General features: G+C 36.3%; 6 protein-coding genes, 4 long non-coding RNA genes and 2 pseudogenes across 19 annotated transcripts in view; 9 read left to right on the top strand and 3 right to left on the bottom strand.

Moving 5' to 3' along the window:
• The window catches only part of LOC109111234 (histone-lysine N-methyltransferase EHMT2-like), a 19,439-nt gene extending 16,918 nt beyond the window's left edge, over positions 1-2,521 (bottom strand). Inside the window, exons 1-5 of the mRNA XM_042745059.1 lie at positions 2,384-2,521; positions 2,236-2,311; positions 2,048-2,133; positions 706-876; positions 568-618 (exon numbers count right to left, since the gene is read on the bottom strand). Coding sequence (XP_042600993.1) covers positions 568-618; positions 706-876; positions 2,048-2,133; positions 2,236-2,311; positions 2,384-2,407 — 408 coding nt within the window. The 5' untranslated portion in view covers positions 2,408-2,521. The remainder of the gene's footprint in view (positions 1-567; positions 619-705; positions 877-2,047; positions 2,134-2,235; positions 2,312-2,383) is intronic.
• A 2,789-nt stretch (positions 2,522-5,310) lies between these two features.
• LOC122140850 lies at positions 5,311-7,463 on the top strand (annotated as a pseudogene).
• Positions 7,464-24,752: 17,289 nt separating this feature from the next.
• LOC109111235 (oxysterol-binding protein-related protein 10-like) lies at positions 24,753-50,175 on the top strand. The gene is made up of 14 exons (XM_042745997.1): positions 24,753-25,167; positions 32,623-32,798; positions 34,957-35,036; positions 36,247-36,333; positions 36,412-36,416; positions 39,013-39,196; positions 41,998-42,193; positions 45,948-46,078; positions 46,675-46,818; positions 46,896-47,367; positions 48,338-48,524; positions 48,608-48,790; positions 49,401-49,554; positions 49,778-50,175. Exons 1-14 carry the CDS (start codon positions 25,013-25,015, stop codon positions 49,841-49,843), a joined length of 2,220 nt encoding a protein of 739 aa, XP_042601931.1. The 5' UTR covers positions 24,753-25,012; the 3' UTR covers positions 49,844-50,175.
• A 6,893-nt stretch (positions 50,176-57,068) lies between these two features.
• On the bottom strand, positions 57,069-57,882 carry LOC109111236 (annotated as a pseudogene).
• A 903-nt stretch (positions 57,883-58,785) lies between these two features.
• Positions 58,786-59,712, bottom strand: LOC122140738. Its single transcript, XR_006157316.1, has 3 exons — positions 59,600-59,712; positions 59,242-59,345; positions 58,786-59,091 (listed from the first exon to the last, which is right to left on the bottom strand). It is a non-coding gene; the product is annotated as an uncharacterized LOC122140738 (long non-coding RNA).
• Positions 59,713-61,255: 1,543 nt separating this feature from the next.
• On the top strand, positions 61,256-71,028 carry LOC109111237 (succinate dehydrogenase [ubiquinone] flavoprotein subunit, mitochondrial). The gene is made up of 15 exons (XM_042745077.1): positions 61,256-61,386; positions 62,331-62,414; positions 62,568-62,729; positions 64,647-64,790; positions 64,928-65,092; positions 65,220-65,368; positions 66,232-66,356; positions 66,523-66,691; positions 66,858-67,053; positions 68,075-68,246; positions 68,441-68,559; positions 68,750-68,861; positions 69,422-69,552; positions 70,268-70,381; positions 70,554-71,028. Exons 1-15 carry the CDS (start codon positions 61,327-61,329, stop codon positions 70,638-70,640), a joined length of 1,989 nt encoding a protein of 662 aa, XP_042601011.1. The 5' UTR covers positions 61,256-61,326; the 3' UTR covers positions 70,641-71,028.
• A 1,902-nt stretch (positions 71,029-72,930) lies between these two features.
• LOC109111036 (retinoic acid receptor RXR-beta-A-like) lies at positions 72,931-88,968 on the top strand. Of its 7 annotated transcripts, XM_042745676.1 has the most exons (14): positions 72,931-73,086; positions 73,662-73,798; positions 74,176-74,405; positions 76,135-76,161; positions 76,604-76,757; positions 77,295-77,474; positions 78,413-78,436; positions 81,204-81,364; positions 82,600-82,729; positions 82,900-83,032; positions 86,170-86,211; positions 86,615-86,706; positions 87,443-87,548; positions 87,690-88,968. In XM_042745676.1, the coding sequence occupies exons 2-14, from the start codon at positions 73,783-73,785 to the stop codon at positions 87,835-87,837; spliced, it is 1,443 nt and encodes a 480-aa protein (XP_042601610.1). In that variant the 5' UTR covers positions 72,931-73,086; positions 73,662-73,782; the 3' UTR covers positions 87,838-88,968. The 7 variants fall into 7 exon arrangements, with proteins under 7 accessions (XP_042601610.1, XP_042601612.1, XP_042601611.1 ...); XM_042745678.1 differs by lacking the exon at positions 76,135-76,161; XM_042745677.1 differs by lacking the exon at positions 78,413-78,436.
• A 17,583-nt stretch (positions 88,969-106,551) lies between these two features.
• On the top strand, positions 106,552-126,013 carry LOC109066917 (collagen alpha-1(V) chain-like). 4 transcript variants are annotated; one of them, XM_042745413.1, is made up of 12 exons: positions 106,553-107,048; positions 107,145-107,258; positions 113,510-113,671; positions 114,147-114,357; positions 114,627-114,789; positions 115,966-116,088; positions 120,141-120,896; positions 122,170-122,298; positions 123,740-123,961; positions 125,334-125,387; positions 125,551-125,592; positions 125,849-126,013. In XM_042745413.1, the coding sequence occupies exons 2-12, from the start codon at positions 107,177-107,179 to the stop codon at positions 125,996-125,998; spliced, it is 2,094 nt and encodes a 697-aa protein (XP_042601347.1). In that variant the 5' UTR covers positions 106,553-107,048; positions 107,145-107,176; the 3' UTR covers positions 125,999-126,013. The 4 variants fall into 4 exon arrangements, with proteins under 4 accessions (XP_042601349.1, XP_042601347.1, XP_042601348.1 ...); XM_042745412.1 differs by having other exon boundaries at positions 106,556-107,258; XM_042745414.1 differs by lacking the exon at positions 122,170-122,298 and having other exon boundaries at positions 106,555-107,258.
• A 594-nt stretch (positions 126,014-126,607) lies between these two features.
• LOC122140849 (collagen alpha-2(XI) chain-like) lies at positions 126,608-128,932 on the top strand. Its single transcript, XM_042745996.1, has 10 exons — positions 126,608-126,611; positions 126,982-127,055; positions 127,258-127,344; positions 127,443-127,499; positions 127,604-127,657; positions 127,829-127,882; positions 128,079-128,132; positions 128,308-128,361; positions 128,537-128,590; positions 128,765-128,932. Exons 1-10 carry the CDS (start codon positions 126,608-126,610, stop codon positions 128,891-128,893), a joined length of 621 nt encoding a protein of 206 aa, XP_042601930.1. The 3' UTR covers positions 128,894-128,932.
• A 24-nt stretch (positions 128,933-128,956) lies between these two features.
• On the top strand, positions 128,957-129,616 carry LOC122140704. Its single transcript, XR_006157292.1, has 4 exons — positions 128,957-129,011; positions 129,187-129,231; positions 129,443-129,496; positions 129,584-129,616. It is a non-coding gene; the product is annotated as an uncharacterized LOC122140704 (long non-coding RNA).
• On the top strand, positions 129,612-130,087 carry LOC122140705. The gene is made up of 3 exons (XR_006157293.1): positions 129,612-129,629; positions 129,828-129,881; positions 130,066-130,087. It is a non-coding gene; the product is annotated as an uncharacterized LOC122140705 (long non-coding RNA).
• A 9,042-nt stretch (positions 130,088-139,129) lies between these two features.
• Positions 139,130-139,629, top strand: LOC122134239. Its single transcript, XR_006157210.1, has 3 exons — positions 139,130-139,184; positions 139,404-139,439; positions 139,600-139,629. It is a non-coding gene; the product is annotated as an uncharacterized LOC122134239 (long non-coding RNA).
• The last annotated feature ends 4,550 nt before the right edge of the window (positions 139,630-144,179 follow it).

Below are 144,179 nucleotides of genomic sequence, written 5' to 3'. Positions count from 1 at the left end.
TATTGCATTAATTTTAAAGACATTTTCGTATTTTATATATATCTTTAACATATTTTATATATATCTTTATATATAACATATCTTGATTTTTTTCAGGCCTGGAAGTCACATTTTATATCAATATTCCTGATCTCCAGGTTTCCATAATCATGTCAGCCATCCAGATTTTTAACAGTGTTATTTTATTATTACTAACATACTTTTATGGTTTCTTTTAATATTTTGAACTAGATTGCATTTTTATATTTTGTTTCCATTTTAATATTAAAGTTTTAGCAATCTTCTAGTGCATTTTTGTAATTTTTATTACCTTTTTTATTACCCTGAATTGATTTTTTTTTTTAAACATCAATATAGTTTCAGCTTCTGTTAATTTAGTTTCAGTTATTTTAGAAACAAAATAAATGTTCCCTTAGCAACTAACTAAAAGAAAAAGTTTTATGGTTTTAGTTAATGATAATTTTAACCTTAATTTCAAGATATTGGCATCAAACAATGAAAAACACTTCCAAAAATCCTGAAACTGTATGAAAATAAGGTGCACTTCCATTGGTCAGAATCACTCACATGATCAGACAGATGCTCCGCCTCCAGCGTCTCTACCATCCCATCATCTGACTGCAAAACAAATGCACAAGACTCTCAGATCCGCAGCAGCCGTTAGACTCATTTTCAGTGGGTTTCAGGTCTGTGTGGACTGTTCACCTTGCTGTCAGAGTAAATCAGATCGTCTCCAGAGTAACTGTTGTAGAGCAGGTGGAAATCTTCCTCATCTGCCTCCTCATCCAGATCCTCCAGCCAACCACTGTGATGCTCTTTAGTCGCCGTGGCAACCGGCTCCACCTTCCCCGCCGCTGGAGACACGTTAAGTGCAGGCTGGGAAAAACACACACAGAAATATTTACATACGATAATATTACAGTAGTGGGATCAAAGCCTTCGCTGTTTACTAAAAACACACAGTTCTGCCTCTAAAATCTTAATGAATGAACTACAGATGAAAAAAAAAATCACCAATACAAACACATGACCACATCCTCAGTCATAAACAGGCTAGTTAGAGAAATACATTACTACATAAAGCAGACTATTATTGTTATTATTACAATTATGATTATTATTAATGAATAAGAATATAATTATTAAGCTGAATTGATTAACAAAAACATTTATGGAACACTGGCTCTACAACATTTACTCTGGAGACAATCTGATTTACTCCGCAGCAATAATAATAATACATTTTAATAATACTTAATAATACAGTATGTTATGTTGGTCTCTGAATTTGTTTTTTGCATTTAATTTGTTTTTTGTAAATATTGTAATAGTCTGTTTGCATAATAAAAAAAAAAAATAATAATAATAATACATTTATTTATTTATTGTTTTATATATACATTTATTTATTCATTCGATAATAAAAGACACCAATAACATTAATTTAAAAATTATTATTATTTATTTATCAAATATTGGAACTTTTAATTATATTGCTATGATAAACGATACCAGTACCAATAATTAAAAATAACAACAGCAAAAACAGTAAAAACAACAACAACTATAAAAATAATTAATAAGAATTTATACATTCATGCTAAAAAACACCAATAACAAAACAAAAAAATGGTGATGATGGTCACTATTATCAATATCATTATTAATTTATTTGTTTATTGAACATTCATACTTTTAATCATATTACTATTGCAAAAGATACCAATAACAATAAAATTCATATTAATAATAAATAATAATTATTATTCATTTGTTTATTTTTTCAACATTGGCATTTTTATAATATTGCTATGATAAATGATACCGATAACACGAACATTGATTTTTATTAAAAACTAACCAAAATTAAAAGTAATTATGCATCGGTATCGGCAATCGGCCAAAATGAGTTGAAAATTATCGGCATATCGGATATCGGCAAAAATCCAATATCATGCATCCTTAATTATTGTTGTTATTTATTTATTGAACACTGGTATCTTTTATCATCACCAGCATTTTATAAAATGCGTGCTATTCATCTCACCTCTGTCTGTGGCCGTGGGACTTTCTCTGGAGTTCCTTCAGGACTGGCTGCGGCATCAGAGTCCAAATCTACTTTACGCTTCTTCACTACTGCATACAGAGAAACACACATAACGGCTACAAACCTGCTACTGATGACAGAGGTACACACAACACGAACATGCAAGATTAATGACAATTAACACACACCTGCGTCAGAGTCTGTTTTCTCGTTGTTGACGGTTTTCTCAGGTGTAGCTGCTGCGATCGTCTCAACAGACTTCATCTGATCAGAAACACAGGACAATTACCATTTATTCAGTCGAGTCGAGTGTTTTTCATCACAAATGAAAGAACCCTGTGGGAACGGCGGTCTGTTCATGGTCTTGCGTGCACGGTGGACTTTAGCAGGAGGACCGGCTGAAGACTGAGCTGAGGAGGATGAGGATGAGGAGAGTGATGAGGATGAGGAGGAGGACGGAGTCGTCTTACTGCTCGGACCGGCAGACGCATTTTTAGCTCTGCCGGACGCTGATGACGGCGACGAGAGGGACGAGGTGGAGGGAGAGCCGCTTTTACCAGCACTGCCTGTTAGGAGACACACAACACAGAATTTAATAAAATCTAATTATTATAACTTTTTTATTATCACCGAGATCTTATTTTTTTCTTGTTTTGCAGTGTTTCAACTATGCAACTGAATCATAGCCTTCTGAAGTTTAATAATTACATTACGCCAAACGTAAGACCTCATAAAATGATATTTAAATCTCCATCATATCATTTATGATATATAGGACTTCTTATAAATCTTGAATATGATAAAACAGAATTTCTTTAGGGACCGTTGAGACTTTTTTACATTTTGCACACATCTATTTTAGCCACGAATGCAAGTGAAACATTTGCACTGTCGAGTTTTGGACACCAAACACATCAGCACCTGTACAAACGCACCTGTGCTTGACTCACCTAGGAATGATTTAGTGGATGTGGTGGGACGTCCCGTCACGTCTTCCATCTGTTTTCCCTTTACAGGCGCAATCAGCTCCACTAACAAAACAAACCCAAAACAATTAGACAAAACTAATACAAATGAATAGAGAAAACACGTCTACAGAAATGTAGCCCAATGTTACAAAACTGTTAAAAACTTTAATCGTTTCAAAACGTGATATTTTTTTGTAACTTATTCATAATATGAATGCGTTAAGCCTAATATCATGTTTTTATTTGCAATGAACTGAATCCTAATTAGGTCAAAAATTTCACATGCACAATATATTTTTTTAAATCACCAGTAAACAAACACCATACTGCATTTATTTGTTTAAGAAACTGCTGACAATATAAAGACATTTTGGCCTATATTTAAAATTATTTTCCTTTAAAAAACAAAAAAACAAATGATTCAATCTTGAATTTCATATGCTGAAATCAGGCATAAAAATAAGATAATGTGCAAAAAAATACAACAGAAAATCAGGCTGACACCAATAATGTCATACAATCTGTTATTGATAAGAACATCAATATAATAATTTCCAGTTTCATACATCTGTGCAATTTTTAAAGGGCACTTAAAATAGAGTGAATTAACATTGTTCAAGTTAAATAAGGAGACAAAACATTTTAATGCACTGCAGAATAAATCCAAATGTATCTAAGAAATAGGTCATAATAAGCTGATACGGAAAACAACTGTCCAATACTAACATTCACTGTGCATCTCTACTAATGAAACACTAATATAAAAAGTGTGTCTCTCTCACCTTCCCTGTTTGGATTGAGGAGAGCTCCCATCTGATGGGGTCTGGATCAATATAATAAAACATATATACAGTTAAATCCAGAAACAATGACAAACATGCATTTAAATCTGATGTTTTTAACACAGAACAAACAGCTAAACTCAGCTGAACACATATTTATAAGCACCACATTCTCCAGCAAACAACGTAAAATGCATTTATTAGTTCAAACATCTGCTGACCAGATGAGCGCAGCTGTGTGTTTTAATCGCTCTGATGTCACAAAACCTGCACGTTACTCTGATGAACTACAGCGCTGCATGCTGCAACAAAACAGCAAAGCGTGAAAAACGAACGCATCATTTCTATCCTCTATCGGGAATACACATTCATAACACAACCTCGAAGGCGCAGATGCACTGTAATTACGGCAAGTACGTGTAATGTGTGTTTTATTGCGTGTTTTGTTTTCTCACCTCGAGTGCGCGCTCAGATGCCGACATGATGCCGGATGCGCCCGAGGGAAACCGCAGCGCGCGCGCAACCCGTCACAGCACCATACTGCTAAGATGAAAAAGTCCCTACGACTCCTTCACATTCTTACAACTTTTTCAAAATTTATATTTTTGTTTTTAAATTTATAAGACGTGACATATTATTTCCCTGAAAGCATAAAAATAACACAAACCTGTTAGTCACAGAAGGTTTTCCTAATTTTATTGAACTATTAAAACGTTTATTCGATAAAATTATTGTATTCGTCTGACAGACCTTATTAAAGACAACAAACGCTCTCCGATCTTTGGGTTTAATATTCCCTTTTGTGAACTACTCTTTATTTTGTATATAATATATATATATATATATATATATATATATATATATTATATATATATATATATATATATATATATAATTTTTTTTTACAATTTTAGTTAAAGTTTTAGTAATTTTTTTTTTTTATTTTGTCTATATAGTTTCTATTATTATTATTTATTCTTTCAGATTAATCATTTTAGTACATTAACTTAAACCAAATGAAATCGAGAAATATTACCTTGGCAAACAGCTGAAATAAAATAAGTTTAAGGGTTTATTTATGCTTGTTTATTAAATGTGTGGGTTTTTAATATTCTCAGTTTCGTGAACTGTAATAACCCCTGCTTCTTATGCTCTTAATCTATTTTAAATTCTGACAGTGCACCTCGCTTCAAACGTCTGACAACAATCACTGACTGAAATATTGTAAATATAAGCTGATTGCAGATTCATTCCTAGAACTGTCACAGTAAGCAAGGCCTGCGACACCCCGACCATGAGTTTGATTCTCTGGAATGCATGAACTGATAAGTGTACTGTATACCTTGAAGCAGCGTAAGCTTTAAGGGAGAAGAGGGATACTAAAATAACACTGCTGTAAGTCCGTTGAGTAAAGCGTCTGCTAAGTGCATGAACGGGCTGATGTGGACCTGCATGTCATCTTCACGTTGGGGTGTCTGTCTGTAGGAGGGTGGGGGGTTTTCCGGTGGGAAGGATGAAAAGTTCCCCAGCTAGCCGCATCGGGACATCGGGTCAGGCAGGATATTGGGGGCCGGAGCACTGCGGCCGCCACCTCCCCGGACATACTCTGCCAACGACATGTGGTTTTCCGGGACGCTGCGGCATCGGCGGCGGATCACGTGGCTGCTGGTCTTCTACGCTGAGTTTGTGGTCGTCTTCGTAATGCTGCTGCCAGTGAAGAATGTGCGTACAGCCTAATTACGGCGCCTTGTTTAACGGACTGGCTTTCTCGCCTGGCCTCACACTTCAAAGCCATGTGCACCGACCCCGGGGAGACAACACAACACATCACTAGTTTGTTAGATTCATCACTAAACCCCCAGATGTCAAAACATTCCAAAAAAAGTAATTTTTCAGTGTCAAACGTTTGGTGTCAAACTACCAGTGACTGACTGATAGACACTCTGAACACCAAACTGATTTCTTTAATGCTTAATGTCTACAACACATCTGGAGCTGGTGTTCCTGGCTCCTGCTTTCTCCTCGAGGGCGGTTTTAAAGGAAGCGCCACTAAAGTTCTATCGAGGAGTCTGCAGCTCAGAGCCTGGACGGGTGGTGTATAAATGTCCCCGATGCTGCAGCATCAAACCGGATAGAGCTCATCACTGCGGAGTAAACACACACACACAGCGCTCGAGGAACCCGAGACATCACTGTGTGTTCAGTTCTGAGGAGCAGGTCTCATTGTAAGTGTGTTTTCTCTGTGTGAGGTGTGTGTAAAGCTGTGTATCAGGAAGATGGACCATCATTGTCCCTGGGTCAAGCAACTGTGTGGGAGAGAGCAACCAAAAATACTTTGTGCTTTTCACTGTGAGTATCATCCGGATACTTTTTTTATTAATAATTTGAAAAAGATTTTATTTTTATATTTTTGTTTTTCATTTTTAGTATTAGTATATGTAATGTAAAAATGTCAAATTATAATTTAATGTTTTAAAATGTAATATTTTACTTAATATTTTAATATTTAATAATTTTTTTGTTTTGTGTTACGACATTTTTAATGTCTATATAGTTTTTATTCCTTTTTTATTTCAATTTTAGTTTTTAGATATTTTGGTACAGAAGTTGCTATGGAAACTAGCTGGTTTTAATATGTAATATTTTAATTAATATTTTAATATTTATATAATAATTTTATTTTGTGTTTGACATTTTTTTCTTTATTTTTAATGTCTATATAGTTTTATTTCAATTTTATTATTAGATATTTTTAATACAAAGTTGCCATGGAAACTAGCTGGTTTTTTTAGGGTTAAGGTTTTTAAATTTATTTCAGTTAAATATTTATTTATTTCAAGTTACATTGTAAGTAAAATACAAAATGCAAGTTTTTTTATGGTTTTGGTTTTAGGTAATTATAATAAGTCTGATCTGTATATAAACACACACTGATGAGTTCAAGAGCCAACCATGATTTCCACTTTATTTTGTTAGTTATTAACTTCAAAACTGTTAAAGACTTAAAAAATGAAATACAATGATTTATTTCAAAGTATATAATTTTATTTCATAATTATACATGTCATATGTTATATGACAAACTTTAAATTGAAATTATAAATGGTGCCTTGGCAACTAACTAAAATAGGTTAAAGCAGTAAAATTAATAACTGGAAATAAGTAAAAAGCTTAAACTGAGATAAAAAATAAAACACAGTTACTGTAAATAATAATAGTAATAAACATGACAAAAAAGAACAAAAATTTCTAAAACTATAAAATATTGAAATAAAAATATTATTATAAAAAAATTAGTATATAAATAAAGAGTTTCTTGTGTTTTTACAGATGTACATTGCTTTGATTTCTCTTCATGCTCTCATCTATGGTAAGCTTATCAATTTTATCTTCTGTTTGGAAGAAGACTGGGGAAGTAAGTGCTTGTTTCTGTTTCATTGACTGGGTTTTATTTACCTCAGTTTGCTGCTAAATGATTGGCTGCTTGTATTGTAACTGAGCGTTCTGATTGGTTTCCTCTCACTCAGAGTGCAGTTCCTTCTCTCCTCCGACGACCGTAATCCTCCTCATCCTCCTGAGATTTGAGCCTTCTCTTACTCATCTCTCACTGCTGTGATGTTAGGGCCTTAGATTCACTCCATCTGTAAATATAGAGACTGTAAGTGAGCATCAGCTGATGTCACTTCCTACACACACACACACAATCCATTTCTCCATGCCAGATGTTTTAGTTGTAAATTTGGACGTTCTATTAATTCTATACTTGAAACTAAGTGTTTTAGTTGTAAATTTGGACGTTCTATTAATTCTATACTTGAAACTAAGCTTATTATATTTAAAATATGAAAAATACAATCTAGAATTAGCCGAACATAATGTGAGGCTTCATAATAGATTTTCAGTGATACAAAAATAACGCTAAGCCCCTAATGCATGTAAAATTTGTGAAAATTAAGCAGTTATTTTGTATCATTGATTATTATTGTTTTCTTTATTAATATTTTGGAATTAGTTATATTTTTCCGCTTTCATTTTTTAATTTGAAAATTTTAGTAATTTTGTCATGCTTTCATTATTTATTATACCTTTTTTAATTCCTATTTAGTTTAATTTTGATATGTGTATATATATATATATATAATTTTAGTTGAAGCTATTTTATGTGCGTGCGCCAAGTTAAAACTAAATAAAAATGAGAAATGTTTCTTGGCAAATAACTAAAATAAGCTTACTTTTTTTTTTAAAGGATTTATTTCACGAGTTGTTCTTTCAGGAGGATTAACATATAAATTACCTGTTTAGGTGACCAAACATTATCTTTGAAAGAAATTCGGGCTTGCTTGTTACATCGGTCCACATTTTCAGGAAGTCCAAATTTATCGTGTGTGGCGAGTCTTCTTACATTCCTTGGAACAACGGAAAAAAAAAAACATTTAGATGGATTCAATCAAAATGCACGAATGCAGAAATCATCAGCCACACTATCGTGTCTTTTCTCTGAGGACAGTGATTCTCTCTGTTCACAGGATCGAGCAGCTGAAGGAAAGAAGAGAAACGATGGGCCAAAAGGTCCAAGTGGACATGAACAGAAAAAAAAAAAAAAAAAGGGTGGTGTTCGTTTGTAGGGCGCACCGTTCTCTGTGGCCTGGCGAGTCCGGTTGCCCAGCCGGATAAGGGAAGGCCCAATCACTCTACAGTATGTGGGTTCTGAGCCAGTCTTACACAAACATCTCTCTTTACTTTTAAATCCGTCGCTCTGAAAGAACTCACCGCACGAACTCTAGTGAGCCTCTTTCCGCTCATCGAGACACTGACATCCTCGGCGAGGGACCCTGACGTCCAGATCTCTGTTAGAATCAACTCCCGCCACTGTGAACACGGAGTATTCAATGATGTTTGTGGATGAACTGGATCTAGATTCTAGAGGCCTTGAGCATGACCTTACTAACCATCACCAGCCGTGGCAAATAACTGAGTGTTTTTTTCTAGATTGCAGATGCCTTTACCATTCGCTGGTTAATTGGGAAATGCTTGTCTTTTGTTCTTTCTCATCTCTGCTCGAGCCTTAGCCAGAAATGCTGCTGTAGTGTGAGGAATATCTTTCTTTGCCAAATTCTTATTCCATTATGAAGCATAATCAATTTTTTTTTTCTTTCTGGATCAAAAACAAATTCTATCAATTGCATAAAACTAGAGGGTGAATATCATGAAAACGTTCTGGGCCATATTTCATACCAACATCATTTTCTATGTTTTTTGCCATTGTGCACATTATTTTCTGCATGGACAATTAAATGCACTATCTTTCTATCAAATGTTACATTATTGTAATTGTATATGCATTATATGTTAACTGAATTTTCATTTGACTGAATTACAACACAAACACACACACACTTGCATTACAATAATCATATATTTTTATTATTGTCTTGAAAAAAAAGTTAAATACTGGGTAGTTTGTCTTTCACTAAAATAACTTTCTTTTTTGTATTTTCCATTTGTTTTTAATTCTTATTCTCATTATGAAAGTTTTACTTAATACATAGATAGCAAACATTATAATAATATATTATATATATATATATATATATGCATTATATATATAATATTGAGCACTCATTAAAATAATAGATTTTCAATAATGTTTTGAAAATAATATATGTGCATTTGCATGTAATCTTTATGAAACTTTTTTTCGGTTGATTTTGGGATGAAATATGGTGTTTAGACATGTTTTATGACATTAATTTCTGAAACGCACGTAGATCATAAGGCCTGGAAAATACGTTTATGACTGTCATACAAATGTGCCAATACTTTCAGCCGTTCTGGGGCAGTTTTCACACTGTCTCTCGGAAGTGGTGCTCAGGATTCAGTAACAGTGTCATGCCAGTTTTGAGCACGGAGCTCGGTCTTCCTGAAACCAGATCGGCTGCTGTCTTCGCCCCCCCAGGATACCTCAGGTTACACATGATGCTGTGCTAATCCTGCTCCATCTTCTAAATCCAGCTCAGACCATTCAGATGTCTCTCGGAAGCTTTCAAAACTGGGGAGACTGACAGCTGGCTTTCTCATTCAGCCACAGTGATTCATGTGGTTTGCTGCTTATGAAGGAAAGGTTTGTTGGTTGTATTTCAAGGCATTGAAGTGTTGAAGGCTCTGCTTTGTGGATCAGTATTCCCGTCGGGCGCTCATAATCACTGCTGTTCGCCGGCCTAATGTAAAGGACCTCCGTTTCTTTTCCATTTTCTTGCAAATTCTTTCATTTTCAATTTCTGTCTTTTTAATCTATGCTTAGTTGTGCAGCATTTAAAATCTCAAAACTTAATGCAGTTTTGGGGTTTTCGGGTTGCTTTCACTTGAAAAGCGATTCAATAAAATTCTTTTGTTGTTTTTCAAGTGGGTGTTTTCTCCGCTTTGTTGTCTTCTTTGTGGTTATGAAGAAAATCTACTATGGAAAGCTTTTCTTTCGCCAGGGGGGAAAAAATAAAAAAATAAAACTACAGAGGCAATTTCAATTTTATCACAATTCAGTTTTTTTTCTTGCATTTCTGAGGAAATGTCAGAATTCCAAGATGCAAAAAGAATTGTGAGATATAAAGTTGCAACTTCAATATAAACTCAGAATGCTGAGGAAAATAGAATTTTGAGGTGTAAACTCAAACTTTGAGGAGATTTAAAAAAAAAATATATATATATATATTTTTTTTTTTTTTTTTTAAGGTGAAAAACAGGCTTCCACAGTCCAAATATTCAAATATCTAAAAAGAGTATATACCAGTTCGAGTATAATCTAATATCATTTCAACAGTTTTTCTGTGCCGGTTCATGCTGATTTGTCTTCAATTATTGATAACAGTGAAAGAATCACACAAAACACTTCATAGCAGTTTAATGAATCACTCGTGTAGTATCATTTCATTTAGAAGAGTTTACAGAGCTCTAGTTTGTCCAGTAAATAATAAAACTATTTACACATTTATAAATGTGGCCTGTGATTTACAGTGACAGCTACATAAACATGCCATACTCCAATTAACATGAATGAGACAGATATTATAACACGATGGGTGTTGAGTTACTTTCATTTATCCCTTCACTTACTTTCTTTAGGAGTAACAGATCATAACAATTTGAAATCAAAGTCAAAGATTTACAAACAGGCCCCCAATGCACTTTATTTTCTCATTTGGTCCCTAATACTGCAGAATATAATGCCAAATATGAATATTTTAGTTCTAGTAGTAGTTTAGACCATTTTTTTTTCTGACTATTCCTTTAATCATAATGACACAAAAGGAATGCCCACATACAAGCCAAAAAATTCATATTTTAATCTTAACGCTACATTCTATAGTTACTATGGTAACAGCTGTAAATTTAGTGTCATTGTTCAGATGTACTTAAAGTTACTGTAAATCTTTTAACAGTTACCTGAATGTTTATCGCTCCTAATTACATCAAAATGAAACATTATTTGCGAATAATGGGCTCGTGACGAGGACGGATGATGTCAACATTAAACACAGATGACGTCACATTGTCAGGGACTTCAGAACATCACATTATGTTGGAATGCATTCAGTCACATGTTTATTTTAGTAATATTACCATATTTAGTCTGCTCATGAGTCTCGGGTTAATGGAGACTCTAACACAGAGAACTAGAATAATTCACAGGAAGCTCGGCAAGCCCTTGACCCGTCCTTTAGCCCCCTCCAGTAATGGACCTGCTAAATCTGCTTTCAGAGTCCTGGAAGCTCCAGATAAATTAAAGCAGGTAGTTTAACAGGGGTTTGGTAAAGAGCTACCAATGGTCCAGAAAGTCACCATTGAATCAAAGCTGCTGTTGCATACATGCTACTGATCTTATAGTACAGATTTTTTACAGACAAGCTAAATGATCTTTCTTCACCTAGGAAAAGCATCAGATTAGACGAGTTAAATAGCGAGTATGACCTGTTGCGTTTCCAGCATTGCATCATCCTGTAAGTTTCGGTGTCTGCAGAAGGGGCTGAAGAACAGGTTCTGGTTTGCGTTCATTCGTACAGCTTGGCTAGGAAGTGTCTTTTTGGGAGACTATCATCATCCCCCCCCCCCCCCCCCTCTCCTGCCCCACCCCTCCCCCCCCCCTCCCTCTCTTCTCTCTCTTTCTCCCCCCTCTTTTGGATGCTTGCATGCATAAGTCATGTTGCGTCTTCATATTTGGATCGCAAAATTTTAGTTCCCTCTCTTTCATCTTCCTCCCTCCCTAAAGAATGTAGAACAAGTAAAGAAAAAGACCGAAGACAAAACAATTGCCAACATTTGGAGATCTTTGGTTTGGTGCCAACATTTGGATGAGGTGGTGTTATATTGCCGTCTCCTGCCACCGCGCGAGTGCTCACAGTGCTGGAGGGTGATGATGATGATGATGATGATGCATGAAAAAAAAAAATGCATCATGCAGGGGAACCACAGCTTTACCCTCTGGGAGGACTGAAGGAAGTGATGTCATTGAGGGAAATAATAGCCAGACTGAAGGATAAGAAAGCTGTGATCAGATATGTGGGTCAGAGAGTGGAAAACTACTTATTTTTTATTAGAATAAAACGTATTTATTGATTTAAGTATTTGTTTGTTTGTTGCTTTATGTATTTGTTATTGATTTATTGGTTTTGTTTATTTACTCATGTTTAGTTTAATTTGAAGTACCAAAATAACAAAAAAATAAATAAATTAACTCAAACTTATCAATACAAATTAATAAACAATACACATATTTAAAAAAAAATAAATAAATAAATAAATAAACTTTTTCTAAAATGGAATCAGAATATATTTTAATAAAATCTAATTTAAAATATTAACAAAAATTACAATGAGTATGAAATTAAGGTAAAATAACTGCTGTTCAAATCAATTGGCAATTTTTAACTTTTGGAGCAAAAAGAAAAAAATTGGAAAAAAACAAAAAATATTTTACTATATAAATCTCATTGAAAACCTTTCAGGAACCAGCGTCCAGATCATATTTTAAAAAAAAAAAAAAAAAAATTATATTTTGCGTTATTCGACTCAAAGTGAAAATGCTTCCATTAGCACATCATTGATGTTACTTTTTCCTGCATAATTTAAATTTTTTTAAATCTATTCCTTTTTTAATTGTCCTAAAACAATCTTCATCCTCTTTATTAAAAAACATTTTTAGTACTGATTTTGATGTGAAATATGACCCAGGCGTGTTCTGAGATTCACCCATACATTAACTAATGATGTGGAATTAATACACCAGTTGATTTTAATATTTTTTATGGATCTTTAACATTTGCTATTTTAATAATAAATAATAACAAACCTAAATTCTTTTTTTATATGGCTAAATCAATCTTTGGCATGATGGTAGATTCACATTTGCGAGAACATTTCCGTCTCTCCATTTTCACGGTTGACCTCAAATATTTTGAGAACCCACTTGTCGCGATTGAAGCAAACAAAAGTAAAAATCTTGAGTAAGACTGTAGGAGAATTTGTGTGTCTTAGAAAGTTGGACCCACATATAGTCTGTGTAATCCAGGTGATATTAGTGTTTTCTGATATGTTTGTAAAACACACTGAACTCATCTAATAATGCAGCAGTGTGGCTGCCCATGCCGCGATGTAATGCGGCGTCATTCTCTCTTGCTTCGTCGTTAATGATTGGGTGAGGTTGGGGCGGCGTGTTGATGAAGCACCAGCGGGCCGGAGAGAGTGAGAGGAGAATGCCCACCACCACAGAGCCGCGTGTGTCTCCCGAATATTAGCTGCCCCAGAAATGCCTGTTCGGCAAAGATCAAAAAAAAACCAACAGATCATCACATCATCCTGACCATAAGACACCTACATACACTGTAACAAAGCAGAAGAGACCTCTATCAGATTTAAATAAGAATACACAAATTAATATCGCTGCTGGGCAGATTATTTTCCTATGCTGTCATGAACTATTTATTCTTAAATGAATCTAAAAAGTAAAATATGATAAGATTACTCAAATTAATATTTCATGTCAATTTATTTATTTATTTTACATAACCACCGCGCTTACCAGACTGACATTTTCCACCTCTAGGCATACAATGCAATGATGATCTTTAATGAAGTGATCAAAAAAAAGTAATGAATCATTTTAATAATACATATATTTTTTTTTAATATATTAATACATAAAATATATTTATTTTGTGTGTGTGTGTGCGCTTTTTATCTATAACAAAGAGATTTTTTCCAGTTTCCAGATTTACTATGATGAACTATTTTATTAACATAATAAATTTTTTTTTATAACAGGTTTCTATAAAGCTTAATTCAAATAGCTTAGAAAGTTTTATTATTTTACATTTTCATTGTTTTTTTTCTGAGTGCATTTTTTTTATTTTAATATAGTGATTAAAAAACCACTTCCTAATTTTTCCGTTGTAGCAAAATACTAGCGAAAGATTTTTAAATAATACTTATAAAATAATTAATCAGCTAGAAATCACATTTTTCCTGACTTATTTTTTTATCTATAATAAAGTGATTTTTTTAAGTGTTCACGATTACTCGCTAATTTTTTTTAGATTTATGAATAATTAAGATAATATATTTTAAAAATCAGTTTTAAAAATTCAACACCTAGAAATTGCTTTATTATTTGAAGTTTATTTTAATTACATGCATAAATACATAACCACATCTTATTGTCCAGTTGTTCAAGTTTACTAAGGATTTTTTTAATACTGATTTGATACCTATATTTAAAAAATAATTACTAAAAATAATAATACGCACCTAAAAAATGCTTATTATTGTAGATTTGTAGATGCACACACACAAAAAAAAAAAAATTTAGTTAATCAAGTTTAAAAAAAAAAAAAATCACAAAATAAAATCCAAAACGACTTGAAATTATTAATGTTTCTTTCTGATGCATTGTTTCTGACCTAAGCATAACCAGAGTATTTTATTGGAATACTTCATGACGTTCTGTCAGAACCCCCTGTGATGTGCACACGCCCCACTCATCAGTCAGCATACAGCGAAGTACTCACAGAGGAGATGAAGTTGGGAGGCCGAGTGGTGGTCACAGTGCGTGCGGGGGGTGGAGGAGCACGAGCTGCGGAGAAATTTGGCCAGGAACGTCCAACACACAGCGTTAAAGCGTGAACAGCAGACCGCCACACAGCAGTCGGGAGGAGAGGATGTGCAACTAGCACACAAAAAGTGGGGCCATATTACAATTGCACTTAGCCTTCCAGTTTAAAAAAAAAGTGGGCCAATTGACAATCCACTTAGCATCCCAGTTTAAAAAAAAGTACCCTGACATAATCTGTACTTAACGGCTCTAGTTTGCACGCACTCATTTGTGTACTTAATATTACTAAAAAATGATTCTTCAGGTCTGCTTAAGATAAACATAAGATCATCTAAGTGCACTCAACTGTGCTTTTTTGGGGCCACCATGAATATGACACTAAAATGTGAATCTAAACCTACTATCTCTGTATGTTAAAAAATGTATTTAATCACCCTTGTAGTACACTTGAGTGTACTCGTGTATGAAAAGATTTGTACTACAAGTGGTAACGAAAATACATATATTTAAATACAGAGGACAGTTATGTTAAATGCTGATTTTAGTTACTATTCATGGTGTCCCAAAATAGCACAGTACTTAACCAGTACTAAATAATAATTTTAGTAGCCTATTTAAAGTCACACAAAATTAGTGCCGCATAAAATAGAGCCACTTTAAATACATTATGGAAGTGTGCTTTTTAAACCTGGGATTCTACTTGCATATATTAACATGTATGTCATAAACTATGACAATTCCATGGTGTTCATATCAACTGAATACTAGTGCGTCAAAAGAAAAAACTCACTGTCACGTCGCCGCGCGCTGCTGAAGGTCATAGTGTCTGTCAAGTAACCAGAATCATCCTCATCCTCATCCTCATCCCAGAAAGAAAAAAGCTTAAATTGCGAGAGCTGTTTTGAACCCGTGATGTGACAGTGGATCGACGCACCCAGTCGCACGCACTCTTCGTGTCGTTGTGCTGCAGTGAAATCTCCTATGCTCGCCCCCACAGTCCGCAAGGCGCCGGTTCCACCACACGCCATTAAGGTAGTCGGTGCCGAGGGGACAGTTTCGCGGAGGAGGGACGCGGACCGCGCCGAGAAAAAACCCGCCAGCAGCCGCGCATGGGTAAAGGACCCCGGGGAGCAGGACGATCAGAGGACGAACTCCAGACAGACACATCACATCTTACAGGCACCGCGCGCGAAAAAACCACTCCAGCAGCATAAATCCTACGCGTGCTGCGAGGATAGCGCGCGGGAAGGTGCATTCTGGGAAAATGTAGTACATGCTGAATTTAAAATTTAAACGGCAATTGTGTAGTGAAATAAAGGACATGCTGTCGGTTAATTGGTCGCAGTGATTGTGCCACACGTTATCAAAATTTACTGTCCAAAAAATACAGGACTTACCCAGTCCCTACCCCTAAACTTAAACTTACCCATACTTTATTCTTTAATCAGAAGGAAATGATAGTGGATTACCACGGGTTGTTAGACGCAACCTAATACTGATTGTAAGCCTTAAAAAACTGACATTTCACTGAAAAGTTATCCCTCAATTAGATGGTTAATTGTAATGGATGTTCCAGGAGCAGCAAGGATGTTCATCAGGAAACATGCTTGTACTTGGTCAGATTCATTCATAAAAAAAACTTTTGAGAACCTATTTTTGTTACATGGAAGCCTAAGTGCTTTAAGAGGAAGATGCAAAAACACTAGTCTTTGGTTGTTTATTCCTCTCAACGTGTCAGTGTTTGTATGATCGACACCAACCCTCAGGCAGGATCTCAAAGGCATTGAGGATACAAAACTGCAAAGGGATTTTGATATATTCCGAGAATCTTTATGTGTTGATTATAACTTCAGCATCCGTTGGCTGATTTTATTTCAGACCGTCACCAGTTTTGTTTGTGGAAAGATGCCGGTCAAATTAGATGTGACTATAATGAATGTGAAACTTCATTCAGAAATGTGTCCAAAACAAGGACGCATGGTGAGAGATTTTTGATTATTAAATACTGTTGTCCTGGCAATGCTTCAAATTTGAAAATTCTTCTTACTCCTCCAATTGCTGTTGTCATACGATTTACACCAAACTTGTCTACATGATGCCCAAAACACGGAGGAGCCTAAATGTGAATGGTTTCTGGATATCTCAAACAGTGTTGCCATCGTGATTTATTAAATTAATGGCAAAAAAAAAAAGTAGCAGGAGTTGCCTTATATAGGCCAATCTTTAAAGTGCATTGTTAAAACTCCTCAAAGCTTTTACATAAGAAAGAGCAAGTCATCTGAAGAAACATGCATAGTTTAATAAATTTCTGAGGCTCTGGGGGGCCTAACAGAAAATCTAAAACCATCAGACATTTCACCTGACAGAGATGAAGGTGGAAATACTACGGTTGTCCACTAGATGGGAGTCATAGGATAAGGAAATATTTTAAACCTTAATACTTTTTCTGTCTGGTTCTATCAATTTGAATAACAAAAATACATAGAATCAATTGATAAGTACTTACTGTCAATACAGTTTTAGATAAATATTTTATAAAAATGCTTAGGATCCATTAAAATTGTTTAAAACTCTAGTGTATATATAAATATATATTTGCATTAATATATCAAATAATAGTATATATATAAATATATATATATATATATATATTATATATATATATATATATATATAGTTCTTTGTTATGTTAACATGACACTCATCATCACAAAACTTTGTGGAAAAGAAAAAATACATATAAGAAATTATGTTTTATGGTGCCAAAAATGTTGATCGTGGATGAAAAATCAGCTGATGAAAACTGTGGCACAGCACTTTTATTAAAGGCAATATAAACAATTTTTTTTGATTAGATCACAGTTTTAAATGTAACATTTATCGAAATACATGGTTGAGGACTTAATGAAATTGAACAATATAAAAATGTAATTAATTTTATTCAGTACAAGGCTTTTTTAAAAGTGGACAGTAAAGAGATTTGTAACAGAAGGTTTCTTTAATCAAATAAAAATGCTGTTCTTTTGAACTTCTATTTTATCAAAGAATCTTAAAAAAATCTAATTGTATATCATGAGAGACTTCTTTCAAAAAAAACCTAAACATACATGCATTTCCTGCCATTTCATAATTAGATAAACTGATCAATGAGTTCAAGGATGTTCCAGTGAAATTCTGGGAAGTATTCTTTTAACTGTGGAAATAGAGAATTATGCTAATTAGATGATTCTCCATTCTCAGATAGATACAGGAATCATGAGGGACCTTATCAGACACATCAAAGAGAGAGATGCTCTCGAATGACTCATCATTCCCATTAAAGAAGCTCATCCAAGGTGACATTTGACAGAACATATGTGTCCATCCAAGAACTGTGACTTTAATCAGCGACGGATGGTGACTTGATGGAGAGCAGATTCTGATCTAAATCCGGCCCATTACAGACATGGCAGTGGGCTGTTCTTATTCTTACTTTAAATTAGTTTATCACAGATATTATTATACTTTTTTAATGTTCTTATTTTATATTTTTACATTTTAATTTAGGATTGGTAAGTAAATTTTGATGTGTTTTTGTCATTTTATAATAAAAAGGTCTATAAAGCTTTTATTCATTTTTAAATTGTTTTGATTTTGATTAAATCTAAATGTTGCTTTGGCAACCCTCTGGTATTTTGGGAGGAAGTATTGGTAATGTTATATAGCTGTGAGGCCAGTAGAGGACACTAGATTCACTGTTCACTGTTTGTGAGCCTCAAATCACGTGTCTTGTGGAAATATTGCTGTTCTTTTGTGTCAGTCGATAAGGTTTCTCAGTCTTTTCTCTTTTCTGCCATTAGGAAGTGCAAAGCTTATACTTCCTCTTTTCCCTGTTCTTCATCTTCCCCTGCCATGCCATGTTTAACTACCAGATAGAAGTTCTGTAATCTGATCATTCTCAGTTCAAGAAACAACATCTCAAAAATAAAAAGAACAAGTCGTGAGATTGGAAAAGTTTGCAAGACAGTTCTCTCCAAAACTCCTTTAGTATTTTAGTAAATTCTCAGAGATGAAGCAAGCTGGAAGATCCAGGCTGGTTGAGGTCACCAGCTGCATGTTTTCATCTTCAGCAAAGTCTGAAGTTTCTCTGAAACAGAGTCCATGCAGATCCCTCCAGAGATCACTCGAACTTTTAGACTGTCTCATTAGCACGATAACACTCTGAACAATGAACAGCATGAGAGAACAGAGCGAACGCCTGAGGGGCTGAAAATCCACCAGCTCGTGTTTCTGTGGAAGGTCCTCCCATGAACAACAGACAGAAGCAATTAACGGCCGTCACAGGTCACTGTCTCTGCTGAACGCAAGGATAATTGGCCTCTTATTTGCAAGATTTTCCTTCCTGAAAGTGTGAAGAACACAAGGAGTTAATTAGCAGAGATAATGCCAGACGGGGAGATAGATAGATAGATAGATAGATAGATAGATAGATAGATAGATAGATAGATAGATAGATAGATAGATAGATAGATAGATAGTTTTCTGGAGTGTAGCAGGCTTCAGTTGAGGCTCTACTGTCACGTTTCTCTGTTCAGAAGCTCTTAGAGATCCAGTGCTGGACGGGGAGTCTAATTTGACGGGACCTTCTCAGCTGGAACGAGCATGCTGAGGCCAAATATAGCCTACATCACAGGAGCGTGCTGCTTCAGACGACGACAGAGCAAGCGAATGACAGCACGCATCAGCAGACGCATGCCAAAACATCAGCACACACAATCACATGAGCTCATTGTGTCTCTGCGGTGGATCATTCAGAAGCCTCTTAATATCTTCTGAAAGCAGAATCTGATCTGATGTGCATTTCTTCTATTTTTATGTATTAATCAGATGCATTAAATAAGAGATCATGAGAACTTGCGTTAGTGTCCAGATCCCTGCCTTTAGTGCATTTGGATAAATTAAACATACTGCAAATGTTAATTATAAAAACTAACAAAATGTTATACTCTTGTGATAAAGTATAAAAATGCTTGTTATTTCTGTTCCTTATAACATAACATGAGAACAAAGTAGTTTTAGTTTCCCTGGATACCATGAGCCAAATGTTTGCAGGAGAATACAGGAGATCAATAGGACTGTGTGATTGTGGGCAGATGTTTGTGATCTAATTGTGTGTGTTCAGATATTAGCATGTGATGACCAGCAAAACAGCAAGAAATGGGAAAGATTTCCTGATGTCCAGTTCCTGAGCTCATCATCATCATCATCATCAGAATGAGAGCTTTGGTCCCAATATGAATGTGCTGGAAAACAGAACAGACAATAAACAGAGAGAGAGACACTGGTAATGTCTGTAAATCAAACACTGAACACAGAAATGATTGAAGGTTTTTTTGTTTTAAGTTTTCCCCACTGCACTGGCACTCAGTTACACAACACAGGCTTTACATTCACCACTCACATTAACACATTTGCATCAACATCTGCTGCAGCTGTGCAGTAAATCACAGCTCATGTTCTCCAGGACTCAGTGATGCAGGATGAGACTCTTATGCACAGATTAGCTAAAACTGAAGTGGGAAATTGTAGGAACGAACTTCTTTGGCGAAGGGCTGCTCTATTTAGGGAAAACGTAGAATTGCAATTCTTCTGCTGAAAATGGTGAAATATTGCAAATTGAAAAAAAAAATAAACAGTATATCAATATAGCAAAAAAAATAATAATACCAGTAATAATAATAATTATTAAAAATGCTGTATATTTTACTGTAAACTTAGAACATTTAGGAAAAATATAATAATAGTATATAAAAAAATTTTATGCTAAATGCAACTATTAAAATTCAACAAATGTCCATTCAAACTGATATTTTGGAACACATTTGTTTGGTGCATGTTGCATTTTCAAATGCATGTTGAATATAGATTGATAAAGGCTGTAATTTATTTAAATTAATACATACTCTGCATGATTCAGAGTGAAGTGCGGCTGCTACGGTATGTCGTAGGAAGGCAGATGAAGATGGAAGGGGCAGTTCCAACTCTCTTAATTTAATAATAAACACAGGCAGAATGGCAAAGGAACACACAACTTAAAATAATGTAGAACAGACCAATGCTAAGGGAGAACTGAGGGTTTAAGTAGGGGAACAAACAAAGGAACAGATGAGTTAATGAATCATACACAGGTGAACAGAATTACAATCAGGAAATAAGGAAAGGCTGGTATAGAGCAGGAACAGGGCAGAGACGAGGGAGGCCTCCAGGGCGGGTCAGGGAGCCAAGGAGGCGCCGGCAGTTCAGGGAGCCATGGAGGAGCTGGCCATTCATGTCCTGGTTTCCTGACTCAGCCACTATGGCCACAGGCATATGCCACCCCCCCACCCCAAAAAAAATACTGGGGGAAATTAGGGGCCTACAGGCCAGGATTGGTTCTGGAGTGAGCTCTGGAAGAGAGGACACAGGAGGGTGCTCTGAAGGAGCGGGCACTGAAGGGGCGGGACGGGACCAGTGGAGGCGAAGGAGATGAAGGAGGGCTGGACAGGACCAGCAGAGGTGAAGGAGATGAAGGAGGGTTGGACAGGACCAGCTGAGAAGAAGGAGGGCTGGACAGGACCAGTGGAGGCGAAGGAGATGAAGGAGGGCTGGACAGGACCAGCAGAGGTGAAGGAGATGAAGGAGGGTTGGACAGGACCAGCTGAGAAGAAGGGGGTCTGGGGAGGGGCTGTGTAGGGGGAGAGATGGCTGGATATGGGGAGTGGGGGGGCGGTTTCAAGGGAGGGCTGGGCAGGACCAGCGGAGGCGAAGGAGACGAAGGAGGGCTGGACAGGACCAGTGGAGACGAGGGAGGGCTGGACAGTACCAGCGGAGGCGAAGGAGAAGTAGGCCTGGACAGGACCAGCGGAGGTGAAGGAGGGCTGGACAGGACCAGCGGAGGTGAAGGAGACGAAGGAGGGTTGGACAGGACCAGCGGAGACAAGGGAGGGCTGGACAGTACCAGCGGAGGCGAAGGAGAAGTAAGGCTGGACAGGACCAGCGGAGGCGAAGGAGATGAAGGAGGGCTGGACAGGACCAGTGGAGACGAGGGAGGGCTGGACAGGACCAGCGGAGACAAGGGAGGGCTGGACAGTACCAGCGGAGGCGAAGGAGAAGTAGGGCTGGACAGGACCAGCGGAGGCGAAGGAGGGGTGGACAGGACCAGCGGAGGCGAAGGAGGCTTTTGGGTGTTCTGTGGGGGGCTTTTTAGGGGAGGGGTCTGTGGGGGAGGAGATGTGTATATCTGGGGGGTCTGGAGAGAGATAGCTTGGGGGTGGTAGACGAAGGAGGGCTGGACAGGACCAGCGGAGACAAGGGAGGGCTGGACAGTACCAGCGGAGGCGAAGGAGGGCTGGACAGGACCAGCGGAGGCGAAGGAGACGAAGGAGGGCTGGACAGGACCAGCGGAGACAAGGGAGGGCTGGACAGTACCAGCGGAGGCGAAGGAGGGCTGGACAGGACCAGCGGAGACAAGGGAGGGCTGGACAGTACCAGCGGAGGCGAAGGAGGGCTGGACAGGACCAGCGGAGGCAAAGGAGATGAAGGAGGGCTGGACAGGACCAGCGGAGACAAGGGAGACGAAAGAGGGCTGGACAGTACCAGCGGAGGCGAAGGAGACGAAGGAGGGCTGGACAGGACCAGCGGAGGCGAAGGAGGGCTGGACAGGACCAGCGGAGGCAAAGGAGACGAAGGAGGGCTGGACAGTACCAGCGGAGGCGAAGGAGACGAAGGAGGGCTGGACAGGACCAGCAGAGGTGAAGGAGACGAAGCAGGGCTGGACGGGACCAGTAGAGGTGACGAAAACACTGGGCTTAAGTAACAGGGAGTAAAGATAATTAATCAAACACAGGAGGAACCAAATGAACATAATGAACTATAATGAGGACAGGAACAGGAAAATAACGAAATAAGGGCATGGAGGGAGATACTGGGTCAAGGAAGGCACATGGGGAGCAAAACACAACACAGGCTTGACATATGTAGCCATACTTCGGTATGATTTGCATTAATGTAGTTGACCTGAACTTGACTTCAGTCAAAATCGCTGCTCTCTCTGCTCATATTGATCTGCAGTGTGTTTGCTGTGTCGTGCTGGCAGAAGGAAATCTATCTCTGGCCTCTTGTAGTGAAACCTGATGCGGAGGCTTAGGTAAATATGCAGCACAGATCCATCAGTAGCTCCATTTCTCAGCACGACTCAGATTGATTTAGTGACTCTTAAGATGCTTCAGCAATGGACGTGTTTTTTTATCGTACTAATGGATGGAGTGAAAGAGCGAGAGGAGGAAGTGCTGTTTATTTCAGATTTTAAACTGTTTCTCTCTGCAGGTCACTGTCAGGTGAAGAGTTTACTAAGTGAACAGGCCTTGAGCAAACAAACAGCTTTAAAGCATTACATGTTCAATTAGCCGCAAGCAAGTGCTGCAGTTTCCATGTACGAGTTCAGAATAAAATATACACATTATTCATTATGCAGTATGTACTGTAAGCGCAAGATGTAGAAAAATTTATTGGGAGCAGATTTCGAGAAATTTAGCATTACATCAATTGCTCATCAATGGATCCACTTCAGTGAATGGGTGCTGTCAGACTGAGAGTCCAAACAGCTGATCACATCACAATAATCCAGAATGTTATCTGGTCTTTCAGAATGTCCAGAGAACATTCAAAAGTAGCATGCCCATGTTTGCTAAATGATACAATTATTATTTTTTTCATTCACATAACCACGAAAAACCTGGATGTTTTTAAATAATGATCTATTGTTAATGAAAAATTGTGAATTTATAATCTATAAATAATGAAATCTGAAATGTTTTTATAACATATTGAGAACAAAAAGTTCTAGAACGTTTTTTGGGAGATTCCTTGGGTTGAAAAAAACAAACATATTTAGTCCCAAAAATAGATTGTTCTGATGAGTCGTGGACAGTAGAGAAAAATCATAAATGTTAAGTAGGGCTGCACAATTATTTTTATATAAATATACAGCATGCAGTTGCATCAAACAATGGTATAAACATCATTCAATGTAAATTTTGATAATCGTAATTAATAATCGCAGTTACAGTTTCAAGGGATTAATCAACAATTGTTTATTTGTCATAATCGTGCAGCCCTAGTTAAATGCAACTAATAAAATTAAACAAAATGTAAAATTATGCATACATTATATAAATGTAAACTTAAAGGGAGGCCAGAAAACTTCCTATATGTTTTGTTGTTGACATTAAAGGCAGTGCGTCCAATTACTTTAGACAACATTCATCTAAACAAGGCATAAATGGACAGTTTACGTGACATAAAAGTACACACGGTGAAATAAAATTAGACCCAGAATCTATTAAATAAATACAAGTTCACTGGAAACAAAGAAGTTGCTGTAAATAATATAGTCGGCCAAGAGCATGAATCCTTTTTTTAAACTCTATAAATCACCTTAGCCAATGTTTATCCATTTAGAAAATTGAATTTTATTATGCCATTCATGGCAAAATTAAATACATGGCAATGTCTGGCGGTATAAGGACATTCTGTTTCAGAAACAGTTTCCCTGGCCGACACTTCAAGTCCAATGTAAAATCTGAGTAACAGAACCAGCTGAGAACCAATGATATAAAGATCCTTCATTAAATTACTGTACTTTATGGAAAATAAAAGGGTTCTGCTGTTAATACAGACACAATAACCCAAATGTAGAGATGATCAGCGCTATCTTCACTAGTAGAATATTATTGTCCAAGCAGGTGATGCAGCACGACACACACACACACACACACACACACACACACACAGATAGAGAGAGAGAGAGAGAGAGAGAGAGAGAGAGAGAGAGAGGGAGAGAGAGAGAGAGGTTTAAGATTCAATGAAAAGGCTACGCGTCACGCACGCGTCGCGCACACGGCAGAGTTCGGATGCGTTTGTAATATCCGGGTTGGAAGGAGGGAGTGTCTCAGATTCCTAACAGAAACACGCTGGAAAGAGCAGCGAGAGAGACGCGCTCCGCGGGAATATGGCATCGGTCAGAGGGAAGAGGAAGCGCAGCGCGGTGGAAACGGGTTCCAGCTCTCCGGTCATGATTTAGATCGGGATCCGGACCGCGATGGAAAAGCCGCTGTGTTCGTCGCAGCCCACGGCCTCGCTCGGGTTCGGCGCGTCCTCGGTGGGGAACATCGCGCCGCTGCAGCGCGGACGCACGCGCAGGATAGAGGGAGTGCTGAGCAAATACACCAACCTCATCCAGGGCTGGCAGAACAGGTAACACAACCGAACCGAACCGAACCGAACACGACTAAGAGCGTGATGAAGTTTACATTGACCGAGCTCAACTCGTGGACGCAGTCTCTCATGTCTCATTACCACAAGATGTTAACTGCATTTTAGACCTAAATATGATTTATTTAGTTTTTTTTTTTTGTCATTACCCTTTTTAGTTAAATTTAGGTTAGTTATTCAGTTATTTGATATTTCATTAGTTCATTAGATACTCGTGCTACATAATAACACTGTTACAGATACTGTACTACCTGTACATATGTGACCGATAACCATAAAACGACCACTTTGTCCAATGTGTCATAAGGGTCAAATTTGTTTTAAATTGAGATTTATACATCATCTGAAAGCTAAATAAATAAGCTTTCCATTGAATGTATGGTTTGTTAGGATAGGACAATATTTAGCAGAGATACAATTATTTGAAAATCTGGAATCTCAGGGTGCAAAAAAAGAATTTTTATTATTATTATTATTTTTTTTTTTTTTTTATTTTATAGTATTTAAATTTTTCCAAGTGAACTTCTTAGCAATGCATATACAGTATATCATCAAAAATACATGGAAAAATCAATATTGTGAAATATTATTATGATGTAAAATAACGTTTATCTATTTTAATATACATTAAAATCTAATTTATTCCTATGACGTGCAGCTGAATTTTCAGCATCATCACTTTAGTCTTTAGTGTCACATGATCCTTCAGAAATCATTCTAATATGCTGATTTATTATTATCAGTGCTGGAAAGATTTCTATTTTAAATAAATGCTCTTCTTTTTAACTTTTTATTCATCAAAGAATCCTGGAAAACAAAGGTTCCAAAAAACATATTTCTCAGCATAACTGTGGTCCAACATTGATAATTCTAATAATAAATCAGCATTTTAGAATGATTTCTGAAAGTTAATGTAACACTTTATACTGGAGTAATGGCTGATGAAAATTTACCTTTGCATCACAGAAATAAATGATATTTTAAAGGGATATTAAAATAAAAAAAAAAACATTATTTTATATTGCAATAACATTTTGCAAAATTACTATTTTTTCTTGTATTTTCTATCAAATAAACCATAAAAGCATAAGAAGTCCTTTAAAATACATTACAAGTCTTACTGATACCAAACTTTTGACCGGTAGTGTGTGTGTGTGTGTGTGTATTCACACTAGGTTATTTCAGATGTCTTGTGTCAAATGTCCAAAGTTTTTAGTTAAAATGAGGCCATAAAAACTAATAGTTAGAATTAGCTCGGAAAAAAAAAACAGTTTGGAAGATGTTTAGATTAATTATAGTCAGAAATAAAATAAGTTATGCATGTATTCACACACACACACACACACACACACACACACACACACACACACACACACACACACACACACACACATCTATAAATCTGGCTTTTGATCTCACATATTTTGTAGTTATGGTTCTCATATCTGCTGTGTATTCTGGCATAATGTGACTCAATTTCCTAATGTCCTTCATTACCAAAGTGTTGCATCATAACAAAACTTCCTTATAGTCCCCCAGATTTATGCCACATGTTAGCTTTTGTGTTTTTAGAGTTAAAGAGAAGCATTCAAATGTGTTTTTGTATTTGCTGAGTTAAAGCTGAAGTCATGCTGATATGTTAGTCATTGATCAAACACTTGAGGTTGGTTCAGGCTTGTTGCTCGTTTCACAGGAGATTCTGAGATGAACTGATATTCAGGAATAATTACACAAGAGATCAGGAACCAGTTTAATGAATAAATACACACACATTATCTAGATGAGAATCTGGTCTTTGTACTTTAAACACAGTCCGTCTGTAAGTAGTAAAACAGTGCAGGCGGAAATAAGTTTCTTCACACACAAGGTCTATTTCAGGCTGCGCTTCATGAAGAAGATTGTGCAAATGTGTTTGTTTTAGGACGTTCTGACCTGTGTGTGTCTGTGCGCTGAACACATTGGACGAACTTTGATATTCAGATCAGACTCTCTGCTGATGGTGACGTGAGTTTACATCGACTCAGTAGAGTCCATCTGTTATGGGACTGTGAGATTATGAGCTGCGATAATAATGATCATAAAAACCTAGAGGAAAATCATATTGTTACTCTTTTAAATATCAGGATCTCAATTATGAAAAATGTAAACATCATATTTAGGGCCCCATAAAATCCATTTTATTTTCTTCCCAAATTCCATGTTTTCCATTTAATTTTTTCTGGTTTCTCTCTTAATAGTTTAATAATATATATATATATAAAAAATAACATATATTATATATACTAATATATATATATTAAAATGTGATGAAATTAGAATACAGTGATTTAATTTACAATAAAACATTGAATTTTATCTTTTTACAAATAAAGTGTGGCACAACAGAACTTTACTGTATAAATTACAACTTGGATATATCTGGATTATTATATCCCTATATAAATCTTAATTAACAATTATAAAATAATTAACAATAGTAATACAATTCTTCATAAGGATTGTTATTTGGTAGCACTTTATTTTACAGTCCTGTTAGTTTATGTGGACAGCCATTGTAATATAGACACACAGAACAAGCGGATTACATATCTACTGTAAATAGCAGTCAGTTTGCAGTTTAATAGTGTCGCGATTTGAATTTGATGTATACTATTGGCCTTCCTTTTGATTTATTATGCCAAAAGATTTGATTCAGTGACATTCTGCTCTTCATTTAACCTCCTGCTGTCTAAGAGAACTAATTGAGATATTAAAGAGATCTCATTTGTGAGTTTTTCTGTCCTGTATTCGGAGTTATTCAAACCTTGGCTCTGGCTCATGGCCCAGGAGGAGATGAGAACATATGTGGTGACAATGTAATGCTTCACACACACACACACACACACACTCAGCGCTCGTTTCTCTGTGTTCAGCAGGGCTGTCAGTCTCTGCGCTGGTGGACGTGACTCAAGCAGCTTTTCTTGTTGTTGTCAGGAGAGTGAAACAAGTAAATACAGTATGAATATATCAGACGTGTGTTATTCATCCAATGTGTTTTTCTGTTCTTGATCTCAGTGGTTGTTTATAACATTTAATTCGGTTATATTTCAGATCTTAAATACCCTCTCTAGAGTTATTTAAACACCTCTTACAGGCAACATTATTTTAGGATCATTGAAAAAAAAATATATTTCATTTTTTTTTTTTTTTGTTTTTATTTTTATACTTCCCATTTTTAGTTAAAATGTTGTTGCTTTTTTGTCATTTTTAGTACTTTTTAAAAACATATCTATATACTGCTTTTTTAGAACATCAAGTTAAATCATCATCATTAAAATTTCAAATTAAAATTTAAACGTTGGAAACTAGCTGGAATAATAATTAAAAACTTTTAGTTAATGTTAATTTAATTCAAAATAATGATTTTTTTATGTTAACTATAATTACCCTGAAATTTCACCCTAGTATGTATGTATGTATGTATATATATATATATATATATTATATATATATATATATATATATATATATATATATATATATATATATATATATATATATATATATAATTTATAAAATAAAGAGAAAAGCTATTTGTTTAGGACTGTTAAGATGCATTGTGGCATTATTTATTACTTTATTTTATTTCTATAATATTATAATATAATATTCAGTTCTATTAAATAGATTAAATAGATAGATAGATAGATAGATAGATAGATAGATAGATAGAGTTCAATAACCATATTTAAACTATGTACTGTACATGTGTTATGCACCACAACAGCTATTACTATTATAAATATTTATACAAATATTGAAGTAGTTTATTACTTTTGCATCACAGTAATGATAATTTGGCATTTATATGTGCTTAACTGTCTTGGAAATAATGTGACAATAAAAATCACAATGGTCCTAAAAACATGCTATCTTTCTCTCTTTCAGTTGTTGAAATATGACCTGTACATGTTCTAGAGGCGTTTTCAAGGCTGCTTTTGTTGGTTTGCTGAGATGCAAACATATAATTCTTTGGCAATGAACTAGAGTTGATTAATCGAAAGAACAGACAAATTACTGATGAGAGAAATCACTAAAACATCAAAAATATAACACCTTAATCTTTATAAATATAACTTTATAAATATAACGCCATACACTTTTCCAGCTCACACACTTACAAAATGCATTTCTGTTGGAAATTAGAATAAATATTTAATTTGAGGTAAATGAAAATGAGGCTGTAGAAGCTGTACTTTTCTTTTCTTCGGTGTTAGTCATGCAGTCAACATTCATTTCATTTTGCAGCAGGACTACAGTATACAGTATTTTTTTTTCTTTTGTAACTCTTTCACCAGGTTTAATAGGTGGACTTGAAAAACCAGGCTGAAGAATAGAAATGTAACTCTACTCTGGGATTATGAACTTTCTCAGATTACTAGGACACATGTTTGTGTGACTGAATTTTTCTCTACAGACACAGATCTCACTGAACAGATGCTTGAAGCATGGAAAATGTGACTATATAAATATAAAGTTAAAGGGCCAGAGAAAAGCAGAAACTGAAGTGCACCTGGGGTTTTATCTCTGTGTTATTGGAGCTGATTGAGGAATGGTGAAACTCACAGGTGTATCTGTGCCGTGGGCGACAAATCTTGACGTGTTTGTGTCACAACGCTTTCTTTTGCAGGGCTGACTCACTTCACTGTGTGTGTTTCCTGCAGAACTCAAAACAACAGAAGGTTTTTTTTTTTTTTTTAACATTCTATTTTTAAATTGAAACAGTTGAAATATCACATCTCACAACAAAGCTCTTTAGTGAGAGTGTCTCTTTAACTGATAAACATTCAGTAGATGAGTCAGTAAATGTTAATCCAGTTACTGCTCTGATGCGTTCCACAATTTCATTAGACTGATTTAAACACATAAATCATTAGTTTGTGAATCTTTCTGTAACAAGATTCATTTGTTTGTTAATTGCACTGATTTGCACGCACATAACACAAATTTGTGTTCTCATTGCTTTTTTAATACACCAGCAGTAAATAATGTGGCTAGAAACATTGTAGGTTTTCACAGCAAAACTTACAAACTATTCAAATGTTTATGGCAAAATGTAACTTTTTGTTGTTATTATTATTATTTGGAAAGAAATTAATATTCTTATTCAGCAAGAATGCATTAAATTGATTAAAAGTGACATTTGTAATGGTATAAATAAATGCTGTTCTTTTTAACTTTTTATATATTGAAGAATCCTGAACAAATGTATCACTGTTTCCACAAAAATATGAAGCAGCAGTTTTCAACATTGATAATAATCAGAAATGTTTCTTGAGCAGTAAATCAGTATATTAGAATGATTTCTGAAGATCATGTGACACTGAAGACTCGAGTAATGATGCTGAAAATCCGCCTTTGATCACAGCAATAAATTACATTTTACAATATATAGGCACAAATAACAGCTATTTCACAATATTAGTTATTTTATAATGAAAATGTTCACAATTCACCTCAAAATCAAAATAAAGAAATTATAATTCACATGAAGGAAAGCATATTTTATAGGATCATTAAGATGCATTATAGCATTATTGGACTTATCTTACTGTTTTAAATGTATTTTGATTAAATAAATAAAGCTGGTGAGCAAACAAAACTATTTAAAAAACAAAACAATACAAAATCCTACCAGTAGCTTTAATAAATCTTTCACCTTTTAGACTAATTTGGTTAATATTTGTCAAGATGAGTGTCTCTTCATCCTCTCTTTCCTGTATTTGACAGTCTGGTGTGATGGTCAAGGACGCCTGCCAACACGTGGCCTAGAACGTACTGCTGCTTTCCTGCTCATAATGATACATTTCGATGGAGATGAAGGTTATGCAAAAATGACACAGACCTGTGATGTCATACAGGAAGTCAGTGACAGAGTCAGATCAAAGCGTTTTTAACAGAGAGGCTGGCTTTATTTCTGGTTTATTCTGTATATCTATAGATAGATAGATAGATAGATAGATAGAACAGATGGTAACCAGTTTAATTCGTAAACTTGGTTTGTAGTGTAGTACTGGACTTGAAAGCATCTCTCTTGAAGAACAATATCTATAAAAGTGAATGATTTACAGATATGAAGTGTGAGTGTCTGTGTAACTAGGCCACACATCTAAATACACTCAGTGCTCATATGATGAATGAAGCAGGTTTTTACTGTGTTTGTTTGCTTCAGTGATGGTAAATGCACCTCCTCCTGTATTTCAGGATCAGAGCTGCTGTTTTATGTCTTTGTGAACCTGATTACATGGTCTTGAAAGGGTCTGATTTGGGGTCAGAGCACATTTTGAAATGTTTGGTGCCTGAAGGCTGGAGTCTATGAGATAAAGAGCAGCATCGGGGATAGAAAGCTCAGAGAGAATGGACTCAAATGTTCACTCTAATTCCATCATCTATATTATGAAGGGTAACTTTTCCTACTATACTGCTGCATGATCAAATGTAATTTATACTTCAAAAACTAAAAGGTGCCACGTGGACCAGAACAGCACTTCTTGAAGTGTTTTCTCCACTCATTTTCTCAATAAAGAATACTTAACCAGGAACCAAACCAAACAATCAATCACATTACAAACATTAACTGGAGGGAAAAACAATTATAAAGCATTTCAAATGACACAACTGAATCAATGTAACAACTGACATTTTGAGTTTTAAGTATAAAAAAAAAAAAAAATTGTTGCACTTTTTCAAATAAATATATTTTAATATGGAATAATGGAAATCACTAAAAAATCATATCTGCTTACTTGTGTGCCAAAATAAGAAAATGTGGCATGATTTTAATTAAACAGGCTTTCAAATCATCAAAAAATGCTGTACATTTCTAAGCAAGATAAACAGCAAATGCATGTTCAGTATATGATGCACTGCAATGCAGGTTTTTGAGCTGTGATTATTTTGCATGTTACTTAGTGCAGTTTGTTTTATTTCCAAAGCTTTATTGATTGTTTTAAAGCAGTCAGTTCTCCAGATGAGGATGAGCGGATGCTGCTTTAGCACTGGCCTACTGTAGACAGCGAGCAGCACACTAGGGTTTGGCCAGTACACTAGAAACACATTCATAATGCATGTGGAAGAATGAGCCTGTCACTAAGATCCATGTGTTTCACTTTTACTAAACATGTCAAAACAAATGTCAAACAGTGAAGTGTGTTGCTGGTCAATGCTGCTGTTGCTGTGATCAGACAGACAGTCATCGATCCACTTCAGAGAGAAACACACAGACACGGACACAACAACATCCTCACTCACACACGCATGCTTGCGTTCTGTTTTATATATGATGTTTGACACATGGTGCAGTGCAATGCAACACACCGAGTCCTTCTCTCTTCACTCAAGTGCTGATGCATGACTGTGTGAATGTATGGTGATGGATGTTAATCTGTGTGTGTGCAGGTATTTCGTGTTGGACCCTGATGTGGGTCAGCTGCAGTATTTCGTGAGTGAGCAGGGGCGGAGTCAGAAGCCCCGCGGATCCCTGCCTCTGATTGGTGCTTCTGTGACGGCGAGCGATGAGGTGCCTCACATGTTCATCGTCAGCTCGGCCAATGGGGAGCTCTTCAAACTCAGAGGTATTTTACACTCGCGCTCGTGACTCTCAGGTCAGTGCGTTCGGGCAACGATGAGCTAAAGGTTACTCATTTCACGCAGCAGTATTGGGCTGTTACCACGGCAACCAGCGGCCTCTCTTTACAAGATTCATGTTTCATGCAGGAGTTTGTGCATTTATTCAGTATTTTTCTCTCTGTAGTGCTGGAGGCTTTTGTATTGAGAGTCTCGCTGGCATCCAGTCTGTTTCTCAGCCTGTCCTGGCATATGGAGAAAAACTGTGAACTAAACAGATGATTCACTTCCATTTGGATGTCAGTTCTATATACTACCAGTCAAAAGTTAGAATTTTTTTTTCCAAGAATTCATCAAGCATGCATTAAATTGATAAAAAATTGACAGTGAAGACATTTATAATGTTACAAAAGATTTCTATTTCAAATAAATGCTGTTCTTTTGAACTTTCGATTCATCAAAGAATCCAAATTTATTGTGTTTTAGTGAATTTCTATTAGGTGGTGCAACTGTTTTCAGCATTGATAATATTGAGAAATGTTTCTTGAGCAGCAAATCAGCATATTAGAAAAAATTATTAAGGGTCATGTGACACTGAAGACTGCAGTAATGATGCTGAAAATTCAGCTGCACATCAGGAATAAATTACATAAATTTCCAATGTTCTGTCGGTGTCATCAGGTTTATTGTTTAGAATGACTCTGTGTGTATTAGCATCTCTGTTAATTGCAGTCAGTTCATCTCCTGCTCGTTACAGAAGCATCTTCATCACCTAATTAAAGTGGAAGCTTGTTTGAATTGCTAATGCCGAGTGGATCGGAGTGAAGCTCATCCGTGATGAAGCATTCTTGACAGCATTAAATGAGCATTAAATGGATTCTGATGAAGGTTGTAGTGCTGCATGTTCTGATGAGAGACAGCATCTATTTCTATGAGCAACAATAACTGAGAAACATCTGTGGAAGAACATCTGCCACGTTGACTCTCAGAGGATCTGCTCGCTGCTGCCATCTCAAGGGGTTCTGGGTATTTACTGTGAGGTTTAGTAGCTGGATTCTACTTGTTGGTCCAAGGTGCTTCTCAGCTGTGAGGATTTTGCTAAGCTATGAAACTAAGGGGTCTTGATGATTAAAAAATCAGGTCATGTCATCTTAAATTCAGCATGAAACCAAAGCTTGCCAGCTTAAAAAATATTTATTTATTCATTTATTATAGTCAACATTTTTATTTTAGATTTATTAATTTAGTATCATTTTATTCATTTATTATTAGTTTTTTACATATTTATTTTTTATTTAATTTTGATGCATTTTATATGCATTTATTTATTACATATTAATATCAGGTATTTATTACATAATTAATGTATTTATTTTTACTCATTTATTTTTGGCACCTGTAACAAAATCAGGTGTTGCAAGCTAACCTATAAAAAATGACATTAAAAATAAACATACAAAACTGTACAGTATGGATAAGAAACATTAAGCATCTGATAAATCATTTTGATTTTGATTTTTACTCTTGTGTGTGAAATACTTCCATTTAATGTGACTAGATTAGCACACCACATTATGAAATATAATCATTTTAAAATGGCAAAGATGCAGTGTGTGTGTGTGTGTGTGTGTGTGTGTTATGTTGTGTTGTGTTAATGTTTGGGCGGCTGCTGTTCTGTTTCTCATTAATGGTCTGTTTCTGGTTTATTCAGCCTCTAATGCTGATGCTCTGCTGAAGCTGATGATTTCAGCTCAAGTGCTTCACTGGCGCTTGTTTTTGTCTCTAGGAATAGTGTGACTTCCTGTTGAATGTGGAAGCGATGCGGTGTTCAGGGTCACTCGTCTGACTCTCGGCAGTCATTGTGAAAGATCAGTGTGTTATTTTAGTATCAGTGAGATACTATAATACTGTAGCTTTTATTTAGAGTTTGAATTAGTATTACTTTTATATTTACATTTTAGTTACTTCTTAGTTAGTTCTCTACTTAGTAACAGTTTTGGTGTTTTACTTAAGTCCCAATCTAACACGATATAATAGAAATGCATCTTTTAAGCAGTTTCCATGGTGACTATAATGCATTTATACTTTGCATATTTACTCTCTCTCTCTCTCTCTCTCTCTCTCTCTCACTCTCTCATGTTTTCTCCCATAATTCCTCTGTCCCAGCGGTGGACGCCACAGAACAGCAGCTGTGGATGACGCAGCTACAGGCGTGTACCAGACGCCACTCCGACAGCAGTGCCAAGGTCTGCGCACACACACACACAAACACACACACACACACACACACACACATTGTGGAGTATGTTTGAGGAGAGCAGGGAAAGTGTTATAGGAGAATCCATTTTTTGCATTTGAGAGATTTTGGGTAGTGTGTTTGTAAAGTTTTGTACACTGTATACTTGTGAGGGTCAAAAATCCTCACTAATACAGAGAAATATCATGACGAGTGACTCGTGAAGACATTCGTTGTGTCGTCACTGATTGAAAAGACTCATGAATGGTCCCTTTGATGCTTTTTATGTGCACGGTTTACTGTGAGGATTCTTTAAGGTCAGGAGATAGAACAGATCACTAATCTGATAGAAAAACAATTAAAGTCTACGAGATAAGCTCACTAATATAGTTTCTAAGGCAGTGGATCTCATCCTTTTTGGCCCTGAGGCCTCTCACTGTGCACAACAATATTCAAAGTCCTGAAACTTATTTATGGGCAGTCCTACAATAGTTTCTGCAAAAAAAAAAAAAAAAGTAATTAAAAAATATTATAATGAAAATAATTACATTTGAGGATTCCAAAAATGTTCTTCAGGGCTATTATTAATATTTATAACCATGACTTAGATAAAACATTTTCATTATTTAAAATAAAATAAACCTTATTTTCTTTCAGCTAGTTGTCAAGGAAACATTTCTCATTTTTATTTAGTTTAACTTGATGTACTAAAACTGAAATAAAATTAATACAATCTATATAGACATGTAAAGAATATTACAAATAAATTAAAAATAATAATATTGAAAATAACACTGATTTACATGACTTTCCAGTTGTTCAAGATTTACTGAATTAATATAAAAATATATATATTTATTAAAATATTCAGTATAACAATTAAACAATTATAACAATAACAAATAAAAATATTTGCATGACTGGTAAAATGTGTATTCATTATAAAAATGCCCATATAGTTTTAAGGTTGTAATAATTTCCATGACTTTTCCAGGTCTAGAAATCAGACTTATAAAACTGAAATCCAGGTATTGCAAGACCGTGAGAATCGTTGTTCTTCAAAGAAACAGTTAAAAATAAAAATTAAAAAAGAAAAAATGTTGAAGTGGATTAAAATAAGAAAGACTTTGATATAGTTGTTTTAGCCTTTGTCATATTTTAAATCTTTTTAAGTCATCTTGAGGGCTCTTAGGTGTAATCTGATCAGTTGTTGTTCACAGATGAGGAAACTGAAGGATTGTGACGAGCATCTGTGTGTCGACCGAACTCAGAACACATTTGAGGCACAGGTAACACACACACACACACACACATGTTCTCTTGTTTAATGTGTGTTTGTTATATCACGTGTCTCATGTCCTGAAGTGTTTGATTGTTGTACACAGTGGCGGTCTGTCTCTGTTAATGCGGTGCTCATCAGCTCATGATCGCCGAGCTTCATTGAGTGAAGAACAGATGCTTTATTCTGCCTCTTCTCTCTCTCTCTCAGATTCCTCTGTAACTGATATCACACATACGTATCCATCCAGAGGATCTAGAGGCACTGCTGAGGGCATTAGCACACACATACTACCTCTGTTTCTCATTTCACAGGGTTGTTTCTGAATCTTTAAAAAAAACATAATCTCCCACCTTAGTCTCAAAATACAAAAAATATGAAAAAACACAAATTCCGCTAATATTCACATCAGCACTTTTTATATATAAATAAGCATTTTTCAATGACCACTTTTTAAACCTTTAACACACAATGCTAAAATAAGTTACCTGCATACTGCAAAAATGGTTTTTGATTACTTGTTAAATTCTAGTTAAAATAGCACTGAAAGTCCTTGAAACAAGATAGGCGTACTTGAGAAAGAACACTGCATAAAAAGTTATGACTTGTTTTTATAGACTGTATCTTAAATATGAGTGTTTTGTCTTACTCAATAGCTTACTTATCCTATTTCAAGGATTTTGAGATTGAGAAAAAGACAAAAATACTTTTTTTTGCATAGTTGCATTACTAATTTAAAGCCTAAAAATTTAAAAATTATTCAAAATTTGTTTTATTAATTAATTCATTCATTTTTGGCGTTTTTTATTTATTTAAAGGTAACATTATAAAATGATTCATCTAACTAAACCGTATTTATGGGACATTTTTGATTCATTGAGTCATGATGAAATATTGCAATATGATTTAGTGCAGTGTTACTGCTTTAATACATTAACTAATAAAAATGAAGATTGAAGACTGATAAAATGTCTAATAATGTCCTTGGCTAGAAATATAATTGCACCACACACTGCACTAAATAAAATGAATGTTTTATTTTAAAAATGATTTCAGACCTGGGGGACTGCATTTGGCTTAGGTTACTTTGTGCCCACGTTCGCTGTCAGAATGTGTTCGCCTACACACACACACACACACACACACACACACACACACACACACACACACACACACACACACACACACACACACACCTCTGTTCACTTGAGAGACAGAGTGCTATAGTGTTTTACAGAGAGAGAGAGAGGCAGATACCTGTCCGTGTGAAGATCTGACCTACTTCTGCTCTGTGATTCACTTCATTTAAAGGCTCATATAATGTTCAAGGCTGTGAACTGTTGTGATTAATTGCATCATCTTGTTGTAATTAACACACTGAATTCTGAGTAAACTCAGTAACAGGCACTTGTAATAATCTGTGTGAATAACACTCGTATCACAGTAGCAGCTCAAACACAAAAACAAACAGATTGTCCACAAACTGCATCAAAACACACAGCAATACACATTATTCATTCATCAACATATTCCATACTAAAAACAGCTTTCCTCACTTTATGGATTTAATCTTACTGTAAAAATGCAGTTCTCTTCACATTTCTGTGAATCACTCATGGGTGATATTTCACTTATTGACTTTTCATTGATCGTTACTCTTCACCAGAGACACACTAATTGACTTTTGTTACACATCACCTCTGGGTTTGATTTATAAGTTACCAATTTAGTGATAAATAGATGCTTTGCTGATGTCTGTGCATTTGTGATAAAAACCTGTTTTAATCAGCTCTAAATGTTCAGAACAAACTTTAGAAACCACAGAGTTGATTGAACTGATTACATGCATTAACAGCGTTTAAACATTGTTTAATGGTGTTATTTTAGTATCATTGAAATTATTTACAATATACTGTTATAGTTTTATTAAAAGTTTGAATTAGTTTATATATATAATTAGTATATATATATATATATATATATATATATATATATATATATATATATATATATATATATATATATATATATATATATTTAGCTTTCATTTTAATTTTATTTAAAGTTTTAGTAACTTATTATTTTAAAATTTGTCTATATAGTTTTTTTATTTGTTTATTTTTATTTTAGTTTACGTTTTAGTTATTTTATAAAATCAAGTTAACTAAAGCACTTGAGCTGAAACTAAATTAAAATGAGAAATGCTGCCTTGGCAACTAGCTTAATATATTTTACTTCAGTTAACATTTATTTTATTTCAAGAAAAAAAATCTTTTCTTTTGTTTGTTTTATTTAATGATAATATCCCTGATTTAATTATCATTTAATTAGTTGCATATGTTAATGCATTAACTAGGATGTTAGGATTTTTTGATAATATATCAGACTCTTTTATCTTTTAAGAGATTATTTTATCTGTATAGTTCTGATGCTTTAGTGTATTTAGCAGTCATGTGAAGGTGAGTTTGATAGTGAAATCTTTTCTGGTTGTGACGTCTGTGGCTTGTGTTTTCTGGAGTGTGATTGCGGTGTGAATGCAGCGGTAATTTTGCATTCACTGCTCATTAGACTGTATTATGTGTATCTGAATGGGAATTTTTTTTTTACCATCTCTCTCTGTGTGTAGACTGTATTATGTGTATCAAAAAAAAAAAAAAAAAAAAAAAAAAAAAAAAAAAGAAAAAAAAAAAAAAAAAAAAAGTCTCAGGGGCCGAACGCGGAGTTTCTCTCTGCTTCCTCACCTCCCTCCGTCTTCCTCTCCTGCATCTCAGAGACATCTCCCTCACCACGGGCCTCAGAGCAACATCGTTACCATCACGCACCATAAGTCGCCTGCAGCCGCCCGCCGTGCCAAAAACCAGTACCCAGAGCGCATCCTGGAGGTCAAAGAGGTCAGACACACACGCATCAAACACTGCACTGATGGAGGATAATTACAGACCATCGTGAATCTCCTCACTCAAAGAATACTCAAAATATTATTTACATTTAAGATTTATGTATTTGAATTGGATAAACAATTTCCATCCATTAAGATGACATAGTTTTAACATAGTAATAAACTTAATATTATGCATATTTGTCAGTCATACATAAATAAAACCGGTTTTCCAATTTTAACTGACTGAATATTGCTTGTTCCACAGCTAGACATATTTGAACCATGTTCATACTTTAAACTGACTAAATGTAATTGTTTTCACAATAAAACAGATTTATTGCTGATTCTAAACAATTTAAATAAATGCATTTTGACAATATGATTATTTAAATAAAATAACTGCAAATAACCTAGTTAATAATAAACTATGGCATTTTTTTCTGAGAGCAGAAATCTGACCGTTTCATTTATGAATGACTGACAAGTAGACATGTGCTGGTATTCGGTAATGCAATATATCACGGTTATGAATCGCACAATATTGTTATTGTGGGCACTTCTAAATACTGTGAATAATTATATATTACAAATTATTCAGAATATGTAATGCATTTTAAGAATACTTTTACCCATCAAGTGGTCAAAATGCACAACACGGCATGTGTGTGCTCTGATGTAAACAAACACATGAGAAGCACATGGGGGAACACGTGAGCTGAATGAAAGCACATTCACTCTCTGACAGCAGATGGCGCTAAACTGCAGAAAATGCAACCTTTACCCTGGAAACCCCATAAATAAAGCAGCTGCACTACTTTCTAAAATATTTTTAACACGTGACAATGCTTTGTGTGTGTGTGTGTGTGTGTGTGTGTGTAAAGCTGCTTGCTTTATAGCGATCTATTGTATAAAGCGCTATATAAATAAACGTGACGTGATGAATTGCAGAGCTGTTGCAAACATATCCACATTGCTATGATCAGATGCTTTCTTAACTGCTGTTTTCACTACTAGCATTTTAGTTGTTTTATTTTGTTATTGAGGGGAAATTGTGCAGCACATATTTGTATATTCATCTAAACGCTGCTCTCAGCAGCATGTGGATGTTCACTAACAGTAAAGCGCTGCTTGAGCGTACAGAACTTTTTACCTCGAAAACTGTGAGTAGATTATATCCCCCTTTAAACATGACAACACATTTGTTTGTAGTTTTGTAACGCTTGCCCTCACTCTACTGGTTCTGCTTTGTTTGTACTTCTGATAAATGTGTCTTCTTCCATTGGATTACAGCCTGGAGAGCTGAATTAGAGTGTTGCGCTACAGCGCCACACTGGTCAAATCCCGTTATTGGATGTCCTTACATTAGGTAATAAGATCAAATGACTATTTGACAACAAAAAATATTTTTGGCAATTTTTTTATTGTCAAGATTATTATCTTGAATAAAATGTAATATATAAATAAAATAAAAGTAAATAAAATGTAGTAAAATAATATGTAAAATTCTTTGAATAAAAGCATCTGCCAAATGCATGAATGTGAATACTGCATTTTCACACAGACTTTCTCCAGAAACATCTCTTTCCTTTAATAGAAATAAGGAACAAACTGAGCTAGTTTTGTAGCTCTGAGCATAAACAAGCATCACAGAAATGTTTCTCCTCATATAAACTGTTTCAGTTTTAGCTCTGTTGGATTTTATTTCTGTGCCAGAGCATCATTTAGAGAATTAAATAAGTTCTGCATCAGCTGAAACATTATTACCTCGTCCGTCACATCTGTTGACACACAGCTCATGTGATCATCCACATCGACCACAGCGGAAACTTTACCACTTTTATTTCAGGCCCTCGATTACATCAGTCATCTCAGAGGTGGAGAAAGATCTGATTAAAAATTATGAAAATTCTTTACAATAATGTGCTTAGGAGTCTCATCTGCTCACCAAGACCACACATAGGTTTTTTTATTATAAATATGGTAAAAACAGTGAAAAAAAAAAGTTGAATATTATTAAATTTAAAGTAACTGTTTTCTATCTGAATATATTTTAAAATGTAATTTATTACTGTGACTCCAGTCTTCAGTCTTCAGTGTCACATGATTCTTCAGAAATCATTCTAATATGCTCATTTGCTGCTCAAGAAACATTTCTTATTATTATAAATGCTGAAAAAGTTGTGCTGCTTAATGTTTTGTGGAAATTGATACATATTCATTTTCAGGATTCTTTGATAAATAGAAAACTCAAGAAGAACAGCATTTATGTGAAATAGAAATCTTTTGCAACATCATAAATGTCACCTTTGCTGACATTTATGCATCCTTCATTAATAAAAGTATTAATTTCTTTAAAAAAAACCCCATCAGAATCAATGTTTTATTATAAAAACAGACTTGTGAGTTTTCTTATGATATTTGTACCAGTTTAACCCCAAGGGTTGTATTCTAGTTAGTTATGTACACTCTTGAAAATAATGGTTCCAAAAGGGTGTGTTCCAATGGTTTGAAAATAATGGTTCCAAAAGGGTGTGTTCCAATGGTTTGAAAATAATGGTTCCAAAATGGTGTTTTTGCAGTGATGCCATAGAAGAACCATTTTTGGTGAACCTTTCAGTGAACAGTCCTTTTTATTAATCTAAAGAACCTTTTGTGACTATAAAGAACCTTTTCTGCGTTTGCAAGGTTCCACAGATGTTCAAGGTTCTTCATAGACCATTGATGCCAATAAAGAGCCTTTTTTTTAAGAGTGTAGCTGAATGGCGCCACCTGCCGGTCGACCGCAGTAAAGCTCCTTCCTCATTTCTTCAGGTTATGAACCAGGCCGAGGGTCAGCAGAAGAGTCTGGTGGAGTCCATCGAGTCTCTGCCGACGCGAGGATCCCTGTCCTGTCTGGATCAGGACCTGCTGCTGCTGAAAGCCACCTCTGCCGCCACCCTGAGCTGCCTTGGCGAGTGCCTGAATATATTACAGCAGAGTGCCGGACATAACCATGGGCCGCCCTCTGGTGAGTCCAATACGGACACCCTACAGATGCCCGTGCCTCCTCCAGACCCGGAGCCGGCCAAAGATCAGGGCGAGGTCGACTGCGGCCCCTGTCCATATCTAACAGGCCCCATGCAGCTAAATGTTTGCAATAATGTTGTTGAAGGGCTGTTCGTCGTTTCATGCTGCATTTGCATGTTCAGTGTTTGTGTGAGTTCATCTGTAATTTTGGCTCTTCATTTGAATCATTTGTTCATTCAGTTCTGTGCCTGATTGTATCATTTGTATTCGTGCTGAGTGTGTTGATGTGTTAATGTGTTAACATGTTAATGCACGGTTCATGTGACTGTTTGGAATCTGATTCCAGTTGCTTTTCAATGCTGGACGAACCACATGCCAAAGAAACACACACACACACGCAGGTGCCTGAAAACTCAAAACGACCCAGTGGATCCAATAAAACATTTCAGATCGACCCCGACATGGACTCAGGTGCTTCACTCTGGGGGTCAAAATCAATTGCCATGATTTTTTTATTATTTTTTTTTTTTTTTTTGCATTTTTATTCTTTTTTTTTTATTATTCACTCTGCCAAAAAAACAACTAAAAGAACAAAACGAGAACTCCTTGATATCAATGGACATCTTTGATGTCTTTCTTTCTCCAAGGAGAAACACTCAATGACTGAATGACTCTGTGCCTGATCTGAATATTGTATTTTCCTTTTGTATTTTCAGTTTTGAATGTTAATCTTCAGATCTCAGGTTCTGTTCCTTGTGTTTGGAGAAAACGAATTATGTTTTGTTTTAGCTTTCGTTTTAATGCTGTTTTTCTTCTGTTTTGTAAAAACATATTTTTGAATCTTCTGATTCGGATTCTGAAAGAATGGGAGTGAAAATGCTTGTTTCTTTTCACCCTGAATGCTTCAGATGAGTTCAAATTGAGATGGAAATGAGACCATATGGACTGAATCCAAAACTGATCGCTTAGAATGTTTCTGATGTTACGGAAATTAATTAAAGGAATGAGTTCAGACGACATCTTTGATCTCTGACTGAGGTCTGTTACTATGGGCTAGTGACACACATGGAGGGGGCGGGGCTCTGACAGGGGCGGGGCTGTGAATGGGGCGGGGCCTGCAGATCCAAATGAGGGTAACCCCAATCAGGTAAATACATATTGTGTGTTTTGTTTGCATGATCCGTTTGCTTTACATCACAATGATGTTCCAGTCTGTGCATGGATGTTTCTCTGCATGGTCTGTGTGATGATTTGTTTTCCAGCTGATTCAGAAAAGAAGAATCGTGGTCATAAGAAACACTTTTATTTTTTGATATTTTATTTTATTTTTTTCAGGTATGGATTTACTGTTCAAAAGTTTGGGAACATTTCAGTGTTTCTGAAATGTTTTTTTTTCCAGCTCAACAAGGCTGCATTTATTTTATCACAAATACAGTAAAAATAGTAATATTGTAAAATAGCATTACAATTTAAAATACATGTTTTGTATTAAATGTTAACATTTTTCCCTGTGATTTACAGTTTTAAAGGGGTCATATGATGCTGCTAAAAGGAACATTATTTTGCGTATTTGGTGTAATGCAATGGGTTTATGCAGTTTAAGGTTCAAAAAACATTATTTTCCACATAATGTACATTATTGTTTCTCCTCTATGCCCCGCATTTCTGAAACGCCTCGATTTTTACAGTTTTTGTAAAAATAGGCTAACGATTGCGTCATAACCACTCGACTCTCTGTCGCACAGTAGAGAAATTACCGTACAGACAGGAGGAAAAGCTCGCAGGCAATCGGGGAGACGTCAAGAGATATGGCATACTGGCGTTACATTTTTAAATACTATACAAAATAATTAATCAGTATACTTACTCCTGCTCACTCACACCAAAGAACTCCCCTCTCAAGCTCGCCGTCTCTGCAAGATTAACGATGGCAGTTTGCACGCACAGCTACTAGAAGATTTACATCTGTCAGACAGGTTGCTGACGTCATCAAGCTTAGTTTGAGTCTGCGCGTCAGAAACGGAAGTGCTAAAAATCGCTAAAAACGGGCTTCACTTGTCTCAATTGAGTTCCAATGGGGTCGCTGTGTCCATTTCTTTTACTGTCTATTGTTATGCCCCTTAACATACTGTGAGGCCGTGTCCCGGCGCGACGAGAAAAGACCAATAAAGCCCATTACAAACAAGGCATTCGTTGCATCCAGTGGGGACATAATTACTGATTATAATGACTTATACTGTGTTTTACCGCCAAAAAATGCGTCACACAGCATCACAAACGTCGGGTTTGAGTGAGGAACGGCCGACAGACATGAGAACGGCGCGGCCAACGGATTCAACGAAGCACACATGACGACCCCAGGCTGGACTCTGCTTCATCCACGGTGAAAGCCGATCCGGTGATCCACAGCACAAAGTTGATGTATTTCCTCAGTGACCAGCACGGATCAGCTCCAGGCATGACGAAGCGTATATCGTCCTCTTTTGGAAGGCCAAACAAAGTAGTTTTGCCTTTACAATGAAACACTGCATCTCCACAATATGGCAGCGGTGGCAACAACAATACTACCACGAGAATATAAGTTATGCCTTTTTTCTTTGCGTGAACATTTGGGCGGTGTTATGCAAATCTTCCCACATCGTGATGTAGAGATGTGGGGGCATGTTTAAACGAGCCATTTTATAAGGGCGTGGACAAGTCTTAACTTTTATAAATTATATCTCTTTGGGTTTGAGACTTTAGTCTTTGCAACTTTACAGATCCTCTTTATTCACCAAGAGCTTGTAACACTCCAAAGAGAAAGGAAAATTTGAAATCGCATCATATGACCCCTTTAAGAATATGAAGGTCCATTTATACCAAGGGCTATAACAATTACGATAAATATATACATAGTATTAAAAATTGTTCTAAACAAGTATTGCAGAGTCCTAACCATAACGATAATGAAACAAAGGAACAATATTGAAATAACTTTCAGAACTATTTTTTTTTTCAGCAGATGAACGTTAAAAACATCGACAGCCAATCAGAATCCATCCTGCTTTAAAGAGCTAGTGCATTTAAAGCTATGGACGATAAAACTGCAGCGCACTCATAATAAACAGAGCATTGTACCAAAGTCCATTGATGTGTGCTAATTTGGTTATGGTTCTTGGTGTAAACGAGCTGTTTTCTATCTATCTTAGTAAAATGCAAATATTCTAAAGTTTATTTACATCTCAGTTATGTCTTAAATTGTATGTGGGTGAATCTTTCTGAATGTAATACACTTGACATCAGCTGATCAAAAATATTGTGAGAGCAGATGCCACGTTCATGCAGCCCTGATGCTGCTTTGATCATGATGTCATGAGAATTTGAGATGTTTCTGCATCAGTATGCTTCACATCTTTCTACAACACACTGAACTGCTGCAGAATGAATCTACAATTAATTGGTTATATATAAAAATAATAATAATACAGTGTTAAAACTGCCATTCAAAGCAGCATACAATGTTTGTGTTTAAAGGTGTGAATCATTCCTGCTGAAATAAATCACCTAGGTGGTTTGCTGGTTTGAGTTGGTTTCCAGTTTTAGTTTGATGGGCATTTGTCAACCAGCTAAACTCTGTAAGCCACTTTAGGCTGTTTTTTCATCAGGGTCAGCGTGACAGACTGAACGCAGACTGAAGGTCACTAATTCATTTCGTTTTGAGTTTCGGTGTGATGTATAACTGCTGACCGCTGGTCATGTGTTCTTTGTTCCTGCAGATAATGTTCCCGTGTGGACCGTGTCAAAGTCACCCTCAGGAGAACGTCTGAGGAACGGCGGTGCTGTTACCCGGACCTCCACTGAGCCCTCGCCCTCCCTCAGGAAAACAAACCTGCTGCAGAACACTGAGGTGAGGCAATACTGCGCATTATATATATTTTACCGTTCAAAAGTTTTGTGTCAGTAAGATTTTAAATTTTTTTATGCTCACTGAAGCAGCAATTGCAATGCAATATTGTAAAATTTTATTTCAGTTTAAATATTATTTCTATTTTAATATATGTAAAATGTAATATTTTCCTGTGATCAAAGCTGAATTTTCAGCATCATTACTCCAGTTTTCAGTGTCACATGATCCTACAGAAATCATTCTTATATGCTGATTTGCTGCTTAATAAACATTTCTGATTATTATCAATGTTAAAAACAGTTGTGCTGCTTAACATTTTTGTGGAAACTGATTTTTTTTATGATTCTTTGATGAATAGGATGTTTTTATTTGCAGCATTTATTTGAAATTGATTGTATAAATGTTTTTACTATCACTATTAATAAATGTAATTCATAATATAGGCTATATATATATATTTAGTAGTATAATCGAATAGTATAATCAAATATTTTTGTATTTTTAATTTTATGTATTCATTCTTTTTGTCATTTTATAGAATATTGTTGCATAAGTTTAGTGTGAGATCATGTATGTGATGTGTGTGTTTGCTACAGGATGGTGTGGAGGTGATTTCTCCTGAGGAGGAGGTGATGGATTCAGATGATAACACTGAAGAAGATCTGGGTGTGTTGGACGACCAGAGGAGCGTCATTCTGCATCTGCTGTCTCAGCTCAAACTGGGCATGGATCTCACACGGGTGTGAATCACAACAACACATCAGTATCAGGTATCTTTAGAGTAACATTGGACTTTTAAGTGTCTATCTGTGTTCAGGTTGTTCTTCCCACATTCATCCTGGAGAAGCGTTCACTGCTGGAGATGTATGCTAACTTCATGGCCCACCCGGACCTGTTCCTGTCCATCTCTGCTGGAAGCACCCCGGAGGAGCGTATGGTGCGTTTCGTTGAATATTACATGACTGCCTTCCATGAAGGACGTAAGGGCGCCATCGCCAAAAAGCCCTACAATCCGGTGCTAGGCGAGACCTTCCACTGTTCATGGGAGGTTCCACAAGATCGAGTCCACCCTCTGAGGACTGAGACCAACCCCAGGACCAATCAGGAGGCAACGGGGGCGGGGTCAGACTCTTACAGGGTGCGTTTCGTAGCAGAGCAGGTTTCCCATCATCCTCCGGTGTCAGGGTTTTACTGTGAGTGTGCTGACAGAGGCATGTGCGTCAACACACACATCTGGACCAAGAGCAAGTTCATGGGCATGTCAGTGGGCGTCTCTATGGTAGGAGAAGGTGGGTTAATTTTCACTAAATTGTTGCTAGGTTGCTAGTAAATTTCACAATAAAAGGGATTGTTCATGCAAAAATAAAAATTAGCTGAAAATGTACTCATTCTCAGGCCATCAAAGATGTAGATGAGTTTGTTTCTTCATCAGATGTGAAGAAATATAGCATTGCATCACTTGCTAACCAATGGATCCTTTGCAGTGAATGGGTGCCGTCAGAATGAGAGTCCAAACAGCTGATAAAAACATCGCAATAATCCACACCACTCCAGTCCATCAGTTAATGTCTTGTGAAGTGAAAAGCTGTTTGTTTGTTAGAAATTAGTCCATCATTAACACATTTTAACTTCAAACCGTCCATTATCCATAATATTGCTTTCTTCAGTGAAAAGTCATCTTGTCTGAATCAGGAGAAAAATATGCACAGATCAAGCCCAAGTCAAAAACAGCTGTAAACAAATGTGTTGGTGGATTTTGATGTGAGAGGACAACAGGAGATGGACTTATGATGCTTACATATATTACAGTGTGTTATATGTTTACTAGTTTCTAACTTGTATAAAGTTATATGTGTATGTGTGTATATATATATATATATATATATATATATATATATATATATATATATATATATGTATGTATATGTATATGTATATGTATATGCATATATATATGGATAGATTGATAGATATAGATGGATGGATATAGGTGTGTGTGCGTGTGTGTGTGTGTGTGTGTGTGTGTGTGTGTGTGTGTGTGTGTGTGATTTTAAATTATGTAGTATGTATGATTCTCCTTTAGGATTCTTATAATCAGGATTTCATGAGATTTATTCCATGATTTTTCTGTGGCAGATACTTTTCACAATGTCACAATTCAGTTCAGGGGTGAAAGGTGGAGTTTGTTTTTTCTGTTGGACTCTTGGTGTGATGTGAACCAGATTGATCATCTGTGCTGATGTGCTCTGTGCTCTTCAGGCGTGTTGTACCTGCGTGATCACGGGGAGGAGTACGTGTTTACATTCCCGAGTGCGTACGCTCGATCCATCCTCACCGTGCCGTGGGTGGAGCTCGGAGGAAAGGTCACCATCAGCTGTGCTAAGACCGGATACTCGGCCAACGTCACATTCCACACCAAACCCTTCTACGGGGGCAAAGTTCACAGGTCAGTCAGCAATGTCATTGATTCTGAAATGAGATGTAATTGAGAAGTCTATGAGTGATGATGATGAAGGTGTATGTGTTCAGGGTCAGTGCAGAGGTGAAGCAAAACTCCAGCGGGACGGTGGTGTGTAAAGCTCAGGGCGAGTGGAACGGGACACTGGAGTTCATCTACAGCAGTGGAGAGACCAAAGTCATCGACACAAACAAACTGCCCGTCATCAGGAAGATGATTCGCCCCGTCAAGAAACAGGGTCGGACCGAGTCCAGGTAAAACACATATATGTATATATATATGTGTGTATATATATATATATATATATATATATATATATATATATATATATATATATATATATATATATATGTGTGTATATATATATATATATATATATATATATATATATATATATATATACCTACCATGATACACTTTTATTTTTCAGGCTTCTTTGATGAAAGAAGTTCAAAAGAGCAGCATTTATTTGAAATCTTTTGTAACTTTAATTTAACTTTTGATCAGTTTAATGCCTGCTGAATATAATTTTTTCTTATTAAAAAAGGTATTTAAAAAGCCCATACTTTGGAATTTCTGAAGGATCATGTGACTCTGAAGACTGGAGTAATGATGCTGAAAATTCAGCTTTGATCACAGGAATAAATTACTTCTTACAATAGAGCTACGTTAAGTTCTTCTAAATTTAGAATTTTCTCCAGATCTGCATTAAACAGCTATTTAAATTATAATAGTATATCTTAATATTGCTGATTTTACAGTATTTTTAACAAATAAATGCAGCCTTAGTGAGCATTTATTTTTATTTTATTTTTATTTTGTGGTCATTGATATTGTAGTGATATTCTGTGTTTTTGATCTCAGGCGTCTCTGGCAGCATGTGACCGCGGCGCTGAAGGAAGGAAACGTTGATCTGGCCACTGAACACAAGCGTGTGTTAGAGGAAGACCAGCGATCAGACGAGAGACAGAGAGCTGCCAACAACATGCCCTGGAAACCCAAATACTTCAACAAAGAGGTGCGTTCAGGACTGAAACCACCTCAGACACGTCTGCAGTTATAGACTGGTTTTGAAACCTGACAAACCATAATTCTGAAGTAAATGCATTAGAAAACTTTGGGTAAAAAGGACCATTTAATGTGAAGCTTATCTCTCTTATGCAGCTAAGATGAAATCTTTACAACCGCTTTCCTGGAGTTTCTAATGTGTGACGCTGATGACGGTGTTTGTCTGTGTGCAGGGTGACGGATGGGTCTACAGAAACCCCTTATGGAAAACACATCGAAGAAAGGAAGATGAATGCTGATCAGACTAACACAGGGACTGAAAACAAACAGCAAAAATCAAAAACAGGAGAATAATGGTGCATCACACGACAGACTGTACAGAAACCAGTGTGTGTATATGAGAACATGGACACATAGAACAGACCTTTTATACACTGTCTAAATGATATATTATTTTTCACGATTATAACCAAGCCTTTGTGGATATGCACATGTACACAGTATTAATGTGATCTGTTATTAGATGATTTGTTAACAGAATAAGAGAATCATGGATTTACATCCAGTGTGCATTTATCAATGTGGACAAGATGTTCAGAATCAAATTCAGTATTTAAGCTCATATTTCACCCAAATTGTTTTGTTTTTTTTTTTTTGGATTTTGCGGTTGAGTTTTTGGTTATTAATTGTTTTTTTTCAATTTTTAAATTTATAATAATTAATATATATTCATTATACTGTAATAATTCATAATTTAATTGTAAATTAAATTATACATTGTATAAATTCAACTCTATCATAATAATATAATTAAAAATTCATAATACATTATATAAGGTTTTTGCAATGTGACATTATTTTAATAAAAATGACACATTTCCCACCTAACTTATTATTACTGTAATATCCTTTTTTTTTACTCCATTTCAACAATTAAATAAAATATTATATTACTATATTTAAATCAGCATAACTTAGTTATACAACAACTGCAATAAAGAAATACTTCACAATTATTTTAAATAGATCTTGATGGTCCTGAAATAAGCTTCAGTTTCTTATGTTTAGTTAAGAAATAAAACCGTATTTTGTGGTGAAATATGATCTGCATGTGTTCTTGACAGATGAATAAGTGATGATATTATGTTTGAGATGGATCAGCAGACATTAAACGGATGAAAATGGTTGTGTTTTCATTGATCAGGTGAGCTGATGGTGGTGTGATGGAGTTAAATGTTAAATGAATGAGCACGTCTGGTTAATCAATATCCTCCTCTTCATGAGTCACTGCTAATTACTGAAGCCTGCTGACAGAATGCTATTGTTCAAACTAATTGGCCATTAAATGAGGTTTTACCCGAGAGGTTTAACATCGCTCCACTCCTCCGCAATTCTGATGCACTTTTAAAGGCCAAAACCACTGCACGATGTTAGCAGATCATTGCATGTCACACAGTGCGACATGGATCTAATAAACTTGGCTAGGACGTGTGTGTAGGACACCTGTTAACTTGTACGATATGACAAATGTAGTAGAATAAAACGTCATCAGCATGCGCTAGTGGTAAACAAAAAGAGCATGATAAATCACACTTTAGCAGTAGTATTTTTTGTGTGTGCTGAAAAAAAAGTGGAAGCGGCGAAAGAGGAAGGGATAAGAGCTTGTGGTACGCAGTTTTATGTTATAGTGCCATGTCGTGTTGATTTCATGTTGCATTTTAACTGATTGGTCAGTAAACGTAAACGTAAACAGCAAACACACTGTGCGAAGATCATGCTGTATCGTAGCAGGGTCATTGCACAAGATCCCGGGCCCTATGCATAGGCAGTCCTGATGGGCCCCCATGAAAATATCAAGGTTAAATAAAATATATTCCAGACTTTTCAAGGGCCCTCTCTTCCTTTGAGGCCCTGGTAATCAGTACTGGTTTTACCCCCAGTCCGATGCCCCTGATCGTAGGCCATCTTTGGTCACAAGACCGTGGTTGCGTTCCAGTCCATTTTTTTATGCCCTTCACTTGCAAATTTCTCTCTGTCTCGTTTACACGAATGTACATCATTGATTATGTTGCATGAGTGCCCACTTTTGGCAGAACCCTTGCAATAGGCTGGACTGGAAACGTCCTAAGCCCTTTATCACTTAGAATCCACTATGGAGTTGGTTTATTGTTTACATTTTTTTCCCTTATGAATTTGTTTGGTGCAGCATTCTATATGTATATAGGTATGCTTGGGCTGTTATTAATGTAAAAAAGCAAACAAACAAAAAAAAAAAAATTTATATATTATTGTGTTGTTTGTGTTATTGATGTATTAAAGAAGATATGCGATGACGTTATATTTATTTATGAATTGTTGTGATGTAGTTAGCATATGAAGCAGACTCGCTCCCTCTGTCAAAGTCGAGGGGTCGAGGGTCTGTCCATATAAACTTCCCTCATCCACTTCACAAAGTGGAACACATTTCAGAATGGCAACGGAGATTCCCCCGAGGGTAAGTGCTTAGGGAAGTGGAACGCAGCCTATGACAACAGCCGTCTTTGAACTTCTCTCACTGTATGACTCAGGACCACCGATTAGGAGCCACAATCACAGAAAGTGCCATGATTGTTTCACAATGCCAATCTTTCTTCTGGGACAGCCAAAAACCATGCAGTGTGTTTAAGGCTTTAGATAAGTAGGGTTTAGAGTTGAGAAATCCAACCTGGTTTAAATCAGAATCAGCAGGCTCACAAAACTCGATATAAACTTTCTCTGTCAACTGAGAGTTTGAACCAGAGTTTGTTCAGATGTAAAGGTTCTTTATGGAACCATTTAGACAAAAAGGTTCTTCTATGGCATCGTGAAGCACCTTTATTTTTAAGAGTGTACAGGCCACTGGACTCCTTGCAAGTTTGCCATCTTCACAGTCTTATCCCGTCTGCTCTGTGGAAATGGACATATGGACATTGTTAACACTCAATCAACAGCTAAAGCCGCTTTTCCCCTGAAATTACTTGGAACAATTTGTCCCAGGAACACCAAGTCCTTGCTGTCTGCGTTTCCATCGCGGACAAAAGTACCATGAAGAATAGGAAAAAACTCTGGTGATGTAGGTCTGGGTGGGTTTCTCAATACCAAGTCAGAAAAAAATTCAGATTTGCGTCCTCAATAGTTCGGACTTCATAAGTTTAACTCAGGAGTGTAAACTCCCGGGGACGGGACAACACAAGTCCGGTAATTCTGCAAATGAAACAGCAGCGTACTTAAATTACTTAAATTAAATTACAGTCGGCTCGCCCTGGCTACTGCAATTTTCCTCACTGTATTGACAATAAGAAGAAATATGATACCAAACACCACTGCCTCTTTTCGTTTTCTTTAAACATATTAATAGCCACAGAAATGTAGTTCAGGGAATGTACATACATTACAATGAAATGAAATATTAAATCAAACATTGCCTCTTTTCATTTTCATTTTAACATATTAATAGAATAGAAGACCAAAGATTACCTGTTAGATTTACCCAAAACGAATTATATCTTATGTTTAACCACCACAGAGACATCAGAGCCAGCGGCAAATATCAGAAGGACTAGCCGAGTTGAGGTTGCTCTCATCGGGAAACATGAGCACTGAGCGCCCGCTGTTCACATGGAGCTCACCTCTCCAAAATCGGCTAAGCACATTTTCAAATAGGCGCTCTCTTTATAAATAAACTGCAGATTTGAGTTTTAAACAACTATATTCTAGCCTGAAATACTTTTAAAACTACATTTCATGACATAATAACAGTATTTTTTTTAAATAAATTATGCAAATAAATGGTGGTTGAAATACAATGTTGGATGAACTCAACCAATCAGCATGTTCAGTGCCCAAGTCCCGCCCCCGAAAGTTCCGGACCTTTGAAAAAGTACTACCTCGTGAGCAGGTACTTTCTGAGGGGCAGTTTTTACCCGGCAATCTAGATCCTGGTTCCCATTGGCGAAACACACCGAGTACCTTTAATGGGCTACTTCCCATTAAAACAGATGGTAGCATAATTCGATAGCGAAAAGTGCTACCTATCAGATTTTGCTTCCAGCATAAAATATCAATAAGGTGTGAGGCTACAGGTGCATCTCAATAAATTAGAATGTTGTGGAAAAGTTCATTTCAGTAATTCAACTCCAATTGTGAAACTCGTGTATAAAATAAATTCAGTGCACACAGACTGAAGTAGTTTAAGTCTTTGGTTCTTTTAATTGTTATGATTTTGGCTCACATTTAACAAAAACCCTCCAAGTCACATCTCAACAAATTAGAATACATCCAACAAGGAAGCCTTGAGATACACAAGAGAATTCACACCGGAGAGAAACCTTTCATCTGCTCTCAGTCTGGAAAGAACTTCTCAGTGAAACTAAGCCTTGAGATTCACATGAGAATTCACAACGGAGAGAAATCTTTTGCCTGCCAACAGTGTGGAAAGAGTTTCAGAGTAAAACACAACCTTACAAGTCACATGAGAATGCACACTTCAGAAAATGTTTCTATAAGTTTTTCTAGCCATACTGTTTAAAACAATACAGGTCCATAGGAAAAACATCTCTATCCGCATTTTTGCAAAACTCCAAAAACTTACCTATATGTATTAGGCTTGCCGAGGTTGTCGGAGTTATTGGTATTAGTCGGTGTTAATCAGTACACTGCTTTCATTACTTGCCCACTGCATTATTGCCCCTATTGTTGTTGTGCTTTTTTATAGAAATAAAAACTCTTGAAAGATTTGTTAGAAATGCCTGTTGGAAACAGGTACCTTTTTACATTGTATTTGGGAACGTGGTCTTGTTAAACCATCCTTGAAACAAGTTATGGATGTCTTTAGTTGCTGGTATGGTTCTGAAATATACCATGCGAAAAAGCGCATGTTTTCTACTGTCAGGACTCAGGAGCAAATTGACTTTTTGATAGTGCAAACGGTTGAAGAGTTACAGTAACATGAATACAGCTTGGTTTTATGTGTCGGCGCAGACACAGCCGGTTTAAAAGTGTTAACCCCTAAATTGTGTTTATTAGGTGACAAGTCTCAAACACCTAATGTTTCAAAGGATGTGTTTTCTGTTATTATGGTATGTATTATAATGGAAAGTAGGGTTATTTTGAGACACTGGAAGACAGTGAAATCCCCAGAACTGTAAGAGTGGGCCAGTGCAATGGTAGAAATTGCATCTTATGGATCCATGTTTAATTGAGTAAATGATGTTAGAGAGGAAGGTTTGTCTCCCTCGGAAGAATTCTTGACGTACAGTGGTGGCCAAAATTATTAGAACACTAGTATTTTCACCAGCTAAAAAAGTTTTAAGTCCGTTATTTCTGTATTTTGCTGTAGTGTGTCAGTAGGAAATATCAGTTTACATTTCCAAACATTCATTTTGCAATTAATTGTTATAATCCAGTGAGATTTTTGGGTCAGATGGATGATGTATGGATAGGTGTAAGTTTTTTGATTAATGTTCAGAAATACTGATCACTTGCACCTCATAAGACCTGAAAACATATTTTAAAACTGTAAAATATTTGGTATGTTACTGTGCATGGTATTTTCACTTCCTATATGTACAAACTTAAATGAAGAGTTCACCCCAAAATTTTAATTTGTTGAAAATGTACTCACTCTCAGGCCATCCAAGATGTAGATAAGTTTGTTTCTTTACAGAACAGATCTGGGCAAATGTAGCATTACATCACTTGCTCACCAATGGGCCCTCTGCAGAGAATGGGTGCCATTTTAGCCAGAAGCGACAGTTTAAAGTTAAAACACCATAATGATGGATTTGTTTCTTACAAACATGTAGCTTTTCACTTCACAAGACATTCATTAATGGACTGGAGTGGTGTGGATTACTTGTGCATTATTGTGATGTTTTTAATCAGCTGTTTAGACTCATTTTGACGGCACCCATTCACTGCAGAGCATCCATTTCTGAGCAAGTGATGGAATGCTACATTTCTCCAAATCTGTTCTGATGAAGAACCAAACTCATCTACATCTTTGATGGCCAGAGGGTGAGTAAATTTTCAGCAAATTATTAATTTTTGGGTGAACTAACTGCTCTTTCCACGAGGAAAAGAATATAACATAAAATCGAACCTCATTAACTTTAATGACAATGATCTTTTAAAATTTTAGTTATATAGATTCATTTCTGCTCTCCTAATTTCACTTTTTTGTCTGAATGCCAAGTACATCAACCCCTCCATTTTCAGCTGCTCTATTCATTTGATTCATGCATTATGAACTGAAAATGAAAACAAGTCAGAAGAGAATCACGGCTTTTATTTCGACATACACACAATTTGTCAAATCACTTTCACTTTCACAGATAGAAAAAACATTTCACTGCAAGCAACTTCTTGCAACATGTTCCTATGCATTAGGTGTGGCTTTATGTCTTTACCCTACTCATATTGGTATGCATACTGTATATATATTTTTATCTTAGACTTAAATTCTTTCAGGCCTTCATATAATATGTCAGATTAACTTACCTTCCCTTTAAGGATCAGAACAGACTTACAGATATAATGCTGTGATTTCTCATAAATCTTTGCTTTTCAACTTGAAGCTGGCATGATTTTATTTGTTAAAGAATGTTTTGCAGTGCATTGCTTAAATTCAGTCAGGGATTTTGTTTCTATTAATTCAAGTGCAGAGGCGGACAGTAGTGAAGTATTTTTACTTTTCAAATGTAATTTATCAGAATGTTTTTCTTTAGAAACTTTACTTCACAACATTCCAAAGCATAATATTGTACTTTTTACTGCACTACGTTTGACATTTAATACTTAATTACATCAGAAATCTAGTACTTTCTTACATTTACTCAAGTAAAAGTAATTCAATTATTTATTTGAGTACAAGAAAGTGCTACATTTTTAATGTTCTAAATTATTAAAGGTAAAAATAAAAAATGACAACTTATATTTCTGAAATATAGTGCAGTAAAACAGTATGACATTATGTTTTGGAATGTAGTGAAGCAAAAGTTTTCCAAAGAAAAACACTTATATTTTCTTGAGTAAAGTAAAAATACTTCACTACTGTCCACCTCTGTTTAAGTGTCCCCTACTGTCTTCTTCTTCCCTTTTTTTGCATTTCACCTCTTATAACTAACCTGGCATTGTGCGTGAATATTGTCATCTCTGCAACAAATTGCTTATGTTCCACTATTTTATGTCACTTTTATAAAAGATCTAGATGCATTCATGTAAATTAAATCTGTGATTAACATATTACACCCTCTGATTAACATACTAGGAATATAAAATGTGAGGATTTCCATCCACACCAGGAAAAGTTCACATTGAGATGGACTGTTTTTCAGGCATCATCATGCCAACAGTGACCAAATTATATAAGATGCATGAGGTATATGGATGAGTATTGTAAATGTTTGGTAAAATATTCAAATACTCACAATTTAAACCCTAAAAACATATTTTACAGTTAAATATTTGGTATTTTATTGTGTACATCATATTGACACTTGCTGTATGTACAAATCTGAATTTGCTCTTCCCACAAAGAAAACGATAAAACACTAAATTGAATCTCATTAACTTTATTAATAACGAGGTCTTTTAAAACACATCATTTTAGTGACATAGATTCAGTTCTGCTCTCTCACTCTTTTGTCTTTGTGCAGAGTACAGCAGCCTCAGCTCTCTGGTGTGTTTGAAGAGTGACCTGCAGCTGCCAGTATCTGAGATACAGCCACATCAGGCATCCATTTCTCCGGGGATCTGTGTTGAGATAATATTTATTATTTTATATTATAATATAATTCTTAAAAATATCCCTGAGACCGTCTACCACCTTCAGCTGTGCTGCAAAATTCAATAGTTCGTCCTCCATCTTCACATTCCATGAGTAATGCACCATATTACTACAAAACATCTCTTGCCTTTTCATCAGCCTGTACTCCACTTCTTTCAGAACTGCTGAAGCAGTCTGTTCTTGCTTTTTTTTTCCTTTTCCAGGACCTCTTGAAAGTGTCTAGATATTTTGTTTTTTGTTTCCATCCTAATGCGACAACGTTCTTCCTTGAATTTTTGATTCTGAGAAGCCAGGGCTTCTGTTATTTTCTTTTGAAACTGCTTGGACCAAATCCACCCTAAGAGAGAGCAATAGTGTTGTGTAGTACATACGAAAGGCAGCGGGTCCCAGCATGGGCACCAGGAGGGCATAGTTCCACTTGCTGCTGTCACCACCATCCTGCCTCTCTGGCCTTATATTCCAGCCCTGAGGATCATTCAGGTCATTCATTTGGACTACCGCTGAAAAATAAGTGCATACTTCTAAATCAGTATGTAAAAGGGAAAGGCTATAATTCAGATAGATAGATAGATAGATAGATAGATAGATACTGATAAGAGCAGTTATTTAGTTATTTGTTGTTAACACAATCACTAGTCAAGAATGCTGTTTCCATTGACTCTTAAATCTTAATGACATAAATTAATTGTTTGAATGTCATACACTAAAACATATTAGTTCAAAGAACTGATGGTAAATATCAGATATTAATGTAGTAATATTTTGACAGTAAAGCAAAAGTTTAAGTGGCAGATCAGGTGAAATATTATAAAAGATAACAAATAAGTATTATTTATTATTATTATTATTATTATTACTTTATGATTAAGTTAGAATAACATCAGCTCGTTGCTTTTGTTTGCTGGTTTCATGAATGAAAAAAACATTGAAATCAGCTTCATGAAATATGTTACTGCACAACTGGGTGTGGTAACTTTATATCTACATGCCCCAACACATAATGGTATGCATATAGGCTATATCTTTTTTATGTTACACCTAAATAACTTCAGGTGTACATATAATGCAGTATGCTTAAGTGGCTTACCTTGTCTTTAGGGATCAGAAGAGACTGAAGGACGGAATGATATTATTCCTCTTAAATCTTTTTTTTTTTGGCTGTTCCCCCTCAACTATGCATTCAGCACTGATTAAACTGGTTCTGAAAATGCAAAGCTTATTTAAGTTCCCACCCCTTCTGGAGCTAAGGATGGCCTGACTTGCTCCATTTTCATTGCTAGAGATGTGTTTTGCAATCCAATGATGGGGGATTATTTTGTTGTTGTTGTTGTTTTTTAACAACAGAATTCGTGCTCTGTATTAAACCCATCCAAACTGCACACACACAGCAGTGAACATACACACACCCTGAGCAGTGGGCAGCCATTTAAGCTGCGGCGCCCGGGCATAGGCGCCGGAAGTGGGGGTGCTGAGGGTGCTGCAGCACCTCCTGTTTTTTTTCTGTGGGAAACTGTTTAACTGTTGGGGGGAAAAAAAAGAAGAAAAAAATGGCGTCTATTTAACACTAAAAAACAGTGCTAGTAGCTGGTATTGTTGGCGGATTGTGATTGTGCTAGTCAACATTACGACAGACAGCTGCCAACTGAAGTATTTCACATCCAGGTCCTTCTGGATTGTCTTTACGGTCTTTTCATACTTGACTTTGACCTCCTCAATTTACATTAGAGACTCCTTGGACCCATCCTAAGACATAAAACAATAAAAATAAAAATTAAATATATAAAATATGAAATGCAATTAATCACAATGTATATGCTACTTAAGCAATGTACAATTGGAAATGCAGTTAATCACAATGTACATCCTGCTAAAGCAATAGTGTTGCATGGGCACCAGGAGGGCAAAATCCCACTTGCTGCTGTCACCACCACCACCCTGTCTCTCTGGCCTTATATTCCAGTCCTGAGGATCGTTCAGATAATTCATGTGGACTGCAGCTGAAAAATAAATGCATTCTATATCAAACATTTGGTCAATGTGATAAAATGGGGAAAGGCTGTAAATTCTGACATTAAATGACTTGAGAAAACAACTGCCTAGTTTTACTTTATAGTGATGCATTATTGTCTTCATGCAAACAAAATGAAACTGAAGTTAAATTCTTGAGCAGCAAGATCTTCTAAGTTTCCTGTTCCAAAGACATCTATACGCGATTTGGCTAGTTACTATTCTTTTAACAAATAATATTTACCATTAGTCATGCAAGCACAATATATGTTGTCAATAGAGTACTACATCAAATATCATTGTTAACTTTCAAGTATTCGAAGCACCTGTCCATTATCAAATATATTCCAATAGTCGCTTCCATACATAGGTAGGGCTAACACTTGCGTCAGTGTTCTCGGACAAAATGATCGCTTATTTATAAGTGTGAGAGTTACTCTATACAGTTGCATTTATAGTAAATAACTCCACCCAGCTTCGAAGTAGGTTTTTTTTTTTGTTTTTTTTTTTTTTGCACAACACTAACCGAGAAATCCCCCCACTGTGGACAATCATTGGTACGGTCCTCACTGAAGCTAGTGATTCGTGAATCATTCGAACCGAATCGCTCGGATCTTTTAAGTCAGTGATTGAGATTGACAGCTGGCTACCTGCTCTGCATGTATTTACACTTTCACAGCAATCTTTTATGTAATTACGTGTTAAATTAAGTGGCAAATGTTTAAGTTGCAAATCTTTTGTTTATATAAAAAAAACTACAATTATTTGTTTATAATTATCATTAATTAATTGATGAAGAGAAAAAAGTTTATGTGCTATTTGTTTTATTTTTCACTATATAGCAAGCATTTATTTACATATTTTAAATGAGTGTCGATTGTGTGAACCAAATATTTGGATGATGGTGCGAAAAGTTAATTGACCAGTGTTGGGAGAGTTATTTTGGAAATGTAAAAGATTAGATTAGCCTACAGATTACAAGTTACTTTATTTAAAATGTAATAACTATTTCAGTTACTTTATTAAAGTACTGTAATGTAACTGATTACATTTGATTACTTTTTGATTACTTTTCTAATTTTTTATTGTTTTGAACTATTAATCATTTTCAAACATTCAAAGCAGATAAGGCTAATCTCACAGACTGTCAGAATTTTAAAATCCTTGAATTAAGATTATAATAATTAATTGTAAGCACAGCAGCTGCAAAATCAGAATTTATAGCATCTCTTTTTACTTTGAGATCGTTCTGAGGTTAAATACAGATTTACAGAAATAGTTTAATAGCTGTGATACTGTTTTTGAGATCAAATCTTTGACTGGAAACACTGGTATCTAACAATGCCTTGGTTTTGTTTCATTTTCTTTGCATGGTAAATATGTCAGGAAATGCTGGTAGTTAATTTATAATTTTTGGAATATGCATTTGTTGTTTTATGTGTATTGGACTCCTGAAACACTGGTGTCTCAGGTTTTTTGAGCAGTCAATGCAATTTGGGAAAGAAATCAATTAAATCTGTGTGTGGAAAAAAAAAAAAAATCAGATGTAACCCCCTTTGTAATAATTAACATTTTCATAAGTAACTGTAATTTAATTAAATTACGTAATTTAGTTACATGTAAATTAAGTTAAATTAAATTAAAATTAAATTTATGCATTTAGCAGACGCTTTTATCCAAAGCGACTTACAGTGCATTCAGGCTATCAATTTTTACCTATCATGTATCATGTAACTAGATAATCCCCGACACTGTACTTGACTTTATATTTTTATGAGCTGAATCACTGCTAAAACAAGCTGACCTACACATGCAATTAAAATATACAACTTTACACTAAAGCCTAATCGAGTCAATACGCCGCGTCGTGAAGCCAGGGGAAAAGATTCACTGAATCATTTAACTGTTCGAAAGAACCGATTGGTGGAAAAGAGTTGGACTTCCCGTGTGTTTCAGTCAGAATCGAGCAACATGTCTGCGGTGTGCGCTGCCTCCCGTGTCCTCGGGAGAAAGATTGTATCATCTAAAGCTGTAAGTCCTCTCTTATACTTGGCATACTTTGTTTTGTAATGGCATGTGTCCAGTGCAGGCCGAAAGTTTGAATGCTTTATACTCAGATGTCGCTATGATCTGTTGTAGTCTGTTATGTGTTGGTTTTGTAACCATCGTCATCTGCTCGGTTAAGTAACACTACCTCTGTCACAGGAGTGTACGTTTATGTGATGCTCTTTTATTAATGGAGCTTGTCTTTTAGCAGTGATGCTTGGGGGTTTTTCACCTTATGCACTGTGACATTTCATAGAAGTAAAGATTGGATAGTTTGTAAACAAATCCATTGAAGGTCAAGCAGGCAACATTAGCATTAGCCATGTGATGTTGAATACTCATTATGTTAGATACGATCACTTTTTAAGTGTCTGGATGCATGATTTTAATTTGATCGCGGCTCTCATGTATCCTCAATCAGTCTCCAATCTATATTTTATCTATCTATTAAAATTAAACTAACGTATAAGCAGATGTCTTATTGTTACGTCACCAGAATACATTTGAATAATGTGTGAATACTGTGTTGGGTTGCAGTGATGTTTTATTAAAAATGGAATTTGTCATTTACTAAAATACTGCATGACTTTTTATTGCATATATATATTTTTTTATTGTATATTAATTTTAATATACAGAATAGAAAAAAATAAATAAATGAAGAAAAAATCAAGCAGAAGGGAGGTGAAGATGAAAATAAACAAATAAATAAATTATATCTATTTTAAATTGTTGAAACATTAATTTTCTGTAAAGCTGCTTCAAAACTTTGTTTGTCTGTACAATTAAATTTGGATTGAATTGAACTGAATAAATACTCAGTTAATTTTAGGTTAAGCATTAAAATGTACAAACATAGATAAACATCACAGATGTGACTTCGCTTTGGGTTTTTGACTATTAAAAACACTTTTTGTTGCTTTATCCAGCTGCCAGCGGTGTGCCAGGCGAGCAACCGCAAGTTGCATTTCTCAGTTTATGGAAAAAAGGGAGATGCAAAAGTCTCAGATGGTGTAAGTATGTATAATATAATAATTGTTTGGCTTCATCAGCTTTAATTTTGACAGTTATATGCATATATGCACCACCATAGCAGGCTGATAAGGTGAGATAGATAGGCTGGAGGCCTGGTGTGATCACTGTGTTGTTGGTATTTGTCTCCTCAGATCTCCACTCAGTATCCAGTAGTAGACCATGAGTTTGACGCTGTCGTGGTGGGAGCCGGTGGCGCAGGGCTGCGTGCGGCGTTCGGGCTGTCTGAGGCCGGTTTTAACACCGCCTGTGTCACCAAACTTTTCCCCACCCGCTCACACACGGTGGCCGCACAGGTTTGGAGATTTCCTCTAGTAACGAAACAATCTGCCCTCTTATAGACCCCTTAAAAGTTTGTAAACATTGCAACGTCTCCGGGTGGGCGGGGCTTAGCTGGAGGCAAAAAGAGGCGCGGACGCAATGTTGACAAGCGTAAACTAGCACGTTTTAGGAGGGATTTATTAAACATGGATGCAGAAGAAGGTTCGGAACTGTCCAAATATGTACAGTCACTGACTCTGCGGGGACCGTGACAAAAAAAATAATAATAAAAAAAGTGGGAGTTAGCATACATTTATCAATTAATTCAGTTGATCACTCAGTTCACTGACCAAACTGGTTATCTGACCAAAATATAATGACAAGTGGATAACATTACAGTAGCCTAATTTATTTATTTATTTATTTTTAGCTAAGCCTGGTGTAGTTCTTGTATCTTGTTCTCATTGGAAACATTTTAACCAGGTTTTGGATATTTCCTAGACAACATATGAATTACTTTCGGGTGGCTTGGGGAATTTTGTCAAGGCTTATTGTCTAATGTAATTTATCGCTGGGCTAACTATGATTAGCAATGTGGATTATTTTAAGAGACCATTCAAAGGATGGCACACACATCTATCGCTGTATGTTTGTTTAACATTTAAGCTAGCTAGTGTGCTGAAGGTTGGCGACTTTTCACCTATAAAAAACATAAACTTGCTGATTTGTACTAGATAAAAAACCGACACACCAGTACATATGCATAGATTATTTTACCTAATATGAAGTGTGCACTGCAAACACGAGCATTATTTATGATCGTCTCTGTCTAGTCTGTACGCCGTATTGCATTCAACCACAATTGTCTTCTTGATTTCTGTGAAGGAATGTCGGCCGGGATCCGGTGAAACTTTAGTTTTGAATCAAAAGTGCTGTTCCTTCTATTCTGGCAGCCAAAAACACAACAAGACGTCATTTTAAAGTCAAAACCTCAAACTTTTAGCGCGCCTGCTATGAGTTCTTCCTTATGTTTTGCCTCCAGCTAGAGCGGTGACGTCACAGTGACGTAGGCGATTAAGGGGTCTATACCCTCTCATGTACTTCAGCAGCACAACCTGCCTGTCATCTGGATTTATGCTAGGTTTTATAGATCAGGTTTTGCTGATATTTATTGCAGGTAATTCCTAAAGCCAGGACAATAAATATTAAGACTCTGATGCGTCAGATTCATTTGCTCAGGACAATCGTGAATTGGAATCAGTTCTTCAGATTGTCTGATTTTCAGCTAAAGACGTCTAAAGTTCACAGTGGAGTTCAACCTTTGAAACTACACCTCTGATATTCTTACACCACTCTGAAAAAATAAAAGTGCTGAGAAGTGGGCTGTCGGAGTTTTAAAAGTTATAAAATATAAAAGTTTTAAGTGTTGTTCCAACTAATACATCATTAAAAGTTATAAAATATAAAAGATTTAAGTGTTGTTCGAACTATGTATATATATATATATATATATATATATATATATATATATATATATATATATATATATATATATATATATAAATATATATATAATACATACACATACAGTATATATTTTGAAAATATTTACATGACTATATTTATAAGCACATTATTTATATTGTAATAAATATATTTAATATGTAAAAATAAAGCATATTTTTCTGAAATATATACATGCATGTGTGTGTATTTATATATACATAATATATATATAGAGTACACACATATTATGTAAAAAAAAATTGGATGCGATTAATCGTTTGACAGCACTGCTATATATATATATATATATATATATATATGTGTGTGTGTGTGTAAGTAAACACTTGTCTTTTCTGAACAAAATTAGAAAAAACTAAGTGTTAACCTTATTAAATAAATTACAACAAAAATGATAACTTTCTCGTTTCTTTTCGTTTATAAAATAGGGTGGAATTAATGCTGCATTAGGCAACATGGAGGAGGACGACTGGCGTTGGCACTTTTATGACACAGTGAAGGGATCTGATTGGCTGGGAGACCAGGATGCCATTCACTACATGACAGAGCAGGCGCCTGCTGCAGTGGTGGAGGTGAAGCCTGCCGCTGTCAGCTTTACTGCCAGGAGACTGGATCAGAAGAAGGATTTCTGAACTCCTGTTTCCTTGTCTCAATAGAATTGGTTTAGATTGTGATTTCCGTCTCGTGAGAGGTTGTTGTGTCTTTTCAGCTGGAGAACTTCGGTATGCCATTCAGCCGTACCGAGGAAGGGAGGATCTATCAGCGCGCCTTCGGAGGCCAGAGTCTGAAGTTCGGTAAAGGAGGTCAGGCTCACAGATGCTGCTGTGTGGCAGACAGGACGGGTCACTCTCTTCTTCACACACTCTATGGACAGGTGAGTGATCTGGGCTGATGTTCCTTAAAACTTCAAGAAGTCAAGATATAAAATCCTTTTACAAAACAATTCAGCGTGAACGGGGACACCTGTTGAGTCCTGTCTAAATGTTTCTGTTTGTGTCTAGTCTCTAAGGTATGACACCAGTTACTTTGTGGAGTATTTTGCCCTGGATCTGCTGATGGAGGATGGCGAGTGTAAGGGAGTCATTGCACTGTGCATGGAGGACGGATCCATCCACCGATTCAGAGCCAAGAACACAGTCATCGCCACTGGGTAAATAATCAGGTTTTATGTCTTAAAGTTGTTCCAAACCTGTATGAGTTTCTTTCTTCTGCTAAACACGAAAGAAGATATTCTTAAGAACGTGAGTAACCAAACAACTGTTGGTACCCATTGATTTCCATGGTAAGGGACCAGCAACTATTTAGTTACCCACATTCTTCAAAAATATCTTTCTGTATTTAGCGTTCACCAGAAGAAAGAAATTCATGCAAGTTTGAAACAGCTTGAGGGTGTGTAAATGATGAAAACATTTTTGATTTTGGGTAAACTATCCATTTAAGCAGTTTTAGTATTATTTATTTACTAATATAGTGTTTATTAATATTTCGAATTAGCTTTTATTTTTATGTTTTCAGTTTTTATTTTAGTTTTAGTAATCTTGTTATGTGATCTAGTTTTATTTTTATTAGTGCTTTTTTATTTTCATTCATTGTTTTTTTATTTCAGTAATTTTATCACTTCATTTTATTTTTAAATAGTTTCTATTTTCTAATTTAAGTCATTCATCTAATATTTATATTTCAGATTTATTTCATTAAGATTATGAATTGAATATTGTAGTTTTGATTTAGTTAACACTAGTATTCAGAAGGTTTTTTAAAACAAAATGATAAAAACAGTTTTTTCTAAAACTAGTTTTTAATTACATTTCTGTAAGTTTGTTTGATTGTTAGAATTTATTTACTTTGTAAATGGCAAATGTTGTCCCTTTTATTTAAAAAAATAAATATTTGTAAGTAGAATGTATTTATTATTTGTAAAGTTTGGTTTTACAGTGAGGGTGCACATAGTCTTATTGCAGTGTGTGTTATTACAACATACAAATAAAGATATTTATTGTGTTTTCTCTGCAGTGGTTATGGCCGCACATTCTTCAGCTGTACATCAGCCCACACCAGCACAGGAGACGGTAATGCCATGGTGACCCGTGCTGGACTGCCCTGCCAGGATCTTGAATTTGTGCAGTTCCACCCCACAGGTGAGCTTCATCTTTCATAAACCTGGACAAGTCCTTTAGAATACCTTGACTCTATAACATCTCTATGGCTTTGGCAATATCTAGCTGTTATATATTACAGCTGTGGTTCTAAATATCCAGCTCTTCCACTGTTGTCCTCAGTTTTAAATGATGTAATTTCTCTTAGGAATCTACGGAGCCGGATGCCTGATCACAGAGGGCTGCCGTGGAGAGGGAGGAATCTTGATCAATAGTGAAGGCGAGAGGTTCATGGAACGATACGCACCCAATGCTAAAGATTTGGCCTCTAGGGACGTGGTCTCACGGTCCATGACCATCGAGATCAGGGAAGGAAGGTATAATATACTTCATTTTTACTGTAATATCACTGTGTGATTTTGTTCCTTCATTTTAATGTACTGTTTAAGGTATTGCAAGTTTGTTGTTAACGTCATTTTCAAAGACAGTGTGTGAGTGAGTGATTAATAAATGAACAAAGAGTTTCCACCCTGTTCCCTCCAGAGGTGTTGGGCCAGATAAAGACCACGTCTACCTGCAGCTCCATCATCTTCCGCCCCAGCAGCTTGCTACTCGCCTGCCCGGCATCTCTGAGACCGCCATGATCTTTGCTGGAGTGGACGTCACAAAAGAGCCCATCCCAGTATTACCCACCGTCCACTACAACATGGGCGGCATCCCCACCAACTACAAGGGACAGGTACTGTGATGCATGAGTATTACTATTGCTACTGCTTAGGTTGGGCATTTGAATGAACTCCAAATGAAAGTGAAGTGAAAGTGAAAGTCGTGACATTTGCCAAGTATGGTAACCCATACTCGGAATTGGTGCTCTGCATGTAACCCATCCAAGTGCACACACACAGCAAATGCATAAGTAATACAATATGAAGTGTAACTTGTCCTGCACTGTTTGTCGTAGCACCATTTATACATGTACACAGTTTTATATTAGAACTGTAGTTGTAATAGGTTTACACTACCATTCCGAAAAAATTGGGAAATTATATTTTTATTCAAGATTGATTAAATTGCAAAAAAAAAAAAAAAAAACTCATTACATTAGACTTCAAAGTGACAAAGTAAAAATAGCAAAACAAAAAAAAAAAGATCAAATATGCTCAAATAGGGTTAATGAAATGAAACAATGGAAATTTTCTTTTTTTCTTTTTTTTTTTTACAATTTTTTTAAAGACACAGTCATTAAAAGAAAAATGTTTCATGTATGGAATGTCAAGTGTCAAATGCTTTTTGTAAAATTATATTATATATTAGTGTTAAATATATTTAGTGTGTTTCCCATTTTTCACACACTTTTAGGACTAAATGTTGTTGATAAAGGCCTGTTCATGAAACATTGCAGTGCAGCAGAAAAATTAATTACCTTTTCATCTTAAAATGAATGTTTATGCAAGTTCATATCAGAGTAATATTTTGTTGTTTTAGTGTTATTTTGTTAGAAATAAATATGTAGGTTTCGTAAATTGGGATTTTTGAGCAGTCAAGAGTTATAAATTCAACAGAATTTAATAAATTTTTTGTTTAACTGTATTAAAAAATTATTAAGCTATGGATCTTTGCATCGAATAGGACCCAAATTGTGAAAATAGTATACAGATTTTGAATGCATTATGAGCGTTAAGCACAAATGGTAAAATCTCTTTGGAAGTGACCCTGATCATGAGAATATAATGCTAATATCCTCTCTCTAATCGTGGCAGGTCATCACTCATGAGAATGGAGAGGATATGGTGGTGCCAGGCCTGTACGCCTGCGGGGAGTCCGGCTGTGCATCGGTGCACGGTGCCAACCGCCTGGGTGCAAACTCACTGCTGGATCTGGTTGTGTTTGGACGCGCTTGTGCCCTGACCATTGCTGAGACAAACACTCCAGGTAGCTTCAATACACCCTGAAATGGTGAAGGAATGCGTGATAATTTTTTTTTGTGAGTTTTTTTTTTTTTTTTTTTTTTTTTTTTTTTTTTTTTAGACAAGACACAATCCTGAAAAGTATTGATTTACATATTTAACAAAGTTGTTTTACATTCAGTTGTGATTTGTTTATCTATCTTTCTTTCTTTCTGATAGGAGAGAAGCTTTCCCCTCTGAAACCCAATGCAGGAGAAGCATCTGTCGCCAATCTGGACAAGATCCGCTTTGCTAACGGCAGTACCAGAACCTCAGAGATCAGACTGAATATGCAGAAGGTCCGTCACCTCACTGCAGTTCTTTATTTCTAAAAAGAATCCTAAAATTATTGACTGATCAACAGGATGCTGCTAGGAATTGAATTGAATAGAATTGAAGCATATGATAGCCTCATCTTATGATTTAGGATGATCTCAAGTAGTTATTTCAAAGTAATTGAATCTGTTTTGTTTTTCTTTTGGACCTCAGACCATGCAGAATCATGCTGCTGTGTTCCGCACCGGAGACGTCCTCAAGGAGGGCTGTGAAAAGATGGACTCTGTCTACAAGTCTCTGGATGACATCAAGACATTTGACAGAGGTCAGAGAAGACTGGAATGAATTAGAAATCAAGTATCTCTGTGCTCACATTCAGTATTTTTCAAATGTTTGCGGTCAGTACGATTCAGATTTTCATTCAGCGCTGATTAAAAGTGACAGATGGGATTTTGGTTTCAAATAAATGCTTTTCTTTCTATTCATCAAAGAATCCCATCAAATCATGATTTCCACAAAAATCTGAAGCAGCACAACTGTCAACATTGATGATAATCAGAAATATTAGAATGATGTCTGAAGGATCATGTGACTCTAAAGACTGGAGTAATGATGCTGAAAATTCAGCTTTAATCCCAGAAATACATTACATAAAATAGAAAATAGTTATTTTAAATTGTAATAATATTTTACATTGTTACTGTTTTTACTGTATTTGTATTCAAGTAAACGTAGCCTCTGTGAGCCTTAAGATAATTTTTTAAAAATTCAAATTTAAGAACTGACCCAAAACTTTTGAATGGTATCTGCATCACTGTATTAAAAAGGTGTTATTGCTGCAATATGATGGTTCTTATTGCATTTGTGCTGCTTTTCTGTCTTCAGGCATTGTCTGGAACACTGATCTGGTGGAAACTCTGGAGCTGCAGAATCTGATGTTGAACGCGGTGCAGACAATCGTCTCCGCTGAGGCACGTAAAGAGAGCAGAGGAGCTCACGCACGCGAGGACTTCAAGGTGAACTTTCTGAAACCAGCATGCTTGTCTCAGGACATCATTTTGTAGTGCTCAGTACCTTTTTTTTTAACCTGGTAAAAATGACATCTTAGCTTTTGAAAATGTAAATGTTTCTTTACTTGTAACTTGTAGTCTTTCAGCTTAAAATAATAGTTATAGGAATCAAGATGTAGATGAGTTTCTTCATCAGAACAGATTTGGAGATATTTAGCATTAAATCACTTGCTCAGCAATGGATCCACTGCAGTGAATGGGTGCCGTCAGATTGAGAGTCCAAACAGCTGATGCACTGATGCACCAAGTGAAAAAAAGATGCGGATAAACAAATCCATCAAGATGTTTTAAACGTCAAACTGTCAAAGCATTAATGGATCCGTTTCACGACAAGACAGTTACTGATGGACTGGAGTGGTGTGGATTATTTGTTGATTATTGTGATGTTTTTATCAGCTGCCTCTCATTCTGACGGCACCCATTCACTGCAGAGGATACATTGGTGAGCATGTCATGTAATGCTAAATTTCTCCAAACCTGTTCTAATGAAGAAGCAAACTCATTTTTATCTTGGATGGCCTGAGATTGAAAGCATCTTCTGCATATTTTCATCTTTGGGTGAACTATTCCTTTAATATGCATCGCAGTGTTAAAGACAAAACTGTTATGTGGATAATATGGTCTTGTCTTAAATGGTTTTGTTCTGCTGTTTTTCTTACAGGACCGTGTGGATGAGTACGATTACTCCAAGCCTCTGCAGGGACAAGTGAAGAAGCCTTTCGAACAGCACTGGAGGAAACACACAATGTCCTACGTGGACCCCAAGACAGGAAAGGTAAATATATAATGAACCTTTTAGTTCACTGTGAGAGTGTTTTGCCATTGTTACCTTTCCCTTCATTTGTTTACCTTTAAATCTTTCTTGTTAGTCTGCATACAGGAAGAAGGATGTTTAAAAAAAAAAGTGTACGTTAATATGAGCTAACATGTATAAACCTGTGTTTCAGGTTACGCTGGAATACAGACCTGTGATTGACAACTCTCTGAACGCAGAAGACTGTGCTGCTATTCCCCCTGCAATCCGCTCCTATTAAACACCCCAGCTGACTTCGCCCTTTTGCTGATTTATAATCAGCTAATAAATAAATGAATATCTTGTTATTGACCACAGTAAGACTCAAATATCAGAAATTCGAACAATAAAGTTGAAATTCCACTGCACTATTCAGGCTCCATGAAAAAAATTCTGTAACTGAAGACAAGAATAACAGCTGTGTTATTATTAATGCTGTTAAGATGCACTTGTACATTATGGAAAATGAATTAAATTAGTCAACTCCTTAACTTTGCAGTTTGTAATGTTAATGCAATGTACGGTTTCATATGTATTTGACCTTGTGGCCTACAACTAATCTGTATGTAAATTTCTGTAAATCTTACATGTTCTGTTTAAATGCAATAAAGATGATCCGGTGATAATGATTGGGACTGTAATATTGGCTCAAATGTATTAGTGTTTACTGGAAAGAGAAGATTTGTTGGAGAGACTGGTAGCTTGCATGTTTAAAATGTGAAGGTGCAGGGAAAAAAATGCTTGAGTTTTTGTGTTGTTTTTCTGAGAATTAAAAGAGAGCCTTTTTAGCTGTTGTAAAGTCCTCTCGCCTGTGGATGGCAGCGGAGTTCACAGAAAAGCTCAGGCTAGATAGAAAAACTGCAATGACAAGATTGTGTCAACCAAACCAGAATTTGTATTATTTATTCTCCACATTGGAAAATTAATATATTAAATATATATGTATATTTATATATTATGAACACAACATTGTTATTCAGATAAATAAGTGTGAGGTTCAAACTCAAAAGTGAGTGTTCATACAGATATGAACATGTAATTTATTTTTTATACAAGTAGTTTCACACTTTTGTAATGTAAGCCAGTACGTTTGATTTCAGTACGTTTGAGATTTTTAAATGATTTTGAAAAAAAGTCTCTTTTACTTACCAAGGGATCAAAAATACAGTCAAAACAGTAATATTGTAAACATATTACAATTTGAAGTAAGTGCTTTTTATTTGGATATATTTTAAAATATACAAATAAAAAAGACAGCACTTTTAGAGTTCATTCCACTATTTGATGTGAGCATAAGTATTGGAACAGTTGAGCTTAAGGCAGATGTAAAAGATTAAAAGCTAATATTTATTTGCATATCCCAGATGCAACTGCAAATGATGCTTAGGATAATTTAAAGTTCCCTTTTTCTCCACACTTGCTTTCCCATCATTTAGATAAAGGTCAGTCTTTATCTCATCTGTCCATAGAACTCTAGTGGCTCACCTTTGTGGTTTTTTTTTTTTTTTTTTGCAAACTGCTCTTGCCGCTCTGTTTTTGGTGCTGATCAGAGGTTAGCATCTTGCAGTGTAGCCTCTGTAATTCTGTGTCAAAGTCTCTTGAGGACTGTAGATTATCAGAGCATCACCCCAGCTTTCTGGAGGTGGTTTCCAAACTCTTGATTTCTCCATGGCCTTTGTTTTTGCTATAGCTCTAATTGACTTCCTCTGTTCTTTTGGCATCCAAATTTCTTGCTCCCTTGTCTTCATCCTGGTTTGTGTGTTTCATCATCAAATGCAAGACTCAGAATGCAGAAGCAATGGATATATGACACATTCCCTGCTTTTAATCTAAAGAATTAATGCAACAGGACACAGCTGATCACTCAGAAAGACCTGTGAGGCAACTGTCCTAATACTCTAGAAAGTGCTGATCTTCTTAGTTGGTAAAACATGTATGTGTTGAAACACCCAAAAATAAAATGACAATTTGTAGTTTTGTCTCATATTCATCTTTTAAACATATTTACAGATTTCTTGACTCCACAGCAAACAGAGCAATTTTGTGTTTACTGTTCTTATGGAAGGCACTGTGTGTGTGTGTGTGTGTGTGTGTGTGTATATATATAAATATATATGTGTGTGTGTGTGTCTTTTTATATGAGAACAAATTTTGAAATATATATATATATATATATATATATATATATATATATATATATATATATATATATATATATATATATATATATATATATATGATTTGCTCTCATGAAAAAGAATAAAATTTAAAAAAACATTTAAAAACAAAATAAAGATTTTTCTTATGTTCAGTAGAAAGAAATGTCTATAGTTTCATACAAAACTCGATTGGTATGTTATTACGTAAACATGTTTATGCGACACACATTTGAAGACTCATCCAGCAGCAGTTATATAATGTAGTTCCAGTGAAGAAACTTTATTTGGAGTTAGACATTTTGGCTCAACCGATCCTTTGCACGAGCCAAAATGGCGTCAGTTTCAATCCTCGGACGTAAACAGCTTCAGTTTCCTCTTCAGAAAGGAAGATCACAGGGCAACTGTGAGAATCACACCGAGGGGATGGGAACGCAGAGTCGCGGCACTAATTAAGCCATTTTTAAATAGAAATCTTCATCGTATTTACTTAACTCGGTAGATGCTGCTGTTGTTTACATTTATTGACAGGTATATGTTGCTATGCCCTTGTTATAATAACCCTCTGCTCGGTTTTCCGCTGTTTGTTCTTGGGCTGTAAATTGTGCTTGCACAGTTATTAGCGTGCTAGCTAAAATGCTAGTTGAGTCGAGTAGATGTACTCAAATATAAATGCGTTTGTTTTTACACACTGTACCTGTAAACTAAACCAGTGTCGTCGTTTACTAAAACGATTTTAAGGAAAATATGTAGACGTTTAAAGCAGTTTTATAAGGTGAAATGTGGCTCGTTTTGTTGGGAAATTAAAGCTAGGCAGCAAGCTAATCCGCTAGCCGATGCTGGAAATTGCATTTTGCATGCTTGCACATGATCAGTCCTGTTTTATGGAACTAATACTATGCAGTGTACATTGAATCTGTTGTATATAGTTCATATGCGTGTTAGAAGTCACGTATAAACCCTTAAAAATAAATCTTTCTGTCATGTCTACACGGAAATGCAGTATAACTCGCTTTGTGGAATAATGTTAGTGACGATTTATATTTCTCGTGTTTGTAGTTCAAACGTCATGAAGTGTCATTCACGCAGTGTTTTATAATCGGCAGGGATAATTTAGGTTGATAAAAGATCGAGGGGCCCGGGCCTCAGTCCGCGGTCTTGAGTTGAACAGTCATCCGACATCAGAGCGAGTGAGTCGGTGTGTACAGCAGAGCCCTGCTGCACATCATGGGCGACAGTAGAGGTGAGACGGCTTTGATGTTTTTTATGCACATTTGTGAAGTAACACATGTGAAATGTACACTAAAAAGCTGAAAACTTAGATTTTAATATGACTGCTTCAAGTTGACGATGTTCATGATAACCATGTATAATGTACGTTGCCACTGTTTTTGCATGTTAAAATTAATACTCCTGCAGTTTGTAGACCTTGGTTTAGCAGTGTTTCATGAATGTTTTGTTATAACTATAGGTAGCTTGGTTTCAGTATCCGTTTCTTAAACTTTGCATGCATGTAAAATGCATAGTTTTCCCCCTTTAAATATTTTACAAAAGCTCAACATCTTTTAAAATCATTGGCTACTCTGAATAAACTTATAATAGTTACCTCTGCCCCCACAGATTCTCATAGTCCAGACAGCTCATCCGTTTCCTCGCCACCATCAGGTCAGCGTTCGCCCCCGTTGACCCCTTCAGCCGCCGCCATGACTTCCCTGCCACCCATCACTTCAGCCGTGAACAGTCCCATCAGCAGCATGGGCTCACCCTTCTCAGTCATCAGCTCCTCTCTGGGTTCTCCTTGCCTTCCTGGAACTCCCTCGGTAGGCTACGGCCCCATCAGCAGCCCACAGGTGAGCACTTCCATGATAACACTCCTGGTTTTCCACCGGATTCGACTCACTATATTTCATCAATAGGCCTGTATGTGCTCTACGAGACAAACAGTCCAGCATGATTGGTTTCCAGTTCTGCCATCAGGAGTTTTTTTTTTTTTTTTTTTTTTAAGAAATTTGAATTAAGTTTTGAAGTTGAAGTCGTGTACACTACATTTCAAAGATAAGAGCCAGTAAGACATATTTTTTTAGATTAATAAGTTTAGTCACCAAGCATACATTAAGTTTATCAAAAGTGTCAGTAAAGACACTTCTAATGTTACAAATGATTTCTTTCAGGCAAATAGTTTGAATCGAAGCTTGAAAAAAAATCATGGTCTCAACAGAAGTATTAAGCAGCACAAATGTTTTTAGCATGTATAATAAGAAATTTAGATGAAGGATCATCAAAAATGTAACTTTGCATCACGCAAATACATAAAAAAGAAGAAAAAAATATATATATATGTACACACACACACACACACATACAAGGGGTGGCCAACCGTAGACCCGCCCCTGCGTTAAATATTTTTAACACGTTAAACTGAAAAAATGAACGTAGGTGATTAATTTTTTCAGTTTATCGTGTTAAAAAATTTTTTTACACAGGGTATGGTTGGTCACCCCTCTCATAACTGCTGTTTCTGTCTATTTTTTCATGACGAACCATAGTTTATTTAAAGTCAGTTACACTTTGACGTTGCAGACGTGCGCTACAACCTTACCACAGCGTCAGACGCGAGTCACACGAGCGTAGAAACGGTACTGTGCTCATAGCACGTGCTCTTCAATTGCACCACAAATGCGCCGGTGCGTGCTGTAGCCTGTATCATTTCATATCACATCACGCAAGAAGCTACAAGCATGCAGTGTAGTAGTTATGACGTCAGTTAGGTCATGAACTTATCAAACAGGCGAATAAAGCTTTAAAACTGTGCATGTATGTATTTGTTTTATGAACATGTCACTGGAATGCAGTGGTTTTCCAAATATTCCTGGAGCAGCCCAGCACTGTCTCCCTCATCTAACACCCTCGATTCAACTCATTAGAGACTTTAAGAACTGAAGTGGGTCAGAATAGGTAAAGAGATGCGTGTCAGATCCACGTCATGTTTCGCATTGGCAGCTCTTAAAGGGACAGCAGACAAAAAACCTAATAATCAGCTGCTGTGATGTCTGGTAATCTAAGAATATATATATATATATATATATATATATATATATAATATATATACACACACATATATATATATATAATATTACGTGTGTGTGTTCATATATGTGTGCGTGTAAACATACTTTTTTTCACATTATATATAATTAAGTGCAGCCTTGGTGACCAAAAGAGACATCTTTAAAAAGCATTAAAACATCTTTTGAACAGTAGAATGCAGAAATTAGACCTGGAAATGTTAAGCTAGAGGGAATTGTTTTTAAATCACTGTTTATTCACAGAGATAATTTGAGTGTTTCCCTCTAAAACTGTTAATGTATAACAGACCATCTGATATTTTGACCTTAATTTCCAAAGTCTCTCAGGTAGGTTTCTGTGAATCTAAACCTTTTTTTGTTTCCTCGTAGTCTAAATTTGAGTTTAAGCAAGTCAAAACAGCATGGTGGAATTGTTAAATTTTTTTAGCACCACCTCCCTCATGCAACAAAATCTTTTTTTTGCGCTCCTCATGACTACATTTCTGCTTCACAGATTAACATGTTTCGCAGAAACACAGAGGTGAGACCTCGTACCCTCTCTCACTTTCTGACTCTCCTCGCTTTCTGTTAGCTTCTCTCATGCATATGTCTTCCTCCCTGTGCTGTTGCTCATAAATGTTGAAATGTAATTGTCTTTGAATGATTAAAGTCTGTTGAGGGATTGTGTTCATCAAAATCAGATTCTTATGGATCGATCATTTACCTGTGCTTAAAGGGTTTTATTTGAGATGAAATGGTGAATGATTTGGGGAGAAATTTTTTATTATCTGGTTATGATCAGTTAAGGGTTGAGAGCTAATCAGGCATGTGTTACTGACCATAAGAAATTAACTTGTATTTTTCTGTTATTGGATATTTGTTTGTCACTAATAAAAATGAGGAAGTCTTCATTTTATTCAACTAAAATATTTGTTCTGTTTTCTGTCACTTCATCTCTCTCCATCGCTCATTGCCCGTCTCAGATCAACTCCACCGTGTCCATGTCGGGTCTGCACGCCGTCAGCAGCTCTGATGACGTCAAACCGCCCTTTGGTTTGAAGCCAATGTCCGCCCACAGCCCAGGGCCCATGCTCTCTCAGAAACGCTTGTGTGCCATCTGTGGAGATCGCTCCTCTGGTATGTCACTGATAAACACTAACCCTAAACCGTCTGAAGGAAACATTGAAACTGGTTTCTTTTGTCTCGTTCCATTTAAATGTTTATTGCTATTGGTCTTCTGAGAGCTTAATTTTGTGGAAACAATTGAACAGAATTCAAAAGAACAGCATATATTTGAAATATAATTTTTTGTAACATTATAAATCTCTTAAATTTCACTTTAATGTATCCTTGCTGAATAAACATTAATTTTTATTTAAAAGTATTACAAGTAAAAGCGTTCATTTATATTTTAAAAGTATTAAAAACTTAATGACCTCGAGCATTTGTACTGTAGTGTTCAAGTATTAAATAATTTTGTGTCATGGTACTTCGGCGGTTTTGACTGTTTTTATGTGGAACTTGATAGCTGCAAAAAATCATGACAAATGAAGAATAACAGCTTTTCATTATGTAACACTTATGCAACGATATTATTATGAAACTGTCAAATTTAGGCTCACCTGTCTAAAGTCTTCCACCTCCATAAATTTGCCTCATGTCTCCTTTCTTCAGGCAAGCACTACGGCGTGTACAGCTGCGAGGGCTGCAAGGGCTTTTTCAAGCGCACTGTGAGGAAGGACCTGAGCTACACATGCAGAGACAGTAAGGACTGTCTGGTGGACAAACGCCAGAGGAACCGCTGCCAGTACTGCCGCTACCAGAAGTGCCTGGCCATGGGGATGAAGAGAGAGGGTAAGAAGAACTCGCTGTCCCACCTAACACATACACATACCACACACCCCAGAAGAAGAACTCCTCACACTAGATGTAAGAGTTGTGATTGACCCATATGGGATTTGCTACATTGGTCACTGTGTATATTTTTATTTATGTGAAGATAATGCAGTAGAAAGTCTGATGCACAAATTGAAATGTTCAGTGCTGTGCTGTTATGCTTTTAAGGGGAACAAGAAACACAAACTGATGCTTATATAGAGAGAGGAGAGTGGGTGATTGATGATAATGCACTAAAGAAGATTTTCTGATAATTTACTCACCCCCAGGCCATCCAAGATGTATATGACTGACAATTTCCAGCCGGAGAGTAATTAAAATATTGGAGGAAAACATTTTAAGTGTTCCAAAATATATATCTAAGCATCTTCAAAGTAGTCCACACTACCCAGTTGACAAATAAGGGTCTTCTCTAATAAAACTATCAGTCATTTTAAGAAAAAGAAAATGTGACAACAAATGCATACTTTGAGACAGCTCTGCGATGCACATACACAACAATGTTTAGTTTGGAAAGGAACTAGGGATATATCCTACCCAAAAATATTGCAGATATGTAGGCAATTTTATTTTATAAATTAATTTTTTTATATTTTATTTTTTACAATTAATTTGCTTAATTGTCTGTCTATCATTAATGCATTTAAGATATTAAATTATGGCAGACAAATAGACCGCAATGAGTATGTATTGCAGAGACGTATAGATTTCATAAGGGTGTTGTTGACTGTGAATGTAAAGAGGGCATTGTGGGTAGACATTGCATAGACATCACTGCACAAACCAGAGAGGAGAGCAGAGGGGGAGGGAGGGCTGTAGTCAACACTAACACCTGTCCCCCTCTCTCCCTCTTTTGTTTCCTCTCGTTCTCTCTCTTCCTCCCTCTCCTTCTGTAGTGGTCCAAGATGAACGACAACGATGTAAGGAGAAAGCAGGGAGGGAGGGAGGGGTGGTTGTGTGTGAATGTGTGAGCGAATGTGGGAATGGTGAAAGAATTACTCTGTAGGATATTAGTCACCGCTATTAAAGGGGCCGTATCATATCGTTTTTTCCTTGGTCACTTTTTGCATTTTATATATATATATATATATATATATATATATATAAAATGCAATTTCAGAGTGGGAGAGATGGAGGTTTCCCCGGTTAGAGCTGAACACAAAGCAGTGCTCCGCTCACAAATGCTGCTTTATCAGCCATTGCATGCAAGATTAAATGAAAATGACATTGAACATTTTCGGAAGACAGTCGGTTTCCTTCAGAAATATAGTAATATAAAAACACCTGCACCGCGTTTTGATTTTGAAACGTGCAGTGCTTATGTTTATTCAACGTTGTCAAAGCCTTTTGGAAAAGATATTCTTTGGAAAGATATTCTTAAAGTGATAAGTTGAGATCATTAGGTCTGTGAATCTTTGGGTAGACAGTTAATCGATTCGATTCGCAATTCATAGGTTTTTGATTCAAGAATGATTTTTGCATAATCAGAATGATTTGATTCAAGACGATTCACAACTTAATTAAAATTAACAGTTTGATTGATGTGAGCTTTTTCTTCTTTTCATAAAATAAGATGCTACAGTATTCAACTTTTGCTTCCTGCAGGGTTCCTTTGGGGTTTGGTAAAGTATGGAAAATATGAGCATTTCCAGACTTTTGCCCCATTTAGTTTTTTTTTTTGTATAATAGAAATTTAAGAATTGAATGAAAATAAGTTTGTCATACAAGAAGTGGCAGCTGTTTAGTGATTGTCAAACACGACTGGTGCACTTGGTGCAAGGTGCACTTTTTTGCATTTTGGGTTTCTTCTTACGATATTCTTAGCACCGTATTACATAGCCTCTAAAAGGATCTTTGCAAAAATAAATAAATATACAGACTTTCATGTGTGCACGAGAAACCATTGAAATTAGCATATAGGACAATGCACACTGAGCCACTTATTGTGCCATTAGCCCATTTCACGGTGTGGTTTTTTGATCGCCACAGAATATGCATTAAATAGACCTAAGGCCTAGAAATATGACATACTGCCCTTAGCCACATTTCAACACTTTTTTACAAAACCAATTGTTTTGTTTTATCTACGCTTCAACTTGGTAAATAGGACACTGCACACAGCCAGATTATGCCACCAGCCCATTTTGTCTCATGGTTTTTCCGCCAGCGCAGAGGCAAAATCGGACCTTAGGCCTTGATATTAGATGTACTACTATAAGAAGAGCCCAGTTTTGAGCAAGTAGATCTCTATTAATTCATTAATTCATTCTTGCTTTATTCATAGCTAGAAGGTCTTTGTATGTTCACTTGTATGTTTCTATTACTTCAAGAATATCAATGAAAAAAAAAAACCCTGAAAAAATTTAAATATTTAAAGATGACTGTAATGTATATCAAATATAAAGCTGAACCCTGTTCCTGTCACAAATTATGTTTCTAAAAGAAAACGTGCCTGATATCTGTTTGCTATATTAACAAATGCAACTTAAATGCATCTGATTGACAGATGAACCTCACACTCTTATAGCTTGCGGTGTTAATGCTGTGGTTATTTTCAGTTTAACGACATTGTTAAAAGTAATTTATCATTCAATGTAATTTGCTTTTAGACACTTATCTTATTGGCTGCTCAAAATGTGTCAGTGAGAGCAACGAACGGACTGCAAGCGCAATCCTGTGACAAACAGTAAACAGTGGAGCGCATGAAAGAGAATTTGTGCTTGTAGTAATTTAATGTGTATGTCTTTTAAAGCATGAAATCGCTATAAAAATCGCGATTCATTTGTTTCTTAGTGTTTTAAATCGATTGGCCGAAATCAACAATTCACGATTCAAAAATTCATGTTTCAAGATCGATGCATATGTATTGTCAGGTTTTATAATCGATGCATCAAGAAAATTAGTGAATCGTTACACCGGTTATCATTTTTTTTCACATTGATGCTTAAAGGCAGATTGGAATGTTCCTAAAAAATAAAAAATGTAGCTACTTGTTTCTTATGTTGAGAAGAATATGCAGAGCTGTAGGTGCTACACTGGCAGAAATGACACAAAACTTTACTACTTTTTTTTTGTTTTGTTTTTTTGTTTTTTTGGTGTTTTAAAGTAATCATATCCATCCAGCTTTCTCTTTATTACTTAACTATGACTGGGCAGACCAAGTCTCTGTTACCCAATAGACATTGTGTAAATCATGCATCTGATGTGGCATGCAGAAGATCAAGAATCTTTTTGCAGATTAGTTCAATAAGTACTTTTTTTTTTTTTTTGAACTAGGAACTGTATTTACATTGTTTTCAAACTGTGATCCGCGATCAAGGAAGATTTGATTCTGCATATGACCCCTTTAAATGACATTATGCAGAAAAAAAATATTAGTCATGTGAGAATGTTGTTTTGAATGTGTAATAAGGGATCTTTGTAGCTTTTACTGGGTCATTGAAGAAGGAATGTCGCTGGAGGACTTCAGGGTGTGAATGAATGTGTTGAAAACTAACCAGGAACTACATGTATCTGTATATCTCTGTGTCTCTCTACACCTGTTTTCATCTTTACCACTTTCCCTATTCACTACCCCTTCTCTCTGTTCATTTCCCTCTCCCGTCATGTTGATCTGTCCTCCGCCCTATCCTTCATCTCTATTTCCCCATCTTGTTCCTCTTCCTCATTTCCCTGTGTGCGATACAGCTGTTCAGGAGGAGCGTCAGAGGAACAAGGAGCGGGAGGGAGAGGTGGAGTCCACCAGCGCAGCGAACGAAGAGATGCCTGTGGAGAAGATTCTGGAAGCAGAGATGGCCGTGGAGCAGAAGACTGAGCTGCATGCGGATGGCAGCTCAGGGGGAAGCTCTGTAAGTTACAGATAAGCACGATGAAGAGGATTTCTGATCTTGAGTGGAGGATTATTTGTTACATGATGAAGAACTTCAAGGTGGTTGGGCTCTAATTGTAGCAGCCCGATGACAGCAAGCTGGTGGACTGATTAAGGACAGGAAGTTGCATATTGGCGCTTTTAGCTTTGAAACAGCTTTTTGTCTGAGACTGCTTGTGTATATATATATATATATACATATATATATATATATATATATATATATATATATATATATATATATATATATATATATATATATCTATATATATATATATATATATATATATATATATATATATATATATATATATAGCATCATCTCCAGAGTAGGGCTGGCAGATATGGCCAAAAATATTATCTATAACAAACAATAACAATATTTTTTTCCCCATATTATATGATATCAATATTTATTACAATATTCATTTGTTTATTCACAATCAGACGCCATAGAGTAACTGCTGTTTAATTTGGGGCCACATTTTTATGTTCTGTGTTTTATGATTTCATACAGATTTAAAGGTGCTGTATGTAAGATTGTGACTCAACTAAAGCATAAAAATACCATATGTTGCAGATATTTAAGAAACATGCCAAGTTAACATACTTGTTTATCTATAAAACAATGCTACATTCAGTTATTCTCCTTTGAAAATATGCGCTCCAGGCCGAAGTGTCTGTCTTTGTTTTGGTTTGTGAAACCCACCCACTGCCAGTTTACCCAATTGTATTTCAGCACCCCGGGTTGCCAGTTGGTGGAAAAAAACTGCGCATTTCATTTAATTCATCGTCAAGTGCGCTTGTTCCTGATGGTTTCGTCAATCTGGTAATGTGTCAAGTCTGAGGAGAAGTGCCCTGGTGAAAAAACCCTCTCCAATATTTTGAATTTGGACTGCAATACCTAGTTCAACCACTCGGCGTCAATCCTACATACAGCACCTTTAATAATCAAAAGGGTATCTAATGAAATGAATTTAAGGAAACTTTAACAGTTTCATCAATCTTTGAAAGTGGAATCAACTAAAAATTAATAGCAATTTACCACAAAGCATTACATTTTTATTTTTGTCAAAGGAATATGCACAACAGAACTGTATAAATTAAAACATGGATGAAAATTCAACAAAAAGACTTAGTGTGTCATTATTGTTCTTGAAAATCATTATTCTTCTTACAACTTACCCATAATACTGTTTTTTTCCCTCTCCTCAGCCAAATGACCCAGTCACAAATATCTGCCAGGCGGCTGATAAACAGCTGTTCACTTTGGTGGAGTGGGCAAAACGGATCCCTCACTTCAGTGAGCTGTCTCTGGATGACCAGGTCATCCTGCTGCGTGCTGGTAAACCTGCTTGCCTCTGTCTTTCAGACTCTGAATAACTTGATTGCATGTTTTTAAAATCATTTATAAAGCTGCAAACTGGATTTTAGTGATGCCTCACTTGGCAAACACTGCTAGTTTTCTCAGTATTGAGCCCTCCTCATCCTTTGCTGCTTTCATCTGTCCATCAGGCTGGAATGAGCTACTGATCGCGTCTTTCTCTCATCGCTCCATCGCGGTGAAGGATGGCATTCTGCTGGCCACCGGCCTCCACGTGCACAGGAACAGTGCTCACAGCGCTGGGGTGGGAGCCATCTTTGACAGGTAATAGTCACGTCACATGACTACAGAAACGTTAGCCTTGTATTGAGTTTTATTTGATTCACGTGCTATAGGTTTCAAAAAGCAGTTCAAAGTTTTGGGGTCAGTAATATGTTTTTTAAAGAAGTCTCTTGTGCTCACCAAGGAAGCATTTATTTGATCCTGTTATTTTATTATCATTGAACTGTGGTTATAGTTTTTTATTAATAATTTGAATGCTTTTATTTAATTTTAATATTAAGTTTTAATTTGTCGTGTTTGTTGTATTTGTTTTTTTATGTCAAGTCTTAAACATTGTTTATCGCTTTAGGTTTTAGTTTTTTTTTTTAATATAAAAATAGTCAAAAGCAATAATATTGTGAAATATTACAATTTAAGTTTTCTATTTTAATATATTTTAAAATGTATTTTATTCCTGTGATGTCAAAGCTTAATTTTCAGTGGCTATTCAATGACACATGATCGTTTAGAAATCGTAATATGCAGATTTAATGCTCCTGAAACATTTCTTATTATAAATGTTGAAAATCATTGTGTTGTTTCATACTGAAAACATGAAAACTTTTTTTCCACAGTTCTGTGATAAATGGCAAGTTCAAAAGAACAGAATTTATTTTAAATTGAAATATTTTATAACATGATGAATGTCTTTACTGTCACTTTTAATCAGTTTAATGCACTCTTGCTCAATAAGTATTAATTTCTTTCCAAACAAATCTTACTGACCCTGAACTTTTGAACAGCACATTGATGATAGTTTACATTCATGTGGCACTTTCATTTTGTAGGAATCAGACTGAGACTTGACAGAAGTCTCAGTAATTACACATTTCTTAATATTACTCTATTCAGTTCTTAGATTATGTAAAGATATGCATGTGACCTGCTATGCTTTTGTGTGAAAAAAATTAGGCAAGAAATTGTTCATTGTATTATGATTTGTAGTGAACCTGTGCTCTTGAAACTTAACAGCTTTGCTTCTTATGACACATTTAAGGCTGCAAGGGTGGTTGGATTTTCCTGTGTCATGACAAAGAAAAATACCTTTTACCTTCTGACAGCCTGTCGCCTTGACGCTTCTGTATATATAGTGTGCTTTTGTAGACTGACACTGCACGAACAGACAGGGCACACATACATGCAGACATCTATATGTGCACCAACGCTCTCCTCTGCTTATAGTCTCAACACACTCCCATTTATATAAATAATACACCGCACATGTATGAAGTGTGCTGATCTGCTGGTTATTACAGCAGTTGTTTAGGCTATTTCAATGAACAAATTTAGCACATTTCTACCTATAACTTCTCAAGACTCCATATTTTGTCTGTCTTATGCAAATCCAGGAATAATGAGCTACAGGCTGTTGTTTTAAATGAGCTCATTCTAGATGTTCTGTGCCACAGTTCGTGAGGTTCATATGAAATTGTGTTTTGTTGCCATTCTTGTCATAATGTCTCTGCTTCAGAAATGAGCCTCCCTGTCCTTGTGCTTCACTGTCCATCTCGCCTGATTTTTGCAGCGCTTCATTGTTGTCCTGTTGGTGCCGTGTGATGTATGCACATGCTTCCCGCTTTGCTTGATTGGGTCATGCTTTAGATGCTATTTAACCCTCTGTGCAAAATCTGATGTGCGTTCAACCATCATTTTATCTGCATTTTATGCAGTTAAGACCTGCTGAGTTTTACATAATGATACCATAACTAAAAGAATAAGCAGTTATATTCCACAATAACAAAAATAATAGTTTTTATTTTCTTCAGGGCTCAATAATAATGGTTTTGTTAATTTTTGCTTTTGTTCAGATTTTCACTGGCTGCACTTGCAAAAATCTGATATTAAAATTAAATATATTTTTCATATATATCAACATTTTCATAGATTTAAGTGTAAGAATTTTATTTTCATTAAACATTTATATGTTTAAAAGCTTGTATAATGCATTATAAAAGTTAAAATGCATTAATTATGCCTTGTAATGCACCTTATGCATCGTATGCCCTCATGAATAATTGTAGCTAGGCATAGTTATAATAAATTATTAAAATTATCTAGTCATTGTCACACTTTTAGAAAGTGTAATGCATTAACACACTTTCAAATATTATAATGCATTTTCAGTTTGATTGCATCTATTAATTAAAAGATATGAATGCATTACAACACACATTATGAATATCTTTGTAATGCTTTATACATACAGGCTTTAAATGCTTTTTTTTTGTAGTATGCATTAGCTAGAAATTTAGTGCGAATAGCACATTAATTATATTTTATTCTATTTTAACTGATGCTCACCAATTTTGGAAGAACCTTCAACAGATTTGCAAAGCAGTGTGAAACATCAACGTTTTAATGACTTAAAGGGATACTCCACCCCAAAATGAAAATTTTGTCATTAATCACTTACCCCCATGTCGTTCCAAACCCGTAAAAGCTTTGTTCGTTTTCGGAACACAATTTAAGATATTTTGGATGAAAACCGGGAGGCCTGTGACTGTCCCATAGACTCCCAAATAAAATACACTGTCAAGGTCCAGAAAAGTATGAAAGAGATCATCAGAATAGTTCATCTGCCATCAGTGATTCAACCGTAACGTTATGAAGCTCAATACAATGCTTTTCATACATTCCTGGACCTTGACACTGTTATCTTACTTGGCAGTCTATGGGACAGTCTCAAGCCTCCAGGTTTTCATACAAAATATCTTAAATTGTGTTCCGAAGACGAATGAAGCTTTTACGTGTTTGGAACGACATGGGGGTAAGTGATTAATGACAAAATTTTCATTTTGGGGTGGAGTATCCCTTTAAATGTACATGTACATGAATAAGTTAAAGTGTATATGTTTATTGTTGAGCCCTGGGTTTATCCTGTCAAATATTTCTTTGTTAATGTCATATTGTATTTGTTGTATGCTGGGAATCGTCATTTCAAGCTTCGCTGCTGCCAACCCATGATCCATCCGCCTTCCTTTCAACAAGAGCCTGTAGCTTGTTACTCTTTGAACTGGGCCTTCCGCCATCATACGTGGAGTCTTAACGTCTCTGCCTGGGCCTTTCTGGAGTGGGGAGACATTATATAACAATGAAATGTGAAATGACATTTTAATAACACATTGTGATTGAACACACAGGGAGAGTGCGCACAATGCAGAGGTTGGGGCCATATTCGACAGGTAATGACACTCCGCCACACGCCATAAACAAACAGCAGCAGTCAGGAAAGCCTGTAGCTTGAGACAGTTTATTTTGGATTAAATTATGTCTGGGGCTGTTTGGGGCAGGTAAAGACCAAACTGGCCTTGTGTATGTGTGTGTCTGTGTGATTGAATGTGTTGCTTGGCCTCACAGGTTAACAAGAGTGACTGATGTTTTATGTGGCATGCTATGATTTTAAATCGTTAATTTTGATTTTTATAGTGTGTTTTGAATATATTTTGCAGAGGCTATGAAAACAGCTCCACAGAGCTTTTTTCTGTTGCCTCATTGTGATTTATCGTACTTCAGATATTAACCTGAATCTTCTTTTTCCTTCTTCTCATTCCTCGCTCCTTCCTGCCCTCATTTTAATGGCATCAGGGTGCTGACGGAGCTGGTGAGCAAGATGAGGGACATGCAGATGGATAAAACAGAGCTGGGCTGCCTGAGAGCCATCATCCTCTTCAACCCAGGTCAGACCGCACACTCATACACGTTCAGTTCACATTCGTTCATGCTAGGGATGTTCCAAAAATCACTTTTTTCCCAGAATGAATACAATACAGGTACTTTCATTTTTGGTACTTGCTGATATTTATTTAAAGAAACACATACAAAAGACCTGAACTGGAAGCGATGCAACCTGTTTTTTAGAAAACAAAAAGAAATTAAACATTAGTTGGCTACTTTTAGACATGTTCATGGTTAATTATGCCTGTTAAAATGTACAAATGTCTGTTGATCTCACTCTTCATTTTATCATTGTTATATTTTATCTTTCAATTAATGGTAGAGCACCCATTTAGTGCTGCTCAGTGTAACATTTAGCATTTTTAATTTTTTAGTTGTTTTTTTTTTAATTGTTATTTTTTGTTTTTTGATTTGTGGTAGTGTGCATGCAACAGAGGTGCTCTTTCCCTTTCCTACCATCAAGTAACATTAGAAATTATGTGATCCCCCCCCCCTTTTGCTATTGAAATATCTGAATGAACAGTTTAACCTTCAACCTTAGTCCAAATTCAGAATAAGCTAAGAATATATTTGTGCAAAGCATCAAATATAAAGACAAACAAGGGAGTAAAATATTACAATATATCACTATTTTAAATAACTACACATCCCAGAAACCAATATATTGTTACGCTGAAAGTTCCTGACGATTTCCACTGTTGAGTCATAATGGCAGCTTTTCATTTTATGTGTGTGCAGATGCAAAGGGATTGTCAAGCCCAAGTGAAGTGGAGTTACTGAGAGAGAAGGTCTATGCATCGCTGGAGGCTTATTGTAAACACAGATATCCCGACCAGCAGGGCAGGTAGAGAATGTGTTTTTCTCTATCTTTCAATAGATTGCAACAGTGCAGTTATGAAGTAAAATCCCCCTAGAGGGGAAAGTAAAGCAATGCCAAGTGGGTTACAGTTGACTGCAGTTTCTCTACGTCTCACTTGGCTTTCAGGTTTGCCAAACTCCTCCTCCGACTGCCAGCGCTGCGCTCCATCGGCTTAAAGTGCCTGGAGCACCTGTTCTTCTTCAAGCTGATTGGAGACACCCCAATCGACACCTTCTTAATGGAAATGCTTGAAGCGCCGCATCAGCTCACCTAACCTGGACCAGTCTCGATCCAGTTCAATCCGGTTTGCACCAGGGTACCGCAGTCCCCCCGGACTTTACTGTGTCTCACTTCCCATTAACACCTTCCCCCACAATTCTCTCCCACACGTTATCCCTACCGCACCTTCAAACCAGTACAGCCCTGAAAAAAGACTCTAAGCTGTCTGAAAAAAAAAACAACTTGTTTTCCATGTAACGTTTTACACAGTATGAGCTGTCCAGAGAGATCTTATTTTTCAAATTCCCTGGAGGTTCTAAATCATAAGCTTCAGCTTCCAGTTTTAGAACTCTCGTATTGATTCTAGAGATCTCCGTGTGTCGTTTTGGTTTGTATGTTACTCTGAATGCACGAACTGTACTTTTTTTTCGTTAGTCACTGCAGCCTGTCGGCTGAATTTGCAATGCATGTGTGACGGGGGCGAGAGTCCGCCGAGCCCTTTGGCTGGTACGAATCAAGTGGCGGCAGACCTGGCCGTTCGTTTTTGACTGTGGAATACTGCTAACATGCTATCTTTGGGATTTTTACCTTGAAATCCTACTTTGTACTGTACTCATGAAATGAGTCCGATTTATAAACGGCATTGGAAATTCTCGGCCTGCTGCATCTGGCCCTTATCAAGTGCAGGCTATGGTTTTACATTTGTGAATAAATGTATGCAGGTTTTGTTGGACATGAATTTTTGATCATGTTCCAAGGAGGGCCTAAAGGCACAGATTAAATCTTGCAGGAGAATCCTGCTTTTTTTTTTGGCGGCAATAGGAGGGTCGACCTTGTGTTTTTCTTGGTTTTGGTACCTTCTAGAGGACCTTATACCTTTGCCATTTCTTAATTCCCCCAAGTTCCTTTGATCCATTTCATCATCAGTTTGTCAAATGGAAACCAAATCTACACCATGCCCCCCAAAAGACAAATAATTTATAGTGTGTATGTGTGCTGTGAAGTATGTCCAACCACTCTTGTCCTTTCCATGTGAACGGTGTTACAGGCCTTTTTCTTTTGTGTTGATGAAATCAGCTCGTCATCATGCTCCTTTGGAATTTACTGGTACTAACTTTGGCATAGTAAAAAAACAACAGTGATTCTGTTCTGTTTAAAGGCTGGAATTGCAATACAAGATTTTTAAGTCGATTTTTATCCCAATTAACAGTCTGGAAGAGTTGATGCTAGTTTGCCAAAGTTGGAGCCAGTGAGCAGATTTTGGACATTCGGGGATTGATTTGATTTCACAGAAAATCACATTTTGGGTGCAGACTCTAATTTTGTTGAGCTCCAGACTATGATTCCATCCAGTCAGAGAATATTAAACACATTTGATATTTTAAACAGATTTTAGAAAGCATTTTATTTTCATTTAACCTGTCTAGTTACAGTGAGTTTTTTTTTTTTTAATGTATGATGCCCAGTTTAAGTATATGATGCCTAGTGTTCAGATTTAGTGTATTCCAGCCTTCACGTGTTGTAGTAGAATCACCTTCTACATTCCATCCGTACCGGTTGCTTCCCTCATAGCAACTCACTAAATCGTATTGTCGAGCACATCTGTCTTGTTCAGCAGAGACTTAGGGTCATGTAAGAATTCTGCATTCAATCTGAAAGGTCGATGTGTCAAAACCAGCATCCATCACAATCTCTATGCATTTATAGGAGAGCGATAGTATAGTCTTGGAGAAAGACTGAACATGCCATCAGGGAAAGAATCCAGCAAATGCACCAGTGTTAATGGTGGGTACCTTTTTCTCTTCTAAACCCTGTAGGTCTCTGTGGCTCAAAAAAAGTAATTTTAGACAGAGACTTGAGATCAAATACTGACAGTATTTGAAGTTTTTCTGTGAAAGAATAGCTGGAGATTGCAAATGGTCCCACGTTTTGGTGCTAATAATGACAAAGGTTAGACATAAATGTTGACACCAAAATAGATGCACAACAGTGGTCAAAATATGCAATTTCTCCAATAAGCTTGAATCTGATATGCCAACTTCTTGTTTAAATACACCATCTTCTGCATAAAGATTATCCACCTACTTGCAGATTCCTATTAAAATATGTGTTTTATACATCCATGAGGTGCTTAAATATCAGAAACAATGGTTCACTAGGACTGATGGATTGGATTGTGATTCATTATACATTAGCCATGGACATGTGACTGAATCCAGACTTCCAGTGATAGCTTTGGATCTTCTAGTTTAACTTCCCCGTGTGTTTGATTTGTAAATGCCAGGGATAGGAAGAATCCGGATTATAATATTTTCAGTGTGATAAACAACTGACCTCTGGTCCTTAAATTTGGCTTCCCATTAGTTTTCTGTATTTTCTTGTATGTTTTGTCTACCCAGTTTCCGTCTATCCAGGAATTGAAGCTAATTGGGTTGGTGTTGATGGTCTGCTTTATATCTGAACAGTGGGAAATAGGCTTATTTGTGCACTGTATGCTTGTGTTTCACATGGATTGTCAGTCAGCCTATGGGTTGTGTGTGTGTGTGTGTGTGTGTGTGTGTGTGTGTGTGTGTGTGTGTGTGTGTGTGTGAGCGCGCAGCAATGCAAGAGTAGTCCTATGTGAAAGATGCACACGAGAGTTGTTCCTTGAAATGGATTGCAATGGCCCCCATCTCCTATTACTTGATTGCAGTTTGCCATAATCAACTTTCGCTTGAATACTTATTAATCCAGACATACGCTGTGAGCTTGTGTGTTTGTGTGGCCGACCCTCCCTATCTTTTGGGGTCCACTTTTATTTTCTCTCCCCAAAAAGTTACTTTTTTCCATGATGTCATCTTTTAATGGCTCTCTAGGGATGCAAAGCATTCATAAAAATGAATAAGGCTTGCACAGGTTTTGTACCATTTGTCTCGTAACCCTTGAATTACCCATGATGCACCTGAACTGATTGAGCACTGCCAAACAGGTGTGAGGGGCGTGTTTTCTTGGGTGTCCCTCCTGACTAACCCCTACTGGTTGACTGTGTACTGTGATGATCACTAAACATAGCCGCTGTCGCAACTATTTATACAGAGTCAGAGATCTGGAGGGTTTTGTTAGTGTGTTTTTTCTAAGGCCTCGTTGCTGCAATTTTCGTCAGAAGCGGGAAAGCCCTCCTGTTTGTGTGTCTGAAGCCGAGCAGGGGTGCTCTAAAATATGCACGGTGCAAACTTGAATAAATCTCTGCCTGAGATTGAAGTGGTTATGAACGTTACCGCTTTATCTGCATTTGTGGTGTATCACTGAATGTTTGCTTGTGTAAAGAGAGAGAGATGCGTAAGAATGTGTCTGGGTCATGCTTCAACACAAAATCGAAAAAGGAAATGTATAGTCTATTTTAGGACCTTTTTAATGCACATTTACATTTCTTATCACTGTAAAGTGATATTTAAATTGTGAATTATGCTGATTTAAATAAATCATTGGCCTACAATAGTGAAAATCACTATTTAGAATAATTGGAATGGTGCTTTTTGTATTACAACAAATGTTTTTTGGTTTTTTTAATTCCCTATTGATTTTGAGGTGGAATGTGACCTGGACGTGTTTTTGTGAGATTCAGTCATTCAGGATCATGTTTGACGGATGTACAGCTGAAGGAGGGCTATATGATGATGATTTTGTATTTGTAAATGGATGGCCGATGAAAACGGTGATTGTTCAGTGGGAGGCTTTAAGAGACTACGGACTTGATATGAAAGAGCTTTCTTAATTTACTCCCACCAATAGAAAAAAAAATATTGCTTCACTATGTTTCCTGACTGCTCTTTTCTTTTCTTTGTGTATCCTGACGTATTAGTGCAAAGCTGTTCTGTTATTTGGGGTCTTTTCCCCTCACACCCTTCCCTCTTTTTTCTGTTTTCTTGTCTAGTTTTAATCCGTCTCCAGCAGTTGTGGAAATGATGGACTGTACTGAGTGTGGAGAAAGAAAATGTCTTTCTGTTTGCTTTATTGTCATTCATTCAGAATCTGTTTTTGTTGGATGTACCATGTGTAAGTAAAGGTTTTAATACAGCAGCACAGTTGTCAGCTTTTTATCTTCTCTTCACAATCTGTCTTCCTTCTCACAAACATGTTGAAGTATTTTTCACATGACTTACCAGACCTACAGTGTTTAATTACTTTAGTTTTTAAATAAGATACAATGCATAGTGTTCATCAAGCAGTATCCTGTTAGTTGATATAGGTGACTAAATCTAAGCTAAAACTTGTTAAACAATTCTCTGATTACTGTAGTTAATGATTTTGTTCATGATTAGTTACATCTAAACTTTCTAAAGTATACACTTTCATATTTAATATAAATATACACTTATAAAATATCTTAGCCTGGATTCTTAATGTTGAGGCATGAAAAAGATTTTAATGGGCATGTGAATTAAACTTAAATCATTAAGATACTGTTATAGTTTTTGTTAATATTTTGAGTTATGTATATGTATGTATGTGTGTGAAAGTCACATGGGTTTATTTATAGAAATAGCCAACAATACATTGTATTTTTCTTGTGCCAAAAAAAAAAAAAAAAAAAAAAAAAAAACTTAAAAGGATATTAAGTTATCATGTTCCATGAAGATGTTTAGTCAATTTTCTACCATAAATATATCAAAACGTAATTTTTGTTTAGTAATATGCGTTTCTAAGAACTTAATTTGGACAACTTTAAAGGCGATTTTCTCTATTTTAATTAATTAAATTTTTTTGCACCCTCAGATTCCAGATTTTCAAATTATACATAAAAACTATACATCAATGTATTATTTATTCAGCTTTGAGATGATGCGAAAATCACAATTTAAAAAAAATAATTGACCCTTATGGCTGGTTTTGTGGTCCAGAGTCATATATATATTCTCCTTTCATGTTAATTTTAAAGTTTTAATTTTGTTTTTGTCAGTTGTTTGTGTTGTTTTAAATGTCTTTAATTTTCAATTATTTCAAATAACTTTTTTTTTTTAATGGTTTTAGATAGCCTAACTATAATAACCCTGACTCGAATTCAGATTCCCCCCTTTTTTAATCATATTGTTAATTTGTAAACGAGTCCTTCCCCTGTCTTCAGTAAAGGAGCTCTTGGCTCCTGTGGTTGTCTGGGGTCCCTCAGGCGCGGAGGTGAGTTGGTTCTCTCTTCAGTCCAGCAGGACCCCCGGGCCCCGAGCCGCTGCTGGCGCTGCAGTGGCGCTCTGCGGCCGCTAGAGGGAGGCCTTCTGCAGCGTCACTCCTGGAACGAACCAATGATAATCTGCCGCAACTTTAACTCCTCCTTCACTTCCTTCTCCCTTCTTTTCAAAATTCTAGGCCACGCACGCAGGAAAAAAAAGGCAGGATAGATAAGTAGTCCGAATGTCCAGATTCATGAAAGCGTGCTTCTAATGTGACAGTAGTCAGAGAAATCTGGATCTGTTAACCCATTTAATCCCGCCATAAAGAAGATTTTCATTTATAAAACTCTAAAAATCTTACTTTGGTGCATTTCCTGCATATGTGGAAAAATAAAGGGTCTCAATTAAATGTTCAGTTTCACACTGTTAGTGCAGAGCAGAGCAGTTTATTTCCTGTTTGCACCTTGAGAAGATGATGACTGCATCAGAGCTCCGAAACAAAAGGCCAGTAAAGTATGTTAACATAAAGATTTTTGGTCCACGTTAGCTTTAAGGTGTCTATTATTAATATATGAATTCACAATTATTAAGTTTTGTTGAGTGTGGTCATAGAATGAGAGAACATGTTGATGGTCACATCTGTGACCGGTGGGATAACAGTGAGTTTAGCTACACAATATAAATCCAATTGCAGTTGTTAGTGAAGGCTGCACTATAATACACAGAATATTGCAAAAAAATACTGATGTTGTAATACTGTTAAGACTAATATAACAATTTTATGATATTACTTTACAATAAAGTAACCATTTTGAAATACGTTGAAGGCTATATATATATATATTTTTTTTGTAAAAATAGCTGGGCTAAGATATATAAAGAAAAAATAATGACTGCTGAAATAGCCTATGTTAATTCAGAAAACACATTATCCAACCGGAAACAGCTGTGACCGACCATAAAACAATTTCTCACACACTTTTACAAAAATATTTCAGAGGGATACTAATGACACAATATCTGGATATTTTCATGTCTGGAAAAAAATTGGTGTCTTGACCTGTCTTAATTTGCGTTTTGATAGTGTAGCACTGGAATTTAATAAATGGCTACTGCTGTGACTAAATAAAATGTAATGCATGGATTCTATATTGATATTAGATCTGCGTCTTTTTGAAGCATCGCTCAATAAAAAGCGTGTGTGTGTGTGAGAGAGAGAGAGAGAGATGCGCCTGCAGTTCCTCTGTCCGCCGTCAGGTGGCGCTCTCACAATGAATCCTCTGTACTGGAATGATGAGGGCAGCATGTTTTCGCAGTTATATTTGCGCAGTAAACGTTCTGCAGGTCTAGGGCTGACGCCAAAACCTAGTCCTTAACAATTTTGAGTTTTGTTTGCAACAACAGCTATTTCTGTGACATTTCACGACTAAAATAAGGCACGGCAAGCCTTTTTACCCCATACCTTTCCCAAGTCATGTGATTGAAAAGATGGCTTATTGCTGGGATGGTGATTTGTTGTCATTACCTGTTTTGTGATTGCAGTTTTAATGTATAGGTATATCTTGACATTAGTGACGTGACAATGCATTTACAGCTCCAGTAAACTTAAAATAACCACGTTAAGTAATACTGTGGACTCCACCTATCAGCCGGACCAGCAGCGGTGTGAGGTGACGGCAGGACAGAAACCTCACTGCTCTCTTTTAGTGACCATCATTGCTCCTTAACTAACATGCTGTTTCCCAGCATTATGGACCCTGTGTTAGCCATTCATTACAAAATAATTAAATTTGACCTTACTGATGTTAGTGTTATAGTTATTATTATTGTTAGTATTGTTACTAAAATACACTCGACTAATTTGTCAATGCATGCAGAAATATTTTTTATATATTTTATTTTATTTTATTTTATTTTATTTTATTTTATTTTATTTTATTTTATTTTGAATTAAACTTCTTTTCCAAGGAATGCTGCAACTGTTAAATATACTACTGACTACAAGAAGTGGATAAAATGATGTGATGGTTATATGACGGAGGAGCTTAACTAATGAGCATTTGGTAAATTAGAGCTGCAGAGATGAGGGTTCTTGCAAATGAGCAGTATGTATCAGCCATAAGAGGTTTGCAAATTAGCACTTTGGTTTGAGAGGTTAAACAGCAATGTGAGGCAAGTAAATTCTTCAGAGCCAAACATCCAAACGTCCAAGCATTGGACACAAACATAATTTAAGTAAAATCCAAAACCAGTAAAAAAAAATTCTTGAAGTATATTGGAATATGAATCTGTTATGGTGGCAAAGGTCTTTATGGACATGTTTGTTTATATGTGTAGTAATTTTTTATAGATTTTTCCCATTCGGATCTGTGCAGAAGAATTGTCTTTTCATAGTTGTTGATGTTTGTGATGGTTTTGTTTCTGGTTTGGATTGTGTTGCAGTGAGGAATGTATATTTGCTGTGGACTAAACAATAGAAACGCTGCAAGCTGGGGACGCTGTGTGGCAGTGTGGATGTCCCAAGGCTTTTGTTCTCTTAAAAACACCACTGCTTATAGGTTCTTTTTTCTCGAATGTAAATTTTCTCTTCATCTTGTGTAAGCACACTGGAGAGCAAATGAAAACAAGTGCATGATAATATAGAAACCAACACTATAATTTGGTATTAAAAAAAAAAAAGAAAAGAGAATACAAAGTATTTGTCTTGAAAACAAATATTTTACATGCTTATTGCAAAATGCAAAATACAGAACTTGCTAACAGAATGTACTGTTTATCTTGTAATTATAAATTATATAGAAAGAATCATTTTTAATTTTTTCCTGCTATTATAATATGATCAAAAGTTAAATAAGAAGAGATTGTGTAAGAAGATCAGAGAAGGTGAGTGAGGATCAACGGGTTTATTATTTCATGTTTGTTTATTCATGATGTCACTAAATGCTGGAGGAATGACTGGAAAAGTGAACTCGATTGGAGCAACTGACGTTTATGCCATTTGGTTTTTCTGCTATTAAGTTTTTCTTCAAAATGCATGAGTTTTTTAAAAGATTTTTGTCTTGACCTGGTAACCCAGATAAAACTTTTTTTTTTTTTTTTTAATCATACATGTCTTAAAGTGTTATTGGACTCTAGATTTCACAATTGATTATAATTAGTTCACTTTTTTTTTTCTTTGAAAGAATTTAATAATTATATTCAGCAGAGATGCATTAAATTGATCAAAAGTTACAGTAAAGACATTTATAACGTTGCTATTTCTATTTTAAATACATCATGTTTTTCTTGCTTTCTAGTCATCAAAGTATTCTGAAAATATGCATCACGGTTTCCACAAAAATATGAAGCATTCTAATAATAAGAAATGTTTCTTGTGCATCAAATCATTAGAATGATTTCTGAAGGATCATGTGACAATTAAGACTGGAGTCATGATGCTGAAAATTCAGCTTTGATCACAGGAATAAATTATGTTTCACAATATATTCACATAGAAAAGTTTAATTTCAACTGTAATATTATTTCACAATATTCACAAAATAATCATCCCAAAACATTTGCACTACATATACTGAGTCTAAAGACCATGACACTCATTCAAAGGCAAAACCTGACCATATGTTTGTTTGTTTGTTTGTTTGTTTCACTTTTAAAGCACACATTAATACAACAGCTGCTGCCCAAGGTGCTGTAAAAAAAAAAAAAAAACATTAAATAATTAAATGAAAACAATAACATAAACCGATAAATTCAGAGTAAAAACAAAAAGTTAATTGACTCTCTTCAATGCCCATTTGAATTAAAAGCCTGAGATAATAAATAAATTTTTAACCGAGTTTTAAATGTAAATAAAGTTGGAGCTGCTCTAACATGCAGAGGTAAACAATTCCACAGTCTAGGTGCAACTGCCGAAAAAGCCCGGTCACCCCTATGTTTTAATCTAGATCTAGGAACAATTAGAAGCAGCTGATCAGAGGACCTAAGGCGTGTGTCGTTGTAGAAGGTCTGTGAGGTAAGGCGGTGCAAAACCATTTAATGATTTAAAAACAATAAAAGCTTAAATTCTATTTGGAAACGTACTGGCAACCACTGTAGAGAAAATAAGATTGGAGTGATGTGTTCTCGTTTTTGAGTGCCTATCGCATCCTAGCTGCTGCATTTTGAACTGCCAGCAGATGCGACAATGCTTTTTGGCTGACTTCTATATACAGAGAATTACAATATTCAAGCCTTGAAAAAATAAAGGCATGGATGACTTTCTCAAGATCTTTAAAACAGAGAATACTGGATTTCACATGGATTTAAACACAGCAGAGCATGTAGATGGAGCTGATGGATCGTAATCCGGTAGTTGAATAGATCTAGTGTCTTCAATCTTCTCAATAAAATGATTAAGAAAATTTTCACAAGTTTGTAGGGAGGTGACAAGACAATCAGAAGCAGGAGGATTAATAACAGAATTTAACATATTGAACAAAACTCTAAGTTTGTACCGATTTTTTTCAATAACTTCGGAGAAATAATTAGCCCTCTCTCTATTTAAAACTTTCTGATAGTTAGCTAAGGAATCCCTAAAAATCTCATAAGAAATTTGAAGCTTGTCTTTCTTCCATTTGTGCTCTGCTCATCTATAAATCTGTCAGAGGGCACGAGTGGATTCATTTAGCCAAGGATTCAATTTATGTTTAACACACTTAACCTTCAAAGTTGCAATAGAATTTAAGATATTGGTGCATGTAGAATTAAATAAAAAAAAGTAACTCTTCAGCACACAATTGGGAAGTTAAGTCTACAGAATTCAAGTTTAAAGAAGAAGAAACGTCATTATAAGCAGTGCAAAAATCATTAATAGTTTCAGAATTCACTATATGGAGGCAGCGAGTAGCAACACATGGTTTAGCAGCAAGCCTAGGTAGAGAGATTTCAAACACAACAGACTTGTGATCACAAAAACCTGTATTAGAAATTTCCATATCGCATACAGAAAAACCATGGGATAAAACAAGATCTAGGGTGGGACCATGTTCATGTGTTGACCCAGTCACAGATTGAACAAGGTTAATAGAGTCGATAAGATTTAAGAATTCTGTGGCCAGAGAGTTTGAAGGACAACAAACATGAAATTAAAATCCCCAAGAATTAGAAGTCTGTCATACTTTGTCATGATATCTCCAAAAAATCAGTAAACTCAGAAATAAAATCTTTATGTAATTTAGGAGCGAACATAGCACAGGGTTTGTTGATTCAATTTGCAACAACTGCAGTTCAAACTGAAGTACACATTAGTTGTGAGTCTCTGGCAGCCAAAATGTATCATACTTATAACTCTTGCACACCAATCAAACATGATGGCACAGTTGGTGGTAGCATAGCCAACCCTTTAGGTCAATTTTGTTCATTCACAACAAACCATATCTGATTTGGTTTGTTCAGCATACACCTACAGGTGCATCTCAATAAATTAGAATGTCGTGGAAAAGTTCATTTATTTCAGTAATTCAACTCAAATCGTGAAACTCATGTATTAAATAAATTCAGTGCAAACAGACTGAAGTAGTTTAAGTCTTTGGTTCTTTTGATTGTGATGATTTTGGCTCACATTTAACAAAAACCCAACAATTCAATCTCAACAAATTAGAATATGGTGAAATGCCAGTCAGCAAATCAACTCAAAACACCTGCAAAGGTTTCCTGAGTCTTCAAAATGGTCTCTCAGTTTGGTTCACTAGGCTACACAATCATGGGGAAGACTGCTGATCTGACAGTTGTCCAGAAGACAATCTGACACCCTTCACAGGGAGGGTAAGCCACAAATATTAATTGACAAAGAAGCTGACTGTTCACAGAGTGCTGTATCCAAGCATGTTAACAGAAAGTTGAGTGGAAGGAAAAAGTGTGGAAGAAAAAGATGCACAACCAAACGAGAGAACTACAGCCTTATGAGGACTGTCAAGCAGAATCGATTCAAGAATTTGAGTGAACTTCACAAGGAATGGACTGAGGCTGGGGTCAAGGCATCAAGAGCCATCATACACAGACGTGTCAAGGAATTTGGCTACAGTTGTCGTATTCCTCTTGTTAAGCCACTCCTGAACCACAGACAACATCAGAGGCGTCTTACCTGGGCTAAGGAGAAGAAGAACTGGACTGTTGCCCATTGGTCCAAAGACCTCTTTTCAGATGAGAGCAAGTTTTGTATTTCATTTGGAAACCAAGGTCCTAGAGTCTGGAGGAAGGGTGGAGAAGCTCATAGCCCAAGTTGCTTGAAGTCCAGTGTTAAGTTTCCACAGTCTGTGATGATTTGGGGTGCCAATGTCATCTGCTGGTGTTGGTCCATTGTGTTTTTTGAAAACCAAAGTCACTGCACCCGTTTTTTACCAAGAAATTTTGGAGCACATCATGGTTCCTTCTGCTGACCAGATTTTTGAAGATGCTGATTTCATTTTCCAGCAGGATTTGGCACCTGCCCACACTGCCAAAAGCACCAAAAGTTGGTTAAATGACCATGGTGTTGGTGTGCTTGACTGGCCAGCAAACTCACCATACCTGAACCCCAGAGAGAATCTATGGGGTATTGTCAAGAGGAAAATGAGAAACAAGAGACCAAACAATGCAGATGAGCTGAAGGCCACTGTCAAAGAAACCTGGGCTTCCATACCACCTCAGCAGTGCCACAAACTGATCACCTCCATGCCACGCTGAATTGAGGTAGTAATTAAAGCAAAATGAGCCCCTATCAAGTATTGAGTACATCAGTGGTTCTCAACTCCAGTCCTCGGGACCCACTGCTCTGCACATTTTGTTTGTCTCCCTTATTTAATGCACCTGATTCAGATCATCAGCTCATTAGGAGAGAGATCCATGAACTGAACTGAGTGTGTCAGATTCAGAAACATTCAAAATGTGCAGAGCAGCGGGTCCCGAGGCCTGGAGTTGAGAACCACTGGAGTACATGTACAGTAAATGAACATACTTTCCAGAAGGCCAACAATTCACTAAAAATGTTTTTTTTTTTATTGGTCTTATGAAGTATTCTAATTGGTTGAGATAGTGAATTGGTGGGTTTTTGTTAAATGTGAGCCAAAATCATTCACAATTAAAAGAACCAAAGACTTAAACTACTTTAGTCTGTGTGCACTGAATTTATTTAATACACGAGTTTCACAATTTGAGTTGAATTACTGAAATGAACTTTTCCACAACATTCTAATTTATTGAGATGCACCTGTATATTGTAGGACCTAAATGTCCAGGTTTGGTTGTTTTGTGAAAGCCTCACTCACTCCTCACATCTCTCTCTACCTCTTAATCTGTGCTTCTCTCTCCTCTCCCTTCAGGCTTGTACTGTACCTACAGCTCTGTGTCTCTCTCTTCCTGCCTCACAAAAGACCCCTCTGTTCTCTGCGCTTTACCGCGGGCCACCCCACCCCCTTCCTCAACACCCTAGTGGTACATTCCCTCTCCTCCTCATCCTCCCCCTGCAGCGCGTCTCATTGTGAGGCTCTTCTCCTCACCTTCAGCTGTAGTCCGGTCACAAAGAGGCATTATTACGGTACAGTGCTGCAGACACCTGAAGCTGATGTGTGAGTTCAGGCTCCACAAACAGAACTGTTGTTTCACACATGCTGCAGAGAGCAGCATAATGTCTTCATACCTAACTTAGCATAACTTAGTGTAATAAACACTGCTTTTAAAAATGTTGGAGCTGGTGTCATCTTTTTTTTTCATGTTTTTATAAATTATATTTTGTGCTTAATAATGCAACCCCCCCCCCAAAAAAAACAAAAAATATAGGGAATTCAAATATATATTACTATATGAAATCATACAGCAAAATATATTATAATTACTGAAAAGAATAGGCTTGAATTTTATAGTTTTATAGTAGTTTTGTTAATATTTGGATCACTTTTTTTCTTCATTTTAAAAGTTTTAATTGAAATATTTGTTAATATGTTGTGTTTTTGACATTTTTAATAGTTTTTAAAATATGTCTTTAATGTATGGTTTTTCTAAATTGTATAAATTGTAATTTAATAATGTATAACTGAATTAATAAATAATGTATGACAGTATGGCAATATATAAAGTATAAATAAAATATAATTATATAATTTGAAAAATAAAATAAAATATAAACAATTATTTATTAATCAATTCTTCAAGTACAAACTAAACCTAAGAAACGTTGCCTTGGCAACTAACTGAAATAAGTTTTTTTTAATTTAATTTCAGTTCATGTTTGATTTGTTTCAAGTAATTAAAATGATTTTTAATTGTTTTTGTCTTCGTTAACAGTAATAACTCCAGTCTTCAGTGTCACATGAGCCTTCAGAAATGCTGATTTGCTGCTCAAAAAACATTTCTTATTATTATCATTATTATTATTTTGAAAACAGTTGTGCTGCTTCTTATTTTTATGGATATATTTGTGTGTGTTTCTTTGATGAATACAAAGTATATACATTATACTATTCATATTTATTCATTATATATATATATATATATATATATATATATATATATATATATATATATATATATATATATATATATATATATAAATATATATTTCTTCACTGCCACTTTTGATCAATTTACTGGATCCTTGTTGAATAAAAGTATTAATTTAAAAAAATCACCCCCAACTTCCTGGAGGGAAAAAAGTTAGTATATACACAAAACAAAGTTTGAAGTTTGATCATCACATAAATAATTGTGATTTATTGATGATTGTGGTTGTATGTTGATTGTGGATGTGTTTTTGTTCATTTAGTGTTTTCCTAATTGCATGTTGTTTTTGTAAAACTTTCTGCTAAATGACATGTAGCTCTGTTCCGAACTTCTGCCAGCTGCCTTGCTGTCTACTCCCTAAATCGGCAGCTACCTTCTAGACGGCATCTCGACCACAATAAAACCCTATAAGAAGACCCACATGGATCTGAACCCACGAAACTCCACTGATTTCCGATTAATTCACAAAAGTCCTAAATAAACAAAGTCCATAATAACGTTTCCTCCAGTGAAAAAGTCCATCTACTGTTGACCTCTCACATCACAATCCACCCACATATTAGTTTAGACCTGTTTAATTGGTGCTTGATCTGTGCATATTTCTCTCCTGATAAAGATAATGTGATCTTTTCACTGGAGAAAGCAGTATTATTATAGATGGCTTGTATTTTAGCTGGAATCAATGGGTTGAAGTTAAAAACATCTTAATAGTGGATTTGTTTATTACAAACATGCAGTTTTTTTCACTTCACAAGACATTAACTGATGGGCTGGAGTTGTGTGGATTACTGTGATGTTTTTATCAGCTGTTTGGACTCTCATTCTGACGGCACCCATTCACTGCAGAGCATCCACTAGTGACTCGTGAGCAAGTGATGTAATGTTACATATCTCCACATCTGGTTAAGAAACAAACTCATCTATATCTTGGATTACCTGAGGGGTGGAACACATTTTCAGCAAATTTTCATTTTTTAATGGGACCTATCCCTTTAAAATTCATTTAATATTTTTAATATAAAAATGGTGGATATTTCTCTTTTACTGTCAAATGAGATTTTGTAATGGTATTGCATCCAGGAAATTTTCATGACATATTCTCTCTCTCTGTCCTCTCCATCACCGTCTCCTCCTTTGACTCATCAGTATGTCTCCACATTTCCACTTCAGTCAGTGGGTCATATGATCCGACCTCCTCCCTTCTGCTCAGGACTCTCTCCCATACCACCTCTCTCTCTCTCTCTCTCTCTCCATCAATAGGCCTCATTCATTCCCTCTCTCCAACTGCATGCCATTGGACCCCCCTTACCTTCCCTATATTCATTCCAGTGATTTTTTTCCCCTCCGTGAAGTTTTCCGTGACTTCTTAAATTGCTCAGTACCTGTTCTCTCTCTTCTCACATCATCTCTTTCCATAGTCATTTACAGTATTTCTCTTCTCTGTCTTCCACCCACATTTGTTTGTTTCACCTGTTTTCAATAAATGTAGTTCTGTGACATTGGTCATTAAGCTATGATAAATACTCTCTCTCTCTATATATACACACACACACACAAATTAATCATAAATGTATGAATATCTTCAGAGAAATAAAAATAAAGAGAAAGATGCTATGAATGCTCACAAAGTAAGACTTTACTGCTATTAAATGAACCTTGGAAAAATGTGATGAGAAACACATTAGTTCATAATGAGATCTCTGAATTTTGGTTTCAGACTAATTTGGCACATCTGAGTACAATTTAAGATCTCTTCTCAAACTCCACACGAGACGTGGGTCTGGTGAGCGAAGTTAGATAAACTCTCCTTTTGCACTCCATTTAATCTCATTGCTTTCTTGGTGAAACTATATCTGTTCTGAAATGTCCCTTACATGAGCTCTCAATGTATGTTCCATTCCCTGCACGCTTCTATAAGTATCCGTTAAATAGTCACCATTACTGAGGCGATTGAAGAAGCTGAAGTAAATTTGCTTAATGATGCATAATTGTGCTAAATGATCTGAGGCACATTCAGTGGCTACATTTAGAAAATACGAAAAAATGAGTCAAACCGAGAGCTTATGTCAGTGTTCACACGCTCACACATGCTTTAATGTTCTGCGCAGCAAACAAACAAAGATTTATTCGTTGCTTTAAACTCTTACTAGCGTAACTGACGGTTTAATATGGCTCTTATATACAAGCTGGCATTAAGCTTGCTTCCCATCTGGGCGTATATGAGTCAGGCATCCAAAATCACTGAGCCATTCTCTTTGACTCTTTTATTTTGCACTCTTCATCTGGGTCTCTACTTACTGGGAGCTCTGTGTAGCATAATACAGTGGTACATACATAGGCATTTTTTTTCAGTGCTCCCGCTGTAACCCTGTACCAACCCAGTCCATTTCCTCACAAACACACACACACAAATATACACATGCCAATCTATTTCCTCCCCCCTTCTCCGATCTATTTTGGTGTGTTGTAGTGGGCTAGGGTGTGTGTGCGTGGTTTGCAGCCCTGCCCAGTAAAATACAGACTTTTTAAAGGAAGTCTGCCATATAATCTGGTCGCTTTATTGTAATTACAAGGTCCCCATTTTGGAAATAACCAGGCTGTCCGCAAGCACTTGCCGTGTCTGACTCCAAGGAAAACTTGAGTTAGCTTTCGTATGCCCCCGTATGCCCAGCACGTAGCCCTATCGGTAGATCATTCATTTTCTAACACGCACAGCGAATCTCAGATGTTGTCATAAAATCTGTTAGCATGGGTGGCCAATCAAAACCTACACAACCGCATGGCTAGTGGCCTATCGCCATAGTCTGAAATTACTGTGGACAAATTAGTAGGCTGTATTAATCTGAACAGCTGTATTCACTTAAGGTGGGAAACATCTGTCTTGAGGATTTTTCTATTAGAGTCAAAAAGGCTTTTAACCTTTTTGCTTTCTAAGTTTTATCGGTTACATGGTTTGTACAAATGCCAAAACATTATGTCAGTCGGTCATCTATTTATGTGGATGTTCTCAAGGTACTTTGCAGTGTTTGAGTTGAAGTTCTCTGGATGTAAACTGGTCTCAGGCCATTTCAACCCAGCTGTATTTTTATACTTTCTCAAGGTCTGTGCTCACCTGTATGCCATCCTCTGCTTGGTTTTATACATTCTTAATGTCTGTGTTCATGAGTGGTTTCAGACAGACCAAGCGGTTGGCGTTTTAATGCGTTTAATTGTTTAATGTCAGTTTAGAGATTTTCCCTTTTTGCCCAAATGCTGTTCATGATTAAAGTGTAATTATGAACAACACTGCTGTTTTTATACTACTCGGCATAGCAGTTAGGTTTAGCATCAGTGCTAATTTGAAGAAAAAAACAATTCAGAAGACTTCAATCTGCATTCCCACACATCCAGAAGTGCTCTCATGTGCTATTCAAAACTTGCCACAAGGCTGCGTGCTTATCTTCTTATTTATTTAATTTTTAAATTATTAATTTAATATTAATTTATTTTATATTTATTATTTAATATTAATTAATTTTTTGCACTTTGGACAAATGTGAGCAAGGGCAATTTAAATAATCCATACATTTTATCTTCAGCAGAAATATAGTACAGTACATCTGATTCCCACTTTCCACACATGTCCCTCATTTTCCATGATCTTTTCTCACATTTTTAAAAATACCTTTATTCTTTCTCACGTTCTCCTCTGGTCTCTCTGTGTCAATGGGAACACCACATATTTAAAGTGTATGATTATACTGTTTTATTATAGAAATGCTTGTGTGCACAAGCCAGAGGCCTTACAAAAACATATGCCATGATTGTTTATGGATTGTCTCCTTTAGACCATAATGGGCCACAGGACATAAGAAGCACTGATTTGATTCATTTTTTCCTGCAAATTATAATTTCCCTGCAGGGAAAAGCTCTCGTCAGCTCCTAATAGAGTTGGTAGGAGTTTTAATAGAGCAGCTCATGTTGATTGGTGGCTGCTGACAGTATGGCATTTTATTACTATTCTCTTTCATAAATGTTTGTTTTATGCATTTGAGGAACTTTATTTATTTCTTTATTTAGAAATTTGAGTAAGCCAAGACTCATTATAATGAGTTGGTTCTTCAAAAGCACAGGTGCTTATAAAGATCTCTGGACAAAGAATAGGCGTAAAATGACTGGGTTTCTTTTTTTATCCCTTACTTTAAAGAACTGCAATTTGCTGCATCTATAGGATCAACTGAAGAAAAAAAGAAGGAAAGGAAAACCATCAGAATGAATCGGTTTCTTTGGTGTATCAGAGATCAAATGCCAGTGACCGCATGATTACACTTAATCATTACTTTCTGATTTTTGTCACTTAAAAACTTAAAAGGTCTGCATGTGTGTAGGGCTATGAGTTTTATATACAGTATAAACTAGGCTATTTAAAGCAAATATTATGCTTTACTATAGGTACTATAAATTATGGTAAATTTGGCCACTTTTGAGAATGTGATATATATATATATATATATATATATATATATATATATATATATATATATATATATATATATATATATATATTTAATTCTCTGTAGGCACCATAGTAAGATTACTAGTCAGAGTTCGCTAATTGGCTTTACGTGAGTTGGTTACTACAGGCCGCTCCGCCGTTATATCAACATGGGACGGTACGTCAACAAAGCAACCTAAAGCGTTTTATCACTTTATTATAATTGTATATATCATTCACACATCACAAAAACGTGTGAGTTTTGTTTCAATGTCTTAGAGATAGTTGAATATTAGCTAAACGTGCTAAAGGCGCCAAAAGACGTTGCGCGAGACAAGCCTCAGCAATTGCGCGCCATGAACTACTGACAGAAAAAGTAGACGGCCTGAAAGCCATTAATAATTAACATACAATAAACATTTCTTCAATAATGGTGTACGACTAACCGAAATGAAGTTTTGCTGACAGGGCTAAACGTTCATTTTGTTCCATACCTGCTGGCGTGGTCGTTTAACTTGAGTATCCGAGTTGGACCGAGCATTGAAAAGGGAGGGAAGAGGGCATGTGACGTCACGAGCGGATAAGAATCTGATTGGCGGCTGAAATCCTTCATGCCTACGGACCCATCGGTCCTACAAGGTTCAGCTGTGAAACAGAAATAAATACAGAGGAATAAACTGACAGATCTACATGCCAATCACTGGCACGTTCACATCAAAAGCTCATTTGATGAATACAGATATTTTGGGCAATATAGATCCTTTCATAAGTGCTTGAAATGAACGTCTGTCGATACGTAACAAACGTGTAGAAAGCCGCAGAAGTCCATATGCATGCATTTCCCTCCCTCTTTTTTGCTCTCTACCCTCTCATTCACTCTCTCTCCACACACGCACACACACACACTCACACACACACGCTCCCTCGCATTTCGTGGGAGAAAGTAAGAAGAGGGAGAGAGAAAGAGAGAGACTGAGAGAGAGTGATTTGAAGCCTCTCTCTGCTCTCTCCGCTTTTCTGTTCACTCAGACTCAATGGGGCTCTAGCATTAAGGGTTTCAAGCTGTAAAACTACATATTTATTACCCGTTCCCTTCGTTTTGTACATAACACAGATAACTTATTGAAGAACAAGGTGGGTGTGCGTTTCAAGAAGTTTCTTAAGACGCACCAAGTCGAAGTTGATGTCAAAAGAACGAAAAGGCTAATTTGAAACTGTCCTGCCTTGTAGTCCAACCAAACCGGTCAAAAAACTTGGGAACTATGGATATTCGGAAGAAGCGGAGGCCGTGGTGCATGGAGACCTCGTTCTTGCTCCTCCTGTGCCTTACTCTGGCACAAGCAGGTGAGCATTTTCCTTTTTCTGTTTGTGTTTGTGGGATTTGACAGAAGAAACTGTAACGTGATTTATGTATTGAGGCATTTTTTCCTCAATGCAACATTGGGTTTTGGTGCGCTTTACGCACGCCAGGTATCCACGAGATTACGCAGGTGATTGTGTTTTAGAGTTTCCGAGAAGATGCTTGAAACTTTTTGCTAAAGTATCTTCAGTTAAAGTGATTTAAGTGCATTGATTATGATACATCATGTTGGATCTAGCTGGCACTTGGTGAGCTCACATTAGCAGAATAAAAATTGGTTCGAGTCTCTTAAGCTGACACCACTTTTTTCAACTTTTTCAAATTTGTCAAGAACTGAAATATGCACAAAACAAAAACAGGCCCATGAGTTGAGCTCCAGGCCGCGTTGGCACACATTATGTGGCATCCCAGACGGTGGCATAGGATAGGACGGTGCTTTCACCGACAGGGTTCACATCCTGGTTTGAGCTTCATTTCAGAGCGCAGCATCTTGAGATGATGTGTTGTTAGTGCAAACAAAGAAGACATTAATCATATCGTGAATGCAAAGTATATAGTTTATTTTTTTATTATTATTTTATTTTTTATTTTTCACCAATTGTTATTATTGTTACTTTTTATTAATTACATGGCTCTCTGGAATGCTTGATTGTGATTGGTCGGTCTCGGCATTTAGCGATCAAATTTTTTTTTTAATAATTAACTTACCGCGCCTCCGAAGCGTCGCTAGATCTTCGCGTTTCTTAAAAATCATCTCTAAAAACAATATCTAATGCTGTTTTTTATTTGTTAATTTACAGCCGAAATAACACTTCAGAGTGTCCCAAAACATTAACTGCCGATTTTTTTTTTTTTTTTTTTTTGGCTGACTGGACATTATTTCTTACATTATTCGCCTGCTCTGTACTGTTATTTTTATTAATACGAGTGTTTTTCGTCTTGATAAACGTTTTAAACTTTTATCCAATGCGCTTTTTGTTGCAGTAGGTTTTTGTTCTAAGTATAAAACGAATCCATATTTAGCATAAGAAGCACCATATGCAATTAGTATTTTATTTTATGTACCCCAACCGACTAGACATTAATTTCTGCACATTATTTTTATTTTTTTATTTTTTATTATCTTATACGTGAATCGTCAGCTGCGCTTCTAGCGTTCACCACTAGTCGGTGAGTAGCGCTCCTCCAGATTCTGCTGCTTCTCCATCGACATTTCATTTACTGTAGAAGCACATAATCAGATACAGTACATTTTCACACCAGATTCTGGCAAATTTAATTGCTATTTAAAGCTTCTGGTTGAATAAAAAAAGTCAACAACAAAAGGATCTTTTAGATGATGGCGTGCACCTAAAGTCCCTCAGGCATGGATGGAATTCCAGATTTCTGATTTGATCACTCATTTTTCTCTCCTTTCCCTCCCTTGTGTGTTTAGAGGAAGTCTGAATATTTGTGCTTCGCATGAGTAGGTTATTATTCTGCCCTGTGGTTCACAGAGATGCAGTGAATGAGTTAGTGTCTCCGTGTGTGAGCTCAGTGATATTTGTGTAAACGCACACGTCTATTACACCTGGAGAATTTTCCACAGTATGCCAGTTTTAGGCCAGTGAATGTTGCACTGTGAATATTCCACAGCTGCCTGCTGTTGCTGGATCAAAAACATCTATGATTTTTAATACCAGAAACCAGATTATGTTGTTCAAAACTGAACTCCAAAAAGTTATGCAAACCAAGCCACTATTTGAATTCCATTTATATCTGCTAGTTATCTTCAAGCGGTCATCGTTGATCCATATTGTTAACTTTGGGAGAGCAGACAGACTTTTGAGAGCGCAGTGTTTTTTAGGTGGGGAATAGTTATTTAACATGGATGTTCCTTCAACCTCATTTCAAAGGCAGCAGTCTCAAAGAGCAGTCTGTCTCACTTCTGTTAACCAAAACACCCTCAACCCAATGCAGCAAATGAGGACTGAATGGAGCCACTGTGAGCGAAGGAAATGCCTGGAATATTCGTGTGTATATTCGCAGCACGTGAGAAAAGACTGTCCTCATGGGTGTGTCCATCATTCCTGACAATTTCATGAATGTCATTGTGTGTTACTTACATTGCTAATCTTCCCCATCACTAACTTACTCTTCTCCCGAAGTGCACTGGAAATATGAGGACTGAAGAGTTTAAAGGGTGCTCCTCAGATCCCATATTAGATTTGTTGAATTTATGCATGCATCGAAAGAGCATAGCGTCACTATTATAATTGTGCATACTTGGTATTTAATTAGTAACTGTCACATGGATGATACCTCAAGTTAATTGTTGTAGTGAGCTGTCCTACAGTTTTCTAAGTGATCAGCCTTATGCTTTTCGCTCTGAGCAACCATTTCTTTATTATTCTTCTCCCATAACAAAACTAACCCTAGTGATTCAGCTCCAGCTGTAGGAGCCTTTTCACACTCCGACCGCAACAGGCCTCCAGAAGCTTCACACTTCCACAAATGGCTCTGTTGACAACAATACAGTTCCTCTGCATTGTGGTATGTCTTAGAGATGTCTTATGTCTTAGAGAGATAGCTAGTCATCATGTCTTCAAGGCTCAGTCCACACAATCTTTTTGGAAAGGGTTGTTTTTAAACCTAAAAAACAGAAAGTTGGCTCACACTGTTAAAAATAAAGGTTCCAGAAGGAAGTTTTCACACCAGTGCCATAGAAGATCCATTGTAGTTTCCCAATGAACCTTTCAGTGAAAAATTCAAATTTGTTTTTCTTAAAGAACATTTTAATAATCTAAAGAACCTTTTCCACTTTAAAGAACCTTTTGTGGAATGGAACATTTCCATTGATCTTAAGGTCTCTTCATAGAACCACTGATGTTAATATAGAACGCTTATTTTTAAGAGTGTAATGTTTGAGCCATTAATACCTTAAATAGATCACTGTATCTCTCTTCCAGACATGCTTCAACTTTCATTGCTTTATGCGACTGATTATTCCGGAAAAAAAATCTTAAAAATGGAAACATGAAATGAAAATGCCTTTACCAGGATTGTTGTAGCAGGTTTCTCACAAGTTTCAAGGATAGTTTAAAATAGTTTTTTGGGAATGCAGACATCTCACCACAAGAGGGCCCAACTCATGCTCAAGCTTTTCAGCTCAATAGCACCACATCTGAAGGATTCACTGAGCACATAATAATCAGCCTCTTCTTTTAGTCTGGCTTATTTTTTTTTATTAACATGTCTCAGGGAATTTACATTTTTGTGCATGCCTTATGATTGTACGGATGTATCTGTACAGTTGTAAGCTGATGAAAGCTGACTGTTTTCATACTTCTGTGCTTAAGATCACAACTGATTATAAAGGTGACCAAGCTATTTGTCAGTAACCAAATTTAAGACTGATTCAGCTGACCATATTATCTTGGATTGCTATTAATAGGCATTTAGTTTGAGTAATACTTAGTGAAGTAGATTTAATTTTTCTGTGAGTAGTGTATACTTTGGTTTACAGTGATGGGTGTATACAGTAGCTGTGGGGAGTCTGTATAAACGCTCAATCTTTTTTAGTTAACATGATGTTTAATATAGTGGCCGTGTGGTCAGTCTATTCATCCTGGCAGTGGCAAGCAGAGGCGCACTGAACACCACACACACACTGACTCATACTAAGCCACCTGGATCCAGAACACACTGGCACAGAATATATATATGTGCATTTAGTATTAGTATAGTATTATTAAGTTGATTTGAATAACTTTCTGCACTTGAACTGAATGGACACATAATTTAGATGGCACAAATGAACCGGCCTATTGTTTAGAGGTAGATTACTGATCGTTTGTTTTAAAAAATGCCATGTTTGTGTCATAAAAGTACTACATTTGTCGAGAACAACCTTTATTCACTTCCCGGAAAGCATCACTTGTCAGGCTAACGTGCTTGTGTCAGCCTTTAGCTCTTTTATTTTTTTAAACCTTTCTTCAAGATCGAAAAAAACATCAACCACACTAACACACTTGGCAATCTGTGAACATTAAATACTCATTTGATATATATGTCTCTGTAACCCCATATTATGCCAGGAGTTGGTATGATGGCATAGCTGTCTGCATATTATAAATAAATCATAAATATAGAGAGCCATGATTTAAATTATAACCTCCAGACAGGCCTGTACATGCACGCCTAACTACTGCGGTTGGCGGGAAGAGAGAATGAGACAGGGGAGATAGATCCAGACGGCTCGATGGGTTTATCTTCATGTCTTTTGCATCTTTTGAAGTTGTATCAGTTTGTTGTCACATTTGTTTGAGACATTTGCATTTGTTTCCTCCTCATTTGTTCAGAAATGTTGAACCTCTCCTCCATCAACTTCTTCATCCTCAAATCTGTCCGTCTTGCTCAAAACAAGGGCATCTTTGTGAGAAGTAAAGATGAGAGTTGAAAAGGTCAAGGTGTCAGGTGGTATGTCCCGCTGGTATTTAGCACAGTTATTTGAAGCTCACAAGAAGGCACTAGAACACCAAAGCTCAAAGAAAGAGAAGATGGAGTAACCAATCTCCTGGAATGTCCTGGGACAGAGTTCTGGTGATGGAAGTTTGTTTAGGGGTCACCTTGACTGCTAATGACTCACTCTTGGGAATGTTGTTCTTTGAGAGCCATTGTCTGTTCCTGTGTTTGCGGACTGTGTGAGCACACAGTGTTTGTTTGTGTGAATGCATTGTGAGAGCATCCAGGGACATGTTTGCCATTTACAAAACATTAACTAAGCTCTGTTGAACGTTGGTGTTTGGTAGATGAAGTAAAAGCAGTAATGTCTTCTGTAATAAAAACATAGCTCAGCAGAAGTGATGGACCAATTTAGGTTGATTTATCAGCTAAAACTATTTTGAGATGATTTTTCTGACAGCTTTATTGATAGAAAGTGCTTTTTTTATTATTTTGAGCAATTTTTAGATAAACTTAATATAATAAATTTTGATTTTAAATCATTATTTCAAAATTATATTTTATATATATATTTTAATCTAATTAAATGATATGTAGTGTTTTCATTCTCAGTTTTTTTTCATCTCTCTTTTGTCTACAGTGTCTTATTTTATTTGTGCACTGCTTGCCCTTATGCCCAATTTTGCTCTATTTGAGAAATGCTTTTTGGGCCTCTCCTTCCTTATTTTATCCAATTTAGCTGAAAAAGCCCAGCGGACATACAGTTAATAGTGCTGTGGTCGAGGTCTTAAACAGTGCCATACATTGTGCAGGTTGTCTCTTCTGGAAAGCGATACAGTGACCAAAGAGTGACCTCTTTCTCATAGAGTGTTTGAATAAATTCACCCTTTGGGAATCAAGGAAGCATTGCATTTTAGCTATAGAAGCCCCATTTTAGAGTATTTCTGCACTCTTGAACCTCCTTCAGCCTGTTTCCTTACAGTATTGTACACTAGCTACTCCTCTAGTCTGTTATCATCTTACAAACATCTGTCTCTATATTTTTTGTATGTCTAACTGTGTACTCATGTTCTAATTAGAATTCCTCATTTTTGGTCTGTAATATGAATATGCTAGTTGCTAAATGCAAAATGACTTAACTACCCATTGTGGTAACTACACAGACCATATTTTGGTCAATGTGGTTATAGGGAGCAAAAATACTGGCAGAGCCTCAGAGGAAAACACCAGCGCTAAAATGAAAGGAAATAGAAGATTTGTCAAGCCCTAGAAAGAGAGTATGGAGACAGAGCCAAACATGCGTAACCACAAATACGTATTGCAAATACATTAAGACTTGTTAGAGAGTTTAACACAGTTTTAGACAGTTAATAATGTAGAACACATTGTGGGTCTGAGCAGATGGCATCAGGATTCACATGAATCCCATAAAGAGCAACAGAGCTGCCAAGAGCAATAGGAAGATGGAAATAGACATAAAATTTTAAAACCTGTCTGTGTGGGGTCTGTTGAACGATTCAACATCTGTTTGAACTCACATCTGAACTGAGTAAAATGATGATCGCAGAAACAAATGCATTTATCTTGTCTGAAAATCATGTTGTTTCATTTTGCAAGGCTCATACTAACAGAAATATGTGCTATGAGCTCTCTTTGGATCTAAATGAACAGAAACTGTTAATATGAATGCATAATCATGTTTTATACATTTAATGAATGATGAAATAATGTTAAAAAGTTTATTTCTAAAAAGTTTTATTCTAACAGTGACTGAACTCTTTTACTTCTTCAGATCCGATAGATGTTTTGCGGGCGCTGCAGTTGCCTTCCCTCCCTGAAGGTGTGCAGAAGGTCCCGGGCTTCTGCGCCTCTCGCCGGTCCGGCACTCCTGATCATGCCTACCGCATCACTAAGAAAGCCCAGATCTCTGCCCCCACCAAACAACTATTCTCAGGTAAGTTCTTTTAATATATAAGCGTTTAAATAACAATTATTCACATAAACCAGATATGAAGACATACTGTTGCATTCATAGACACACAGTCACATAGTGTTTTATCTATAAAATCAGCTGTAGGATCTTAGTTATATCCTATATCTTATAAATTATTTATCAGCTGGATATTTTGGTTGTAATTTTTTTTTTTTTTTTTTTTTGGATGCTGTTTTAATATGCTTAGAAAGATTACTAGGTCTGGGTGAAAATCGTTTGGGTCCCTAACATGCAATTACTCCTCAAAAGCAGGATGAGAGCTTTTCAGTAGCTAATGAGATGGTTGCATAGTTAAAACTCAATCTGAATGTTATTCACACAATGAATTGTGTGCAATTTCTGCAAGTTGAGTCATGAATCATAGGCTTATCTCAGACTGCAAATGTGTCTGTGCTTGAAGTAACCTACTTCTTTTGTCTCAAATCTTCTCTTGTAGGACGTTTTCCGGAGAACTTCTCCATCATGACTCTGGTAAAGGCCAAGGCTGGTCTTCAGGCCTTCCTACTGTCCATCTATAATGAGCAGGGTGTCCAGCAGCTTGGTCTAGAGTTGGGACGCTCGCCTATCTTCTTGTATGAGGACCAGAATCGCAAACCCGCCCCAGAGGACTACCCACTGTTCAAAGGGGTCAACCTGGCTGACGGCAAGTCAGTAACCAATGCCTGCTGAGCCCCATCAGCCCATCCAATTTCAAATATATTATAATCATTTGTGTTATGCAACCCTGATGCTGTTAGTTTTCAAGCAATGTCATATGTAACTGTAGTTTGAATAGTAAACATCACTTTTTAGACTAAGGAATTTTGTATGCAGGGGCTGAAAGGTTCCTTACAGTCTATATTAATACAGGAACTCTTTGTAACTATCTGCCCAGTTCACACAAGTTAAACCTTCAATATCTCCTCTCGTCCTATAGGTGGCACCGCATTGCCGTTTCTGTGCAGAAGAAGAACATCACTCTGATCCTTGACTGCAAGAATCGTATCACAAAAACTCTGGCACGTAGCAACAAACCAGTCTTGGACACCAAGGGCATCACTGTCTTTGGAGCCCGTCTTCTGGATGCGGAGGTCTTCCAGGTCTGGTATACATTGTGCAAGAGATATCAAGGATTTCTATGATAGACACTTTGTGATTGATAGATGACAATTATGAGTTCACCCCCCAAACATTTTTTGTCTGTCATCATTTACTCATGAATGTCTTTCTTCTGTTTGACTTGGACATATGAAGATATTTTGAAAAATCTGTGTAAACAAACAGTGTATGGTCCCCATTGACATCATATTACTTTTTCCATGCTATGGATGTCAATGTGGACCAGCAACTGTTTGGTTACCAAGATTCTCCAAAGTATCTTCTTTTGTGTTCAGCAGAAGAAAGAAATTCATATAGGTTTAGAACACAATGAGTAAATTATAACAGAATTTTCATTATTGGGTGAACTACCCCTTTAAGAATGGTTGTTTTGTAACATATGTGGAGTTTTTTAAATTGTCTGCATGAAATGAACTTTAATTTATGGTCATGTTATAGGCAAGTAAAATAACAAGAATTGTCAACATAAAATCAAAACTGATCTTATTCACTTTGTTAATACACATTCCTGGACTTTTAAGGAAACCAATAAGTACAAATATATATATATATATCAAATTTAATGATGGTGAACATTTTAAAACTTTGCAGAGATTCTCACAAAGATGGCTGTCAAATGTTTTCTTTCTGTATCTGTCTTCATGAAATCTCACACAGATGTTACTGAGATTGTGACATCATCAATGTTTTACGTTTGAAAACGTAACATGCTTAGTTGAATAAAAATATCATAAGCTGCAAGTTGTCAACTTTGAAACAACTAAACTATGAAATCATTTTTACAGCATACTCTTGTTGTATGCCCACGTGACACGATCCAGTCAATTGCTTGATGTATCAAATTAAGTCCTATCTTTATTTTCATGTTGAATATTCTACTTTACTCTAAAATATGTCTCAGAACAGGGTTGCAAATGTCATTTTATTTTGACTTTAAATTCCTCCTATATGGTATAATCAGAAAATGTGACAGTTCTGTTGCACTTCACTTATTGCTATTCAAATACACTTAAATAATAAAAAAGAAAAAAATCTTGCACATACTAAATGCCTAGTATCACACATTATCTGACTTTGACCCCTGGTAACAAACTTGATACTTTATTCACGTCTGGTTGTTAAAGTGACATCTCTTCTTTTTCTTTGCTTCTCTCCAGGGTGAGATCCAGCAGCTGCTGATCGCATCCAATCCTCAGGCTGCTTTTGACTTCTGTGAGCACTACAGCCCCGACTGTGACTCCCCTCTGCCCAAAGTCCAGTCCCAGGATCCAAACAGCTACGTGAGTACCACAGCACATTTTTACAATGGGCAAAGTGTCCTGATGTCAGATATCAAAACAGAGTTTCACTTCACTTCTCAATGCATCAGTGTATGCTAAATGTTTTTTGCTTATGCAAAAACAGCAACTCATCCAAATATTTGCTGTAGATTCTTCCTTGATTCATTAATCATGCCATTCAAAAGCAGCATCTGTATTTGACTTGGATTGGACTTGCGCTAAATGCTTGGATAAATATGGGCCAAGCCAGATATTGTAAATGTTACTCACAAATCCATCTCACATCAGAATGCCAGCTAAATATTCATGAAAATCATTCACGAAAATCTAGAATTTTTATGTTTCAAAGCACATTAGAATCATGTTTCACCTACAGTATAATAGAGCCCCTTATGTGAGTCAGTTACACACATCACTCCCCTGCAACACATTTTCATACATCCACAGCTCGTCCACCTCATCAAAGCTGCTCTGTCCTAAAGCAGTCTCAGTTTCTCATCAGTGCATGTGGCTTTCTTGAGATTTATCTCTTACAAAGTACAAGAGGAATCTCACTGCAAAGTTTAGATCAAATTGAAAACATAACAACCTGGAGGAGCTTTATTACAGCTTCATAGGCACCATGGTTAAAGATATAAATTTAGTATGTAGTTTTTATTATTATTTTGAGTTTCCTTTTTAAAGTTTGTTGTTTTGTTATTTTAGTAGTTATTATCTATATCTGTCTATGTAGTTTTATTATGTTTTATTATACATAAAACTTATTTAGTTTTAGTTTTAATACATCAAGTTCAGTTAAATTAAAATGAAAATGTTGCCTAGCTAAACAACAAAAAAGTTATGTTATTAATGTTTTTTTTTATATTTTATATTATTTGAGTTAATGTTTCTTTTATTTCAAATAATAATTTTTTTTATTTTTTTTCATGTATGGTTTTAGTTTTAGTTTTGCTTTCAATTTTAGTTTTATTTACATATAATAACCCTGAGACGGAAATATGATAAATTACTCCAATGATCAATAAATAGTTCTATTTATTACAATGGCTTTTACCTTTTATAATGGCTTTAAGCACAGTTCATACAATCTGAATTTAGGGTGAAAACTATTTTATAACATCCGATTGAATCTAAATGCTGAAACTGCATATAATAGCTTTATTTAGCTTACTGCTCAAAATATACCCTTGTGTTAGCTTTTCAGATGAATGCATATGTTTTCTTGTTCATTGAAGCTCTCAGTGTGTTTTGCAGTGACGCAGTAACATCTGAGTGTTACTCAAAGCCACGAGTCTGATGAACAAATGATAAAACCCTCATGCTTTCATCTTGCCCTCATTTCTAGTTCCTACATCTCACTTTCCTCATCCTTCACTTTTCTCTCCTCTCTTCCTATTATTCTCTCATTCGTTTTCTCTTCCCAAAGTCTTCTTTTTTCCCTCTTGTCATTTGCTCCATTGTCTTTCTGTCACTCACAAGGCCTCTCTCTCTCCTTCCCTGCATTCCTCTGGCTTCACTGCTTCTCTCTCTCCCCCCATGTCTCTCAGTACTTTGATGAAGAGCGGGATGATTATGAATACCCCTATTATTATGAAGGAACTACGAGTGTCCCTCCATCAGTCCCAGCCGGGGACCCCACCAAAGAGGTAAAGAGGGAGATCGCAAATGGAATCACAAAGTGAATCAGAAAAGAGAGGAGAAAGAGACGGCATTATACCTGATTTGGGGTAGCTTGATAAGTGCCTACAAGGCAGAAAAGAATATTGTTAACATTTAAATAAATTTTATAATTTTTATATCTGCATTTTTGTCTTGTTTTCTAAACATCCCTCTGACAAAACAGATCTAACAAAATTTAATGAGGTTTATGCTAAAAAGAAGACAGCAGGGTAAAAAAAAAAAAGAAAATAAGTCTTATACATTGCTTCTCAAGTAAACAATTATTTTAAGGATGTTTACTAGAAAACAAGATAAAATATTTATTACATTTAAAAAAATGGCAGTTTATACTGTGGCTGTAGCCTTTGGTTTTGGTTGATGCATTCATAGCAGGAAAATAGACATCAGAATATAGATAAAAACACAATATAGTAAGCTAATAAAAGAAATAAAGAACACCAATATGAAGTCAGTATGCAAATATTTCTATGACATTGCTGTGCATTCAAATTTAATTTTTTTTTTATAAATTTCTTTAAATGTATACATTTTACAAAAACTAATTGGACACAGGGTTTAATATGAAACTCACCTCTCTCTTTCAATTGAATACTTTCATCCTCTCTTTTCTGTTCACTCCTGTCTCACATTGTCATGTGATGTCCCACCTCTTTCCGTTCGTCACCTCGTTTCACGTCGCCCATCACCTGTCACACTATTATATTGATGTTGTTTGTGTCATTTACATGTTGTCCTTTGTCATATATTTGTACCTGTATAGTGTCAGAATGTTTGTGTTGGTCAGTTTATGATTGTGTGTATGTGGATTTTTAAGGGGCACTGGAGGTTCAACACACGCACACACACACACACACACACACACACACACACACAAACACACACACTATATCGCAGATCATGGCCCCACTGTGTTAAACCAACAGCTCTAGAGAAAGAGACAGAAATATTGATTTATTAAACAGAGAAGGTAGTGTCTATAGATCCAAGTACTGTATATATTATATACAGAATAAATTTTATTTTATTGTATATGTATACTGTATATAAATTGTTTAGTAAATTTATAAGTTAATGTTTACATTTTTCATTTTTTTATATATTTAAATATTATATTTACATTAACTTAATTTTTTTTCTAAAGTCCATATTCTGATTAATTACTGCAATAAGTAAAAAAAAAAAAAACATTTTGACCATTCAGATTTTTAATGTGCATGTAAGCAGGCTCATTGTAACTTATTGATTTGAGGCTGACATAATAGCTCAAGTAAACAGGATTTTTAATGAAAACTACTTTTCATTCTTCCCAGTTGCATGGCATTACTCTTCTTAAATCTGGTTTCAGTCTTGTGTTTTTGCATGTTTTCACGTTTCACCTGTTGTGTGAGTAACAAAACTTGTGAGTTCGCTTGTGTCTTGTGTCACTCTGATCTGTTATCATGTACAACGAGCGTCTGTGTCTATGTGTTTATTCATATCCATCTCTTCACTTTATAGGTTTACTTTCACTTTGGCCAAGATTGTACTCTCACTTATTTGTAGTGCTGTTTTTCTGGCCCTGTGGACAGTCATGTCTTTATCTTGCGTGCTCAAAAAAAAGCTATTTTGTGTTTTACTGTGAGTATAGTTAACCTATACTAGTTTAATTTAGCTCAGTATGTGTCAACTTGAGGATTAGTCTTCAATTAATATGCCTGTTTTATTTTCTGCAGCTTGTGCTTTTGCTTATCATCTGAATCTGGGTAGTCTACGCCATTCATTCCTTTCACATTGATTGGTGTATAATATTTGAATCAGTATTCAGATTTTTGTTATTTACTTAAGCGGTTTTCTTTAATGATTTGCTAGCAATGTCATTTTAATGGGATTATGAATGGTGCATTATGACTATCTCCCTTCCTTTCCTTTAATATCCCTCTCTTTCTGTGCAGTTGGGCAGCACAGTGTACCAGCCATGCATCAGTTTTATCAGCAGATGCTATTTGAGCAAACTTTCCCCCAGTGCCTCACAGCGTTACATCCCCATGCGCACAACATGCTGCTTTTTTACTGTGGAGATTGGCATTATTGGAGAAAACAGTATCAAATTATTTACATTCCTTTAGGTATGATTGAAGTACATGAAGTCTAAACTTATTAAATTAATATAAACAACTAAATCTGACTTAGCTTCATACTGTATCCAGTAATGCCAGTGAAATCTCAGTCAGTCATTCAAGCGATCTTAAATTCATTGTGTTGTCTCTCTCTTTTTCTGTCCATCCCCACTGCTTTCAATCCCACCCATCCCTGTCTCTCTCTCATTCACTCTCTTTTCATCAATGCTGACCTGACACTCACGCTTTTAAATAAAAACAATATTAATCAAATAGGAGGGAAAGGCGAACAACGGCAAAGCTGATAAGCCAAAAACTGCCCCAGCCAAAGCTGCTCCAGCTAAACCAGCCAAAACCAAGCCAACTCCAAAGCCGAAGGCCAAACCTGCTGCTGCGCAAATCTTGATCTCAAAGATAAAACCTACTTTAGCTTCTAAAATAGCATCCAAACCAAAAGCAACACCGGCCCCAAAGGTTGATAACAAGAAGGCAAACAGCAATGGAAAAAATAATGGTCAAGCTAAAGAAAATGGTAATGGAAATGGCAAAAGCAATGGGAATGGGAATGGGAAAGATGCTAATGGTAAGGCTAAGGCTGGCAGCAATGGCAAAGCCAATAACAATGGCAACGGGAAGGCATCTGTGGAGAAAAAAGCAAATGGAGAAGCTAAAGCTAATGGCAATGGTGCGAAAACAGTGAAGACTGAAAAGGCAGCAGTGACCAAAGTAACAGTAGCAAAGAAGTCAGAGACCACACCACAACCAGCCAAAGACAAAACAAAAGCCAATGCAGTACCCACAAAGCCAAAAGCGACCAAACCTGTGCTAGAAAAGGTTCAGACCAAAGTCGCTAAAACTCAAAAACCCACCCATGCGCCTTTGCCTCTCCCTCCAAAGACTAAGGTCTTGGATATCAATAACGTCAAATCAATGTCCAAAAATTTCCCACCCTTCGACAAGGCTGCTGTGAGTGGCAGGACCATGTCTTCTCCAGAAATACCCAAGAAGAAACCCACCAATGGTTATCAACAGGTACAAAATCAAGAGCCCGCGTTGGCTTTCCAGAGCTGCATTTCCAACCTCGCCATCCTGGTAGTCCTGGACCGCATTCATAAAGTATCTCAAAGAAATTGTTGATCTGGGATTTGTCTTCATTGAAAATGTCGAAAGATCTCAGATGCAACACATACTCTGGTATGCTTTGTGAATAAGGTCCAACATCTTGCCTTTCAGGTTTTACATACTGTACATTTAAGTATTAATGTCATTCAAAACAGAATCAGGAAGGCGCAGAAGAAAAAAAAGATTTTTAAAGTACAATCTTTTGTACTTTTTTACTTTTCACTCAGTGTGTAAAACCATAAAGGTATCATGAGATTGACCAGCTGTGAGGTTGGAGACATACAGACCCACTGGATCTCCTCCACCCTTTCATACATCAAATGATCTGAGAGATCATTAGAAGGATATGATAAGCGGTATAGACTGTGTCATCACCGCATGGCTATTTGTACAGTCTTTTGTCTGTCTTCTTTTCACTCCAAATCTACACTCTCTACCCGGTTAGTTTTTAGAAAGTAGATCAGCAGGTAATGCCGATTAGAGCATGTGATCAGTTAAGAAACATCAGAAGTCTCAGTCTATTGAGTCACTGGTAGAGCTCAATGTTACACATGACACAACGAGTCTCTTTCTTCGTCTCACTTTATGATTTCAGCCTGTTTCTCTTTTATGTGGTGTTTGTTAAATGCTGTCCTGTCAGTAGAATGTGAATGAAGCAGTTTCACAGAAAATATCCTGTTTAAAACAGCGACTCTGTGATGCTGCACTCCATGATGATCAACTCTTTCTGTCTTTGTTGAAGATCTGAAATTGTGGACAAATGTCCGAAAGTTGTTTACTAATGCTGTCAGTTGTGTTTCAATGGTCTGAGACTATTGAGGCCAACATCAACAACTTTTAAGTCAAGTTTTGACCCAACTATATTTTATCCTTGACATGGCAAAGTGGCTAATTAAACCAAATCAGGTTGAAAGGAAAATCTGGGACGGCAAATCTTATAAGTCTTTCACAATGTAAAGGCTTATTACAGATTTTTGATTCCAGCTGCAAAGGTTTCCTGGTCTGATTTTACTATGACTTGAGATCAATTGTGTTTTTGTGTGTCTATTGGCAAAAACACATTCATCTTTTCTTTCTACAAGTTCATCAGACCTGAGCTTGTTTCATACTAATCAATCTCTCCCCTTCAAATCTGCTTACCTCCTCCCCCAACCCCTCCCACCTCTCGGCCTCCTCCAATCAGGACGTAGATCCTGCTTACTCAGAGGCTGACCACACCCCCACAGACACCGATTATTATTACGCAGTAGAAGAAGAGGCAAGCCCACAGCCAGAGAGTGATCTGACTGGATATGAAGAAACCATTAACCAGGTAACCCACACCCAGATATCTGAGAGACATGGAGCTGAAAACAGTCTCTCAGTTACTCTAAACCATTACACTGGAGGTGAGACCAGCCTGTGTATATTTTACCTTAACAATGAACCATCCTGCAGCCACCTTTGCCATGATAAGTGCTGTACTTAAATAAAAAAATGAATGCATAGCATCCATTTTATCAGATATTCTTTTGTGATTCTAAAAATTGCCTCAAGATTTTCTTCTTGTTTCTATGTCAAAACTGGACATGACACCATCTTAACATAAGAACAGAAATCTTGAGAAACAAAAGAAATGGTACAATAATGGAATGAATACCATGCATTCATTGCTGGACAGCTTCTTTTGAGATATTTTTGGGAATGCAGACACTGTCCATATGTAAGATTTAAGAAACTGGTAAACTTTACTTTGAGCAGCTTAGTTAGTTCTGGATAGACCTAACTAAAAATGTTTCTTGTCTAGAGTGGTACTTTTTGGTCAGGTTTGTATTTAAGAATAAACAAGATATTTAGGAATAGTTTGGAAATGGACATGGCCAGAACATTTAAATGAAAGAGTCAACAATACAATGGTAAGAGACTATAGGAAGTAGTGCTTTAGTTTTTGCCTCAGAGTAAGTGTGTTGCCATAGACCTGAGTGATTCTGTGGCCTCATTTTGAAATTAATTAATTGATTTATTAACAATATTTGGAAATTGCACCAGAAAAAATATTTCAGTTTTATCTTGAGGCACAACGCTCATAATTATGGTCACACATTTTGCTAAGTCAATGCCTTGATGATGGAGAAGAAATGGATGCTTTCTTAAGGACCGTTCACATCAAGGATGATAACTGTAACTATACATTTTTAATAATCATTCTTATTTTTACCTTTACAACACAACTATAATAGTAACAACACAGTTGAATGACATCATTGGAATCACTATCAGAACGTTTTTTTTTTCCCAAATGATGAACGATAACGAGTAGAATACCATCCTGCTTTAAAGAGCTTGGAAAGTGTCTGCATGCGATTATAATAAACAGAACATTATCATCTATTGGTGTGGATGCTAATATGATTAATGTTACAGTTATTTTTAAAGTTATTGTTCTTGGTGTGAACAGGCCTTCAGACTGAACAATAAAGTGGTAAATAAGACTATTAATTCATGGGATCAAATTCGACATGAAGAAGACTGTGTACTGTGTGTATGTGTCTGTAAACCTGTGCCTGTGTCTGGATGTTTGCCCCTCTCCTCATATCTTTTTACAACAGGTAAGATCTATTATTCTGATTATTCTTTTTCTTTGCCTTCTAATTTCCACCTTCCCCTCTATTTTCCTATTTTCTATTCATTTCTGCCCCCATCACACCATATAATCTTCCATCCTCCAAACCATCCACTCCACCCCTACCTCTGCTCCCAATGGTACGGCCCAGGTTGACGAGACTGTTGGCGCTGAGGAAGTAGATGCGACCAAGACAGGTGGTGAAGGGGTGTCTCAAACACCAGAAGAGCCCTTCACTGAGGAGTACATTACAAGCGACTTTGGAACAAAGGAGTATGACTATTCCTACAGGGACTACAATGAGCCCATCATCGAAAGCAAGACAGAAGACACCTTTGGCCCTGCTCTGTCTGCTGTGACAGATGAGGGAGGTGTAAGTTACCTTGTGCTTTCCAGCAAATTCACTTTAAAGCTTTGAGAAAAGCTTAAATTGAATTTGCAGTGGCTTTAAATCTTGCAGAGGAATCAAGGAGTTGTTAAGACCAGCTAAGCGCTGGTGCTGGTCTAAATACTGGTCCAAGGCTTGAGCTCTGGTTAATTGCCTAGACAGAAATGTAAGGTAGAATGTGATGACAATGCAAATACCTTATTTGAAGACAGCTTTCCATGTTTCCTTTACTTTAAAGGCACCTCTAGAATTCATATAAGATGGCAAAAAAAGTATTTGTTATAAATATGTTTATATTTAATAAAAATGGACATTGTTGATAAAATGTGTTGATATGACTATCAAAGTATCACATTGTTTGCTTAGCAACATGTTAAAGTCAAACTTTTGTTGTAGTCAACAGATATACTATAATAGTATTTTGAATTGGCTTTTATTTTTTTCAGTTTTCATTTAAGTTGCAGTAATTATACGTACTTTGTCATTTTTTATTTTCTTTTTGTTTATATATTTTTTTCTTTATACAATTTGTATTTGTATGATTTAATTTATTTTCAGTTATTTTTGTACTTGAAGGAAACATTACAAATTTTAATGACTTTTATTTATTTATTTATTTATTTTAGATTTTCATCTATGGATATTTGTATTTCAGCTTTATGTCAAATTTTGAGCCTTTTTTTTTTTTCTTTTTTCATTTTCATTTTAGTTAATGCTGGTAGGCAGTTGACAGCAAGGCTGCTCACTAGGTTTTGAAAGTGAACTTCAGAGTCAACTAATTTGCATTCAGTGTTTACTTAAGACTAAATCAAATTTGCTTAGAGTAATGATTTAGAAAGTTATGCCATCAACAGGAAAACTTCTCCAAAAGATTCCTCTGCAAGTCTGCATAGAGTGCTTAGTTCAGTAGAGCTCCATCAGTATTGGTTGTCTCCTCTGCTCTTATGCTGATCTGAGAGCACCTCTAATCTCAATCAGCATAGAACAGCAGTATCTTCTTGGAAGGGTACCACAGTGTTTCTGCTTGACTTCAGCTCCAGAGATGTACAGTATGTATTAACATGCTGTACACCAGCATATGCAAGAATAAAAATGTATAGTGGTCACTTACATTTAGATGGATGGCCTCACAACAGCAGATAAGTGAAATTTTAAGTCAGCTAAGTATCTACTTCCTTAAAAAAAATGGTCAGTCAAGGTAAATCTTAATTTTCAGTGGTTTATGGATCACGTCCAAAACCACAAAAGGGGTTGTAATGTATAATGTAGGTGGGTACCTGAACATCTTGGACTGATGGTTTCTTCTCTTTGTATATTGACCGGACTCTGTTTTGGGTTACATATCTGTTTTCCTCAGGCCTCCGTGCGAGCCCAGAAAGGAGAGAAGGGAGAGCCTGCTGTCCTTGAACCTGTAAGAGTCATACTTCCATAATCAAAACATTACTTATGACATGTTAAGACATGTAATTCATCCAGGCCAGCAGAGGGTGCTACAAAATAGCACTGTGATGTATTTCATGTATTAGTGTTTTCTGAATGTATTGTTTCTGTGTTTAATTTGACTGTTTTCACAGGGCATGTTGATTGAAGGACCACCTGGACCAGAAGGACCAGCAGTATGTTCATTTTATTTGTTTTTGATTAGTTGGCATTCTCCGTCCTCGCCAAAATTAAGCTAATGACCAAATAACGATTGACTCTTCTAATTGAAAAGCAGAACTTACTTTCAATACAACTGCCATACTGAGCATTGCAAGTTATCCAGTTTATTTTTTCACTACAAAGTGTATGTTATGATAAAAATTTAAGTTTCACAGTTGTGGTTTAGGTAGATTATACACTCTTAATTATGCAAACTTTCTCTCTGTATAGGGTCTCCCTGGCTCCGCTGGCCCCCAGGGACCCCCTGGTTCTGTTGGTGATCCTGGTGAGAGGGTGAGTGGACAGTTTTTTGTGTGTTTAAGGCAGTTTTTTCTCTATTTATTTCACATAATGGAGTTTGGGTTCCTTTCCGCTGCTTAGTTGGAGTCTGAGAGTCATTTAATATTCATTCACTGATTTGATGGCACTGATGCTATCGGATGAGAACAAAACTGAATTGGCCTGAATAGCGATGCTCTTGTCTTCTGATTTATACCTGACTCGAATTTGCTCATGATTCAATTTTACAAGATCGACACTTATTGAACTTATTAAAAACATTGAACTGACTTGAGCTGAATAATGACATTGCTGTCTTGAGTAGAGATGATTTTGTATATGATATTATATGTAGCAATAATATGTCAGAAATATATATTTTATTTTTATATGTAACTCTATTAAAATAACATATATGCAAAAATGTGCATGTTTGTAAAAAAAAATTGTAATACATGTCTGTCTTTTTTTTTACTTACAGTATGTCAAGTATTGATGGATTTTAGGATAGATATACATGTACATGACATGTATGTCCAAAAATGTATTGCACGTAGATAAACATGCATATTTGTGCAAGCTAAAAAAAATATATATATATGTATTAATATACAACAATTTCTAATAGGTTCCATATGTGTTTTTACTTCATATGACAATATATTTCTAATATGGAGATTTAATATATTTGTACATATATTATATTTAGGTATGGGTGAACTTTACACAATTATTGAACTAAACTGAACTAACAGTGAACTGACTAGAGCTAATGACACCATTGTCGGCTTTATAGCAGAATTTAGATTTGCTTAATTTTTGAAGTTTGCATCATTCTGTTACTTTCCTGTTTAATGCTGTGAAACTGCTTTGAAACAATCTCTATTGTATAAAATGCTATAAAAATAAGGGGACTTGACTTTAGATACTGGTTTTTGTGACTGCTAGTTTGAAATATACGCTGTGGTGCTCATAGTTTCAACTTTGCATATGTCCTTGTAAATATACATTTAGTTTGTTAGTTTTAGAGTGTTTATAATTTAAATTAAAAGCAGTATAATTAATCCTGTTGGTTGTTTCTGTAGGTCCTACCGGTAAAGCTGGTCTACCTGGAGCAGACGGGGTCCCAGGACCTCCTGGAACTTCTGTCATGCTTCCTGTAAGTCCCTTTGTCCTTTCTTTCTTTCTTTCTTAAAGTCATCTCACCACTAGATGTCATCGTTATACCGTTACGGTTAAACAAGTTATATGTGACTTTATTCCTAACAGTCTCCCCTACATCCATGTTACTTAAAATAAATCATTTCAGATCCTTAATTTGCAAAACTCTTTTGGTCTGATCTCTTTTCTGGTTCTTGCAGTTCCGTTTTGGACAGAGTGCTGGTGAAAAAGGGCCCATTGCCTCGGCACAGGAGGCCCAAGCTCAAGCCATCCTGTCTCAGGCTCGGGTTAGTAGCAGCTGTCATATAGCAATTATTTAATATTTATTTATTAGTTTTTCCACATTGAGGTCTAACTTTATGCATCTTAATTTTCTCTTGTCTAGCTGGCTATGAAAGGCCCACCAGGGCCAATGGGTTTCACCGGTCGTCCAGGACCTACGGTAAAACAACTAAACACAGATAAATAAATAACACAGGCATGTCTGTTACTGTATTACACGTTGTTTGTCAAATGCTTACATTTTGATGTTGTGATCCTGTATAGGGAACACCTGGAAGTCCTGGCTTACGGGGAGAAAGCGGGGACCCTGGTCCTCAGGTAAAGTTCTTGATTTGTGATTTCTTACATTATCATTTTTAGCCATGCGTTAAGAACACTAGCAGGACATTGAGCCATTCTGAGATGCTCTGACATTCAGAATGTATAAATATCATGGATATAAAGAGACAGCCTTCTAATTTATCATGCATCCCTATTGTGTTTTTGCAGGGCCCCAGAGGTCCTCAAGGATTGTCTGGTCCTCCTGGTAAATCTGGACGGAGGGTAAGTCCACTACAGTGTTCATGTACATGCAGGTTTACTTTGACACAGGCCTTATTTATGGGCCACAATATCATAGTAACTTCAAAGCAGTAACCAGAACACCCTAGCAATCGCATCCTAGCATCTTGGTAGCACCATCTGTGTTGCCCTCAAGAAATCTAATAATCTAGTTGGTTATATTTGCTGTTTCCTGCAGGGTCGGGCTGGTGCTGATGGAGCCAGAGGGATGCCAGGAGAGCCTGGAATTAAGGTCGGACATCTTTACCATTTTTGGTTAAAATTTTCTTCTGTGTGTGATTCATTTGTGTATTTGTTGTGTTATTCCAGCTCTGAAACTTCTTCATGTAAATCACTTTGACCTTGAGTCTTCTGAGCAGCGTCTGTGGTTTGTAAAAGTCATGTATGTGTATGTTTTTCTGTATTAGGGCGACCGTGGCTTTGATGGCCTTCCTGGTTTGCCTGGTGACAAGGGTTATCGTGTAAGTATCGTTGTTAATGTTCATAAGCCCTGTTCCAAAACATAGTGAGCTTTTAAGGCAGTGCAATTACAGAAAACTTTTTTTGGCCAAAATCGAATGCAGCTTCCAGTGTATACACAGTAGACAGCAGGGGTTTTCGCTGGAAATTGTTTATGTATTTATTTTATTTTTTAAGGGTCAAACTGGAGGAATGGGACCCATAGGACCCCCTGGAGAGGATGGAGAAAGGGTACTTTTCAAGGATTTTGTACTGTTACAGTAAATTAACATGAATGGATATGATGTATGTTGCCTGAACATCCTTTGTTGATCGTTTTTTCCTTGAATATCTATCATCATCTTTATAAAGCATAAAAAAAGTGAACTTTTTCTAATTGTCCTCTTCCACCTTGATGATTGTCAGGGAGACGATGGAGACATTGGACCTAGAGGTCTTCCCGGCGAACCGGTGGGTGTTTCTGTTTCTCACACACATATGACAGTGTGTATGATAGTACTGACCTGTATAACTTGGTTTTGTAGTCCAATTTAAAAATTGTAAGGCTACTTGGATTTCTTTGTACGTTCTTTGATGAACCTCTTTCTTGTTATGTAGGGGCCCCCGTGGGTTGCTGGGGCCTAAAGGGCCTTCTGGTCTTCCTGGACCTCCTGTGAGTATTCATTGAAAGCTCAACCACAAATATTCCATAATAAAGTGTACATTTTAAAAAATGCAATGGCTTCCACAGCAACTTCCATAAAAATGGAAGATTTGAAAAAAGAAATATTTGTTATAGGGATGTCCAGATCTTTCTTTAATGTCTCCATATTATCTGCCTCTGCCAGGGTGTTCGTGGAAATGATGGTCCACATGGTCCAAAAGGAAGCTTGGTCAGTAATTTGAGTTTTTAACATTACCCTAAAACACTCCTGACTACTCTGTGCATGCTCTTGAACAGTGTAAAAATATGCAATAATTGGCATATGTGTATAATAGGTTAAATATTCATGACAACAGCAATCAGAAAATGTAACGGAAAAAAAAATAAACAGTGACATTAAAATGACAGTATATGTCCTCATTCTCCTTGTCTTTTTTAAGGGGCCTCAAGGAGAGCCTGGTCCTCCAGGACAGCAGGGGGCTCCAGGAACACAGGTGAACAATGAGTCTATTACAAATGAATGACAAATGTACAAAAATCTAGTGAAGTATATTAAATATTATTGTTTTTCTGTGTCATAGGGAATGGCAGGGCCACAGGGTGCTATTTGGACCACCAGGAGAGAAAGTGAGTGTTTTTATAATTGTGGAACACAAAGCTATAATTATCAATATCATCAGTGAAAGTGCTAACACAGAACTAACACTTTAAAGTCTGCATTTGGAGCATGAGAAAAAAAATGACACACTTGCATGTCCAATCTTATTCTGAGATCAAGTATTTAAAGTATGCAATTATAATGACATTTTGTATGTCTTCTTAAAGGGGCCCACAGGAAAGCCTGGTCTACCAGGAATGCCCGGAGCTGACGGTCCTCCAGTGAGTGCTAGATAAGTCTGTTGGTTCAGTGTTTTAACATCTTTTAGTTTATGTGAATTAAGAATTTTAGACCGATTGTCAGTTTATTTAATAAGGCAAAACAAAATGGCTACAGAAGACATGTATGTGGTTATTTAGCTGTGGTATAAAAGAATAAAGAATATGCTGTTTGTGTCTGTAACAGGGTCATCCTGGAAAGGAAGGCCCGGTGGAAACCAAAGGAAATCAGGTGAGGCCATATGATAATGCTAAGTAGAATTATCTTTATAACTTCATAAATGAAATGTAATTGTGGCAAAAACTATTTGTATGCTTTCTGCATTTGTACCCTTTTGTTAATCAGCTACAGAACAAATATATATTGTATAGACAGACATTTTCAGGGCAGACATGTTTATAAGTCCCAGCGTATTCATATGTTGACGTTTATTTTCTTGTGTCATGTTTAGGGTCCTAATGGTCCTCAGGGTCTATTGGGCTATCTGGCCCTCGCGGGAATTAAGGTAAAATATAATCTTCTTTATTTAGTTTGGATGCAGATAGCTTTTGTTTTGATCATTGCAAGTATTATTGAGAACAATCTTTAAAAAATCCTTTAATCACCCTGTTTTCTTTTTTGCGATATTTTTATTAAACAAATTGTAAAATGACAATATATGCATGTCATACAACATAAACAACACAACATGTGATTTTCTTTTTTTAACAGGCATAGTGAAAAATGAATACAATTATACAAGAAACCAGAACAGCACTCTTAATCCTACCTATCCCAAATTAACACACAGGAACTAAAAAAATAAAAATAAAAATCTCTAATGAGGATACAGTTTCAACAAAAGAAAGGACAGGGTTCCACCGTTATAAAATAAGTTAACAGAGTCTCTAATGGTGTGTTGAATTTTTTCTGGGGTGGTAGAAAGGACATTAAGTCCTTAAACCAGAAAAAGTCACAAGGGGGCCATGAGGCCCTGTCTTTGTCATTTTTATATGCAAGTTCTGTCTATGGCGATTTTTTATGTATTGGTAATGTCTGTGGACAGCTTATATCTGCTTTTCATGATTAAGATAACAGAACTAAAATGTTTTTATGGCAGGGAGCTCAAGGTATCCGTGGACTGAAGGGCCATAAGGAGAGAAAGGTGAGTGTTTTTGGTCCAAAACATCAACATAAACCGAAAACCATTTTGGCCACATTTATATGAATCATCAGTGCTAAATAATTATTTTTTTTTGTTTTCCTTTTACTTTCAGGGAAGGACGGATTCCCTGGAGTCAAAGGAGACTTTGGTTGTAAAGGGAGAGAGGTAGATGTCACACATATCACAAATCATCAGTGGATAGAAGTCAATCATCTCATTAACGGGTATTTACGGCACAAATGGTAAAATGATAGTAAACTGTAATTTGAAAAAGCCTGACTTGACTTTATGCACCCATTTCACCGCCCTAGCCATTGAGTGTCTCTGTTGTTGACACCAATCAGGGAGAGGGGTGGGAGTTTCAACGGAGTGCCTGGCCCAAGAGGAGAGGACATGGTCCCGAGGTAGTGAAGTTATTAAATTTGTTTTTCTGTGTCTGGGAAGGGCGGGCCCCCAGGGTGCTTTTGGGAAACCCCCAAGGGGGGGAAAGTGAGTTTTTTTTTAATTGGGGAAAACAAAAAGCTATAATTATCAAAAATTTAGTAAAGTGCAACACAGAATAACACTTTAAAGTCTGCTTTTTGGGAAAAAAAAAAATAAAACACACTTCATTTTCCAATTTTATTTGAGATAAAAGTATTTAAGTAAAAAAATTATTAAATGATTTTTTGAAAGTCTTTTTAAAGGGGGGCCCAACGGGAAACCCTGGTCTACCAGGAATCCCGGGGAGCGGGCCGGTCCCCATTTGAAGGGGTAAGATAAGTCTGTTGGTTCGGGTTTTTAAATCTTTTGGTTTATGTGAATTAAAATTTTTAGCCCCGATTGTCGGGTTTATTTAATAAGGCAAAAACAAAATGGGTCCCAGAAGACATGTATGTGGTTATTTAGCTGTTTTAAAAAAATAAAAAATATGTTTTTGGTTTAAACCAGGGTCATCCGGGAAAAAAGGCCCCGGGGGAAAAAAAAAAGGAAATCAGGTGAGGCCATTTTTAATGCTAAGTAGAATTTCTTTATAACTTCAAAAATGAAAGTAATTTGTGGCAAAATATTTGTATGCTTTCTGCATTTCCCCCCTTTTTGTAATCAGCTACAGAAAAAATATATATTTTATGGGACAGCTTTTTCAGGGCAAGAAATGTTTAAAAAGCCCCAAAGCGTTTTCATATGTTGACATTTTTTTTTTCTTGTTCATGTTTGGGGTTTCCAAATTTGGGTCCTCAGGGGTCTATTGGCTATCTGGCCCTGGGGGAAATTAAGGAAAAAATAATATCTTTTTTAAATTTTTTGGATGCAGATTTTTTGGGTTTTGATCATTCCGATTTTTGGGGCAATTTTTAAAAAAACCCTTTTAATCACCCTTTTTTTCTTTTTCCCAATATTTTTATTAAAAAATTGAAAAAAATGAAATATTGCATGTATACAACAAAAACAACAAAAAATGGGGATTTTTTTTTTTAACAGGCATAGTAAAAAATGAATACAATTATACAAGAAAACCAGAACGCACTCTTAATCCAAAACTACCCCAAAATTAAACACACGGGGAACTAAAAAAATAAAAATAAAAATTCTAATGAGGTTTACAGTTTCAAAAAAAGAAAGGGGGGGGTTTCCACATTTTTAAAAAAATAAGTTAACAGAGTCCCCTAATGGTTTTGAATTTTTTCTGGGTGTAAAAAAGGACATTAAAGGCCCTTTAAAACCCAAAAAAAAGTCACAAAGGGGGCCATGGGGCCCTGTCTTTTCATTTTATAGAAAGTTTTGTCTATGGGTTTTTTATGTATTGGAAATTCTGTTGACAGCTTATATTGTTTTCAGGGTTAAGATAACAGACTAAATTTTTTTGGGAGGGAGCTCAAGGACCCGTGGCCCTAAAGGGGGGCCAAAAGGGGAGAAAAGGTGAGTTTTTTTGGCCCAAAAAAACATCAACAAAACCAAAAAACCCTTTTGTCCCATTTTATATAATAAATCAGTGCTAAATAATTTTTTTTTTTTTTAACTTTACTTTCAGGGAGAGGAGGTTTCCCCTGGAGTAAAAGGGACTTTGGTGAAAAAGGGGAGAGGGTATGTCAAACAAAACCAAATCATCAGTGGATAAAGCTCACCCAATTAACGTTTTTTAGCAAAAAATTTTAAAATGAAGAAAAACCTTAATAAAGCATTGACTTTATTGCCCCCAATTTCAACCCCCCTTTGAGTTTTGTTGTGCACCATCAGGGAGAGGGGGGATTGCCGGGCCCCAAAAGGGGGGGGAAAGGGGGGGGAACGGCCCACCGGGGGGAAGGGGGCGGCTTTCTTTTTTCCCCTTTTAAAATTTTATATTTTAAATTTAAAAAATTTAAATTTTAATTTTTAAAATTACGTTTTTTTGGATTCCCTTTAAATTTTGGGACATTTAAGTGAAGGGAATATAAATTTTATGTTTTTTATTTAAATAAAAAATTTAATATATTTTTGGGATTTATATGTATTAAACGTTAAAAATTATCCCAAATCCAGGGTAAAATTTGGTTGTGCCGGGGCCGCCGGGTTTACCCCGGAAGGCAAGGTTTAAAATTAAACAAAAAAATAATATTGTTTATGATGCATCATAAATATATAGCCAAGGGGAATCAAATTGAATGCTTTTTTAAAATCAAGTAATGCTTGTTTTTTTGGGGCCCCTTTTTTTCCCCAATTCCCTGGTGCTAATGGCGAGGGGGGTGAGAATTTTTAGACTAAATTAGATTAAAAATTTTTACAGTAGAAGCTTTATAGGTCACAGGGTGTCAATGAAAGGTTTGCTTTAAAAGGTCAAAGTTATTAAAGTCCTTTTTTAAAATTTAAAAAATGTGCCCCCTTAGACTATTTTCCTTTTATATTGGAAAAATTTGATGATGCTTAAATTTCTGAATTGATTTTCTTTTCCGGGGTTTTTTGACTGGAAAATTTGGACCAAAAAAGGACAGAGAGGGCCGACATTTGGGGCCCCTTTTTTAATTTTAAAACCCAAACACTTTTTCTTCTTTGTTTAAAATTTTTAATTTTTTTTGTAGATTAAATTTGCAAGTTTAGTTTTAAAACCCGTTGACTTGTAAAGCAGTGCACAATGATTTTCTAAGATAAAAAAAAAAAAAAAAAAATTTTTAAAGGGCCCCAGAGGGATAGAGGATTTGGGGCAACGGGAAAAAACCAGGTCCCAAGGTAGGGGAAAATTACTTTCAAATTATTTTAAGTTTTATTGTTTTTTTTAATTTTTTTTTTGCCCACGTGGACTTTGTTTGGGGAGCTCCCCTAAAAATTTTTTGTATTTTTTCAACAATGACAAAAATCAATTTTTTCAATCAATCAATTTCTTTTTTGATATCTTAGGGTGGATCTGGAAATTTGGCGGGCCCTTTCCCTGGCCCACCTGGGGAGAGAGTATTTTTTATTTCAACTTTATTTTTTTATTTAAAACCTTTCAGTCTGGGTTTTTTGTTTCAGCTTTTTTATTTTTTATTGTCTTCCCATTTTTTCAGGGACTAACTGGACCTAAAGGTCCAAATGGATTCCCGGGGCCGAAGGGCCCCCCTTTAAAGGAAAAGTTATCATTTTGATCTGATGTTTAAAAAATTTCCTTTTTTTCTCTATTGCTTTTTAATGTTTTTTTGATTTTGAAGGGACCCGGGGGAAAGATGGACTGCCCTGGACACCCTGGACAAAAAAGGCAAGGTTGTATGTATCTTTCATTTAATCATCAAAAGTCAATTTTCCCACTTGATAAAAATTAACACAACAATATTTTTCACATTGCATTCTTAGGGTTTCCAAAGGCCAAAAAAAAGGGCCCCTGGGACCGGGGGTTGTTGGACCACAGGTGAGTTTGTGCTTTTTTTCAAACCCAAAAAGGGGTTTTTTTCTCAAAAATTTAAAAAAATTTTCAAAAACTTTAAAAAAAAATTAAAAAAAGAAAGGAAATGTACAAGTTTTTCTCAAATCTAGTTCTTGTTTTTGGGGCCCTCTGGGGAGAAGGGAAAGATGGGGGCTTTGGGCCTCCCGGACCCCCCCGGACCACCCGGGGAGGGAAGGGGCTTTTGGGGCCCTTTTGGTTTAAAAAGGGAACCAAAAGGGGATCCCGGTCCCTCCGGGGCCCCGGGAAAGGCCGGGAACCCCCCGGACTGAGAGGATTCCCAGGGGAGAAGGACTCCGGAACCCCAGTAATAAAATCTCACCCCTTTTAATTAATTTTATATTATAAAAAACCCTTTTTTAATTTTTAACCTTTAAAACCCGCACTTGAAATTTTTTTTACCTAATAAACTGTACCTTTTGTTTTCATGGGCCCTGGAGGACTGAAAGGAAATGAAGGCCCGTGGACCACCTGGCCTGCTGTTTTTGCTCATAAAAAGAGTACAGTCTTAAAAATAAAAATTTTTTTTTCTTTTATGGTTCCATGAAGAAATTTTTCCCCCAAAATAATTTTCATTGCACAAAAGGTTTTTTATACTGCAAAAAAAGGGTTTTTAAAATTATAAAATTTTTTTACACTATAAAAAAAAAATGGGTCTTTTTAAAAACTGAAAGGTTTTTGGGGAACTCAGAATGGTTTTTTTAGCATTTAATGGAAAAAATTTTTTGGTTGATTTTTGCCCCCTAATTTTGAAATTCCCCCTAAATTTTAAAATTTTTTATATGCTCATATTTAAAACCCCAAAAACAAAAAAGGAAAAAATAAAAAATTATATCTGCATTAAAAAAAAAGCCTTTTTTAATGAAAACTTAATCTCTAATATTAATCTTTAATTGTTTTTTTTTTTTAAAAGAGCATAAAATTTAAAGGGAGTATAAAACAATTTTTTTTTTATAAAATATATTTTTTTATAAAGAGAACTCTAATTTTTTACATTGGTTTGGGGTAAAAGGAATAATTTTGTGTTTTTGTAGGAAAATTATGATTTTTTTTTTAGGGGGTTAAAAAATAATTTTTTCCCCGAGGTTAGGGTGTTTTTTGAGGAATTTAAAAAATTAAAAGATGGTATTTCAGGTTTTTTTCCCCAAAGAATTTTATGCAGGGATCACCGGGGGGGAGGAGCAGCTGGCACCGCCAAGGGTTTTCCCCGGGCCCCCCCGGGGGGGCCTGGAACCCCGGGGGGGGGGGGCCCCCCTGGGCTTCCGGGGGGAGAGGGGGTCCAGTAAGTGGGCTCCCCTTTGGGTTTTATTTTCTCTAAAACGGTTTATATAGAGGCCTGGAAAAAAAGATTTAAAACCGGTTTTTCAGGGAGAAAAGGTCCATTGGTTTCCCGGTGGTTCGTGTGACAATTTTAAGGCCCAGTTGGTCTCCCCGGCCCTGCGGGGCCTCCCGGTACTGCTGGAAGGGGTGGAGACCAAAGGGCAGCAAACCCCTTTTTTACTCAGTCTCAAATCATGGGAGTTATGTGGATGATCTTGACAAAAAAAATCTGAATTGTTTTTCTCTAGGGTTTTAGGTTGGAGGGGCCAAAGGGCAAAAGGGGAGTAAAGGACCCAAGGGGAGAACATGTGGAGTAAATGACTTTCAGCTCGTGAAATCATAATGTTTAAAAAAAAAAAATCTGGTTCCTGTTTTAATGAATGGTAAAATAAAATTTTAAAAACCATGCAGTTTGGGCTTAAAAATTTTAAATTTTGCATTTTTTTAGATTTTGTTTTAAATTATTTTGGTGGACCTTAAAATCAATCTATAATCAATTTTTTTTTTTTTTTACAGGGGGCCTCCCGGGCCCACCCCGGGCCCCAAAGGGTCCTGTTGGACAGTGGTCAGCTGTGAGTGTGGTTTTAAAGCAAAACAAAATTTATGTTCATTCACAGTTTTTTCAAAGGTTATATTGGCCTTTTGTGACTCTCTTTTTCAGGGTGTGATGGTGAGAAGGGGCAGGGGGTCAACCCGGGACCATTTTGGTTAAAAAAAGAGGGAAAGGGAAAAAGAGGGGTTTCCCCGGCCTCCAGGGCCCCCCGGACTGCAGGTACTGCATTCACATTGTGTTTTTTTCCTCTTACCCAAAAATTTTGCAAAAAAGGTGTTTTAGTACTTGTTTTTCATTTACTTTTTTAGGGTTTTTCCCGGGGCCCCCCTGGAGGGAAAAAAGGGGAAACCCCGGGGGATGTTGGTCCTTGGTTTAGTGTTAATATTTTGTTTAAAAGGGAGTTAAAAGGGGCACTTGAGGGGTTTTTAATGCAAAAATATGAGTTTTTTGCATTTTTTAACACCCTTAAAATGAATATATATTTATGTTTTATGTCCCAAAGTTTTTTGGTTAGTATTTTATAGGGTCCTCCCGGTCCCAGGACGGGGGGGGCCCGCTGGTTTAATGGGCGATGAATTTCTTTAAATTTTCACTATGAATAAAATTTTCAAATGATTTCAGTTCATTTTTATATTTTTTTTGGGAACACTTTTTTCCGGTTCCCCATTTGTTTCTTATTTGATGCATAAATTTCGAGAAAATTAAAACAATGTATTAGTGTTTAATTAAATATTAAGCCTTATTTACATCCCCAATCCTCCCCAAAACCATACTTAACAACTACCTTTTAAAATTTAATAAGCAGCCAAAAATTTAAAAATTTATTTAAGAAAAGTTTTAGTTTAAAAGGGGTTACCTATTCTAAAAATGTTACCATATGTTTTTTTGATATAAAATGACTCTCTGTAATACTTTATTCAATTGGGCCAAAAACTTTGGGATTTTGTGGCAGTAAATTGGGCATTTTTTTTCTAATTTAATCCCTCCCTGAAATTTTTCCCGGGGGCCCCAAGGTCCTCCCGGAGGTTTTTGGGGAATCCAGGTCCCATTGGGAGAAAGGGAAGTATTAAAAAAGGGTTAAAATTTTGCAAAGAACAATGACTTTTTTTTGACAAGATAGCTAATTTGATTGATGGCACTTGACTTCTTTTTATTTTTATTGACAGGGGGAGCCGGGTAATTTGGCCCCCCGGAGTCGGAGGAAACCCGGAAAAAAAAAGGGGGAAATTTTAGTCAAAACATTTTTATTGTCCTCCGAACCGTCAAAAAAGCTTACAATTTTTATTTTTTTATTTAAAAAGATGTAAAAAGCTAACCCCTTTTTTGGTTTTTTTATTGATGGCGGGGGCCCAGGGGGGCTGGTGAGAAGGGAGAGGCGGGGGAGCCGGGCACATTTTGGGCCTCCTGGTGGAAAAGGACCCCTGGAGATGGCCGGGCCCAAAAGGGAACCCTGTATTTGCTAAAGTGACTAAAATTTTAAGAAAAGGTCATGTGGACTCTTCAGCAGCGATTTTTTGTGTTTTCAAGGGTCCCGTTGGTTTCCTGGTGATCCGGTCCCCCTGGTGAAGTTTGGGCCCGAGTGGTAGAGCTTTTTTTATATACTTAAACATGATTTGCCCAAAGTCAACATGAAATGAATTTGCCCCATTCTTATACATGTTTTCCCGGTCTTTTGTATATGATTCCTCAGTGCAAAAAAAATTTTTTTTCTTTCTTTTTGATCTTCTTTGTAGGGAAGATGGTGCAAAAGGGGGACAGAGGGGGGGAGGATGGAGAAAAAGGGGGAAAACTGTGGTGAAAAGGGGGCCCTTTTTCTTTGCATTTATAATGTGCTTTTCAGGATTTCACTGAGCACTATTTTTTCATGGCTTTAGGGGTTTACTGGACCCAAAGGTGAAAGGACCCCATGGACCTCCCGGAAAAGAAGTGCATGAGCATTTATAATGATGCAAATGATCCCAATTTATATTCATTTAAGAATCCTGGGAAATAAAATGACAGTTTCCACAAATATAAAGCATCAACTGTTTTCAAGACTGATCAAAATAAGAAATGTGCCTTAAGCAGCAAATCAGTATATTAGAGTGATTTCTGAAGAATCATGTGACTGAAGACTGGAGTAATGATGCTGAAAACTCAGATTTGATCACAGGAATTAATTACTTTTTTTTACATTCTAAGAATATTTACAAAATTTACTGTTTTTACTGTATTTTTATCAAATAAATGCAGTCTTGGTGAGCTGAAGAGACTTCCGTCCCTTGAGCAGTAGTGTACATGCAAAACTGTCCCAGTTCATAACCTGTTTCATATCATCAAATGCCATGTTTTTTCCCCTTATTTCTTCATGTGTTTTATTGTAGGGTATGCCTGGAGGAACTGGTCCTCTTGGTCCTGCAGGTCCTGCTGGTATGCCTGTGAGTAAACTTTCACTGACATTTAGTGGAGCTGTTTATCATACTGTATGTTGTGGAGAATGTATCTTAGGTACTTGACGGCACTGATTCTTCATGCTCAGTCCTTTTGAATAATCTTAAAACTACGAGTACTCATCTTGAGTACTGACGCACCCAAATATATCCTCTCACACACTGGTGTCTTGGATTAAAGCTGAATGGATGTGATGTTTCTCACAGGGTCCGAGGGGAATCAAAGGAGCTAAAGGTGCCACTGTGAGTATTCCTTCCTTAAATATTTGTAATTGTGTGAAAAGTATATCATGAGGCATATTAAGTGAGGTAGTGTTTAAATAAAGTATTATACATAGGTCACATGTCTTAGATTTTACACTAAAATGACATTCATTTTGTATGCCTTCTCTCTGTGGTACAGGGCGGAGGTGGTCCTAAAGGAGAAAAGGGGTAGCCAAGGACCATACTCCGGACCAACCTGTGAGTTATATTGTTAGTCTATCCTACAAACTGCCACTCATTCTTTGGCCTTCTTGGTGACAAATCATTCTTGTGTGAGACCAGATTATGAGATCATGTGATACCCAGAGTGTCCTAAATCGAAACGTGCAACTCTATTCTCCTTTTTCCTTAACGGGAATCCCCTGGAAGATGTCATCCAGCCCAAACCCTCGCGCCCTGTAGATCACAATAAGGAAAGTCCATCGCGCCGGCGCTCCGTACGACTTGCAGTTAAGATTCTCTCTCTGAGAGTTGACGCAGCTGGCAGCCGACGGCACGGCGGCGCAAGCTTCTCTGACCTCCGTAACGAAGGCATGAGGAATTACTTCTTGGGGGATCCTCTCATTGTGCCCAATCGTCGCGCGTGTCGTCGAGAGCATGCGTTACCCCGCTGGGAACACAGGAAGCCCCGCACCGTCACCGTGCCAAGACTGCCACCCATCAGCCAACCCATATCTGAAACACTGACTGTACTGATCCGTCCATTGGCGTTACTAATCTGTATGGGCACAGTACTTGACCCCGCTAAAAGGGACTGCTAAAAACATGTTTGAAACAATTCTATCATTCAATTTGATTCTTTTCATCAGGAGGCGATGATGGAGTGATCCCGATTACAAGTCTGCGCTCGTGGACTCGCTGTCAAAGGTTTACCGGGTAACTATCACATGCTGGAGGAGAGAAGTTGTTGCTTGTTATACCCAAGCAAAGCTGTTGGAAGCAGATGGTAAGAACGTGCTGTACATTCACTTTTATAGTGGTAGTAATGTTTTCTCTGCAATAATCCCTAAGACGTGTCTGAAATCCTGGACTGTCTGAATTTAAAATGCCCAAATTCGGCCATAGGTGAAGATGAATCACTTGGCATATGAAAGCCTGTGTCCTGGTTTAGTTCAGTTTGGGGGGGGGGGCAAGGTGGGTATAAAAAAAAAAAAAAAAAAAAAATAAAATGACCAAACATTCGCCAATTGGGTGAAGAGAAAACTGGCCAGAGGAGAAAAAAAAAAAAAAAAAAAAAAAGGTTTGTCAGTTATGCAAAGGCAAGCATCTGTGGGTTTATTATACACCTTCTAAAAGCGCATGGCATTACTCTCAATTCATAGGTAGGTATATTAAGTCAAAAGTACTATTCATAAATTACACAAAAGAATCTTTATTTAAAAGTGGTACTTTCACCACCAACATGCGGTTCTCATTGTAAACAAAAAGTGGGTTAATTTGAAGGAGTGTGTGTAACCAAAACCAGTTTCTTGGTAACACAGGTTGCCTCTCATATGAAACGGTAAAAAAAAAAGGTAACACTTTATTTTGTTAGTACATCAGCTTAGCAACTATCTACTAGAACTTAGACGGTAATTATTTTTACTCTAATATTATTAATTAGGAGTATTAGTAAGACTGTCTGCTTAATATCTGCTAACACTTTATTTTATGGGTCCTACAAGCATACAGCATGCTGAGCAGACAACTTTTGCAAGTATAAGTGTGAATCTAATTCTCAGCTAACAACACGCTAGAAACACGAACCTAACAGTCTAGAGTTAAGTAGATATTTAGTGGAGAACAAAGATTAATGAGAAATTAGGTGGACATGTAGTGTTGCACAAGAGTTACTTAATATGTTAGCAAAGAATGGTCTAAATGTGGACTTATTCAAAATGAAAGTGTAGATCTGAAAAGAAAAAAATAATATATATTATGGAAGTCAATAGAGATCCAGCAACCTGTCTGAATTACCACGCACAGTTTTCTCAAAAATATCTTCTTTTATGTTTAACAGAAGAAGAAGAGACATAGTATGTTTAGAACAACTTATATTGATTGTGGATATAATATATAATATTCATATATATAATATATATTGTGAATCAATGAAGTGATATTTTTCCTTTCATGTTGGTAGTTATTTCATAAGTTGGTGTGAACTGGAGTGGGAGAGCCCCGTGGGTATTGTCCAGCGGCTGGATGTCCCTGTCAGATTGCTCACAGTCGTTCAGCTCTGCAAAGCCTGACCTAGCCACTGCCAGCGATCATGGACCGGGAAAAAGAGTGGGCGTGCACGCTCACTGTCCACTTCGATGGACTACAAAAGTGAAAGGCGGCACGATTACCCGTCCAGGGTGCCTACTATGAAGCGCTCAGCTAATGAGACCAGCCCCTACACATCAAACGCCGCGTGAATGCTCGGCGAGAGGCTGCTCTGTAAGAGTGTATCCTCATCCTGAATTAGCACACTAACAAAAACAAGCAACGACGACGAAGAGACTGCCATATGACTGTACAAGCTATAATATACAAATCATTTTGAGTCATGAACATAAGTATATATATAGTCCATATAAGAGCTAATAAAAATTTAAGTATGAAATATAGGTATTACATTAGGATAGCATATTAATGATGTAGGACATCTGAAATGTCCAGTTATATTAATGTAAAATTCTATCTTACACGTTTGTGCGTGCTGCTTTTAGTAAGAAACCATATATATACCGGAAAGAAGATCTGAAGATAGGTGTATACAGGTTTACAACACTAATATGATTTTCTACATGTTATAATTGTATAGGGTACAAGGGGACGGTATATTTCTGTGATCGAAGCCGAATTTTCAGCATCATTACTTCACAGTCACTTCAGGTGTCAACACTGATTCTTTCAGAAATCATGCTAATATGATGATTTGCCTGCTAGAGAAGACAAAACAGTTCTTGAGTCTTATAAAGTTTGAAAAACAGAATTGTGATGCATTCAGAGGAGGTATAAGAGATCATGGGGTGGAAACCAGTGAAACATTCGTTTTTCATCATTTATCTGAATTTTTTATTTATATAACCGAAATCTGAATGTCGTGTTGACTAAGAGTACACATATTATGAGCAAGGCTGAAGTGAAATCCACTTCTCTGAATACATGAAATATAATTTCTTTAACCAAAACTCTTACTCCCAACTTGGAATTAGTATTGTAAGTATTACTGTAGGCAAGAATTAAGCAAGCCCAGCACTTTTATTCAGGAAGTTATTGTAAGTGGAGAGCAGAGATGTTTCAAAAAACAAAAAAAAAAAAAAAAAAACAAATACAAAAGAATAATAAAAAAAAAAGATAAAAATAAAAAAAACATCATAATACAAAATAAACACCACTTTACAAAGCGTTGCTACAAGCACTTTGGGCAGGACAGATTGAGATTTATGACAATCAGTGCAAAACTAGTTTTGCTAAACACTAATGTTTTTTTTTTTTTGTAAACCGCACCTCATTGTCCTTGATGACACAATTTTTACATTATGTAGGTTGTTTTAAACCCCAAATGCATATTTTTTAAACGTTAGTTGGCTGGTCGAATGATTAATCGCATCCAAAATAAAAGTTGCTTTGTGTGTGACATAATACTATAGTCCTAAATTTTAAAGATACAGGTGTTATATTATATTCGTGGTATGCATAGATAATACAACCACACATGTCATGGATCTATTTACGCAAACTAAGTTTGTGTTTTAGTATAGTCAATATAGTTTCTCATTCACTATAAATATTTTCAAAATAGATTCCTGTAAATGTAAATGTATAGTATACAAATAAAATATACAACCGCACACACAGCATATATATTATGTAAAAAAAAAAACTTTTATGTGGGATGTGATTCATCAAGATTAAAATCATTTGACAGCACTAAAAAATAATTTTTTTTTAATTATCTTCAAGGTATGTCTGTCACTAAATATTTCTTGCCCTTTTCCCAACTGCACAGATCGTAAAGGCTTGGAATCAGGGGACCAGTGATGTGAGGTGAACACACCTCTCATGTGGAGCAGCTCCCTCTGCTTGGACCTCGAGGGTCAAGAGATATTTATGGAGGTACAATCCAGAAAGTTTGGTTATTGAAGTGGGACCTGTGCTTTGTCCTGGTATAAACACACACATGCTGAGGGCAAGAGGGCAATAGCAACTCACCTCCGGGCATACGAAGACAGAGGGATAGGGGGCACACAGATCAGGCATCGACGATAATCATGCACTTAAAACCTACACGATAATAAAGTAATCACCACATAGAGAATGTTGCCAACACTAATAAAGACATTTGAAATCCACGTGATAAACAAGTGGGTACACACATAGATTCACAGTACACTGACAAACATGCACATTGTTGTTAAACAAAGGTGTGTCGCACCGCGTGCGAGAAGTGATGAAACAAATAAGTAAGCCATACCAAAGTACATGCCAAGAGGAGAAACTCGAACAGAGAACGAGGATGAATTCTTGGGAAGGATGTTAGAGGGGCAGAAAAGTGTCGACAGAGATAGCTGTCAGATGAGAGCCAACTAAGAAGCGTAAGAGGAGCACGCCAGTCCTTGGCCCTAAAGCGGAAACAAACCCTCGCTAAAGAGTGAAGGGGGAACAGAGTCAGTCCCTACAGAGTTCTAGCCCATGCAACCCACTGTCCTCCCTCTTCCGAGGGACTTTCCCAACTCTTTCTACCACCCC

The sequence above is a fragment of the Cyprinus carpio genome, chromosome B19 (assembly GCF_018340385.1).
Source record: "Cyprinus carpio isolate SPL01 chromosome B19, ASM1834038v1, whole genome shotgun sequence".
Lineage (NCBI taxonomy): Eukaryota > Metazoa > Chordata > Actinopteri > Cypriniformes > Cyprinidae > Cyprinus > Cyprinus carpio.
Note: the sequence above shows the minus strand (reverse complement) of the source record. Positions and strands in the feature narration are given on the sequence as shown.

Bases quoted from the DNA above. Each gene is read 5' to 3' on its own strand.
- LOC109111235 (XM_042745997.1), top strand. From the start codon at position 25,013: ATGGAAAAGCCGCTGTGTTCGTCGCAGCCCACGGCCTCGCTCGGGTTC. The intron at 25,168-32,622 runs GTAACACAACCG...GTGTGTGTGCAG, and splicing joins ATCCAGGGCTGGCAGAACAG to GTATTTCGTGTTGGACCCTG. The intron at 49,555-49,777 runs GTGCGTTCAGGA...GTCTGTGTGCAG, and splicing joins CCAAATACTTCAACAAAGAG to GGTGACGGATGGGTCTACAG.
- LOC109111237 (XM_042745077.1), top strand. From the start codon at position 61,327: ATGTCTGCGGTGTGCGCTGCCTCCCGTGTCCTCGGGAGAAAGATTGTA. The intron at 66,357-66,522 runs GTGAGCTTCATC...AATTTCTCTTAG, and splicing joins TGTGCAGTTCCACCCCACAG to GAATCTACGGAGCCGGATGC. The intron at 67,054-68,074 runs GTACTGTGATGC...TAATCGTGGCAG, and splicing joins CCACCAACTACAAGGGACAG to GTCATCACTCATGAGAATGG.
- LOC109111036 (XM_042745676.1), top strand. The intron at 76,162-76,603 runs GTGAGACCTCGT...TGCCCGTCTCAG, and splicing joins TGTTTCGCAGAAACACAGAG to ATCAACTCCACCGTGTCCAT. The intron at 78,437-81,203 runs GTAAGGAGAAAG...TGTGCGATACAG, and splicing joins CCAAGATGAACGACAACGAT to CTGTTCAGGAGGAGCGTCAG.
- LOC109066917 (XM_042745413.1), top strand. From the start codon at position 107,177: ATGGATATTCGGAAGAAGCGGAGGCCGTGGTGCATGGAGACCTCGTTC. The intron at 107,259-113,509 runs GTGAGCATTTTC...TTACTTCTTCAG, and splicing joins CCTTACTCTGGCACAAGCAG to ATCCGATAGATGTTTTGCGG. The intron at 116,089-120,140 runs GTGAGTACCACA...TTAATCAAATAG, and splicing joins CCCAGGATCCAAACAGCTAC to GAGGGAAAGGCGAACAACGG.
- LOC122140849 (XM_042745996.1), top strand. The intron at 127,500-127,603 runs GTAAAACAACTA...GATCCTGTATAG, and splicing joins CCGGTCGTCCAGGACCTACG to GGAACACCTGGAAGTCCTGG. The intron at 127,658-127,828 runs GTAAAGTTCTTG...GTGTTTTTGCAG, and splicing joins GCGGGGACCCTGGTCCTCAG to GGCCCCAGAGGTCCTCAAGG.